At 43.1% G+C, this 136322-nt stretch overlaps 1 protein-coding gene across 2 annotated transcripts; it reads left to right on the plus strand.

The window, feature by feature from the left end:
- The first annotated feature begins 18622 nt into the window (after positions 1-18622).
- Positions 18623-111378, plus strand: ANO8 (anoctamin 8). 2 transcript variants are annotated; one of them, XM_075825514.1, is made up of 18 exons: positions 18623-18844; positions 74157-74267; positions 75625-75757; positions 77245-77383; positions 82070-82166; positions 84758-84874; positions 86243-86370; positions 88370-88531; positions 91321-91473; positions 93011-93137; positions 93620-93675; positions 94088-94162; positions 103214-103546; positions 103628-103939; positions 105824-106015; positions 106276-106407; positions 107608-107718; positions 108891-111378. In XM_075825514.1, exons 1-18 carry the CDS (start codon positions 18748-18750, stop codon positions 109539-109541), a joined length of 3126 nt encoding a protein of 1041 aa, XP_075681629.1. In that variant the 5' UTR covers positions 18623-18747; the 3' UTR covers positions 109542-111378. The 2 variants fall into 2 exon arrangements, with proteins under 2 accessions (XP_075681629.1, XP_075681627.1); XM_075825512.1 differs by having other exon boundaries at positions 103214-103939.
- The last annotated feature ends 24944 nt before the right edge of the window (positions 111379-136322 follow it).

Genomic DNA, 136322 nt, shown 5'->3' on the forward strand with positions numbered 1-136322 from the left:
TAGTAAATATTTTTAAATCTGCGTTCAGCAGCGATATCGGTCTATAGTTAGAGCAATCAGAATGGTCCTTCTCTGGTTTGGGAATAACCGTAATAAAAGAGTGGAGCATTGAGGGAGGTATCTGTTCCCCCATCAGGAAAGAATTAAAAAGATCTATCATGTGAGGAGTTAGAGAGTCCTGAAAGATTCTGTAATAAAGATAAGAGAAACCATCAGGCCCCGGTGACTTGCCATTAGGGAGCTCCTTGATCGTGTCTTGCAATTCCTCTAACGAAATGGGTGCGTTAAGCATGTTAATGTCCGATGCTGTGAGGGTAGGGAGAGAGCAGGGTTTTAGATACTCCAAGAGACATTGGGTTCAGGCTGTGGGATCCGTAGGGGGTTGGGACGGTAGTGAATATAACTTTGTATAATATTGGTGGAATAGATCAGCCTGTTGTTTAGGGTCGAAGAGGAATTGACCTTGTGAGTCTTTAAGCATCGCTGGGGTCGAATTTAATTGTTTATTACGTAATTGCGCTGCTAATAGTGAGTGTGCCTTATTTCCCCGTTCGTAATACTTCTGTTTAGTATATAATAATAACCGTTCCACCTTGGCTATGGAGAGATCTTTCAGTTTTCCTCGCGTCTCAATAATGCGACGGAGAGTGGCTGTAGAGGGTGACATAGCCATTCTACGCTCCAGGGAAGCAAGGGACGCTGTCAGGTCTGTCTGTTGTTGTTTCGTGTCTCGCTTAAGACGTGAAGAAATAGAGATACAGTGCCCCCGAAGAACTGCTTTATGAGCTTCCCATATTGTAGATAACGTAGGGACTGAGTTTTTGTTAAGGATAAAATATGAGTCAATGTGATTCTTAAGAGCCTCTCGGTGTATCGGATATTTAAGCAGCCTTTCGTTTAGTCTCCAGTGGCATTGTCTTGTAGTCCGTAAGTCTGAACGGAGGTCAAGCATGATCGGGGCATGGTCCGACCATGTGATAGGGCCAATATCTGCCGAGGATGTAGAGCGTAAGCCCGGTACATTACCCAGAAAGAGATCTATCCGTGTATGAGTGTTGTGTGGATGGGAATAGAAAGTGTATTGTTTAGCCGAAGGGTTAATAACCCTCCACAGGTCATATAGATTATATTTACGGATCAGTCGACGAAAGGCTAAGGTATGTCTGCGTAAGTCTGCTGACGGTGTGGGCACAGTGAGGGACTGTCTATCCCTTATGTCGGATACCGGAAGGTTAAAGTCTCCCCCTATGATAAGAGTGTTAGACGGAAGACGTGCGAGTTTGGCAAACACTTTCTCTAGAAAAGGGATCTGCAGGGTATTTGGTGCATAAATATTACATAACGTGAGTGGGACTCCTCTCATTGTCCCTACCAGAATAACATATCTCCCCATTGGGTCCATAATGGACTTGCTAACTTGCAGGGGGCAATCTCTAGACACCTCGCGACTCCTGCTTTTTTCTTATTTTGTGTTGCCGTGTATACCATAGGAAAGTGGGACTGTGCAAATTTAAAGGAGCCCGATCTGTCATGATGCGTTTCCTGGAGAAAAGCAATATCTGCTTTCAAATCCTTTAATTCTTTGAGTGCTAATCTCCGTTTGACATTAGAGTTTAGGCCCTTAACATTTAGTGAAACTATGCGCGCCATGACAGATCAAGAGTCCGTTGAGCAAACATAAATATTAACCCCTGTAAGGGGCCCAACCTGTATCCATGATGTGATGGCAAGAGACCGTGGTTCCTCCTTTTTTCTTTTGAGCCATGTTCTCGAGGATATCTCCTAATGTGTCCAACTACCAGGGAAAGAAGGGGAAGGATAGGGGAGACATAGACATAAAAACACGTAAAGTAATAGCCATATACATATACAGCACCGGTACGTTATCAAGTCATACAATTGACTATGAATGGAAAGTGTTTTCCATATGGAGACATAATAATTCAACCGATTGTTATGCATAAAAATCAGTGAAAACACTAGGTGCATATAATGCCCTAGGAAAATGACTCGTCTCCGTAGGGAATACGTTTCCCTAGAAGTTGATACAGCCAGGACCCGTCCTAGCATCTTCTGCTCTAGGGTCAGACAAATCTGGTGATTCGGTCTGAGAGCCTTCCACCACCACCCATTCGGGTATAATACAATTTTAGAACAGAAAAGAAAGAAAGAAAATTAACACATAACAGTTGCATCAAGAAAACATTCCATGCGGCTTGTGCACTAGATAGTGCATATTCGAGTAATAGCCTCCCCCAACAGATTCATTTATTTCCGGATTGGAGATCTGCGACCTCTGTCAACACTAGGGTCCCCCCGTGTAACGGGTTTCTTTTTTTGTAGAACTTTATGCCAGATGGGTGGAGGAGGTGGAGGCGGTAAAACCAGATCCCAACTGGGCAACTTCGGTGTAGAAATATCCAATATGGCACAGAAGTCCTGAACATCCCCAGGCGACCGTAGAACTGCAGAGCGTCCATCTCTTCTAGCCGTAAGACTGAAAGGGAAGCCCCAGCGATACAGGATATTAGCATCCCTCAGGATGGAGAGCAGCGGGCGCAGTTGGCGCCGCTTATGTAGGGTTATCCACGAGAGATCAGGTAGAAATTGGATTGTAGCATTTCCATATTCAATGGCCCGCTGGGTTCTAGCCTTGGCCATTATGGTTTCCTTCAACTCAAAGTCCGTGACACAACAGATGATATCTCGTGGCAGTGTGCTGGCTCCTTTAGGTCGTAGGGCTCTGTGAGCTCTGTCTAATTTAATAGGTTGATCCGTGGCTGCGCCTATAACTTTGTTAAAAATGGTCGTCAGGATCTGCTTCACATTTTCGTCTTGTTTAGGTTCAGGTACACCCCTGACTCTAATGTTGTGGCGCCGACCCGATTATCTAGGTCTTCCAGATAATTATGGTAATCACTGAGAGCCGTGTTTTGGGCTACCACCGTGGATTGTAACTGGGAAATATATTGGCGGGTGGAGTCGTGGTCGTCTTCTAACGTTTCCACTCTATTTGCTACATATCGTATGTCCTGCCTTACAGCTGCAATGGCGGCATTACAAGTATCTTTTACCTCCGCTATAAGAACTTTAAAATCTTCTCTGGTAGGAAGCTGACTTAGGATGGAATGCCAGTCTGCCCTTTTAGGTGCAGGGTACTCAGAATCTGAGGATGAAAGTTCTGCCTGGAGATCCAGAGTTCGGTCACATGAGGATGGTCGTACTAAGATGGAGGGAGCTTCCAACTCCGTGTCACATGTCTCCCTTCCCCGGTCTCTAAGGCGCTTCGCGGAGGAGGGGGAGGGGATCACGTCCCTCGGAGGCCTCGGAGCCTTAGGCAAAAGCGGGAAATCTTCTAAGGTAAGGGGTAAGTCACTAACCTGTAGGCCTTTGTGCTTTGGGAAGGCTCCCATCGAAAAAACAGGCTGTTTCTCTGTGTGCTGCACTGAGGCGTCCAAAGATGGCGGACTATCCTCCACGTGGCTGTCCTCCCTCCCCTGGTAATGCCTTTGGTCGGCAGTTATCGAGCTAGACAGCTCCGGTATCCAGGTCTGTGCTTGCTCGGCAAGCGGGTCTCCCTCCAGGGCTTCCGACGGGCACCAGGAAGCCTGCGATGCTGTGTCTGAGAAGGGTGCCAGTAATGGCGCCTGTTCCGCCTGTATGTCTGCACGGAGGAATGCCTCCAGGGTCCCGGGAGTTGGCGCTCCGGGGGGTGCCAGCTTATTCTCGGGTTTCTTGGGCCCACGTTTCACCATCCTGCGGGTGTATTGGGAGGCTAGTTCCAAAATTAACCGCTGCTAAAAGGGTGGTTAGTGGAGGAGCTCCGAGCCGCGCGTCCTACTCCATCGACATCCGGTCACGCCCCCTTTCTTCCAAGTTTTATTTTCGTAAATTTAAAAGCAGTGCAAAAAATAATGGAAAGCGGGTATAGTCCAAAGTACAGAGGATGGTTTAGATGATAGGCTGTAGCCTACGCGTTTCAGACGCCTGCTGCGTCCTTAGTCATGGCTCGTAATGTCGCAGCATCTAAACCATCCTCTGTACTTTGGACTATACCCGCTTTCCATTATTTTTTGCACTGCTTTTAAATTTACGAAATTAAAACTTGGAAGAAGCTTCCTATTTTTATCAGATGCACTGATCCTCAGCGCTGGATTCAATCTTCTTTTTTTCTTTGTCTATGCAAGTACGTGTGCCGACACGTGGATCCGTGCGCTAACCACTATACCTGTGATAAGGTGAGCTGGAGGAATCCTCCCTTTTTTCTGTCCTATCACTCTAACAGACCTAGGCACAGATGCAGGCTGATTAACCACGGGCGTCGACAAAGAAGCTGTGTCAGGCAAATCCATTACAGATACTTCAAAATTATTAAAACAAACTAAAAGTAACACATTGTATAATTTTAACAACAAATCTAACGAAATAGGCCTTCTTCTTTCCACAACCGGAGCTGACCTATGGTAACCTTTCAAAAGCTGCTTTAGGCTATGTTCACACGGGGTATTTTGCCGAGTTTTTTGACGCGGAAACCGCGTCGCAAAACTCGGCAGAAACGGCCCGAGAACGCCTCCCATTGATTTCAATGGGAGGCGTCGGCGTCTTTTTCCCGCGAGCAGTAAAACTGCCTCGCGGGAAAAAGACGCGACATGCCCTATCTTCGGGCGCTTCCGCCTCCGACCTCCCATTGACTTCAATGGGAGGCAGGAGAAAGCGTATATCTCGCTGTTTTATGCCCGCGGCGCTCAATGGCCGCGGGCGAAAAACGGCGCGATAATTGCTGTTCACACGGAGTATTTTGGGGGAGGAATATCTGCCTTAAAATTCCGTTTGGAACTTTGAGGCAGATATTCCTCCCCCAAAATACTCCGTGTGAACATAGCCTAACTGGGAAGAGCGAAGAAATAGCCGGACAACTGTTTAATTTAAGAAAGAAAGAGATGCCTGCAAGAGACTTAGAAATGGAGGCAAATGACAGCCTCCTACTAATCAGGCTACATACAAATTTCAAAACTAGACCTACCTCATTATGAAAGAAATTACAGTTCTCATTAACACAAAAAGTAACCCACTCCTTCCAAGCAGCTGAATAATCAGCCCATGTTCTTGGAGCCAAGGATCTCTGAATGTTAACATAGATTAGTCCCAAATCAGATTCCATAAATGAGGAGGACACGGAATTCCACAAAGCTCCGCTTCTAGCGCTAGCGCTCTGAACCTCCGCCACTGACAACGAGATAATGAATCTGCTATATCATTCTTTTTGCCTTCTATATAGCTAGCTTTCAACCAGATGTTCAATTTAAGACAAAATAAGGTTAAATGTCTTAATAACTTAAAGGGAATGTGTTGCCAGAAAAACATGTTGTTTTTTTTTTAATTAAACATTTAGTGTGTAGGTGATTAAACATTGTTAAAATTTTTTTTATTTTTTTCACGAGTCAGGAAATATTATAAATTAGATTCTAATTTATAATATTTCCCATTGCTGGTTACTAGATGGAGCTATTCCCAAAATTGCAGCATTGCAAAATTGGGTAAAAAGCCCTCGCTCTAGTGAGCTCTCAGCATCCCCCCCCCTCCTTTATCCTGGCTAGTGCCGGGATAAACGAGGGGTTTGAACGGTCTAACCTCCTACACTGTGTGTCGCCATTTTTTGAGCTAACACACAGTGTAGTAGGTTTACATACAGTAGTAAACGTACACAAACACGAACATACATAGAAATCTCTTACCTGCTCCTGCCGCCGCGGCTCCCTCCGGCCCGTCCGCTCCGTCTGCTGCCGCTGGTCCAAGTGCACAAGTCCGGAAGCCGCGACCGGAAGTAGTAATCTTACTGTTCGGCCGCGACTTCCGGTCCACAGGAAAATGGCGCCGGACGGCGCGCATTTCAAATTGGACTGTGTGGGAGCGGCGCATGCGCAGTTCCCACACAGACGGCGTACACAGAAGTGGATGGGACGGGACCCGTTCGCAGTCCCTGTGGGACTGTGGCTGCCGTATTGCATGTCTGTATGTGTCGTTAATCGACACATACAGAAATGGAACAAAAAATGGCAGCCCCCATAGGGAAGAAAAAGTGTAAAAATAAGAAAAAGTAAAACACAAACACACAAATAAATATAAACGTTTTTAATAAAGCACTAACATCTTTAACATATTAAAAAAAAAATTGTGATGACACTGTTCCTTTAACTACTAAGTCCCATTTAGAAGATAATGTGTTAATTGCAAAGACCACACCTTTGTTATCTGTAAACAATAAAATTCTCCTATCCTTAAAATAATGACCCCATATAACTATGGCTACCAAAACCGGAAATAATTCTAATAAGACAATGTTTGAAGTAACCTTGTTTACACACCAAGCACTGGGCCGTAATTCAGCCGACCATTGACCATTAAAGAATGCCCCGTAGCCTATACTACCGGCTGCATCCGTAAATAAAGACAAAGAGTCGGAATCCTCAAAATTAAACTGCCAGCAACTGTGTCCATTAAATTTAGATAAAAATTCTAACCATACAGCTAAATATTCTTTAAGCTGAACCGTTAACCTAATATAGGCCCTAGGCGATTTAAGACCCCTTGTTGAAAAATACAGTCGCTTTGAAAAAACTCTTCCCAAAGATATAACCCTAGAGGCAAAGTTCAATAAACCTAACAGTGACTGCATATCACGTAGTGAACATTTCTTCCTAGCTAACATAATGACTAAAGATTCCTTTAACTTTAACTATTTATCTTCTGGTAAACTAAATTCCATTCTCTCAGAATCTATTCTAATACCTAAAAATTCTAATGATCTACATGGAAAAACTGTCTTCTCTTCCGCTAACGGAACACCAAAAAATGTCATAAACTCAACAAATTTTAACAATAAGGAATAACATAACTCAGAACTAGCATCACCTATAAACAAAAAGACATCAAGATAGTGCAGAACACCTTCCTCCAGAATTTGTTTCTGCACTACCCAATGTAAAAAGGATGAAAATGCCTCAAAATAGAAACAAGATAAAGAAAAACCCATTGGTAAACATTTGTCATAGAAATAATTACCTTCAAATTGAAAACCTAGAGAGTTGAAACCTGCAGGGTTAACTGGTAGTAAACGGAAGGCTGATTTGATATCAGCCTTTGCTAAAAAAGCATTTTGACCAAACTGTCTCAATAAAGAGACAGCTTGATCAAACGATGCATAGTGTACCGTCGCTTTAGACTGATCAGCTTCATCGTTTAATGATGCCTTAAACGGGTAAGAAAGGTGATGTATTAAACGGAATGAATTAAATTCCTTCTTAGGGACAATACCTAAAGGTGAAAGTCTAAAGTCTGTAAACGGCGGATGTATAAAAGGACTAGCGATCCTGCCAGTTTCAAGCTCTTTCAGGATCTTCTGATGCACAATATCCTTATGCTGCTGGATGGATTTCAAATTATCCACCCAGCAACAACCAGATCCTTTGAAAGCAGGAATATCAAAACCAAACTTAAAACCATTAAAAATTAAATTAGCTTTCTCCCTGTCTGGGAACATTTCTAGCCAAGGCGCCATTCTTATTAATTTCATTGGCGTCCATGCTTTTGAATAACTGTTCTTTGGTACTAGGGGTTTGAGACTAGTTTGCTCTTTTAAAACAACGACACATTGGATGCGAACCCCCACAAAAGGAACATTCATGTTTATACCGACAATTGTTCAACCATTTACACTGGGCTTCATTATAAGCAAAGCAAACTCCTTTCCTCAACGTATTCTGAGAACTAGGCTGTTGCTTGGGCGCTGACCTTTGTGGAAGCATTAAACTAAGCCACAAACAAACGTCCTTAGTGCCCCATTTCAATGAAGGGTACACTGCCATCTTCTGACGAAACATTTCATCATAATTGTACCATGCTAAACCGCCAAACTGGCGGTAAGCCTCAAGAATAATGTCTACATGCCGGAATAAATTACAAGAATTAATTAAAGACTTTTCCCCTAAAACTGAAGCATACACCGCATTCCAAATTATTATGCAAATGTTATTTTTCGCTGATTTTCCTAAATAGTCGATGCAAATGACAGTCAGTATAATCTTCAAGCCATCAACCGTTGGAGTATAATGCAAATTTTATTGAACAAATCTCCTAATGATAACAGATTTTTTTTTAGAAGTAAAAAACTCAAAATGCACGGTTTCACATTATTATGCACAACAGAGATCAAAACATTTTAAAGGTTGTAAAGAGAACTAAAATGCTAATTTGTTGAATTTGCAGAATCAGGAGGTCATATTTACAGAAATCAAAAGCTCTTTCAATCAAAAAAAACTTAACAGGCCAAGTTACATGTTAACATAGGACCCCTTCTTTGATATCACCTTCACAATTCTTGCACACATTGAATTTGTGAGTATTTGGACAGTTTCTGCTTCAATATCTTTGCAGGATGTCAGAATAGCCTCCCAGAGCTTCTGTTTTGATGTGAACTGCCTCCCACCCTCATAGATATTTTGCTTGAGGATGCTCCAAAGGTTCTCAATAGGGTTGAGGTCAGGGGAACATGGGGGCCACACCATGAGTTTCTCTCCTTTTATGCCCATAGCAGACAATGACACAGAGATATTCTTTGCAGCATGAGATGGTGCATTGTCATGCATGAAGATAATTTTGCTACGAAAGGCACGATTCTTCTTTTTGTACCACGGAAGAAAGTGGTCAGTTATAAACTCTACGTACTTTGCAGAGGTCATTTTCACACCTTCAGGGACCCTAAAGGGGCCTACCAGCTCTCTCCCCATGATTCCAGCCCAAAACATGGCTCCACCACCTCCTTGCTGACGTCGCAGCCTTGTTGGGACATGGTGGCCATTCACCAACCATCCACTACTCCATCCATCTGGACCATCCAGGTTTGCACAGCACTCATCAGTAAACAACACGGTTTGAAAATTAGTCTTCATGTATTTCTGAGCCCACTGCAACCGTTTCTGCTTGTGAGCATTGTTTAGGGGTGGCCGAATAATAGCTTTATGCACACTTGCAAACCTCTGGAGGATCCTACACCTTGAGGTTCGCGGGACTCCAGAGGCACCAGCGGCTTCAAATACCTGTTTGCTGCTTTGCAATGGCATTTTAGCAGCTGCTCTCCTAATCCTATTAATTTGTCTGGCAGAAACCTTCCTCATTATGCCTTTATCTGAACGAACCCGTCTGTGCTCTGAATCAGCCACAAATCTTTTCACAGTACGATGATCACGCTTAAGTTTTCTTGAAATAGCCAATGTTTTCATACCTTGTCCAAGGTATTGCACTATTTCACGCTTTTCGGCAGCAGGGAGATCCTTTTTCTTTCCCATATTGCTTGAAACCTGTGGCCTGCTTAATAATGTGGAACGTCCTTCTTAAAGAGGCTCTGTCACCAGATTTTGCAACCCCTATCTCCTATTGCAGCAGATCGGCGCTGCAATGTAGATAAGAGTAAAGTTTTTATTTTTTTCAAAAACGAGCATTTTTGGCCAAGTTATGGCCATTTTTATATTTATGCAAATGAGGCTTTCTTAAGTACAACTGGGCGTGTTTAAAGTTATGTACAAGTGGGCGTGTATTGTGTATGTACATCTGGGCGTTTTTACTTCTTTTACTAGCTGGGCGTTGTGAATAGAAGTGTATGATGCTGACGAATCAGCATCATCCACTTCTCTTCGTTAACACCCAGCTTCTGGCAGTGCACAGACACACAGCGTGTTCTCGAGAGATCACGCTGTGACGTCACTTCCTGCACCAGGTCCTGCATCGTGTCGGACGAGCGAGGACACATCGGCACCAGGCGACAGAGGCTACAGTTGATTCTGCAGCAGCATCAGCGTTTGCAGGTAAGTCGATGTAGCCTCTGTCGCCTGGTGCCGATGTGTCCTCGTTCGTCCGACACGATGCAGGACTTGGGGCAGGAAGTGACATCACAGCGTGATCTCTCGAGAACACGCTGTGTGTCTGTGCACTGCCAGAGGCTGGGTGTTAACAAAGAGAAGTGGATGATGCTGATTCATCAGCATCATACACTTCTATTCACAACGCCCAGCTAGTGTCTGAGATTGCTTACAATGATCCAAAGAGCCCTAAGACACAATACCATCCATGAGTTTAATTGAAAAACTAATAATTAAATGTTTATGACACTTAAATCCAATGTGCATAATAATTTGGAACACGGTGTAGATACAGAAAGCCTGTAGCCAGTTAAAGAAAGGCTTAGGAAAACGTTTTTTATCCTCATCTTTATCAGACTTAGGCCTCATGCACACGACCGTGTTTTTGCGTCCGCAATTCCCCCGCAAATCCACGGGAGAATTGCGGACCCATTCATTTCTATGGGCCCATACACACTATCCGTGTTTTCATGGGTCTCCGCATGTCCGCACATCCGTGCCGCAGAAACTCAGGACATGTCTTATTATGGCCCGCAAATTCGATGCGGACATGCCAATAGAAGTCAATGGGCCCGTGGAAATTGCGGATACACCTCCGTGTGTCATCCGCAGTTTGCGGATTTGCGGAAATGTTGCTAGGCGACGACCGGGAATGAGTTCTGTCGTCGTGAAGGCTGGAGACAGTGCAGGAAAGCAGCAGAGAGCAGCATGGCTTCAATGATCAGCGTGGAGAAGCTAATCATCCTGGTCCAGCACAAGCCCTGTCTATAGGATAAGCGCCTGGAAGAGTATGCTGACAGGAATCTCAAAGATCTTGCCTGGCAGGAGGTCTGCGGTGAGGTGCATCTTTCAGAGTGGGAGAAGGCAACGAAAGCAAAAAGAAACGCATGGGTAAGTTTCACACCTTGATGCGGTTTCTTATTTTTTAAAGAGTACTCCTGTCATGTCATAATGACATGCCTGAAGTTTTGATTGGTGGGGGTTGGATCACTGAAACACCCACCAATCGCTGAAATTAAGCTGCAGAAGTGCACGTGAGATTGTGGGGGTCTCATGGTTCGGACCACCACCGATCAAAACGTGACATGTCACTATGAGGGTATGTTCACACACACTAATTACGGACGTAATTCGGGGGTTTTTGCCCTGAATTATGTCCGCTAAATACGCCGCAATAGCGTGGACAAACATCTGCCCATTGAAAGCAATGGGCTGTCGTTTGTCTGTTCAAGCGAGGTGTATATTTACACGCCGCTGTCAAATTACGGCTCGTAAATAGACGCCCACGTCAAAGAAGTGACCTGTCACTTCTTGGGCCGTAATTGGAGCCGTTATTTATTGACTCCAATGAAAAGCAGCGCCAATTACGCCCGTAATGGACGCGGCGTTCAAGCGCCTGCACATGCCTTTACGGCTGAAATTTCTCCTGGAAACATCAACGTAATTTCAGCCGTTACGGACGCTGTCGTGTGGGCACGGGCAGACGTGGTGGAATTGATGTTGAATTCAATGAGAAAACAGAAAACTGTGGCAAGTACGCAGTCGTTTCTGCAACGTCTGAATTACCTGTCAAATATGCAAATATTTGTGCTGATTTGTTGCGTAAATGCCCCAAATCTGCACCAACATTTTCAGTGAAAAAACAACATTTCCTAAGTTCTAGTAATGTACACTTCAAATATGTTGATCTGTGATTGTTTTATTTTATATCATAGTTGACTACGTGAAAACACGCTGGAACACGTGCCGTGACCAATTCAAGCGTGAGCTGAATGACAAGGGGAGGAGCGGAGACGGACGGCAGAAAAAAAGACCATACCTGTACACAAAACAGCTGTCGTTCCTTCTGGATGTCATGCAGGTTGGCCCGTAAGTATTGCTTATATACTTTGATCATTGTAGTCTGGCCATGTAGTCAGTGGCGTAACTACCGCCATAGCAGCCGTAGCGACTGCTATGAGGACCGCGGCATGAGGGGGCTCCACCATGTCCGGAGACTCCGCTAGCAGCCGCTATGGCTGCTACAGCGGGACGCCACTGAACAGTATGGCAGAGCAGGGAGGTATCTCCCCACTCTGCCATTAAACAAAAGACATGTATCTCCTATCCACAGGATAGGGGATACATGTGTTATCGCTGGCATTGACAGGGAGAACGGGGGACTGAAAGTACCCGGAACTTCTCCATCACAAACCTCGGACTTCCGGGCTGTGTCCGCAGCTCCGTAGAAATGAATGGAGCGACGGTCGCGCTTGTGCGCATGCGTGACCAGCGCTCCTTTCACTTTTAATGAGCTGTGCAGACGCCGGAAGTCAGAGGTTAGTCATGTAGAACTTCAGGGGACTTTCAGTCCCCCGTTTTCCCTATCGCTGCCAGCGATCACACATGTATTTGTAGGACACACTATAGGTCGCATTTTTTTTGGGGGGGGGAGGGGGCTGTATGGCATTCCCTGCAGGGGGGGCTGTATGGCGTTATCTACAGGGGGGGCTGTATGGCGTTAGCGCCATACAGCCCCCTCTGTAGATAACGCCATACAGTCCCCCTGTAGATAACGCCATACAGTCCCCCTGTAGATAATGCCATACAGTGTACAGTGGGGCGCTGTATGGCGTTATCTACAGGGGGGGCTGTATGGCGTGATCTACAGGGGTGGGGGGCTGTAAAAAAGGCACTATCTACAAGGGGGGGGGGTTGTGTGACACCCAGTGGAGGGTGGGCCCCAGTCAAAAGTTTGCTATGCGGTCCAGTCTTTCCTAGTTACGCCCCTGCATGTAGTGATGCATGTGAGTATGTTAAAAGAGTACGTATTGGTGTGGCCAATTATACGGTCTATTCAAGCACATAATTCCCTCTAGGCAGCCCATCGGATAAGCTGCATATGTTTACATAGTGTATTTGCCCTGCTGTAGACATGACGTTAAATTACTACTAAAATTCCCTAACATTATGTTTTAATTTTCCAACAGAACCAAGGATAATCTGGAGGCGGAAGACGACTCTGATGCCACTCTAATAGAAGAGGCTGATGTAGGTTTGGGGAGTGCTAGGTCCACTTCCACTCCTGTGCCTGCGGAAAATAAACCAGTGGATAATCCAGTCTGTGCCACGGAACCGGAAGCCGAAATTCTACCCCGAGGTAAACGCCGACGTTCTGCCAATCAAGGTCCAACACGTACAGAGCCAAGGCAGGAGGTAGACTTGCGTGTTTTAGAACACCTTGAAAAAAGAGCGACAGAAACGGAAGAGGGCACCTTCTGTCGCTCTCTTTCAAATCTGCTAAAAAGAGTGCCAATTGAGAGGCAGATGAGGTGCCAAACAGCCCTAATCGAAGTTGTAGAAATTTTTGCAACACATCCAGACCCACGTGAAATCCATCATGCCATAGAGTATCATAGGCGGGGGTGTGATGGAAGCAACTTCCGCTGTGTCCCTCCAGCACCTGCAGCAACCGCTAAAGCCAGCCAGCAGCCACCATATGAAGCCTCAATGCCACTATTCAGTCAAGATCGTCCAGGGTATGGCATGCCTGGACCTTCGCCACAGCAATATCGGCACATGCAGCAGGGGGAGGCTGTTCCACGACCCCATCACGACCCTGCACCTTCTCAATCATTTTATGATTTATAATTTTGTAATATTATATAGTTTTGTTTTGGTTTCATGACACTGTTTTGTGTAAAGAATAAAAGAAGTTTATAGTTAATTATGTGTTTGTATTTCTTATTATTGAAAAACATAATGAGGTATTGGTTTGCATTTCTGCCGAATGCAAAGAATCACATTTTTTTTTTAAAATTAATAAATAATTTAAAAAAAAAACGACAGAAATACATTAGCTCGCAACCCGCGACAAGGGTCCTCATTCTCTTGCGAGTCCCTACTCTACTACTGCAACTTTAAACTACTAACATTTGTAACATAAACAGGAAATACAACAGTCCCTATTAAATTATAATTTGGCAGACGAAGCACATCCCTTTGCCAAGGAACTGCTCCCTCAGGTGATACAAAATAGTCTGTATACAAATTACGGACTGCCAGTCCAGACACTCCAGGTCTTCCATGTTGTGTGTAGTCCAAAGCGATGGAATTTGTTGAGAAATGGTTCAGCTCTGCGTCCACTGCCGACTCATGAATCCTCAGAAAATTGTGGAGGACAACACAGGCTTGGATAACCTTTGTCACATTTTCAGGATTCATCTGAATGGAGCTCTGGAACACACGCCACTTGCTGCTTAGAATTCCGAAGGCGCACTCCACATACCGTCTCGCACGGGTAAGGCGGTAGTTAAAAATGCGCCTTCGTTCATCTAAGCCACGCCTAGGGAATGGACGCATCAGGTGAGGGGACAGTCCGAAACCTTCATCACCCACAATGACAAAGGGTGCTGGTGGTCCTGTAGATCCTGGAAGCTGTCTATGTTCCGGAAGGTCGAGCTGGTTAGATGCTAGCCGTTCACCCATTCTGGAAGCCCTGAAGATGCCCCAGCATCCGCAGAGCTTCCATAGGCCCCAATATCGACAATTATAAACCGATAGTCACTGTCAGCCAAGGCCAACAGCACCACCGAGAAAGACTGTTTATAATTGAAATACTGTGACCCTGAGTGAGCAGGCTTTTTTACGCGGATGTGCTTACCATCCAGCGCACCAACACAGTTGGGAAACTGTGCTGATTGTAAGAAGCCATCGGCAATCCGAATCCAGTCCTCAGGCTTGTGCTTTGGCATCACTGCTGCTCGAAGTTGCTGCCAGATGACTTCGCAGGTAAGCTTGACAATCTTAGAAATAGTGGAGCACCCCAGCAGAAAATGGAAATGTAGCGATGCAAAGGAGTTGCCGGTTGCAAGAAATCTGTAAAAAAAAAAAAATATATATAAAAATATGCACATACAGGAAAAATATATGCAGCACGGTGACATGGCGGCAATATGCACAGGGGACAAGTATACTAATATTGTTTGCAGGGTAGAGACATGTCGTAGAAGGGGATTTAGGTTTTCTTACCTCAGAGTGACGATCAGGCGTTCCTCTGGAGAAATGCAACGTCTCATGGTGGTGTCCTGGAAGATGAGTCCAGGACGAAGGTCCGCTAGCAGACAGTCAAATGTTTGAACGGACATACGGCAGTAGCTGAGGAACTTGTCCGGGTGCTGCCGCAGGTCTGAGTACAGCATGTTAAAATGCCCTTTCCTAAGCCGTTGGGAGACAATGGGGTGAACCCAATATCTCCTCCTCCTCCTCGGTTCTTCGTCCAGCATTGGTGGTTGCTGTCCAAATCGCCTGGAGAGGAGCCAGTACAGGAGTACATCATCCACATCATCAGAAGACATCTTCGCAGTGAGGAACTGCCAAAAACCACAGCTATATCAGCAGCGCAATCTGACCGAACTCGCACAAAGCAAAGATCAGGAAAAATGCACAAGGAAATGGCTCCAGAGCGATCATGTGACCTTCTAAAGGGGTTGGGACAAGCTTTTGACATCCTGTTTAAATTTAACCTTTTTTTTTTTTATCCGCATTTTGCGGATTACATATGGATGAACTGCGGATGACATTTCACGGAACACGGTCCTGGAATTTGCGGACCAGAAAAACACTACGGTCGTGTGCATGAGGCCTTACTATCCTGCTTGACAAGAGTCTCCTTCGCAGATGGTAATAAAGTAAATAAATCTATAAACTCGTTCCTCCAAATACGCTCCTTAATTGCTGGCTGTAAATGAAAACCTAATGGCGAAATATCGCAAGACATCACTTCCTTACAACAAGTTTCCGAAACACCAACTCCTTTCTCTAAAACAGGAATATTGCTAAAACCAGTATTCTGTAAATGCTGACTACTATGCTTCCATACATCAGCGGGGGAACTAGCAAGAACAGCTGATTTACTAACCAAATCAGCTAATAATTTAAAAATATCAAACATTACATTAGTATTAAGGGGAAGGGGGGTGGGGTGGGACAGATAAGAGGTAGCTGGCATCTCACCACTCTGTTCCACCTGTCCTGGGTCGGGCACCGCTCCTGCTACATCCTGCTGCTTGCCTATAAATCCTGGGGAAACTTGCTGACTGGAAAGTTGACTCCTGGAACCTCTTCTTCTCCTTGATACTGGCGGGGGTGGAGAATAAGCCACCCTAGTCTTCCGGCTCCTCTTCCTCGGTTGCAGCTCTGAAGAAAAATCCTGCGCCGCCTCTAAATCCAATGAGGCCGGCACTTTAGCTGTGTCCTCTACACAATCCTTGAAGCAGGAGGGCATAGCCGTCCAACATGCTGTCTCTCGTTCTCTATTGACTAACCTTCTAGCCGGCGGGTTAGACAATGGCGCCGGCACTTGCGGCGCACTTCCGGTACTGTTCGCCGCCTTTTTTGATGACGCGGTCGGCTGCCTTCTTTCAAGCTCCGGCACTTGGAGCGCACGTCCCGAACTGCGCTCCTCCCTCAGCGATGACACTGCTGCAGACTTCCTCCTCTTGGCTGCAGCTGATGACGGAACCTCAAGCGACGACCCAGCAGGAGACACCGCTTCCCCTATGTCGTCTTCCAGCGCAGAAAGTTTGCTTCTTCCAGCGTCCTCCCTTGACGGCGCTGCTGCTAGGCATTGCCTCAGCCAGTCTTCTCCTCCTTCCGACTCCGCTCTTCTGATCAGCTCCATCAGCAGGACATTCATGGCGACGGTCCAATCTTCAAAACTGGCTGCTTGACCACGACGAACTGCTCCTTTTATGTCCAATTTTCCCGCCTTTAGGATTTATCAATAACCAATCAGCTGGCCTTCACCAAAAACTGCCTGGAGATAGAATCTGCCAGAACCTGCTCATGCAACTGCACAGCTGACCTGGGTCCAATCAGCTGGGACCAACTCAAAACTGCCCAGAGAAAGAAACATCTGGAAACCGGCTCGTGCCACCAGCACAGCTTACTCGGGGGACACCAGGATGGTAAGTACCATTCTAATATAAAATAAAAAATGGAGAAAAGATGGAAAGGGGGAGAGAGAAAAAACATACCAAGCCAAAAACACATTTTATTAATACCTTATGGGGGCCGTGCGACCATGTGTCCCCCAGGCAATAGCCCGGTGGGCCCCTGACAGGATCACACATGGGCCATGTATCTAAGCCTAACATGTGATTGACTTAGATACAGGGCCCAGCAGACAGCATCACACAATCTGTGATCCTGTCTCATGGGCCCTCTGAGTCTGCTACATCGTAGGCTTAAAGGGGTTGTCCAGTCCCTAAACATTGATGGCCTATCCTCAGGATAGGCCATCAATAGCTGATGTGTCGGGGTCCGACTCCCGGGAGCAAGCCAATCAGCTGTTTTGAAGAGGCTGCAGCACTCGTACAAGAGCTGCTTCCCCTTCATTTCCCTTACTCCGCCGACACGGATTCACAGTGTAAGCAAGTGACCGGAATGAAGTGACCGGAATGAAGGGGAAGCAGCTGTCGTACGAGTGCTGCGGCCCCTTCAAAACAGCTGATTGGCCGGCTCCCAGGAGTCGGACCCCGCCAATCAGCTTCAGCAGACAGGAATATTAATCTTACCCTCCTCTTCAGCCGCGGCGGAAGTTCTGTCCTGACGTCAGGACCTCCGCTGCGCTCCGGAACCAGGAAGGTAAGTACTGTGAGTTACTATAGTAACAGGGGTTACTGCGACCCCTATAGCTACGCCACTGTGTCTATATAGGCAAACTTTAGCGTGGAGGGGGAATTATCTCAGATCATAGGCATGCTTCTTTATTCTAGCTCATGTGTTACCTACAATATTAAAACAAACGGCATATCATTGTACTGTACATAGACTCTTATGGGCAGATATTAAAAAAAAAATCCATGTCGCAATCTATGGTGCCATCAATTTCTGTAGTAGAAAAGTAACTTAACCCAACGGAAACCTCCGAAGGAACCCCTCAACGGAAGGGCAACACTGATGTGAACAGGTCCTAACCCTTGCGGAAAAAAACAAGCATCTCTTGTCCCTCTATGATGATTCCTTATAGCAAGATAGACATTGTACAGATAAAGATCTGGCCATTGGGAAAGTGACAACTGCAGGAAACCCAGTCCAACACTGGCTGAGGTGAATCTTGGTTACATTGCCTAATGGGAAATCTAGCGTTCCACGTCCGGCCTCTCTATTCATAGTTTATACTGTAGCTCTGCTTGTTCAGGTTGGCTACTGTGTATAAGCACAAGCCCAGCACAATCCCACCAGTTAGTAATGACATGTGGCGCTGATGGGGTGTATACCGAATAAGGCCTTATTCACACCAACGTCTCGGTTTTGCCTCGCATAAAAAACGCAGTGTTTTTCTTGCGTTGCAGTTCCGTGTGACATCCGCGTACGGTGCGTGTCTTGCGTTTTTTACGCGCGTATGTCATCCGTATATTACATCAGCAAAATAAATTGGAGGTGTTTAACTAAGCGGGATATCTGATATCACATTAGGCTGCGCACGTTTTGGTGACAATATGAAGCCAATAAAATGGATCTATATGCAAGTGTAGAAATTGATCTAAAATAACATTATATGAAGCAGAGGCGGTGGATTTGGAGCAGGTTAATAAGTTCTGGAGGATCGATATGTTGGTAGCCATCCAGATTTCAGCGTAAGAAAACGCGCACCATATCCTCATCTGTGCAATACATCAGCAGCCGCACAAGGAGGAAATGAGGAAAGCGGGCGGGCCCTACAAGCGAAATATCAAGCGTGTTTAAGGCTCCTTGCTTGCCTGAGTGTCCCTTTGTCCCTCCTCTCGCTGCACAGCCCCAATGACAGCGGGGACCCCCGGACCCATGCCATCCTGATCCCGGCCCCAGCATGCCGGACACAGAGCCGGACAAAAGCAGGAAAGCCCAGCCAGAGAGTGAAAGGGCAGACCCGGCTGGCAGCCAGCATGGCACGGCTGGGGTCCTGGGTAAGGCTGCTGTCTACTTAGCATAAACGGTTGGATTTGGGGACAGGGTGTGCGGTGTATGCGGGGCTCACAGCGCAGGTTGGCAGGGTGTACAAGCTGCTGTTGGCTGGGGTCATGTGGAAGGATACACACCATAGCTTGGCCTCTCTGCAGTGCACTGGCCACGCTTTGTGTGTGCACCTTTTCCTGATGGGCACTGCTAAATTCAGTGTTTGATGTTCCAGGCGGAGGATGCGGGAGGGTGAGATGTGACATTCATGTGTACTGGCGGCTCATGCTTCTTCCTGTAAAGTCATGCTTTGTGTACTATGATGCTGGTGGTATGCTCCGCCGGACACTCCGCATTATAACACGGGGGTCTGGCGTCTGCTCCTTCGTGTAGCTGCAGACATGGCTTGTCATAATAACGATGTTTCTGGAGCTTGTTGTGATTCTGTATGTAGAAAGTGTGTGGGGAGCAGGCGCTGCGGTGCGGGAGAGGACCCCCCTGCAGTGACTACATGGGACCTGGGCTGCGCTGTGCAGTTCTGACTGGAGACGGGGGTCTGACTTCTATGTACGGTGCTGATTTCACTGACTTCGAAGGACCATGTGCGAAGTCTATCCTATCTATCTATCTATCTATCTATCTTATAACTATCTATCTATCATCTCATATCTATCTATCTATCTATCTCATATCTGTCTCTATTAATGTGTGCATATAGGAAATTGGAAGCATACCTGCTTAGGTGACCAATTTACCTCATACATCCGCTGCAATACATTCCATAAACATAAAAATATAGGATCTAGATATAATATTATCTATCTCGACCCTCAGGCTAAGTTCACACTACCGTTGTCTCCCGTTTAGGAAGAGCTGACCAATAATCCAAACTGAAAGCATCGCTGCCGTTTGAATTACCATTGCTTTCAATGGTAGTTTTTTGGTTTCAGTTGGATTCCGTTGGGTCGAGATAGATAATATTATATCTAGATCCTATGTTTTTATGTTTATGGAACGTATTGCAGCGGATGTATGAGGTAAATTGGTCACCTAAGCAGGTGTGCTTTCAATCAATTTCCTATATGCACACGTATTAATAGGCAGACATACGGTAGTGTGAACTTCGCCTCAGTCGTTTTATAACCAGACACGGGGTAGCCATTTTTGGCATGTTGGTTATTCATTTTAGTTTTTGACACCTTTTTGTTATGACAGGATATTCTATTAGAATGTGGAGGACAATAATAAGAAAGAGGTTTTTCATGTTTGTAGCTTTATGCCTCATGAACACGACTGTTGTGCCAATCGGGCCGTTTTTGACGCCATCCGAATAGCACCCGATTGTATTTACGAACCCATTCACTTTAGCAGGCGAATTAGGTCCATGAAAAATTATCCGAATCTCCGATCCGAGGAACGATAGGACATGTTCTATCTTTCCTCGGTTTACTGACGGGACTCGGCGGTGCACATGGTCGTGCGCGTAAGGGTATGTTCACACCTGTGCTTGTCATTCCGTTGTTCTGGAACAGAAGCAGAACAAGGGAATAACTGGAAGCGCTGGATCCATTGCACCACGGACATGACCAACGAAGCCCATTGACGTTAATGGATTCCGTCGGGGTTTCCCTGCTCCTGCACTATTGTTTCCAGTAATATCTGCCAAATCTGTGACTGAGCCTCCAACGCAGGTGTGAACTGGCCCTAAGACTCTCTTTACACTTCTCTACTGTCTGGTTCCTGTTGCTTTTTCACGGTTAGAATAGTGAATCAGGCCGCGCTATTCTACCCTGTTAAAAAAAGCAGAACTTGTCAGATACTTTATATATCAATGGGGGGGGGGGGGAGGATCCTAACATCTCGGTCATGGATGGATCTGGAAAAAAATGGAAGCCATCATGCCAGTGTGAACAGAGCCCTATCGTTTTTTAGTAGAGTTCCCTAAAGTCGAATCCCAAATTTTGATATATCCATTTTGCTTTCTTGTCTAGAAGTAGATTAGAAACTGTTTCTGCAGCATGCACATAGGTTTTTATAAACCCCATTCAGATGTATGGGACAGTCACAGAAATGTCTGCAACAAATCTGCTAAGTGTGAACATACCCTTAGGCTCTGTTTATACTAGCGCCATAGCTTCCATTCATAACGTAGCCATGGCGCTGATAACGGATCTGTTTTTGTGTTAACATGAACTGTTATAATGGGATCTGTTAGGTTTTCAGTATTTTTGATGGCAGTAATGGCACCGCAGACTACACTATATTTGCTGTCAAAAAATATCAGAACACTTGACGGAAAGTGAAAAACACTCAAGGGGTCAAGTGATTCTTGCTCTAATGCTTGAATTTGGTGCAAAGTATTGATGTAAAGTTGCCAGCCAAGAGGTGGGTAAGAAAGAGAAAAGTGTCTAGCAAGTCGCGCCATATTGATCAAAGTGAGTGTTACTGTTATGAATTTGGCGCAGTTTCTGCATGTCTGTCCTAGATTTATCCCGTCTAACTTTAAGACCGTATTAAACCCCCCCCCCCCGGTGTGATTGAAAACTGTGAGATTCTCCGGGTAGGCTGTCTTTTTTGAAAACCGTAGGAAGCCTCATCGGTTGTGGTTTTGTTACAATTTTTCCCATTGGCTTTAATTTGGAAAACTGCAGTATTAAAAACTGTTACGAAGTTCCAGAACTGATTCCAGTCATTTTAAAAATCACATGTCCGTGCCTCCCAGTTTTTTCACATTCTGTAGTGTGATGCTTCCTGCCACACCGATTCTACCATACTAGGGGTATATTCACACAAGGCAGATTCATCTGAGATATTTCTTCAACTGAAAAATCTGTTCCATGCCTCTGAACAAGGTTGTTTTTGCAGCATGTGCATGGATCTCTGCCAGTCCCAATCAGATGAATAATGGACGTGGCGGACGACACTGGACGTGGCAGGTGCAGTAGGGCACGACTCCAACACTAAGAGGCTCAGAAACGAGAACACCGCTCGGGATACAGGGCACGAGTAACAACGGGAACGGGAAACCACTAAGGGACCATTTGCAAGGCAGACTTGGGATACACTAACAACGCTCAGGCAAGGATCAGAAGGGCAGGGCCCTACTTATAGTCCAGGAATCATGTGTAGTTGATGATGATGATGGTGCACGTGCTGGCCCTTTAAGACCGAGCACGAGGGTGCGCGCGGCCTACAGGACTCAGCGGACCACAGTGGAAGTGAGCACTGGCGTCTCCTAGGAAGGAGATGTGAGCTAGCGCTCACAGATTCATGGCTGCGGGCGTCGGGAGGTGAGACAGCCCGCGGCCATGGACGCTACACAGGGGGTATATGTCTGGAAATACTCCTCCTGATGTATATCTTCGACAGACATATCTGACGTATGCCAGTCTATAGGTATATTGTAGCATACGACACCCATAGACTCCCATTATATAAAAATAAAAAAAATAATACCGCGAGGTATAGTTTCTTTTGTGGGATGCATTTTTATTGAATAGCGTAGTCAAGCTTTCCTGGCGCATACACCGAACATAAACTGCAGTGTGAACTCAGCCTATTAGATCTAAAAACGTACTTGCCTTCCATCCGTTTTACATTTTTTACATATATACAGGCAATATGTTTATAGAAAATCTCTTTATACTGCTAGCATCGGTTACTTTTTCCTAGCCCTAATAGGAATTCCGCCTAAGCTAAGAGAATCCTGTTCTCCTTCACTAATGTGTAAAGGAAGGGCAGTGACCACTGCCCTAAGCACCATGTTGTTCCTAAATTTCCCACCCCTTTTAGTTGCTTTACAATAGTGTCATAAGATGCATAGAAGTTGGCAAAAATGGAGCAACATTTTTAAAATTGGCACAGGTTGCATGATCTGTTTGGCACAGCTCACTGAGTATATTGGACCCATTTCTCTTCCGTATGCCACCTCATGGCTGGCATACATGTACACCTATAATGTGCATGTCTATGGCACATTTTACATCGTCTTTGCCTGTACGGGTTCGTTCACACGTTGCGTAAATACTTCGCATTTTCCGCAACGGAATTAGTTGCGGAAAATCCACATCAAATACAGTAGCAGCAAAGTGGATCAGATAAAACAAATCTCATCCGCACGCTGCGGAAAAAACACTCAGAAATTTACCTGCGGTGAAGAATTTTATTCTGCAGCATGTTAATTTTATTTGCGTAAACGCTGCCTATTTGTTGCGGGGGAGGTAAGTCCTGCAACATATAGCAGTTGTTGGGTTTTTTTTGCGGCGGGTTCGCAGCTAAACTGTCGCAAAAAACACTCAACTCAGAAAAAATAAATCTCATACTTAGGCCTCATTTACACGAGCGTAATATACGCGCGTGCGACGCGCGTGCTTTTCACGCGTGTCGTACGCACCTATATTACTCTATGGGGCAGTGCAGACGATGCGTGAATTTTGCGCAGCGCGAGTGCGTTGCGCAAAACTCACAACATGTTCTATAATCGTGCGTTTTTCGTGCATCACGCACCCATTGAAGTCAATGGGTGCGTGAAAACCACGAAGGTCGCACGGAAGCACTTCCGTGCGAACTGCGTGATTCGCGCAAGAGCTGTCAAACTGAATGTAAACAGAAAAGCACCACGTGCTTTTCTGTTTACAAACATCCGAACGGAGTGTCTTAGACATGAGCGAACCGAACTTTACAGGGTTCGGCCGAACGCGTTTTGACCGAACCCGGCAGGAGACAGTCACTGTGCAGGGTGCTAAAAGAGTTAAACTGGTTCAGCACCCTGGACAGTGACTTCCGATTCCAATATACGTGAACGTGTAAAAAAAAAAAAAAAAGTTCTGACTTACCGATAACTCCCGGCTTCTTCCTCCAGTCTGACCTCCCGGGATGACAATTCAGTCCAAGTGACAGCTGCAGCCAATCACAAGCCAAGCACAGGCTGCAGCGGTCACATGGACTGCCGCGTCATCCAGGGAGGTGGGGCCAGATGTCAAGAGAGGCGCGTCACCAAGGACGCGTCACCAAGGCAACGGCCGGGAAGTTCTCGGTAAGTACGAACCTCTTTTTTTTTTACACAGGTTACTCGATATGGTGATCGGAATGCACTGTCCAGGGTGCAGAAAGAGTTACTGCCGATCAGTTAACTGTTTCAGCACCCTGGACAGTGACTGACGTCGACTAGCCTCATCTCTATGATGGCGGCTGCGCGAAAATCACGCAGCCGCGCATCATACACGGATGACACACGGAGCTGTCAAGTGCCTTTTGCGCACGCAAAACGCTGCGTTTTTTGCACGCGCAAAACGCACACGCTCGTGTAAATGAGGCCTTACCCGGAGGTCTGTGTTCCTCCCTTTAGCGCGGCCTCTTCGGATGACGTTTCATCCCATGTGACCGCTGCAGCCAATCACAGGCTGTAGCAGCTGTCACAACGGATGAAACCTCAGGCTAATTGCTGCGGTTTTCCGCAGCGGACATTCCAGGCGAAAAACTGCACCACAGTTTGGCGTGCCTTTTCGCCCGGGATTCCCTGCGGCGCACAGGGCGGATATGCTGCGTGCTTTTACGCAGCGTATACGCCCTGTGTCAACTCTGCCTTAAAGGTGTCAAAAACATATAATGAATTGGGCATTGAGTATAATGTAATAATATAATGAATTGCGTGTTGTACTTTGTCAACCATTTCAGGCTAGGATCAGCTGACTACATTAGGATTATGATTCAGGAAAGATGTCACTAGCAATCTCATATCTATCCAAGGGTTTGTCCACACGTAACAGAATTGCTGCAGAAACCAGTGGACATTCCGCTGCGGAAAAATCGCACCATTTCCTGCATTTTTTTACTGCAGAAAATGGTGCGTATTTTGCTGCGTTCCTCACAATGCTGGGAGATGGTGACATCTCCTCTGAAAGACGCAGCAATTCAGTCCACATTCCACAGCAGCAATTGACATGCTGCGGTACGAAAAATACCGTACGTCAATTTCTGCTCGTAAATTTTTACGAAGCGTGTGGATGAGATTTGTTAAATCTCACCCCCTTTGCTTCTACTGTATTCTGCTGTATATTTCCCATCCGCAATTCCGGATAGAAAATACCCAGGAATTCTGTTACGTGTGGACAAGCCCCGGCTTCTAAAAAATTTACTTTGGAGTTTTTAAGTGACGTTAATAGTTCTGGTATTATATCATTTTTGAAAAAATATATACTTCGTGCTACTTTTAAGTGTACGTTTACATTTGGTGAATTAATATACTCTTATTAGAATTGCTATTTTTATTAGGTTGTCACTTTGAAATTGTCTGCTCAGAAACTGATTGTGAAACTGTCACTTGATAGAAGATGCTGATATAAAATGTTAGTTAATCATCCGTTTTTTACAATTACCAAACTTTGGCTATCACTTCTAAGTATTATATGGTCATTTACGTTTCCAGTGAGAATATCTTAAAGGGGTTGTCCAGGCTTGAGGCAGTTTTTCATACTGATGACCTATCTACACGATATATCATCAGTATATGATCGGTGGGGGTCCGACACCAGGACCCTGCACCGATCAGCTGCTCTGGCTGCCTCCGGGCCTCGGTAGCTATGCATTGATCTGTGTCGGAAGCAGATGGCTTTGTACACTGTATACCTGCTGTGCTGGGTTACTGCAGCTCTGCTCCTAATCACTTGTATAGGTGTAGAGCTGCAGACCAGAGCCATCTGCTTCCAGCATCTGCCAATGCATAGCTACCGGGGCCTAGAGGCTGCCGGTGCAGCTGATCGGTCCAGGGTGTCGGACCCCCCACTGATCATATACTGATTACTTATCCTGTGGAAAAACCGCCCTATGCCTGGACAATCCCTTTAATTAAGGTGTCTCTCAGCCGAGTGGAATCACATTTAGAGTTCCTGTCTTCTTACGATTTTTTCCCAAAAGAGGCCTGTCATTACAATAGGACCTTTTTTATTGCGTTTTTTGAATTTTTCATATTTAAACCTAAAACTGACCATAAACATTACATGGCTATTGGCTGAATTCATTCATTTGACCGCTATCTCTCCCAACTACCCTGTAAACCTATATGCTCAGATTGGCCTAGCATGCATGTTTATTTCAATAGGGTGAGAGGGAAAATTTGCTTCTGGAAATGACTTCTCTCCCAGAGGAGCAAAAGATAAGACTTGTGTAAATCCAACATGTCCAATCCTTCTTACCACTGACCGCATACGTTAGTGGAAAGTCAGGCTGCTCTCATACACATTACATCGGTGAGCCAAGCCTGTCGAAAATTTGTCAGACATTAAAGGGAACCTGTCGCCAGCATATCACCTATTGAACTCTACTCACCCCTCGCTGGCCGCTGCTGTGAAAAGTTTATTGTCGTTATCCCCTCTCCTAAACTCCTCCTCCGACTGTACATAACGGTCTGCAAACATTTTGCGCCTTGTATGGTAATAATCCGGCAGTCTCGTTCGTTCCTCTTCCTATGCCCGCCCACCGCCGAAAAATTGCCCGCCCTGAATGACGAAATCTTGTCTGAGAGAGCGCGCGTGTGCCCGTCATGTATGGTCGGACACCCTTCCCTGCTTCGTCCGGCCTCATATCTAGTTACTGCGCATGCGTCGCTATGGTGTCCCGTTGTACGCATGCTCTAGAGTAGGTCATCGATGCGCGGGATTTCGTGTGCTGGGGGGAGGCGAGGAGTGGTCAATCACAAGTAAGGAGGCGGGGTTAACTCAAAGGCTTGAGGAAGGAAGATATGATTTATGCTCATTAGAATACGGCATAGGAACACTAAAAAACGGAATACTAAGGCTACATTCACACGAACGTAGCCCACCTCGGACGTGAAAAACTGGCAATTTCCACGTTTGAGGTGGACCCGTGCGGGACGCGTTGTCACGGGTCCCCCACAGACTAGAGTCTATAGGGATGCGTGACATGCAGTAAAATAGGACATGTGCTATTTTTGAACGAACCGTTCACACGCTCCATTGAAACATCGGTCATGTGAACGGCCCCATTGAAATACATGGGTCCATCACACGGACAAGATTCACGTTCGTATGAATGAGCCCTAAAGGTACAGAACCTACTTAGAAGATACTTATGGTTACATTAAAATGATTTTTCACCCACTTTCACCAGGTATTGCTGGTTTAATAGGTGAAATGCTGGTGACAGGTTCCCTTTAATAAGTATGGGCAGTTTAAGATTGTGTAACTTCTTGCTGGCTACATGTAAAGTGTATGTGAATAGAGTAGACGGTAGCAGCATTGCCCACTTTTTTACTAGGATCGTTTTATTAGCGTTGCTTCTCCTGCTCCCTATAGTGTCACTGTTGAATTCTATGACCAGGACATATAGTAAAAGTGTATGTGCTTTAGTAATCAGGGGGAATTAATTGCCCGGCATTTGTAATTTCAGGTTTAAATACATTGAATGGTTTTGATGTGTAAAAATGCCAGACTGCTTTAGGATATACGCACATTCTGCTTTGAAGTGTTTGGATGTAATTTCACTGCTAGAATTCTGTCTCTTGGTTATTTGGAGCAAATTACTTTATCTGTATAGGTTTTTATTTCAGGCTTTCGCATCAGTTCGTGTTTTCAGGATATTATTTTAATAGTACTGGCTGATATGGGTAGTTAAGTCTTGTTTGTAATGTATTATATAAAAGATTATATTATCACGTGATACAATCTCATGCCTGTCGACACCAGAAATGGAATAGATATTTCAGTAAAAATGCTGATCTCTAATAATAGATTAATGTATACATTTATTTAGGGCCTGTTCACATCAGCATTAGGTTCCATTGATGGGTTCTGTCAGATCATTCCGTCGGAGGAACCCATCAACGGAAAGGCAAACGGAAACCAATGTTAATGGTTCCGTTGCTAATGGTTTCCGTTCCGTAAGGTCTCCATTTTTTTAGCTGATACAATAGTGTAGTCGACTGCGCTATTCATTCCGTCAAAACGACGGAACCCTTAAACAACCGTGGCAAGAGGAAACCATTTGCACCGGCTCGGTCACCATTGAAATCAATGGTGATGCATACTGAAACCTATGGTTTCCGTTTGTTTCAGTCAGGGTTCTGTTCATGGATTCCCCTGACTGAAAGCTCGGACTGAACCCATGAACGTAGATGTGAACGAAGCCTCTACTATACACACATTTGTTGTGCATTTTTCTACAGAAAATCTGCAGCGAAATCCACAAGTGTTAGGCTAAGGCCATATGAAGACTTTGGCTTCAACAAAGGTCGCACGGGCAAAGATCGCTGTGTTGCCGCCCAGGTAATGAACGTCAGTGTGGTCGCTTTGCAAGAAATCAAAACCTGCTGGACTCCTGGCAATTGTGGTGTCGCGGTCGTGTCAACTTGCGGGTTGATAGGCGACCAAGTTGACTTTTTTATTATCTGCCATGCAGGCAGGGCAAGTCACCGATCTTTACCCACGGGACCTGTGTTGCGGCCAAAGTCGGCTTGCAGCCCTAAGCTAACTTGCGGATTTCACTAAAAGGGTGAAATCCACTACAAAATGAGCATGCTGCGGATTTGAACATTTTTGTCTGGTGTGGACACCGGCTTAAGTGGCCCCTTCATAGTGCAGATTGGTAGGGGTCCTGAGGTCGGATCCTAAGGATAGGCCATCAATGTCAATTTCCTGGAGAACCCCTATAGTTGAAGCCTGTGAAACATTAGACGTTCGCAAGATCTCCCATGGAGGCTGCTTTCAATCTTTGGGGCATGTGATTTACATGCAGCACTATTTTCAACGCAGTGTGAGACCTCATGCCCATGAATGTATATGGGATCTATCGATCACTTCATGCTCCATCACATGCCATATATCAGACCATTGCAAAGTCTGTACTTCACCTAAAGCTGGTCATACATACACATAAAATGAAAGTCAGCTGAAATGGCCGATTTTTACCATTTCAGCCAACCATTGGTTTAAAATTGTATGCGAACATTCTTTCACGATGGCATATTACTGTCTGACAAAAAGGTGATCTATGATGTTTTCGGCCATCAAGGGCAGAAACTAGGTGTGTATGACGTGATTGGCCGATTACAGTCGATCATCTGCCATTTTGCACAAGCACATTCTATTGTCTTACACCTTTTTTTGTAACTATCTCCTTGATCTCCCAGTTTAGTTTGACAAGTTGATGATCAGATTGTTCGTACGAACGATCTGATTTACGATGGATGTGGCCGATCCCCAATCCTAAATGTATTACCAGCTTAAAGGTGTTTTACCATGATCATTGTTTATCACCTATCCATAGTATAGGTGATAAATACCTGATTGGTGGGGAGCAGACCACTGGGACCCCCACCGATCCCGAGAATGGGCTTACCTTGCTGTTCCTGTGAGCCCGATTTATAAATGGAGCTGTACTGTGCGTGCTCGGCCACCGCTCCATTCATATGGGGCTCACTAGGACAGCAAGGTGAGCCCGTTCTCGGAATAGGTGATAAATGATTATAGTAAAACCCATTTAAGGACCCATGCAGCACATAGCTGCTGGAGACTGCTGGGGCCCCATACTGTACCTCTATATGTCTCTGATTTTACATTAAAGCACAGATTTTTTTTTTTACAGAATATAAAAAATTGTTGCATGTTCCAACTTAATTCATGCTAAAATGATATTCTTCCTAGAAGCAATACTCTTGAGGGCAACAATAGGTGACCTATCAAGTGCCTACAAGTGCGTCCATTATACAGAACTGTAGGGATTCCCTGCAGCTGTACAGGCTTAAAGGGTAACTAAACATTCAACAAACTTCTGACATGTTCTAGTGACGTCAGAAGTTTTGATTGGTGGGGGTCCGACCACTGAGACCCCCACAAATCACTAAAATGAAGCTTGTGTGAGCGCTGAGCCACTTAGTTTCTGTTCGGCTTTTTCCGGAAATAGATGTAACGGTGTACGGACTCAATAGAAAGTCTATGAGCCAGTACTCCGTTACATCGGCTTTCTGGAAAAAGCCGAACAGAAACCAACCGGCTCAGCGCTCACACAAGCGCTTCTGCCACTTAGTTTTAGCGATTGGTGGGTGTCAGACCCCCACCAATCAAGGCCTTTGACATGTCAGAAGTTTGTTGAACGTTTAGTTAACCTTTAATGCACACTGCTTTGCCATGTGCATGGACCCTAACAGGTATGGTGCACTTTGTCAAATAAAAATAACATATTGTAACACCTTATGCTTTATTTTATACTATATGGGCCGGTTGACATCTGCTTGGGCTTCCGTTCAGGGGTTCCGTCGCAGGTTTCCGTCGGGTGAACCTCCTCAACAGATTCAGCCATTTTTTGGCGCGTTTTGCGGCGCGGGTTCCGCGTCAAAAAACTCTGTGTGAACCCAGCCTAAGTATACCAAAGCATTATATATGCGATCAGCAGATCACCTAGGAAAGTCCCCTGGTGGGACTAAAAAAAAAAAAATGTAAAGCACTTAATTAGTGACCAGCCCATTTTAGGCCCTAATGACCAAGCTATTTTATTCGTTTTTCTATAGTCGCATTCAAAGAGCTATAACGTTTTTATTTTTTCGTCTACATAGCTGTATGAGGACTTTTTTTTTGCGGGATTAGTTGTACTTTTTAATAGCACCATTTTAGGGTACATATAATTTTTTTATTAACTTTTATTAACTTTTTTTGGGGGGATTATAAAAAAAACCTGAAATTCCGCCATTGTTCTATGCGTTTTTAAATTGGCGCCGTTCACTATGCGACGTAAATAACATGTTACCTTTATTCTATGGTTCGGTACGATTACGGCGATACCACATATGTAGAGATTTTTTATGTTTTACGACTTTTGCACAATGAAAACACTTTTGAACTAAAATTATTTGTTTTTGCATCGTCGCTTTCCAAAAGCTGTAATTTTTTTATTTTCCCATCAATGTAGTGATTTTTTCGACTTGTTTTTTGCGGGACGAGACGTAGTTTTTATTGGTACTGTTTTGGGGCCTTATTGATTCTTTTTTATTATGACTTTTTTGGGGGCAATGGAAAAAAATTGCAATTTCGGCATTGTTTTTTGCGGTTTTTTTTTACGGTGTTCACTTTGCGGTTTAAATTACATGTTAACTTTATTAATGGAGTCATTACGGTCGCGGCGATACCATATATGTGTACTTTTATTTATTTTTCACACTTTTACTAAATTAAAACCACTTTATGTATTTTTTTGTTTGTTTTTTTTTACTGTACTTTTTATTAATAATCTTTATTTCACATTGGTGACTTATTTTATTAGTCCCACTAGGGGACTTTACTGTGCGATCTTCCGATCGCTGCTATAATGCTTTGGTATACTTCATATACCAGAGCATTATTGCCTGTCAGTGCAAATCTGACAGGCAATCTGTTAGGACGTGCCTCCGGCGCGTCCTAACAGGCATATGTCCAGGGCAGACCTGGGGGCTTTTATCAATCCCCCGGCTGCCATGACACCCCATCGGAGACCCGCGATTGCATTCGCGGGCCGCCGATGGGTGACAGAGGGAGCTCACTCCCTCTGTAAACAAAGTTAAATGCTGCGGTCGCTATTGACGGCGGTATTTAACGGGTTAAACGGCCGCGATCGAAGTAAACTTCGATCGCGGGCGTTGGAGCAGGAGCTCAGCTGTCATCAGACAGCAGAGCCCCGGCTCCTGCCTGCACGGGAGACCCGTGCAGGACTTAGGCTAGGCGAACATGAAAAGGCGTCAGCCTAGCCTAAGGCCCCTTAGTGACGAACGTAAAAAGGCGTATTGGTGGTCACTAAGGGGTTAAATAAAGTTTGAAAAAATAAAATCGACTTTTTTTTGTCCAAAAATTGGTTTTATTTAGTAAAAGTGTGAAAACAAATAACACATGCACATATATGGTATCGACGCGACCGTAACGACTTGAACAATAAAATGAACACCTTAATTAAACCGCCGGATGAACGGCTTAAAATACAACGGCAAAATTCTCTCTTTTCTCCAATCCCCCCCCCCCATAAAAAAATTAAATAAAAGTTAATCTATAAATCCTATGTACCCCAAAATATTACTAATAAAAACTACACCTTGGCCCGCAAAAATCAAGGCCACCTACAGCCACATTGGCGGAAAAATAAAAAAGTTACGGCTCTAAATCCTTTACATGTTTGAGGGGGTGGTGGTGGGGAACTTGATAAGTGGAGAAAGAGAGCCATTTTTCTCTAATAAGATAAATTACAAATTATTAATCGCTTATACTGATTTATGCAGTTTGTTCAAACGACAGTGCCTATTTAACCCCTTAACGACGAGTGACGGATGTATCGGTCACAAGTAGGGGCTAGTTTCCGCGTCGTGATGGATATATCTGTCACTCTGATCTCGTGGGTACTACCACTGTACCCACGAGATCAGCGGCAGAAGCACGGCTGTTATACACAGCCAAGCTCCTGCCGCAACTGGAAAGTACTCAGATTGTGGCAGTTTAACCCTTTAGATGCCTCTATCAATCTAAGGGGACCAGATCGTAGAGCGCAGATAGGTTTCCATGGCAGCCATGGGGCCTAACAAAGGACCGCAGGTCTGCCTTCAGAAACTGCCTATTAGGCCATGCAAGAGGCATGGCCTAATAGATTGCCTGTCAGCTTTACACTGACAGGCAATAATGCTTTGGTATACTAAGTATACCAAAGCATTATATCTGCGATCAGAAGATCACAAAGTGAAGTCCCCTGGTGGGACAAAACAATTAACAAATAAACCGCTGGATGGACGGCATAAAAAAAAAATGCAGGAAACAATTGCAAAATTCCTTTTCTTTCTCACCCCCCCCCCATAAAAATACAATAAAAGTTAATCAACAAGTCCCATGTACCCCAAAATAGTACCAATAAAAACTACACCTCGTCCCGCAAAAAAAAACATTGACGGAAAAATAGAAAAGTTACAGTGGCTCGTGCAATGCGGCTTTGCAAAAACAAGTAATTTTTTATTTTTTTTTTAAAAAGGGGTTTTATTGTGCAATTGTAGGAAAACATATAAAACCTTTACATATTTGGTATCCGAGTAATCGAGCCGATCCATAGAATAAAGTTAACATGTTATTTACGCTGCATAGTAAACGGCGTAAATTTATAACGTGAAAATCAATGCTGGAATAGTTGCTTATTTTCAATTCTCTCCTAAAATAAAGTTAATAAAAGTTAATTGATATATTATAAGCATCTAAAAGTGGTGCAATTACAAAATACAACTCGTCCCGCAAAAAACAAGCCCTTATACGGCTCTGTCAACGGAATAAAACAAAAGTTACGACTCTTGGAATGCGACCGTGAAAAAACAACGTGCAAAATGGCCTGGTCATTAAGGGGTTCATCGAACAGGTTTGTTTTTGTAATACACATACATTTTTTTTTCAAGAATAGACATATTAGCTCAAATACCGTAATACTTAAAGGGAACCTGCCACCAGCATTTCACCTATTAAACCAGCAATATCTGGTGGTAGTGGGTGAAAAATCATTTCTATATAGCCTATAATTGTCTTCTTAGTCGGCTCTGTAGCTTTAGTATTCCGTTTTTTAGTGTTCCCGCACCGTATGCTAATGAGCAGAAAAGAGTCACATCTTCATTCCTCAAGTCTTTCCGAGTTTACCCCGCCTCCTTACTTTTGGATTGACAGCTCCTCGCCTTCCCCCAGCACACACAATCCCGCACTTGTGCATTGATGTCCTCCTCTGGTGTGTGCGCACAAAGGGACACCGGATTATTACGATAGAAGGCGCAAAATGTTTGCAGACCGTTATGTACAGTCGGAGGAGGAGTTTAGCAGAGGGGATAACAGCAATGAACTTTTTATAGCAGCGGCGAGTGAGGGATAAGTAAACTTCAATATGTGAAACGCTGGTGACAGGTTCCCTTTAAGGCCTACCTTTGCAGAAAGATTTATTATTATGAATATATTGTTTTTGCCCGTGTTTTTGTCTTTCAAATATTTACATGGGGAAAAAAATGTTTTATAATAGCAAGTCAGTGGATGGCAAGTTCTGCAGGTATGAATTTATTATCCAGCACTGGACGAAGATTTGCACAATACGTTCCAGAAGACCTTAAAGAGGCTCTGTCACCAGATTTTGCAACCCCTATCTGCTATTGCAGCAGATAGGCGCTGCAATGTAGATTACAGTAACGTTTTTATTTAAAAAAAAACGAGCATTTTTGGCCAAGTTATGACCATTTTTGTAGTTATGCAAATGAGGCTTGCAAAAGTCCAAGTGGGTGTGTTTAAATGTAAAAGTCCAAGTGGGTGTGTATTATGTGCGTACATCGGGGCGTTTTTAATACTTTCACTAGCTGGGCGCTCTGATGAGAAGTAACATCCTCTTCTCTTCAGAACGCCCAGCTTGTGACAGTGCAGATCTGTGACGTCACTCACAGGTCCTGCATCGTGACGGCCACATCGGCACCAGTTGATTCTGCAGCAGCATCAGCGTTTGCAGGTAAGTCGATCTTACCTGCAAACGCTGATGCTGCTGCAGAATCAACTGTAGCCTCTGCTGCCGTCACGATGCAGGACCTGTGAGTGACGTCACAGATCTGCACTGTCACAAGCTGGGCGTTCTGAAGAGAAGAGGATGTTACTTCTCTTCACAGCGCCCAGCTAGTAAAAGTAGTAAAAACGCCCCGATGTACGCACATAATACACGCCCACTTGGACTTTTACTTTTAAACACACCCACTTGGATTTTTGCGAGCCTCATTTGCATAAATACAAAAATGGTCATAACTTGGCCAAAAATGCTCGTTTTTTAAAAATAAAAACGTTACTGTAATCTACATTGCAGCGCCTATCTGCTGCAATAGCAGATAGGGGTTGCAAAATCTGGTGACAGAGCCTCTTTAAGGCTATGTTCACACAGAGTATTTTGCAGGAGGAATATCTGCCTCAAAATTCCGTTTGGAAGTTTGAGGCAGATTTTCCTCTCCCTGCACGCCGATTTCCGCTGCGTTTTTCGCCCGCGGCCATTGAACGCCGCGGGCATAAAACACAGTGAAATACGCTTTCTCTGCCTCCCATTGAAGTGAATGGGAGGTCAGAGGCGGAAACGCCCGAAGATAGGGCATGTCGCTTCTTTTTCCCGCGAGGCAGTTTTACTGCTCACGGGATAAAGACGCCGACGCCTCCCATTGAAATCAATGTGAGGTATTTTCGGGTCGTTTTTGACGAGTTTTGTGACGCGGTTTCCGCGTCAAAAAACTTGGCTGAATACTCCGTGTGAACATAGCCTTAAAGACTTGTAGTATAGCATGTTTTTATAACACAGGTTTTTTAGAAAACAAAGGATTTGAAAGAAGCTAGATATGAGAGCAGGTAGGAAAATGGCAGACTTTTATCAGCAGTTTATCCAAGGCTCTCAGGACTGACAGGTTGAGTACTGTAATATCCATCTACTAATGCAGTTGCTGATCGCATCATTTTTCCTTTAACATGATATTGTCAAGTGAGTTCCCTTATGGGTTCAAAACTGTATGTGTAAAGCAGGATGACTATTATATAGCGGATCAAGATGGTTATCTAGGGTGCATTGTTTAGCATAATTATGTTTTTTATATATAATTTTCTATTTTTTTTCTGTAATGTTATATATTTTTTGCACTGAACCAAACTATAATTATAACATATGGCAGTATAGTCACATGTCAATGTAAGGCGCCATTCACACAGACTCAAGGGTCCGTTACACCAAGCTACTATTCCTTTTTACCAGCCACTATAGTCTGCTGTTCTATTCTTTCAAAAAAACAAATCGAATGCACCCTGTGGGACCCATTATGAGTCAATGGGATCTTTTGTATATTGGATCCATTATGGCCCCTCTAACAATGATAACCATGATGCCAGTGTGAACAGGGCTTAATGTTTATGCATAATAGTAATACGTAGAGCTCATGCACTCGGCCGTATTATGGCTCCGTTTTGTACGGAGCTGTAATAGGGCTGCTTAGAAGCTCAGCATTGAAGTTCCTAGGCCCTGATGCAAACTCTGTAATAGAGCCATCCAACTTTACATGCAATTTATAGTACTGGTATCCTTTTATGTGGCGCCCCCTTCACCTCATATACATATTCCTCTTATATTGCAGACAATGATATCCCACCAAAGTGATAAACAGTGTGATGTAACAGTACAGGTATAATATATACAGTGATGCCACATACAAATATAATATACATTGATATCTCTGCACAGTCATGATAAAAATTAAAAAAAAGTGTCACAACACATGGATAATGACCAAAGTGAATTTTTGGGAATGTCATTTTGTGCATGCTTTATTTGTGGCGTTTTTGAAGTCCTAAAGAGAAGTCTATGAGAAAAATGCCACACCCAGAGCATGCTGTCTGGCGAAAAACACCATTGATCACAAAACTGTCTCGCTGGTAGTGCCACACAGCCACCTCCTCCCTGGTAGTGCCACACAGCCCCCCTCTTTGTAGTGCCACACAGCCCCCCTTCCCAGGGGCCTAACTACGAAATACTGGGCCCCAGAGCAATCTTTTGACTGGGTCCCCCCTCCCCTGGGTGCCACACAACCCCCCCCCTTGTGGATAGTTCCTCCGTGTAGATGGCGCCATACAGCCCCCTCCCTGTAGATGGCGCCATACAGCCCCCTCCCTGTAGATGGCGCCATACAGCCCCCTCCCTGTAGATGGCGCCATACAGCCCCCTCCCTGTAGATGGCGCCATACAGCCCCCTCCCTGTAGATGGCGCCATACAGCCCCCTCCCTGTAGATGGCGCCATACAGCCCCCTCCCTGTAGATGGCGCCATACAGCCCCCTCCCTGTAGATGGCGCCATACAGCCCCCTCCCTGTAGATGGCGCCATACAGCCCCCTCCCTGTAGATGGCGCCATACAGCCCCCTCCCTGTAGATGGCGCCATACAGCCCCCTCCCTGTAGATGGCGCCATACAGCCCCCTCCCTGTAGATGGCGCCATACAGCCCCCTCCCTGTAGATGGCGCCATACAGCCCCCTCCCTGTAGATGGCGCCATACAGCCCCCTCCCTGTAGATGGCGCCATACAGCCCCCTCCGTGCAGATGGCGCCATACAGCCCCCTCCCTGTAGATGGCGCCATACAGCCCCCTCCCTGTAGATGGCGCCATACAGCCCCCTCCCTGTAGATGGCGCCATACAGCCCCCTCCCTGTAGATGGCGCCATACAGCCCCCTCCCTGTAGATGGCGCCATACAGCCCCCTCCCTGTAGATGGCGCCATACAGCCCCCTCCCTGTAGATGGCGCCATACAGCCCCCTCCCTGTAGATGGCGCCATACAGCCCCCTCCCTGTAGATGGCGCCATACAGCCCCCTCCCTGTAGATGGCGCCATACAGCCCCCTCCCTGTAGATGGCGCCATACAGCCCCCTCCCTGTAGATGGCGCCATACAGCCCCCTCCCTGTAGATGGCGCCATACAGCCCCCTCCCTGTAGATGGCGCCATACAGCCCCCTCCCTGTAGATGGCGCCATACAGCCCCCTCCCTGTAGATGGCGCCATACAGCCCCCTCCCTGTAGATGGCGCCATACAGCCCCCTCCCTGTAGATGGCGCCATACAGCCCCCTCCCTGTAGATGGCGCCATACAGCCCCCTCCCTGTAGATGGCGCCATACAGCCCCCTCCCTGTAGATGGCGCCATACAGCCCCCTCCCTGTAGATGGCGCCATACAGCCCCCTCCCTGTAGATGGCGCCATACAGCCCCCTCCCTGTAGATGGCGCCATACAGCCCCCTCCCTGTAGATGGCGCCATACAGCCCCCTCGCTGTAGATGGCGCCATATAGCCCCCCCTGTATATAGCGCCTAGATAACGCCATACAACAACTCTGTAGATAATGCCATACAGCCCCCCCCCTAAAAGTAGTCTATGGTTTGTCTTACAAGAGACATGTATCCCCTACATGTGTGATCGCTGGGGCTCTAAGCAAAAAGGAGAACGGGGGACGGAAAGTCCCCCGAAGTTCTCCATGAGAAACCTCGGACTACCGGGGTCTGCGTCCAGCAGCTCCATTAATTTCTACGGAGCTGACGACAGACCCTGGAAGTCCGAGGTTTCTTATGGAGAACTTCAGGGGACTAGCGATCACACATGTATCCCCTATCCCCCTTTAATGATATACCTCCCTGCTCTGCCGTAGCGTTCATGCAGCTGCTACAGCGGTAATTACGCCACTGCCCCTCCCTGTAGGTAGCGCCTTTGGTGTTATTGAAACGTCATCCCAGGAGGCCGGGCTGCTAGCAGGCCAGCTAAGTGCTGCAGTTTTCCGCAGCGGACATTCCGGGTGAAAAACTGCACCACTTTTTTGCCCGGAATTCACTGCGTCGCACATTCTGCATGCGATTACGCTGCGTATCTGACCTGTGTGAACACAGCTTAGCTGTCATGCAGAGGTTGTAGTTGCACCTAGGCCTTAGGCCTCCTTCACGCGCACACATTTTTTTGTGGCAATTTAAAACTGCATTAAAAAAATGCTTCTAAAAATGCCAGCATTTTGTAAAATGTTACAGTTTATTTTCTGGTGTTTTATGTGGCTTTTTTCATTTAGTGTCATTTTGTACATGCTTTATTTGTGCCGTTTTTGAAGTCCTAGAGAGGCGCTACCTGGGAGGTGGGGGGGCTGTGTGTCGCTACCTGGGAGGTGGGGGGGCTGTGTGTCGCTACCTGGGAGGTGGGGGGGCTGTGTGTCGCTACCTGGGAGGTGGGGGGGCTGTGTGTCGCTACCTGGGAGGTGGGGGGGCTGTGTGTCGCTACCTGGGAGGTGGGGGGGCTGTGTGTCGCTACCTGGGAGGTGGGGGGGCTGTGTGTCGCTACCTGGGAGGTGGGGGGGCTGTGTGTCGCTACCTGGGAGGTGGGGGGGGGGCTGTGTGTCGCTACCTGGGAGGTGGGGGGGGGGCTGTGTGTCGCTACCTGGGAGGTGGGGGGGGGGCTGTGTGTCGCTACCTGGGAGGTAGGGGGGGCGCTGTGTGGCGCTACCTGGGAGGTGGGGGGGGGGGGCTGTGTGGCGCTACTTGGGATGTGTGGCACTATCTACAGAGGGCACTAAATTTATGCGGGTACAAACTGAGGGCCTAACGTCTATATGGGGGCACAAAGTGACGTTTTCTACCATTTTACTGCTACCGTGAGTTCCCCCGCAAAGGGGCCTACTAAGTCTGTGTCGCTCAAGGGCCCACGTAAACTTGGAGCCGGCCCTGATCCATGTAACCGCCGCGACATCCTGTGATTGGCTGCAGCGGTCACATGGTATGAAACGTCACCCCAGGAGGCTGCGCTGGAGGGAGGAACACAGACTTCTGGGTAAGTATGAGTTTATTTTTTTTATTTTTTCTGAGTTGTGTTTTTTGCGGCGGGATCGCTGCGAACTGACGCAAAAACGCAACAACTGCTATCTGTTGCGGGATTTACCTCCCCATGGAATTCAATGGAGAAAACCCGCAACAAATAAGCAGTCTTTACGCAAATACAATTGACATGCTGCGGAATAAAATTCTGCACCGCTGGTCAATTTCTGAGCGTTTTTTTCCTGCTCAGTATGTCTGCAGCGTGTGGATGAGATTTGTTTTAGATCATCCACTTTGCTGCTACTGTATTTGCTGCCGATTTTTCCTTTGTGGGAAAAACCGCAGTATTTACGCGACGTGTGAATTGACCCTTACTCTCCAGCTGAGGCTGGTTTTACACTCACACCGTTTTGCTTTGTAGCTCATCTAAACTGGGGGAAGTATCTGGCAGATAGATTTATTACAGCAGTCAGTAGCTTCTGATGCAGTCAAAGTCCCTTTCTTCATGATCCTGCTAAGAGTTTGCTTTCTTCCCTGCATCAGGGGGATGCCGCTGCTCTCCGCGACACTAGTACCGAAACCCTGTAACTGGGACATGAGTATGAGTAGTCTTATTAACTGATTTTTTTTATTTTTCTAAACTTTTTCATTTCATGTAAGTTCTGTATTCTATGTGCTAAAGCTAAAATACATAGTCTGAATGCCAATGGGAGCTGTTTTCCAGTGTTGGCGGTGAGAGCTAATAGTGTTCATTTTATTACTTGTCCTGTTGCTGCTCTCTTCCCTTCTATCCGTTTTCATGGTTCAATACTACAGGAAGACACTCCGGACGACTTGTGCCATTTAGGCTAGATTCACATGGGCGTTGCACATCTCGCACATGAAAAACTGTTGTTTTTCATGTTCGATGTGCATCCGTTTTCTGCGCTGCGGGATAAGAGTCTATGGAGTGAAGCGTGAAAAAATAGGACACGTCCTATTTTATGATGAACCCTTCACACAGTCTTTTGAAACAACAGCCGTGTGAACGGCCACACTGAATTATATAGGTCCGTGTGAAGGCCATAGTTTCAACGGCTTCCACATGGACCTTTAACACGTTCGTGTGAATAAGGCCTTACTGAGGCAGATACATTATGGTCCGGTTAGCTGGTCACTTCACCTGTCTTATAAATTGTGTCATTTGGACTGCAACAAGCCAACAATGAATGTAAGGGTATGTGCACACGATAACTGCAATTACGTCTGAAAATACGGAGCTGTTTTCAAGGGAAAACAGCCCCTGATTTTCAGACGTTTTTTGAGCAACTCGCGGTTTTTGCAGCGTTTTCTTACGTCCGTTTACGTCCGTTTTTGGAGCTGTTTTCATTGGAGTCTATGACAAAACGTCCAAAGAAGTGTCCTGCACTTCTTTGACGAGGCTGTATTTTTACGCGTCGTCGTTTGACAGCTGTCAAACGACGACGCGTAAATGACAGGTCGTCGGCACAGTACGTCGGCAAACCCAGTCAAATGAATGGGCAGATGTTTGCCGACGTATTGGAGCCATATTTTCAGGCGTAAATCGAGGCATAATACGCCTCGTTTACGCCTGAAAATAGGTCGTGTGAACCCAGCCTTAAGGAAAACTAGCATAGAATGTTACTTTTGTTTCTAATAACCTACTTTTTCCATAATAAAGTGTCTGTGATATAGACAATGGTTTAAAATTGTGTTTCAGATTGAGCAGTTCATGATGGAGAAAAATTCAAGCTCAGAACAGCGGTCATCACTTTTTTACAAGTGGGTTATTGTCCTTCCACAACTGGGCAGTCAGGCTAAAAGGAGTTCCTTGTGCATGGACAATCCTTAGGGTATGTTCACACAGGGCGTAGAAGCACGCAGCGTATCCACCCTGGGCCCCACAGGGAATTCCGGCCAAAAAACTGCACCCAAAAAAAGTTTGATACTTATGTAGCCATGGGGACGCGTCCCTCATGACATTTCATCCCATGTGATGTCCCAGGAGGCCGGCCTGGAGGAAGAAACACAGAATTCTGAGTAAGTATAAGTTTTTTTTATTCTCCGAGTTGGGTCTTTTGCCGTGGAATCGCTGCTTTTCCGCCAAAAAAACCCCACAACATCTGCTATTTGTTGTGGGTTTTACCTCCCCATTAAATTCAATGTGGAAAATCCGCAACAAATAAGCAGCGATTACGCAAATACAGTTGACCTGCTGCGGATTAAAAAAAACACACTGCAGGTCAAGTTCTGCGTGTTTTTCCCCGCTTAGCATTTGCGCAGCGTTTAGATAAGATTTGTACAAATCTCATCCACTTTGCTGCTAATGTGTTATGCTGTGGATTTTCCAGAACGAAAGATGTTGCAAAAAATCTGCAGCATTTACGCTACGTGTGAATTTATACTTATGGATTTGATGTCTCGCTGCAAAGCATCAAGGGTCTCAAATTCTGGACCATGATATATTGATTTATGGACTGTTTAAAAATGTGTAATCGGTCAAGATGAACCTTATGCCACTTAAAGAGACAGCGCTTTCTGAATAATTTATTACTGACTTTCTGACAGGTAACAACATCTCTATTCATATGAACCTAGGACTGTTAGTCTATGTTTTTTTTAGTTGCTATTTCCAGTAGAAGGGATTAATTTATATTTAATGTTCTGCTGCTTCTATTCCGTCTATAGCGATACACATGAAACTATAACGTAAATCTGAATTGGGTACGATAGAGGTTGGGTTGTCTATGTTTTGGCAAGACCATAACACTGGATTGTGGATTACGGATTGCCTGCAAGGGGTTCATCTGCTCAACACCTTATATGTTGGTCTCTCGTTTACCCCACTTTTCCTGCATGATGGGCGACTTAAATCCTTTGGCCCCTGTCTTAGTAACCTTCCGAGAGAGTAGGAATGCAAGTGCTAGCACTGTTTCCTATTCTTCGTATTTAGCTCCCCCACCATGTGCCCTGGCAACCAACGTGAGATTGGAAAGAGGCAGGGGTAATATCCATTTCGAGGTTGTGTGACTGCTTATCACTATGGGTTCCCAGGAGCCAGATTGACTGTAGCTTATTCCACCAAAATAGGAGGACACTTGAAGGTTTGATTTTATACGTAATAAAAAAAAGAAAAAATGGCGCGTGATCATTTTCAAATGGAGGAAGAAAACCACAACCCGCAAATGTGTTGGCCATCAGAATTAGGAAAATGTCTCTGTGTTGCAATTTTAAGTCTCCTGAACCTGAGCTTTTGGACAAGGAAACTCTTTCTGTGGGCACCTTTTTGGGTTTGTGGAAATTACGTTGTATATTCCCCAGATACATGTGCGAATACCTGAACAGTTTCAAGTGACAAAGTTTTGCTGGTCTAGGATATGCTGCAGGTATATCTTCAGAGTTATGTTTGTGATGGTGACATTAGAAACGATGGAATTGTTCTGAATTTGTATGTTCTTAACATGCCTTAAACTTTTGCAAAGACAAACTGGGTATATGTGTAGAATTTCTCAGCGTTCTTATACAGTGTAATTATTAGGATACAGTCTATTGTGGCTCATATGTTTACAATGTTATTACTGCCTTTATATACTCCTCTGTCTTTGCACAGTAATTGTATTGAGCCTTTGTCCATTATGAGCGCACATAAACAGTGCGGAGTGCATACTCTGGAGACTCCGTCTCATGAGGTTCCGTTACTCAGACCTATTAAATATTCTTGGCACATGCAAACAACTCAGATGTTTTTCATTTCAAAAAGGGCATGCATTCTATTTGAGATGGCCAGTTTTAACTGTTGTCCTCATCTTCATAACCCCCCAAGTGAAATACCCAACTATGCTTAGCTTCTTCTTCTGCCCAGAGTCGTGTTATTTATATCCAGAGAATAAAATATAGGAGCGTACTAGAACAGAAGAGCTTTGTGGAGAGGTCCTCTGTTGCTGCGAGCCATGGACCTTCCCATGTTATAAGCCGATGTGCCAAATCTCGTATTTGAGAAGTCATGGTCTCAAACTTTATAAACCAATTGACCGAACTCTCTGCAAATTATTTGTTCAGGAGAGCATTCAATTCACTGTTCAAGTAGCAGGAGAGCTCCAGGGTATATCGAGGCAACCAGACTAGAAGGTGGTCTGTAAATGGGCAGTAAAAAGGATTGATCTGTAGCGATGCTCTTTTTGAAAGACCTAGAGGGTCACTTGATGGGCAACGTTTTGCTGCTTGGACACCAGTTGGTAGCGTCTTAAACCCATGGATATGGATATGATGCCTGATTTATGGTGGATGTTATGTGATATTATTAACAATAATGAGGTTACTTTTCAAAATAAACCCTTTATTCTTGGGGAAATGTGGAAACGGTATATATGTGTTATGTATCCTATGCTGCAAGAACAGTGACCGGTAAAATAGACGTGTAAGCACCATGTATTTTTATAGAAACTTTATAACATTACTTCTGGTTGTCAAATAAGAAAGTGGATTATTAGCATCAAATGACTGTGACCTAATTTATCATCTAGCAGGTTATGAGCTTAGATGTGTAATTTTTGTTGGGAATGAAAGTGTTTGGTAAGCTCTGTGTAGCAGATTTCTGTCGATGCAGTGGGGGGAGAACGACCGCTCGTGTGACCTTAATCCGAGGAACCAAGGTGAGTTAGGGGCTCTGGAGGAGGGGATGGTTATGCATGATGATGAGCAGCATAGTACCACTAGCAAAAAAGAATGATGGATTCTCGGCAGCAGTACAAGAATATCTCAAAGTAGATGGAGAAAGAAAGTTGACATAAAACATTGTAGCGTTAAATGAAGGTTAGAGATGAAAGTGTTCTTTTTTTAAAGGCCTTGAGATATCAGACAATTATATGTTTGACTTGAATGCATAAATATTGGATGTTATCTGCTATATGTGCACATTGCATATTTTATAAATGCATTAGTTTTATTTGATTCTCTTTGTACTACATTGGTTGAGGGAGACTGTATACAATATATTCTGGCTGTAGTGTTCATCAATGAGGGCTTAACCTGTAGTCCAGAAAAAATGTCTACTTTCATGATGACTATCCTATCTTGTATATTTCTTGTTCTTTTTAAAAGCTCCATACTTACACAAAGCCATTTGTACAAAGGCAATGAAAGACTCGATTTGTGTAAATAAGGTGGAAAGCCAAAACATGATTGACAAAATAATCGTTGTTTGTTGTCAAAATTGTTCATACATAAAGATTATCCTCATTGCTGTAGCACTAGTTCATATAAACATGTAAATGTTTGTCTTTGTTAAAACTATATTATATTACTACTAGGATAGATGTGAAAACAAAATTGTTTGTAGTATGTACAATTGTAGTCTGACATGGTCGAAGTTTTCGCAATGGTCACTAAAAACTCTTTACTGTCATAAGGTTGTCGCAGTAATCCTGCAATTTCACTGTGACTCGTAGGTGACGCCATGATGCCTTAGGCTTCAAGAGGTGTCATAGGGGCTTTGTATAGGGGGGTCCCCTTATAAGGATCTCTGTAAAAGTAGGTCTGGTGGACCTGACCCCGCAGGGCTTAATAGGAGCCAGCAAATAGCACAATACATTGCAATAAATAAGTGTTGAAGTGTATTACACCGGTGGTCTAATGTTTGCTTGTTCAAGTCGCCATAAAGTTTTTAGTAATGTACAAAAAAAAATATTACAAGGCCAAACCCCCTTAATGTACAAAATAAAAAAAAGGTTACATAATTGGTATTGTCGCATCTCTAAAAGTCCAAAATATTCAAATTGTATTTAACCCGCAGGGGGAACACCGTAAACAAACAGAACTGCTGTTTTTTGGAAATTTTAGCTACCACAAAAAATAGAATAAAAAGTGATAAAGTCATATGTACCTCCACAATAATATTTGTAAAAACTAAAGCTCGCCCCGCAAAAAAGAAGCCCATCAGCAAAAAAATTAAATAAGTTATGACTCTGAATATGGCAACACAAAACAAATGTTCTTTTAACAAATTGTTTGTTTTTTCTTTTATAAAAGTAGTAAATCATAAAAAAAAAAAAAGAAAGCTATGGGCCTTGGAAAGCGGGGAGGCAGAAACTAAAATGAAAATGGCCTGTTCCTTAACTGTAGACTAACTTAACAAACAACGTATGCTAATCTAATATATATCAACATTATAATTTACTGTTAGGGCTTATTCAGACGAACGTAAAATACGTCCGTGCAACGCGCGTGATTTTCACGCGCCTCGCACGAACCTATGTTAGTCTATCGGGCCGTGCAGACAGTCAGTGATTTTTGCGCAGCATGAGTCTGCTGCGTAAAACTCACGACATGTCCTATATTTGTGCGTTTTTCGCGCATCACGCACCCATTGAAGTTAATGGGTGCATGAAAATCTTCCGTGGGACGCGTGTGAGTCGCGCAACAGCAGTAAAAAGTATGATTGAAAACAGAAAAGCACCATGTGCTTTTCTGTTTTACAAACATACAAACAGAGTGTCATAATGGGGATGACACACGGAGCTGTTAAGTGCCTTTTGCGCACGCAAAATGCCACGGTTTTTTCGAGCGCAAAACGCACACGCTTGTGTGAATCCGGCCTTAAAATGTAGTTTTATCCATGCAAACTCTGTGTGAAGCTACTTTCACTAGGTGTCTCCCATCCTGTCTACCACCTGTTGTCAAGTAAAATCCATCCCTAGTTACAGAGGAGAGAAGACTGACTGCAGAAAGTGGGTGTGTGTCTCTTTACTGCCTGCCAATAGAAGTCCATGGTGAGGGTATTGGTGAAAAGGAGGAGGGAGAAGAAGCAGTGAGTCAGGTACAGACAAGCTTCCCATACAGGTCTATGGAGAGAGGGAAGGGGGAGCAGGTGCAGTGTGAAAGACTCACCAGAAAGCTGCAGCTTGTCTGTAAGGCTGGGTTCACACGACCTATTTTCAGACGTAAACGAGGCGTATTATGCCTCGTTTTACGTCTGAAAATAGGGATGCAATACGTCGGCAAACATCTGCCCATTCATTTGAATGGGTTTGCCGACGTACTGTGCAGACAACCTGTAATTTACGCGTCGTCGTTTGACAGCTGTCAAACGACGACGCGTAAATGGACTGCCACGTAATTTGAGCTGTTCTTCATTGAACTCAATGAAGCACAGCTCAAGATTTACGAGCGTCTCAGACGCCTCGCAAAATGCGAGGAGGAGCATTTACGTGTGAAACGAGGCAGCTGTTTTCTCTTGAAAACAGTCTGTCTTTTCACACGTAAATGACAGCTAGCGTGTGCACATACCCTAAGTGTCACTGTCTTACCCCAGTGCTGGATTCTCAGCTACACTGCCCATTACTGTTGTGTAATGTGCCCCATGTTGCTGCAGTTTCTGAGGGTGTAGTACAAAGATTAGGGAGCAGGATGTTTTCTTCTCTGTGTTCCGTGTATGGGAGACACGCTAACTCCTAGGCTCCGCCCGCTAGCTTAGAGAAACATGAGAATTAGAGCCTGCAGAGGAAAAAAAAGCTAAAAAATGCAGAATGCAAGCCATCTAATGGATACAAATAGTGTTATTCCTCACGTACACACATATGACAGATTCTAAAAAGTTAGGTACACTTTAAGGGGTTAAAAATAGGTAGTCTTGGTAGGACAGTCCCTTTACAGTGTAAACATCTGGCGAAAATTCTTGAAGCCAGTCAAAAATGTTAAATTGCGATTTTACGTGTTTTTTTTTATGCAACATGTAAATGAGCTCCTATTCGAAATTTATGGCCTATTCTTAGGATAGACCATCAACGTCTGATTGTTGGGGGTCTGACTCTCTTCACCCATGCCAAACAGATGTTTTGAAGTGGCAGCGGTGCTCATACTCTTCCCCTTCATTCCTTATCCGCTCGTACTGTGATTCGATTCGCCTACACACTTGTATCGGCGGTTCACAGTATTATTGCCTTCTACCATTGGAGTGAATGGGAGAAGGCTGTTACACTGTGAACCGCTGCTACAAGTGTGTAGGCGAATCACAGTACAAGCAGGTAAGGAATGAAGGGGAAGCAGCACTCGTACAAACACCGCAACCCCTTCCAAATAGCTGGGGTGCTGGTAGTTGGACCCCCACCAATCCGATATTGATGGCTTACCCTGAGGATAAGCTATCAATTTCTTATGACTGGACAACCCCTTAACTAAATAGAAGGGCAGGGCGATTATGACACAAAACAAAATCACGATTAATTGAACATGTAACCTCGAGTTGGATAAATGACTGATTATTTAGGCAATGCCTGTTTACATGCCATTCCCCATATATCCCCTGACACTGCCCCCACACAGTGTAATGTCCCCATAGTACCTAATAAAAATAACAAATACTCACACCACCCCATTCCCACAATGAGTGGAGGAGATCCCTCAGCAGGTCTTCTCTGGTTTGTGCAGTGTGTTGCTCCACGCAGACAGGCGCGATGACAGAGCATCAAGCCTGTCTACGTTAGGCCACTCACGGCTAGCGTTACATAGTGAATGGTGGAGCATGGAGCTGACTTGGAGCTGAGGACTCCGATACAGTTGAAAGCGGGACATAACCGAACAAAAAAATAAACGAAATGCGCAAGAATTGGAGACAGAAGAAAACTCTTGTCAGTGTAGGCTGTCGATTTAGCGGTACGGTGCAGTAAGCTATATTCTCATTCTTCCTGAATTTGGTTGTACTAGAGACTCCTTTAATCTCTTCAGGACTAGAATGCTGGAATTTCACAGGGCGTTTTGATTGTGTTTTTACTTTGTGTTTTTTCTGCAGTTGGGTGAGGGTTTTAACGTGCTTCATCTTTAAACAGCAACTAAGCGCATTAAACCCACTCAAACTGCAGTAAAAACTTTAGCGAAACGCCCCATGTAATTCCAGCCTAAGATTGGGATTGCTAGTGTAGGTCCAGTATCTGGTACCTGCTGGTGAAGCATATTTGCAACCATTCTCGGTTGGCTGAGTATTGATGTTGCTGATTCCTTTAATGCACTAACTTGAATATATTCTATTGAAGATGTCTTTATGAATAATTTTTTTAATCTCCCCTTTTAGAAGGAAATGATTTAATGAGCCGAGGTTTTGTGGTAATGTAACAATCATTGATCACAATGAAGCAGGTATCCATGTTTCAGTAGAGGTTAATGGAGCCATCTGCTTTGAGATTGAGACATCAGCTGTTTTTTTGCACAGTGAGGCTGTTTTCTAGAATTCTGTTTGCATAGCTGCTCCTTCAGCTGCTGTGGCACGGCATTGGTTAAGTCTGGTGCCTTTCTGTGTGACTTTGTCAGATGGATAGAAAGCACATTGTACTGCAGTCACATTACTGAGACTCCTCCCAGCAGTATGAATGGAACAATTCATAGTGCGAAGAACTGACTCATGAACTAAGATGCATAATTTTCTTCTGTCCAATCAGGAGAAGGGATCTAGGTCCGTTTTACCGCATGCAAAGATGCTAAGCTTGTTATACAGGTATACCAGGACCTGAACTTTCTGTAGACAAACAGCATTCCTGTAGCCAAAAGCCACACTGCAACGTATGGAGGAACATATAGCTGGAAATAAATACATGTTGTATATATTCTTTCTATGCAAGTACACTATATGGCCAAAAGAATGTGGACTCCCCACCTAATTATTCTAAGGCTACACTTTGGCTGTGCAACATGAAGATCATTATGTTGCATTGCGACATCGCATCTGATGATTGTCAACATGGTTGCGTTGCCACACGCAACCTAACAATCGCACCGATGATTGGTTAGATATGGGGACGAGCGATCATTACTATGATCGCTCGTCTCCATGAGTAACCAATCATCGGCGCTCGGTTTCACGGCCCATATTGGCCTGTGTAAAAAGACCCTTACTGAAGAGCTCATTGACTTTAAACGTGTTATGTGATGGCTACTTTTGTCACAAGTCAGTTCAGGAAATGTATGACCTGTAAGATTTTCCCCCGGTCAACTGTAAGTGCTATTATTGTGAATTCGAAGCATCAAGGTGTAACAACAGCTCAGCCACGAAGCGATAGATGACGCAAACTCACAGAGCAGGGCTCTCGAGCGCTACTGAGGTTACTTCCCACAACAGGACGTATAGTTACTGAACAGTTCCTGGTGCATACTGTCCTAACGGACAGTGTCCGGGCACCGGGAGATCAGCTGTCCCCGACAGCTGACACTCCCCTGTCACCGGCCAGCGGTCCAACGCCGGCGATTTTGGCAAATTACGTTTTTTGTGCGGATATCGCCAGAGGAGGCTTGTAACTAGGGATGCACGGTGCATCGAAACTTCGATACTGTTTCGATACTGTGCATCCCTAAACGGTTCGATACCGCTATTTCCTGTATTTCGATACTGAGCTGCGCAGCCGCACAGCTCAGTATAGTAATACATGAATGTATCAGAGCGGGGCTGCGGCTGTGTAATTCAGCCACAGCCCCGCTCCTGAGTCATGATAAGTTTGCGGGGTCAGGATGATGCGATGCGGCCAGCGCTTCACTAATGAACGGCGGCGCTGAAGACAGAACATGGAGGGGGCACTACAAAATACCCCCATGTTCTGTCTCCAGTGCCTGAACTGCCGTTCATTAGTGCAGTGCCGGCCGCACCTCCTCATGCTGACCGCGCACGCACTTCCTGTCAGGAGCGGGGCAATGGCTGTATTACACAGCCGCAGCCCCGCTCTATTACGGCGGAGCTCGGAGAAACCTCTCATCTCCGCCGTTATTCCCCTGAATGCTGCGATCACAGCTGACTGCAGCATTCAGGGGAAAGTGAGAAGGGGGGATGCCCCTGGATCGCGTCACAGGGAATTCCTGTGACGCGATCGAGGGCCATACCATATATGGGCATACAGCCCAGGGTCCATTGAAGCACCCCAGGACTGTCTTACCATATTTCTTGTTGTTAGGGCATACTTAGGTATGTCCTAACAACTGCCTGTGTGCTATCCGTCCACAGGCTAATGTACTGGCACATATCTGATATATGACAGTACATTAAAATGTAAAAATAAAGTAAAAACAAAGTATTGTTAAATTTAAAAAAAAATACACCTTCACCTTTTTTACAATAAACATTAAAATAAGTCTCAATACATAAAATATACACATTCAGTAATGGCGCGCACAACAATTTTTTTGCATCATTTATGATGTGTACGCTGTAAAAAAATTAAATAAACACGGCTTTCATTCACTTATTAATGTGAGGCGCGAGGTGCGATGAATTTACCCTCCATGTTCCTCACATTAATAGTAATTAACCCCATCATGTACCTCGCACATTAACCCATTATGACTGAGAAACATGATGGGGTTAATTACTATTAATGTGAGGCGCGTTCACAATTCATCACACGTCGCGCCTCACCTCAGAAAACGGAAGAATTTTTTTTTTATTACTGTTGGCAAAAGTATCGAAATTGGTATCGAAATCGCAATACTAAACGAAGTATCGGTATCGAAGTCCAAATTCTGGTATCGTGACATCCCTACTTGTAACTATGCAGTTAAGTCAGCAGAGTGTTGGCAACTTTTATGCACCATGCGCCCCAGCACTTGGCGACCCAGCTCTGTAACTTTATGTGGTCTGCCACTTTGTGGCTGAGTTGTTGGTATTTGTAAACGCTTCCAGAGGCAGGGCTTAACCCCTTAGTGACCAGCCCATTTTAGGCCCTAATGACCAAGCTATTTTATTCGTTTTTCTATCGTGGCATTCAAAGAGCTATAACTTTTTATTTTTTCGTCTACATAGCTGTATGAGGACTTGTTTTTTGCGGGATTAGTTGTACTTTTTAATAGCACCATTTTAGGGTACATATAATTTTTTTATTAACTTTTATTAACTATTTTGGGGGGGATTATAAAAAAAAACCTGAAATTACGCCATTGTTCTATGCGTTTTAAAATTGACGCCGTTCACTGTGCGGTGTAAATAACATGTTACCTTTATTCTATGGGTCGGTACGATTACGGCGATACCACATATGTAGAGTTTTTTTATGTTTTACGACTTTTGCACAATAAAAACACTTTTGAACTAAAATTATTTGTTTTTGCAGCGTTGCTTTCCAAGAGCCGTAATTTTTTTATTTTTCCATCAATGTAGTGATTTTTTCGACTTTTTTTTTTTTTTTTTGCGGGACGAGGCGTAGTTTTGATTGGTACTGTTTTGGGGTGCATGGGACTTATTGATTCATTTTTATTATGACTTTTTTGGGGGGCAATGGAAAAAAATTGCAATTTCGCCATTGTTTTTTGCGTTTTTTTTTTTACGGTGTTCACCTTGCGGTTTAAATTACATATTAACTTTATTAATGGAGTCATTACGGTCACGGCGATACCATATATGTGTACTTTTATTTATTTTTTACACTTTTACTAAATAAAACCACTTTTTATGGAAAAAAATTGTTTTATTTATTTTTTTACTGTACTTTTTATTAATAATCTTTATTTCACATTGGTGACTTATTTTATTAGTCCCACTAGGGGACTTTACTGTGCGATCTTCCGATCGCTGCTATAATGCTTTGGTATACTTCGTATACCAGAGCATTAATGCCTGTCAGTGTAAATCTGACAGGCAATCTGTTAGGACGTGCCTCCAGCGCGTCCTAACAGGCATATGTCCAGGGCAGACCTGGGGGCTTTTATCAAGCCCCCGGCTGCCATGACACCCCATCGGAGACCCGCGATTGCATTCGCGGGCCGCCGATGGGTGACAGAGGGAGCTCACTCCCTCTGTAAACAAAGTTAAATGCCGCGGTCGCTATTGACGGCAGCATTTAACGGGTTAAACGGCCGCGATCGAAGTATACTTCGATCGCGGGCGTTGGAGCAGGAGCCCAGCTGTCATCAGACAGCTGAGCCCCGGCTCCAGCCTGCACGGGAGACCCGTGCAGGACTTCGACTAGGCGAACGTGAAAAGGCGTCAGCCTAGCCTAAGGCCCCTTAGTGACCGACGTGAAAAGGCGTATTGGTGGTCACTAAGGGGTTAAAGAGGCTCTGTCACCAGATTTTGCAACCCCTATCTGCTATTGCAGCAGATAGGCGCTGCAATGTAGATTACAGTAACGTTTTTATTTTTAAAAAACGAGCATTTTTGGCCAAGTTATGACCATTTTTGTAGTTATGCAAATGAGGCTTGCAAAAGTCTAAGTGGGCGTGTTTAAAAGTAAAAGTCCAAGTGGGTGTGTATTATGTGCATACATCGGGGCGTTTTTACTACTTTTACTAGCTGGGCGTTCTGACGAGAAATATCATCCACTTCTCTTCAGAACGCCCAGCTTCTGGCAGTGCAGACACACAGCGTGTTCTCGAGAGATCACGCTGTGACGTCACTCACAGGTCCTGCATCGTGTCGGCCACATCGGCACCAGAGGCACCAGAAGCTACAGTTGATTCTGCAGCAGCATCAGCGTTTGCAGGTAAGTCGATGTAGCTACTTACCTGCAAACGCTGATGCTGCTGCAGAATCAACTGTAGCCTCTGGTGCCGATGTGGCCGACACGATGCAGGACCTGTGAGTGACGTCACAGCGTGATCTCTCGAGAACACGCTGTGTGTCTGCACTGCCAGAAGCTGGGAGTTCTGAAGAGAAGTGGATGATACTTCTCGTCAGAACGCCCAGCTAGTAAAAGTAGTAAAAACGCCCCGATGTACGCACATAATACACGCCCACTTGGACTTTTACTTTAAACACACCCACTTGGACTTTTGCAAGCCTCATTTGCATAAATACAAAAATGGTCATAACTTGGCCAAAAATGCTCGTTTTTTAAAAATAAAAACGTTACTCTTATCTACATTGCAGCGCCGATCTGCTGCAATAGCAGATAGGGGTTGCAAAATCTGGTGACAGAGCCTCTTTAACAGGAGATGAAGAAAGGCAGCCCTGGGGGCCTTCATGAGGCCCCTAGCTGTCATGACAATCATTGGCACCCCACAAACGCGACACGGGGGGGGGGGGCATGAGCTGTTTGTGTGGGCGCTCCACTCTTTCTAACGTCTTCGATGCTGTGATCGTGATTGCCGCATTTAATGGCTTAAACGGCCAAGAACAACGTGATCGCTGTTCCTGGCTGTTAATCCTGGATGTCAGCTGTAATACACAGCTGACACCCTCTGCGTACAAAGCGGGCTCAGCGGGTGAGCCCGCTCCAAACATCGCCCCCTGCACTATGACGTGCTATTACATCGTGGTGCTGAAACAGGTTAATCAAGTTTATGTTGAGAGACATTGTTTTCGGCGAAGGCCTCAATCCGCTAGGACAGTATCCTCACAAAATAATGGTTCTAGAAAGGAATAACCTGTATATGGACACCTGTCCATCACACCTATATGAGATTGTTAGACATCCCATTCCAAAACCGTGGGTGTAAAGAAACCGTCTTCCTAAAATTGGATATATTGGATGAATGTTACCACAGACCCCTTATATATTTTATAGTCCATTGGTATGTGTGATGCTACATTTGCACCTTTTTTTTTCTGTAGGAATAAGGATTATATCAATGTGCAGAGTTGTCTTCCTGGAAATTTAGTCTTCATTCCAGTGCATCAGCGTGAGATTAAGAGATTTCCAGTCAGAAAGCCTTCCTAATGGCTTCATATACTGTCGGCAATGTAAATCCTACATGTTTACTGTAAGCCTCCACATCTAGAATTCGCCATATGACAATTTCGGGTTTCTTTGGATCACAAGCACAATGTACTGTAGATCTTGTATATAGTATAAGATTATTGTGATTCATTGTATCATACATGTAGGTTAAACATTTTATTCTCACATTGTTTTATTCTGCCAGGTTTCCATTACTCCATACTTCAGTCTGCTGCACTATTTTGGCCATTGTGGAAAATAAAATAAAATAAAACTTCACAGATTATAAATCAATGGGATCGGATCTGGTACAAAACAGATCAATCATATTGGTCATGAATCTTGTAAAAAGGGAACCCATAACTCCAGTGTGAACATAGCCTTAGAAGTAATGAGGAGTTGCTGTAAAAATACATCAAACACCTTGTGGCTTATATATAAAAACTAGTGAAAATGTAGAGCTGTTGTTGTCATTTTTCTGCTCCATTAGTTTTCATGACTATTATTGGCCTATTATGCATTTATACCGGTCTTGGACATTGAGGTCCTGTCTTAAATATACAATATAAATTAATAAATGATTTACTTTCCGCTATAAAATATTATTAGGCTGAGAACAATTAGATTGATGCAAGGTAACTAGGAGGAATAGATGTCCCTAACACCATAGTGCAAAATTTAAGTGATAAATTTACCCATAGTATCGAGTACTATGCGTGGCTCATACTTGGTTGATAGCCATTGACCACTTCTGGCTCAATACTCAATGGGATTTCGGCTGTATTCTACAGATCACTCTGCTCACGGACGTTTAACCACTTAGATGCCGCAGTCAACAGACTGCGAAATCTAAGCATTTTAAAAAAGGACAGCCGCAGCCATGGATCTGTGAGCGCTGGCCCACGTCTCCCCAGGAAACGCCAGAGCTCACTTACGCTCCGTTCTGCTGAGTCCCGTAGGGTGCGCGCGCATGCTTGTGCCCGGCCTTAAAGGGCCAGCAGGCGCACATGGTCCTGAACACTACACAAAAGCGCCTAGCCTTGCAGTTCCTCCAAGTGGTTCTTCCGATGTATTCGAGGTTAAAGAGATCCTGGACTTCAAAAGAGTAGGAGGAAGAACGTTTTAGTTGCTGGATTGGAAGGGGTTTGGTCCAGAGGAGAGGTCCTGGGAGCCAGAAGAAAACCCTCAATGCTCCTGCCCTTATTAAAAAGTTCCTCTCTCGCTCTGGTCCCAGGAAGAGGTGGCGTAAAAGGGGGGATACTGTAGCATCCACAGGCATGGTCCGTACGGCCGCAGCCATGGTTCGGTGAGCGTTGGCCCGCATCTCCTCCCCAGCAGATACCATCGCTCACTTCTGTTCTGCTGTGTCCCGTAGGGTGTGCGCGCACACTCGTGCCCAGCCTTAAAGGGCCAGCGTGCGCACATGAAAATAATTCTGACACTTCGCTATCAGAATCCCGACACTATAGCACAGCAAGCGTAATCGCGATTGAAATGACAGTTTACATCGTAATCTCGCGAGATTACGCTTTCTGTGCTGTAGTGTCGGGATTGTATTCGCAAAGTGTCAGGATTCTGAATACACATCACGTCCTGGCTGGAGGTAATGTATATTCATTGTCAGGACACTGCAGTAACGTTACAGTGTGTTTATGCGGCTGCACATAGCGATATAGCTATATCGCTAGTGCAGTGTAAATGAATGGAGAGAAGTGTATGACGCTGATTGGTCACTGATTTGGTCAGCGTCATACACTCCTCCGTACAACGCCCACTTGGTCATATAGTAAAACACGCCCAGTTGGTCATTAAGAAACTCATTCGCATAAAGCTAATATAGGTCATAACTCCGTCAAAAATGATCGTTTTTCTGAATAAAAAACACTGCTGTAATCTACATTACAGTGCCGATCGTATTATGTAGAAGATAGGCCACTTATAATGTGGTGACAGAGCCTCTTTAATTAGCTTTTATCAGAAATTACATTTATTTTACAGATGTAAAGTACAAGGCTAAGATGTGACAAGTCAGTTTACTTACATACTTCATGCATAAGTTTTAATGTTTTTGATTAGTTATCCTTTTTACTGTGTGCATTCCTAACGTATTTCATACCTAACATAAACCGAAGTGGAATGCAGGCACTATAGGAATCATTGTTTTCAATGTGACGCTCTTAAGTCCGTGCACTAGACAAAAATTGAATAAAAGGGTTTATATTCCTGATCACTTCTAAATTAACCCTTTAGTCTATGAGCCCGTACACCGCTACATCGGCTGTCCGAGAAATGCTGAACAGAAACTAAGTGGCTCAGCACTCACACGAGTATCTGTTTAGCAGCACTACGAAAGAATGTCGCTGCAGGGGGAAGTCATCAGCCTCTGTCCGCCTCCTCCATAGACATGCATTGCAAGAGGGGAAATTCAAAGCAAAGTCCAGGGTGGATGTTTTATGCCAAGTCTAAGGTCACCATAAAAGGGTTTACAGACTCTGGGTATCAACAATATATATTCCATTCACTGACTGTAAGCATATATTAAAAATAGTGAAAAAATAAGACAAACTTATTAGAAAGCTGCATAAGGCTTCGTTCACATCTGTGTTGGACTGACTTTCCGTTGGAGGTTTCCGTCAGAACGCGACCCTGAACGGACACGAACAGAAACCAGAGGTTTCCATCACCATTGATTTCAATGGCGATGGATCTGGTGCCCATGGTTTCCGTTTGTGTCTGTTGTGCATTGGACCCGTGTCTACTTAGTGTGTCTACAGTGTGTCTGTTCAGGGTCCCGCTTTGACGGAAACATTTGACGGAACGTCAGAACGGGACCCCAACGCAGATGTGAACGAAGCCAAACTTTTAATGCTACACACATTGAGCTTTTTTTTTTTTTTTTTTTATTTTTTTAAGCATAAAACTAGAGTCATTCACCCTGGGTTCAGTAAATCCTTTTTTCTGTCCATATATGAAAAAAAATTCTTTCTTCTGGAGTGTTTCTCTGCTCCCCTGTGCTGTGCTTTCTGGATAATGATGGACAGGAGAATGGATTTACTGAAGCAGTGTGTAGCTTAAAGCCACGTGTATGCCAGAAAATGGAAATGGATGCCGTCAGCAGGAAGAAGGAAAAGATTTGGAAAAGTTTTTCCTGCTTTCCATCGACAGTAGCTCGTTTAGCGACTGTTGATATGGTCATGTTAGTGTAAAATATGATATATACGTAGACTGTTGATAAAGCCGTGTGCATAAAGCCTAACTGCATTCTATTTCAAAGCCTAAAATAAAGTGTGTTGTAGAATATTAAAGGCTATGTAAACCTTTGAAAGGGATTTTTTTTTAAATAGAAAATGTCAGTCCGTGTGATTGGTGCAACTTTTATAATTTAGGTTCCTTTTAAAAAAAAAAAAAATGTTTTTACTTTTTGAAATACAGCTGCTCTGTAGTCTGCATACAGAACAGCTGTATCGTTCGCTAAATCCTGTTCCCTTCAGGTCTGCTGCACTGACGGGTTCAGTGAAAGCGGGTTCTGTTATCCATCACATCTACGTTCATAACTGTGATAGATTACTGGTGGATCCTGCGTGACTGGCGGATTTAGGTCTTGGCAAACGATACTGCTGCTCTGTATATAGAATACAAAACAGCTGTATCTCAAAAAGTAAAACACATTTTTAATAAAAATTAAAAGTTTCACAAAACACACTGACCCTTTTATTTAAAAATAAAAACTAATGCCTTTCAAAGGTTTACATAGACTTTACTAAGGTAAACTCCCTTTATTAAAGTCTTTTATAAATGTAATTTTCGGCTTTATTCACGGTTATAGAAAATACCTTTTTAAAGTGCTGAAAATTTTCCCTTTTATTACATTCTACCTGCATCATGCACAGTATGCAAATGAATGAAGCAAAAAGAGGAGCAGGCTCATTGGGCATATTTATCTTGTAAACACTAAAGGCCCTATTACATCGGCTGATTTTGGCCGGTGCAGCGAGCGTCGATCAATGAGTCAGCTCATTGATCGGCGCTCGTTTGTTCCTTTCCCAAGGAGCTATGTATGGGAACTGGCGGTCGTTACTCCGATCGCTCGTCCCCATACATTATTATCATCCCTTGGTTGAACTTGATCGACGTGTCTTTTTTTCAACCGTACCTACTATACAATCATGTCGGCAGCGTGTCTCCCTGTGCTGCCGACAATGATAATATTTTTCTTTTTTAAATTGATACGATCAAAAAACAAGGGGGCACTCCCTCCGTCTGGAGAAAAAAAGGTTCAACCTGCAGAGGCGACAAGCCTTCTTTACTGTGAGAACTGTGAATCTATGGAATAGCCTACCGCAGGAGCTGGTCACAGCAGGGACAGTAGATGGCTTTAAGAAAGGCTTAGATAATTTCCTAGAACAAAACAATATTAGCTCCTATGTGTAGAAATTTTTCCTTCCCTTTTCCCTTCCCTTGGTTGAACTTGATGGACATGTGTCTTTTTTCAGCCGTACTAACTATGTAACTATGTAACTATGATCAGCTGATGAACGAGCATTTGCTCGTTCATCTGCTGATCGCTGTCCTGTTCACACAGGGCAATTATCGGGAACCAGCGTTCCGTGCCCAATAATTGCCCAGTGTAAAACCCCCTTAAGAGGCTCCTTAAAACTGTCCCACGTGACTTGCTGTGACAGAGGTTGAAGTCACAGACCGACTATAGAAATGCATTGAGTGTCACAAAAAAGTCAAATCTCACAAGGTTAATTGTATAAAAGTAAGTAGCAAGCAAGTTCCATGATAAATGTAAGATTATGCACTTGGGGAGGGAAAATACACGTCACCATTACATACTAAATGGGAAAATACAGGGTAAAATTGGCATGGAAAAGGACTTAGGAATTTTAGTTGACAATAAACTTAACCGTAGAAACCAGTGTCAGGCAGCTGCTGCCAAGGCAGATAAGGTCAAGGGGTTCATCAGAGACATAGATGCACATGAAGAGAACATAGTTCTTCCAATTTATAAATCTCTAGTAAGACCACAATTGGATTAACGTGTACTGTTTTTGGCACCAGTAAACAAGAAAGACATAGCAGAGCTTGAATGGGTGTACTACAGTACCCAGAACAATAGGGTAATTTAGTTAAGTTTAGACAAAAGTCAGGTAAGGGGTGACCTAATAACTGTATAAATAGTTTTAAAGGTCAATATAGAGATCTCTCTCATGATCTATTTATAGCCAGGATTGTAACTATAACAAGGGGGCATCCTCTACGTCTAGAGGAAAGAAGCTTTCTACACAAACATTAAAGAGAGTTCTTTACTGTAAGAGCAGTGAGACTATGGAACTTTCTGCCAGAGGAAGTTGTTATGGTGATTTCACTGAACTAGTTAAAGAGGCCTAGATGCCTTTCTTGAGTGTCACAATATCCCAAGTTATATGTACTAATTACTGGAAATGGGTCGTTGATCCAGGGATTTATTCCATATTGCCATATTGGAGTCAGGAAGGAATTGGCTTTTGCCTTATGGAGGTGTTGCCTTCCTCTGCATCAACATTGCAGAATAATAGGCTGAACTGGATGGACAAAAATATATTTTTTGGATGTGGAGCACGCGTTTGGCTTGTTTTATAACCATCTTAAAGGGGTGTCTGCTTTGGACAAGTCCTTTTTGATAGAAGGGTTCCCCTGACAATAAGCCTGCTGCTGGAAATGCTTGAGTATGCAGTTGCAATGTGTTGGCTGTTTGTATGCGCCTAACAACATTTTCATTTACTCATCCACATATCCAGAAAAGCATTCTGGGTAGTTTCTTGTTGACAGATAGTGGATGTCAACTAAAAATGACTAACTTAATGTGATGGACTTTGGTCATCTGACCTGTAAAGCTGTCTGAAAAGATCTCGCCATCAGAAGCCGCATCGTTGTCGGTGACTTTGAGCAAGTACAATGTCTGCTTTTCCTGTGCACAACCGTTATCTTTATCATGAGTCTTTTTGGTTAACAATTATGCACAAAATAATACTTTGCAAACATAAAAAAATATGTTTAACTTTTTCAGTCATAAGATTGTTATTCTTTGTCTGTTTTTCGGAAGTTATGGACTATACATATAGGCTAAAACTGGGAAATATATCAAAATGGCTTGTATTAATAAATTGCACAACACTTGTGGCTAGAAAATCTATGTTTTCCTCTAACTTTTCCCTTTTATTTCACCAATTTTTTTTTATTCTGTAAAGGAAATGGTATTTTTCACATGATAAAGAACATTAAAATATATATGCTAAATTTCCTAAAGATTGTAAATTGCAGAAAAACCTGTATGGCTTTATCAAGAAAAATGCGCCCATATCCTACCTCTAAGACTCCATGCACACGAACTTATTTTTGCGGCCGCAATTTACCAACAAATCTACGGGTGAATTGCGGCCCCATTCATTTCAATGGGCCCATGCACACGACTGCGGTTTCCACGGTCCGTGCATTGCCCGAGGAGCCTGGACCGCAAAAAGATAGGACATGTCATATTACAGCCGCATTTTGCAGTCCAGGCTCATTGAAATTAATGCACATGGCCATCACTACAGTTGTGTGCATGAGGCCTTAGGTTTCATTCACATCTGCGTCCGGGTCCCATTCTGAAATTCCGTTATCAGTTTTCCGTCAGATCGGGACCCTGACTGAAACAAACTAGGTTTCCTTTTACATCACCATTTATTGCAATAGTGACTGATCCGGTGCCAATGGTTTCCGTTCGTCTCAGTTGTGCAGTGATTTGCGCAACAACTGTAAAACTATGAATGAAAACAAAAGCACCACGTGCTTTTCTGTTTACAAACATCCAAACGGAGTGTCATAATGGCGGTTGCACGAAAATCACGCAGCCGCGCATCATACGGGGCTGACACACGGAGCTGTTAAGTACCTTGCAAAACGCACACGCTTGTGTGAATCCGGCCTGATAGTAATTAACGCCATCATGTACCGCACACATTAACCCAATGTTGTCCATTATGACGGTGAGAAACATGATGGGGTTAATTATTAATGTGAGGCACATGGAGGTTCAAAGTGCCTCACACCAGAAAATGGAAGAACTTTTTTTTAATTATTGTTGGCAAAGTATCATTTTGGTATTGAGAATCGCAATACTACACAAAATATCTATATCGAAGTCTAAATTCTGATATGGTGACAACCCTACTTTAGAATGCATTTCCCTATCCAAGTGATTCGAAGATTGTTTTTTCATGACACACGCTACTTTATGTTGGTGGTAAATTTTTGGCACTATGCTTTGCGTTTGTTCATTAAAAAAATCTAAATTTCAATTATTCTGCTTGTAAGACAAGTCATACCACATTTCCCATATGTCTACTTTGTTTGCATCATTTTTTGAACATAAATTTTTTTTTTCTAGGACATTACAAGGCTTATAACTTTAGCAGCAATTTCTCACATTTTCAAGAACATTTCCAAAACCTATTTTTTAGGGACCAGTTACGTTCAGACCTGGCATTGAGGGACCTATATAATAGAAAATATAAATGACACCATTTTAGAAACGGCATCCTCCAAATTCCTTAAAATTGTATTTAGAAACTTTGTTAACCCTTTAGGTGTTCCACAGGAATTAGGCGAAGTTCACACTACCGTTACTATTCGTTTACCTCTCTTCCATCAGAGAAAGGGAGGATCGATACATTAAATGGAAAGTAACGGTTCCGTTAGAATTACCATTGATTTCAATTGTAATTCTTTTGTATCAATTGCTTTCCGTTTGTCTCTGTTCGCTAGGTTTTCTTTTTTTGAACGGAAACAAAAGTGCAGTCGCAAGAACTTTTGTTTCCGTTCAAAGAAACGGGAACCTAGCGAACGGAAACAAACGGATACAAAAGAATTACCATTGAAATCAATGGTAATTCTAACGGAACCTTTGCTTTCCGTTTAATATATCGATCCTCTCTTCCTCTGACGGAAGAGGGAGAAACTGATAGTAACGCCAGTGTGAAAGAAGCCTTAAAGCAACATGTAGGTGAAATTTTAAAATTTAATTTTTTTGCAGATTTTCCATTTGTATTCAGTTTTTTTGTGCATCAAAGCAAGAGTTAACAACAAAGCAAACCTCAATATTTATTACCCTAATTCTGCAGTTTGTATAAATACCCCATATGTGGCCCTAGTACGCCAGTTGACTCAAACACAGTCCTCCAAATTCAAGGAGCACCTTATGTATTTTATTAGGATGTTTTTAGGCACCATGTCACATTTGTTGGGCTCCTAAAGTACCAGTACAAAGAAAAGTTCCATAGGTGTTATATAGAAGTTACCGTACAAATGAGATTTTACCGTACCGAGAGTTGCTGTACAAATTTCATTTTTTTTTTTCAAATAAAACGTCGCTTTTGTCCCAAATTTTTCATTTTCACAAGGGGTAATGGCACCCTAAAATTTGTTACATAATTTCTCCTGAACTCGGAAATACCCCATATATGGTCGTGAACTGCTGTATGGGCACATGGCGGGGTTCAGAAGGGACAGAGCGCAGTTTGGCTTTTGGTGGCAAGATTTTGCTGGACTGGTTTTCAGAGACTGTGTCGCATTCGTTGAGCCCCTAAAGTACCAGTACAATTGAAATCCACAAAAAGTGACCCCATTTTGGAAAATACACCCCTCAAAGAATTTATCTAGGGGTATAACTATCGTTTTGACACCACAGGTGTTATATAAAAGTTATTAACCCTGGGCGATGAAAATGGGAAATGCAATTTTTCCACTAAAAAGTCTCCACAATTTGTTACGCAACTTCTCCTGAACACGGAAATACCCCACATGTGGTTGTAAACTGCTGTATTGGCACACGGGAGGCTCTTTGGCTTTTCGAGCACAGATCTTGCTGAAATGGTTTTAGGCCGCCGTGTTGCATTTGCAGAGCCCCTGAGGGATTAATACAGTGGAAACCTCCAAAAATTATGCTATTTTGGAATCTACACCCATAAAGAAATTAATCCAGTGGCCTAGTAAACAGGTGTTTGTTATAAATGGTCCATGAAAAATCTAATTTTCTCCAATAATTTGTGGTTTTAGTCCCAATTTTTTCCCTAAGGTGAAATTGTGTACAAACTTTTGGCGTGCTTTTTCTCCTGAGTACGGCAACACCCCATATGTGGACGTAAACTGGTGTTTAGGCACATAGTAGGGCTCAGGAGAGAGAGCACTTTGCATTATTTGAGGCCTACTTGTTACGGTCTGTGGGTATGTGGACCCACTAGGCCGCATCGCCGTAGCGGGGGAGGCAGCTGGCTAAACAGAGCACCCAAGCAATACAAAGTCCAGCACAAGGGTACCTGAATAGTCCAGACAGTGGCAGAGGCTTTAGCACGGATAGAGGTGGGTGCAGCAGGTTGCGCCAGACGTGGCGGACGACAGCAGGTGCAGTAGGTTGCGCCAGACGTGGCTGATGACAACAGGAGCAGCAGGACATGACTCCAACCACTAACAGGCTCAGGAACAATAACACAGCACGGGATACAGGTAGCAGGGCAAAGGAACAACGGGAACCGGGTAAACGCTAAGGGACCGTTTGCAAAGACTAACATGGGAATACTAACAACGCTCAGGCAATGAGCAAAGTGCAGGGCCCTTATAGTCCAGGGTGATCATGGGCTAATTAATGATGATTCCCATGTGCGCTGGCCCTCTAAGGCTGGGCACAAGCATGCGCGCGCACCCTACGGGATACAGTGGACCAGAGCAGAAGTGAGCTCTGGAATCTCCTGGGGAGGAGATGCGGGCTAGCGCTCCCAGATCCATGGATGTGGCCGGCGGCTGGTGAGTAATCCCGACGGTTGGCGGCCATGGACGCTACACTACTATGATGGTATTTATCACATTGTGCCACGAGAACAGAAGATTTGAGGTGTCAAAATATTATAAACACCACAGAAGTAACACAATTTTGGGGACTACACAACTCAAGAAATTCATCTAGGCTTATAATGAGAATTGTTCGTATGTGATGGACACCTCTCATGATCGTCATCTAGACGGGTATAGTGAGAATTATTGGTTGTGAAGTGGCCAGCCTGGAAGTCCCGCACTGCAGGGAGGTGGAATTGCAGGTCCCACTGCCAACCTACCGACCATTCCGTAAAATGCAGCTCAGAAAATAAATGTATTTAAAAACCTCTATTAACCAGCTTTACAACAACGGTGAGAGAGACACTTCCTCCAATACTATTCCAGCTGCCTACAGGGTATAGTGTACTGGGTATAGCGAGAATATTTAGCTTTTTTTGGGGGTTTTACTAAAATTACAATGAGCAAAGGGGCTTGTCAGTGGAAAAAAATGTTTATGGCCAATATTTGAGATAGAAGGGTGGATGATGAATTAAAAAAAAATAATTAAAATTAAAAATCTAAAAAAGTGTGGTAAATTTTAAAACAATGAAGACCTAATCCGGGGTTTCGTGGGGCATGTTTCGGACATATGTCTTGTGTCCTTCCTGATGCCTTGTTTTGAGAAAACACGACACCTTTGATTAAATTTTGGCCGGGAACAATCCTGCTGACATTGCTGCTAGATGTACTGGCCTCCGTTTCCTGGTCCGCAAATAACAGGGATTTGATTACCCTTTCCTGAAATTGTAGGAACTCACCTACTGCCAACATATCTGTACAAAACATAGGCATTGTATAGTGCTATTTGTGGCAGGTGGACAGACTGCTTTTTATACCATACCTGTAAAGCATCTGCCAGGCACAGCTTCTGTGTCAACGCCCATAGGTAATCAGTCTGCACCTGCTTCTATGTCTGTGAGACTGACTCCATCTTCCACCACTCAGGATGGCAGGCTTAGGAGTGGGAGAGCCTATCACAGCCTGGCCAGACGGAGCTAGCTCCCGCCCTCGGTCTATTTATACCTGCCTTTCCTGTTCCTCCTTGCTTGTGATTCTTCTCGTTTGGTTTCCTGGCCCTGCTGCAGCTTCTGAACTATTTGACCCTGCTTCATATTGACCCTGGCTTACTGACTACTCTCCTGCTCTGCGTTTGGTACCTCGTACACTCCTGGTTTGACTCGGCTCGTTCACCACTCTTGTTGCTCTCTGTGTTGCCGTGGGCAACTGCCCCATTTCCCTTTGCTTCTGTGTACCCTTGTCTGTTTGTCTGTCGTGCACTTATTGAGCGTAGGGACCGTCGCCCAGTTGTACCCCGTCGCCTAGGGCGGGTCGTTGCAAGTAGGCAATGACTGAGTGGCGGGTAGATTAGGGCTCACTTGTCTTTGTTTCCCTACCCCCATCATTACAATACCTTTGTTTTGCGCATGGAGCTTGATGACTTGATCCGAAAGATGAACGCCACCCATAAATTTATTCTACTCCTGTACGTACAGGGGTTTGCGAGGACACATCGGCACCAGAGGCTACATTTGATTCTGCAGCAGCATCGGCGTTTGCAGGTAAGTCGATGTAGCTACTTACCTGCAAACGCTGATGCTGCTGCAGAATCAACTGTAGCCTCTGGTGCCGATGTGTCCTCGCTCGTCCGACACGATGCAGGACCTGGGGCAGGAAGTGAGTGACGTCACAGCGTGATCTCTCGAGAACACGCTGTGTGTCTGCACTACCAGAAGCTGGGCGTTGTGAAGAGAAGTGGATGACACTTCTATTCACAACGTCCAGCTAGTAAAAGAAGTAAAAACTTTAAACACGCCCAGTTGTACTTTAGAAAGCCTCATTTACATAAATATCAAAATGGTCATAACTTGGCCAAAAATGCTTGTTTTAAAAAAAACAAAAAACGTTACTCTTATCTACATTGCAGCGGCGATCTGCTGCAATAGTAGATAGGGGTTGCAAAATCTGGTGACAGAGCCTCTTTAACCCCTTCCCGCTCCTTGACGTACTATTACGTCATGGCAGCTGTATCGTTCGCGCTCCATGCCGTAATAGTACGTCTCGGGAGTAACGGCCGTTTCGGCCGTCCTCCCGACACATACAGGAGCTGTGACGCTGCTGTCTTGTTCAGCAGCTGTCACAGCTCCTACAGCGGGGACCGATCGCTGTGTCCCCGCTGATTAACCCCTTAAAAGCCGCGTTCTATAGAGATCGCGGCTTTTTAGGGGTTAAGCTGCCATCGCCGGCCTGCTACGCGATAGCGGCCGGCGATGGTGACTATGGCAACCGGACACCAAACAATGGCGTCCGGCTATGCCATAGACGGAAGCCTAGTGGGTCCTGACAACGTCAGGACCCACTATGCTTGCTGTCAGTGAGTAGCTGACAGTTCTAATACACTGCACTACGCATGTAGTGCAGTGTATTAGAATAGCGATCAGGGCCTCCTGCCCTCATGTCCCCTAGTGGGACAAAGTAATAAAGTAAAAAAAAAGTTAAAAAAAGATGTGTAAAAATAAGAAAATAAAAGTTTTAAAAGTAATAAAAGTAAAAGTCCCACTTTTTCCCTTATCAGGCCTTTATTATTAATAAAAATATATAAACAAACAAATAAACTATACATAATTGGTATCGCCGCGTCCGTAACGGCCTGAACTACAAAATTATTTTGTTATTTATCCCGCACGGTGAACGCCGTAAAAAAAAATATTAATAAACCGTACCACAATCACAATTGTTTGGTCACTTCACCTCCCAAAAAATGGAATAAAAAGAGATCAAAAAGTCGCATGTACCTAAAAATGGTACTGATGGAAACTACAGTTCGTTACGCAAAAAATAAGTCCTCGCACGGCTTTATTGATTGAAAAATAAAAACGTTATGGCTCTTAGAATAAGGTAACACAAAAAGTGAATGATTGTTTACAAAACGTATTTTATTGTGCAAACGCCATAAGACATAAAAAAAAACTATAAACATCTGGTATCGCCGTAATCGTATCGCCCCGCAGAATAAAGTGAATGTGTCATTTATAGCGCACGGTGAACGCTGTAAAAAAAAAAGTATACAAAAACAATAGTAGAATTGCTGTTTTTTAGTCACCACGCCACCTAAAAATGGAATAAAAACTGATCAAAAAGCCGCATGCACCCCAAGAAAACTACAATGGATTCCTCAAGGGGTCTAGTTTCCAAATTGGGGTCACTTTTGGGGGGTTTCCAATGTTTTGGCACCACAAGACCTCTTCAAACCGGACATGGTGCCTAATAAAAAAGAGGGCTCAAAATCCGCTAGGTGCTCCTTTGCTTCGGAGGCCGGTGCTTCAGTCCATTACCGCCCGAGGGCCACATGTGGGATATTTCTCTAAACTGCAGAATCTGGGCAATAAGTATTGAGTTGCGTTTCTCTGATAAATCCTTTTGTGTTATAAAAAAAATGGTATAAAAAGAGTAAATGTCACCTCTACTTTGCTCTAAATTTCTGTGAAACACCTAAAGGGTTCATAAACTTTCTAAATGCTGTTGTGAATACTTTGAGGGGTCTAGTTTCTAAAATGGGGTGTTTGATAGGGGTTTCTAATATATGGGCCCCTCAAAGCAACTTCAGAAATGAACTGGAACCTAAAAAAATAAATAAATGAGGCAATACTTCGCTTCTTCCATTATACTGATAATGAGCCGTGCCCACCCCGAGATGACCCCAGTTTTGACCGTTTGTATAAACGGAGACCCCTATTAGACCGTTCCAGTGCCCGGTTTTCCCAAGCATACACCCCCGAGAAGTGTATTTCTATTGATGAGTCCCTGGTACATTTTAAAGGGAGGGTTCAATTCCGCCAGTACCTGCCAGGTAAGAGGGCAAGGTATGGCGTGAAGATGTATAAGCTGCGAGAGTGCATCAGGGTATACCTACAGGTTTAGGATATATGAAGGAAAGGCCACCCCCAAACCAGACTGCATCCTGGACTACAATAGGTACATGGGAGGGATGGACTTGTCAAATCAAGTCCTGAAGCCCTACAGCGCCATGCGGTGAGGTATAAGAAGCTGGCCGGGCACATCATACAGATGGCTTTGTACAATGCGTATGTGCTACGTCGATGTGCAGGCCAGAGGGGAACTTTCCTGGAATTTCAAGATCTAATCTTTAGGGACCAGGAAGGGGGGGCGCATCGTACCAGGGCAACACTTTCCAGGAGAAGGTCCCCAAACCGGTGGAAAGGGAAAGAGTCAAAAGAGGTGCAGAGTCTGCTATAAGAGGGGGATAAGGAAGAACACAATATACCAATGTGACACGTGTCCCGAAAAACCAGGGCTCTGTATAAAAGATTGTTTTAAAATGTATCATACATCCCTTGATTTTCAATTTACCCTGATGCACTCCGCACAGCTTACCCCCCTCATCTTTCCCTTCTGAGCCCTGCCGTATGCCCAGGCAGCTGATAACAGCCACATGTAGGGTATTGTCGTACCCAGGAGAACCCACATTACAATTTAAGGGGTGTATATCTCCGGTGGCGCATGCTGGGCACACTATATTGGACACTGAAATGGCATATACATATATAAAATTGCAAATCTCACACTGCACCATCTGCTGCGCATTATCTTTTACACAGTACCTGTGGGGTCAAAATGCTCACTACACCTCTAGATGAATGTCTTAAGGGGTGTAGTTTTTAAAATGGGGTCACTTCTCGGGGGTTTCAACTGTACTGGTACCTCAGGGGCTTCTGCACACATGACTTAGCACCAGAAAAGCTCCAGTAGGCCAAATGGTGGTCCTTTCCTTCTGAGCCCTCCCATGGGCCCAAAGGGCAGTTTATCACCACAAATGGGGTATTGCCGCACTAAGGACAAATTGGGCAACAAAATGGGGTATGTTGTTCCTTGTGAAAATAAGAAATTTTGATCACAAATGACATCTTATTGGAAAAAATATAATTTTTTTCATTTCACAGCCCAATTCAAATAGGTGCTGTGAAAAAACTGTGCGGTCAAAATGATAACAAAAACCATAAATGAATTCCTTGAGGGGTGTAGTTTCCAAAATGGGGTCACTTCTGGTGGGTTTCCATTGCTTTGATACCTCTGGGGCTCTGCAAATGCAACATGGCACCCGAAAACCAATCCAGCAAAATCTGGACTCCAACAAACACATAGCGCTCCTTTCCTTCTGAGCCCTCCCATGGGCCCAAACGGCAGTTTATCACCACAAATGGGGTATTGCCGCACTAAGGACAAATTGGGCAACAAAATGGGGTATGTTGTTCCCTGTGAAAATAAGAAAATTTGATCAAAAATGACATTTTATTGGAAAAAATATCATTTTTTTCATTTCACAGCCCAATTCAAATAGGTGCTGTGAAAAAACTGTGCGGTCAAAATAACAAAAACCATAAATGAATTCCTTGAGGGGTGTAATTTCCAAAATGGGGTCACTTCTGGTGGGTTTCCATTGTTTTGATACCTCAACGCCTCTTCAAACCTGGCATGCTGCCTAAAATATATTCTAATAAAAAAGAGGCCTCAAAATGCACTAGGTGCTTCTTTGCTTCTAGGGCTTGTGTTTTAGTCCACGAGCGCAGTAGGGCCACATGTGGGACATTTCTAAAAACTGCAGAATCTGGACAATACATATTTAGTAGTGTTTCTCTGGTAAAACCTTCTCTGTTACTAAAAAAAAATTGAATAAAATTGAAATTCAGCAGAAAAAATGAAATTTGCAAATTTAATTTCCACTTTGCTTTAATTCCTGTGAAATGCCTGAAGGGTTAAAAAACTTTCTATATGCTGTTTTGAATACTTTGAGGGGTCTAGTTTTTAAAATGGGGTGTTTTATGGGGGTTTCTAACACATAGTCCCCTCAAATCCACTTCAGAACTGAACTGGCACCTTCAAAAAAAGGCTTTTGAAATTTTCTTAAGAATATGAGAAATTGCTGTTTATGTTCTAAGCCTTGTAACGTCCAAGAAAAATAAAAGAATGTTCAAAAAACGATGCCAATCAAAAGTAGACATATGGGAAATGTGAACTAGTAACTATTTTGGGTGGTATAACCGTCTGTTTTTCAAGCAGATGCATTTAAATTCTGAAAAATGCTATTTTTTGTAAATTTTCTCAAAATTTTGCAATTTTTCACAAATAAAGACTGAATATATCGACCAAATTTTACCACGAACATGAAGCCCAAAGTGTCACGAGAAAACAATCTCAGAATCGCTTGGATAGGTTTAAGCATTCCGACGTTATTACCACATAAAGTGAAATATGTCAGATTTGAAAAATGGGCTCTGAGCCTTAAGGCCCAAACTAGGCTGCGTCCTTAAGGGGTTAAGCAGTGTATGCACAAGGTTCCACACAATCTTCCCACTAACTCCTAGGAAGGGAGGGCATTCAGGGGGATCAATTATAGAGTCCTATCCCTCATAAACTCTGAAGCGATGGGTTTACCCGGTGGCACACTCACAGATTTTCTATAATTTAATACTGTACCGGGCACTATTGTTTGGTAAGTACTTCCTAAACCTGAGCCTTCCCTTTAAAACAAACAATGGATTCATCCACCGCAATATAGGGTATAATTTTGGGAAAATGTATTTTCAATTATTGGCCTTATTCTGAAGAGCCGGCAAAAAAATTTGGGGCATCTAGTGGTGGGCAGCGACAATTGTCCTTAAAATGCATTTAGGTAGAGAGGGGTGCTATATAATATAGCGGGGGACCACTAATCTCTAATAGTGGGCTTTTTTATAATGGCAAAACTTAAAAATATGCCCCAAAATGTACGCATCTCTGCTGCATTTGTTGGAGTCAGGGTTTTGGGAAATTGAGCAGCATAAACGTTCGTCTGCTAAACCGTAAAATTGTGCATGCCTCACCATCGGTGCAAAGCCTTTGGGCCATATTTAGTATTTCTAACATATATACAGTCCAAATACAGATGAAGACAGCACTCCAACAAATTCAGAAAATCAGGCCATGTGCTCGTCACCGGGGGATGAATCAATTCCCCATTTTAGTTTGCAGTAACGGCACCAGTACTTCAAGGTAGATGAAAAGAGGGTGGATTTATTCACCTCAAGACAGCGACCTTTCGGTTCAACAGGAACCTTTCTCAAGCTATCACAAACTGAACATAGTGCCAAGCATAAATAGAAGGAGCATACATTGATCAGCAATAAAACCATCAAACGTACAGTTGAATTTCAGGAGACCTATGATGGCCTATAGAAGAGGTAAAACTTAAAAAATAGTGTGGTTTAAGACCCTGCTGTATCGCCAGCTTTATTTTAACTTTTTAGCTCCATTGACACGGCGTCTGGCTCTGTCAAGCTCCGGGACACATGTGAGCTTGATAGAGCAGGAGATGCCGTCAAAACAATCCTCCCTCACTGTTATTGGCCGGTCAGTACAGACTGGCCAATCACACCGCTAAGCAGTCACGGGACCTTTCGGATTGGTCCCGTGCCGACATCTCCTACCCGGCAACTCTGCTTTAGAGCCGAGTTGCCGGTTCTGTCCAACTCTTGCTTGACATAGTGACTGTTTAAAGTACTGACGTGCCTGGTACGTCCGTTTGCACTAAGTCACTTGCAATCCTGACGTACCAGGCACGTCATTTTGTGGGAAGGGGTTAAGTCGTGTTTAGATTCAACAGGTCTGGTAGTAATCCTGAAGAATGTCTAACATACAACATGTGTCACTGTGATTAATTTGGCACAGTTTCTATCCTAGTTTGTATCCTGCCTAATTTTAGATATTAACAAATGTCTTTCAATGTGTCCGAACACTATACATTTTACCTATGTTCCACGCCTGACTTTGTGGGTAATGATTGTAATGTTTACGCATATTAGGCTTGACCTAGAACCAGTGGCAAAGGAGCAAGTTAGCTGCTGAATTCCAGATGAGAATCGATGCACATTCTTTTGGGTTGTCTGCCACCCTTTTTAATTGAGATAGGAACATTGTGACTGTTAATGGGCGAGATGTGCCTCGCAACTGCGTGCTTTATTCAGAACATAAAAAATATTTCTACCTTTTTTACATTTCTTTTTTACATTTTGAAATCTAAAACTAAATTCAACCTAAATGAGCTGGGTATGATTTGTGTGCTGGAGATATGCCATGACGCCCTCTCATATTGATATAGTTGTCAGCCTGACGAGAATCGCTGATCACAGCCAAAGCAGCGAAGGTGTAACGTGACTCCTGAATACATATGAGCCCTAACACTGGTATATAGTTCAAATGTCAGGTTTTGCGCGTTAAGATCATTTTAATGATGTAGTTAATTAGTTTTGCTATCAATTAGACTTGTTTTGGTGAATAGTACATCATCACTCATTCATGAGTCGTTTCCAGGGTCTGTAAATAATACTTTACCTGTGGGTGCCAATTAGGATTATTGGCTAATACGGAAGGAATACTAAGGGATAATACTTTTGGATTGATACTTGACTGGCATTCAGATTGTGAATCAGAGCTGAGATTAACTGTTCAACTGCTGAGAAAGCGCTGGACGTCCTACGCTATATATAACCAGCATCTTCTTGAGTAGCACTATCAAGTTCCAGTGACCTTTTGCGCTGTTCATATATCATTCCTGCTTACAGTTTTCCAGGTTCTGTTCTTGGGATAACTGTATGAAGCGAATATTGATTATATGCAGTTTTAGAGTCATTTATTAAAGAGTAAATGTACTTTAGATATGTCATAAAGAGCTATCAGAAGTTTTGGGGGTCCAGGTGTTGAGACTGATCGGCGCTCCTTGTTAGTCTGGAGGCTGAGCGCTTAGGCACCTTCATTTCAGTGACGTTGGGGATCTTGGCACTTAGACCCCAACTGATCAAAGCTTCTGATATGTCTCTCTGACATATCAAGAGTTTTTTTTAAAGTTCTCTTTAATTCCACCTGTCTAAAGTTCTGATATTGTCATGTTGAGCTGGGATATTAGAGCTAACCGCACTAAAAAGGTTAAACTTTTTACAATATGGCGAAATAATAGTTATGAGTCCACTGTATCCATGCGGAGAGCGCTCCACCCAACCCCTTACCATTGATTGATGCTGTATATGTTCTAGTATCCGGAGTGGCTGTCAGTCCAGTGGAAAGGAGAGCCCTACTGGTGACCTTGCTCCATATACTTGAGTAATCCTATTTAAGACCAGGTAGTGTTATCTTGTATCACCTCTGGTGAAGCCGTCATTGGGAGCAACGATAGGCATGGTGCCTTTTAATCCCCACGCGCTAACGTGTTATACTTCAACATTTTTATTTTTTAGTACGCTGTGGGTATTTTCTTGTATTTCACATTATGCTGTTCACCGTATTCACCTTTTAGGTTGGGTTAACAGAGTTTTTTGCAGGAGGAAAATCTGCCTCAAAATTCAGTTTGGAATTTAGAGGCAGATTTTGCTTTGCCTGCACGCCGATTTTCGTGGCGTTTTTCGCCCGCGGGCAAAAAACGCCGCGAAATATGCTTTCTCTGCCTCCCATTTAGGGGTCAGAGGCGTAAACGCCCGAAGATAGGGTATGTCCCTTCTTTTTCCTGCGAGCCGGTTTTTCCTGCTCGGGGGGGAAAAAACCGCCTCCCATTGAAATCAAAGGGAGGCATTTGCTGTCGTTTTTTGGCGCATTTTCCGTAGCGGCTTCCGCGTCAAAAAACTCAGCGTGAACTCCGCCTTATGTTATTGTTTGCACATATTTTGTTTATTTGTGGGGTTACAACCGATTTTATGATCTGTAATATTTTTCTGTACAAAATATTGGATTGCCTATGGGGGGGGGTTCACTTATCATAATGGACCTAGACTTATGTATTTTCAAATGTTTGTTTTTTTAATTGGTCTTTGTCATGAATTAGGACTTCTGTTCATTACATGATATTTTCAAGTGCCTTCTTTTACGATGCCCGCTTTTGCGGTCTAGCAGCCCAGCGGACTTGTCACTAATTAGGTGCTGTATGGTGGTGTCTGTTGCTGTAGTGCTGCACTTGTGGGGGGACGTGGCCCAGAGCCAAGGAGGCTTGGCACGGTCTGAAGGCATGGGTGCTTTTGGGCCGCTGGGTTGCTCCCTCTGCAGGAGCGGTGCTGCGGTGGTGGTAGCCGCCATGCGGTGCTGCAACCGCTAGAGTAGGGACCCACTTTAAAGAGGTCGCCGTGAAGTGGCAAGTGGGCTTATACAGTTTGATCAAAATGTTTACAAAAGAACCTCATGTTCATGTTTCTAAATTATGCCTAACGGCTCAGATCAACGTACATACTGTGGATTGTGCGGTCCATGTCTAGTTTCTCACAATGCTGACTAATTAGGGTATATTCATACTTGGAGGTTTTGATTTATATTTTGTTCAGGATTTTAAAAGCCAAAACCAGGTGTGGACGCTAATATGCTGCCCTTAAATAGGATACCATTACGGTACGGGTTTGCTGTACCATCTGTGAGTTGTATTGATTATTCTGTCTTTCTTGTTCCTATAGATAAGCTTTTCGGAAAGCGCCTTCTGCAAGCTGGCCGATATATCACATCCCACAAGTCCTGGATGAGGACTGTGCCCACCGAAAATTGCGATGTAGTTATGACCTTCCCAGGTAAGTTTGTTTTATTTTATTAATCGTAAGCCCAATGTTACAACTACACTCTGTTCACACTAAAGTTATTCTGCTCTGTTGTGTTTAGAAGAAAAATGAACATTTCCATTAATGGGCCCATTGATTTCGGTGAGATTTTCCTCTTGGCAAATGCCTTTAGTTGGCTACGATTATCCTCCGTTTGGTCATAATTCTTTTTTTGGTGGGCAGAAAGGCACCATACATGATTTTCATAGTAGGCATATTTTCAGCAGAGGTCCTAAAAAGAAGTTTGTGGCACTCTTCAGCAAATGCACCATTTCTAAAGTTCCTGTTCCGTTCATCTGAATGGAGTTGACACCGCAGCAAGCACATGCCTGAATAGATGAATAGAACTGATTTTTTATTCGCAGAAATTACTGCAACAAAATCTGCCGTGTGTGACTGCACCCTATGGCCGGGTTCCCACAGGTCGGATATGTTGCATAAAACTACACGGCGTATCCGACCTAGAACCCACAGCACATTCCGTCTGAATAAAACTCCCCACATTGTGATGCAGTTTTCCAGGTCGAAATTCCAATGCGGAAAGCAGCGCCAGAAGAAAAAGCAAAACATCCATACTTACCCCGGCCGTAGTCATGGTGACGCGTCCCTCTGTTGTTGCGCAGTCCAGCCTCCTAAGATGACGCTGCAGCCCATGTGACCGCTGCAGCAGTCACATGGGATGAAAGGTCATCCGAGGAGGCTGGCCTGGAAGAACAGAAGACAGTGTCGCTATGACAACTCGCAGGTTGTGTTTAAGCTCTTATTTATTTTTATTTTTTTTCTGAGTTCTGTTTTTTCCACGGAATTGCTGCGATTTCACTGCAAAAGTCGCAAAACTTGGCTATTTGTTGTGGGTTTTGGAGCCACATTGAATCCAATGGGAAAAACCCACAACCGATTTAGGCCGGATTACCACGTAGAGTAAATTCTGAGCAGAATTTCCGCAGCGTTTACTCTACGTGGTAACCCGGCCTAATGCCCCTTGCACTCACTGCAGATTTTGTTGCAGAAATTTCTGCAACTGAAAATCTGTTCCATTCATCTGAATGGGGTTGTTTTTGATGAGTATGGATTTCATAGAAATATATCCTTGATCCAATTCTGGTTTTGGCTTGAAAATGCAAACAAAAGCTGCAGCAAATCTGCACTGTGTGAACAAGGCCTTATAGAGCATCTAATAGACGCTGCTACTTAACGGTTTCTGTCCTGGTGAAAAAATTTGCTTCTGGCACAATGGGGACCTATTCTAAATCGTACTATTGGGCTCCATTATTACATGTTATGCCTTATTGTGATCTAATGTTTTTGTCACGGTTTCCTATATTTACAGATACGACTGATGACCATACTCTGCTCTGGCTACTGAATCATGTACGACTTGGCATACCTGAGCTAATAATGCAAATTCGCCATCATCGACATACAAGAATCTATGCCTTCTTTGTCACAGCCACATATGAGAAGTAGGTATCATAATGGAGAGCATGAGAAACCTTTCATTTGTACCACACCTGTTGTATCGGTTGTAGAAGTCAGACAAATACAGGGATAATAAGGTAACATAACTGGCCAGTGTGTGAGATGGTTTTTGCACTGACAACTTTATAATTACAATTTACGCTGTCCAATGTCCAAGATGGGAAAATCCCTTCAAGCAATAAACAGACAATCTATTAGGGCGTGCCATGGCAACCCCTCGGCTACCTGAGCAATCGGACCCCCACCGATATAGAATTTTTCACCTTCAAATTGGAAGCCGCAGGAGGAAGGGAAGGTATTTTTCAACAAACATTCTATTGCAAAGTCCTCAAGAATCAGGGTATGTTCACACGGCCTATCCGTTCAAAATCCTCAAATAAAATTGCTTTAATAGGGTTGTTCAGGATTACATAAACAAGGCTGCTTTCTTCCAAAAACACCACACCTCACTGGGTTGTATGTGGTATTCCATCTCAGCCCTATTCCCTTCATTGAAGCTAAGCTGCAATACCCGACACAACCTATGGACAGGTGTGGTGCTGTTTCTAGAATGAAGCAGCCATATTTTTCTAATCCTGGACAGTTCCTTTAAGCTCTACAGATAATTTTGTGTGCCAAAAGCCCCTCAAATTGAATACCACGGGCAGTAGGCAGTTATCTCCACCTTTTCAACACAATATCAGTTTTTAGCTCCAACAATCTGTGCTGATATCTTAATATATCTTTCAACTCTACACCGAAGCTACACAAAGATCGTCCATATAAATGCCTTTGGTTATATATATATTATGTATGTGTGTGTATATGTATATGTGTGTATATATATATATATATATATATATATATATATATATATATATACATGGATAATTTGAAAGAAGAAAGCAAAGTGTATAACGAGAATTTTAAAAAAAAAGATCTGTACCAAAGTTTTTTTTATTGATGAAGATCTATTAACATGTATCCAATACACTGTACATAAGACAAAAAGCAAGAGAGAGAACACAGAGGGCATAGAGTGACGCAACTCTAAACACTGAAACGGTGGGGAGGCTTTTAAGTTTTTTGCAGTGTTTAGGGTTGTGTCATTCTAGTTTTAGGTTCAACTTTACAGCTATGCAGGTGATTTGGAGCTCTGGATCAGATAAATGGAGCTTAAATTATTATAAAGATCTATTAATAAAATAAGTAAAACAAAAAAAGTACAAATCATTTAATTTAAGTGCAAGGAAGTATATTGACTGCAATAATTCTTCCCTTCTCTCTACAGCCCCCATACCAGCCTCTATACCAGCCTCTTCTCCTCCACACAGCACACACTATTTCCTAATTGGATACATATTTTTTTTAGTCCTTTTGTCCTTACAGTTGACTATTTATATCTAAATTTGTGTCAATTTGCCACAAGTATATACTAATGGAGCAACAACTTCTGTATAGAAATTAAAATGTTTGCTTGGCTTTATTGCAGTCTACTCCGCGGTGCGGAGGAGATTGGACTTCGTAAGCCACTGAAAGCAGAGTTTGGAGGTGGTACCCGTATTTTTTCCTGTGAAGAGGACTACATTTATCAAAATATTGAAAATGAGCTGCATTTTTTCACATCTCAGGTAAAAAAAATGTAGATGTCATTGTGGTGTGTGTGATGGTGTGTAGAACAATAAAATGTAACAAACGCTGCATGGACAAAAGTATTAGGACACACCTCTTAGGCCTCATGCACACGACCGTGTTTTTGAATGCAGATGAATTGCGGACCCATTCATTTCTATGGGCCCATGCACACGATCGTGGTTTCCATGGTCTGTGCTTTGGCCGGGAGCCCGGACCGCAAAAAAATAGGACAAGTCATTTTACCGGCTTCATTCGTGGTCCGGGCTGTTAAAAGTGAATGCTCATCTTGTATGTGCACGGTCTGTGATTGCGGACGGCCCGCGGATGACACTCTGCGGCCATTCGTGCCTGAAATCACGGGCCATGCACACGGCTACGGCCGTGTGCATGAGGCCTTAGGCTTCGTGAATGCGAACGTGTTTTTGGGTCCGCAATACATCCGCAAAAGTGCGGATGAATTGCAGACTCATTAATTTCTATGGGCCCATACACACTACGTAGTTTACACAGCCCATGTGCAGGCCGCAATTGTAGCTTGCAAAAACTCAGAACAAGTCATTTTACGGTTTGCAATTGCGGTCAGGCACCATTGAAATGAATGCACATCTTTTGGGTGCATGGTCCGTGATTGCAGGCACTCCGCGGCCGTCCATACCCGTAATCACGGGCCGTGCACACGGCTAAGGCCGTGTGCATGAGGCCTTCATCATTGAACTTAGGTGTTTCATTCAGTCCCATTGCAACAGGTGTATAAAATCCAGCCCCTAGCCATGCAGTTGGCCTTTACCAACATTTGTGAAAGAATGGGTCGTTCTAAAGAGTTCACTGAATTCCAGCGTGGTCCTTTAATAGGATGCCACCGTTGTAACAAGTCAGTTTATGAAACTTCTTCGCTTCTAGATATTCCACGTTCAACTGTGAGTGATATTATTGCAAAGTGGAAGCTTCTAGGAACCACAGCAACTCGTCGACAGAGTAGCAGAGTATATTACGTTAGAGCAGGGTCACCAACTGCTGTGGCGCATATCGCATAAGTCACCAACGTTCTGCTGACTCAATAACTGCAGAGTTTCAAAGCTCTTCTGGTGTTAACATCAACACAAAAACTGTGCGCCGGAAACTTCATGGCATGGGTTTTCATGGCTGAGTAGCCGCATGCAAGCCTTACATCACAATGCCAAGCGTCGGATGGAGTGGTGTAAAGCACGAAGCCACTGGACTCTGGAGTGGTGGAAACGTGTTCTGTGGAGTGACTAATCAGGAAAACGTTACCTGCCTGACTGTATTGTGCCAACTGTAAAGTTTGGTGGAGGAGGGAAAATGCTATGCGGTTGTTTTTCATGTGTTGGCCTAGACATTTTTTTGTTCCAGTAAAGGGAAATCTTAATGCTTCAGCATACCAAGAAATTTTGGACACTTGTATTCTTCCATCTTAGTGGGAACAGTTTGGGGAAGGCCTTGATCTGTTCCAGCATGACTGTGCCCCAGTGCACAAAGCAAAGTCCATAAAGACGTGGTTGGGTGAGTTTGGTGTGGAAGAACTTGACTGGCCTGCACAGAGCCCTGACCTCAACCCCATCTAAAAACTTTGGCATGAACTAGAACGGAGATTGTGAGCCAGGCCCTCTCGTCCACCATCAGCGTCTGACCTCACAAATGCCCTTTCTGTATAAATGGGCAAAAATTCCCACAGACGCACTCCAAAATCTTGTAGAAAGTCTTCCCAGAAGAGTGGAAGCTGTTTTAGCTGCAAATATGGGACCAACTTTATATTAATGCCTATGGATTTAGAATGGGATTTCATAAAGGCTCTTGTAGGTGTAATGTGTAGGTGTCCCAAAACTTTTGTCCATATAGTGTATCTGTCCTTTGTGCTGTTTATTTAAATCATGCTTGAACAGGACCATTGTGTGTTAAGTCAGGGCCTGAAAAGTCCCAGGAGCCAGATGTAGTCTGATCCTGCAGTCATACTCCCTTCCATCTGTCCCCCACTTCTTTCTAAACCTAATGGATGTATGTTAGTCTGTCTTGTAGTCTGTTACCATGGAGACACATAAGTCTGCATATGAACTGTTGACACCAAATGGTATGACCTTTATACTCAAGACCTATTGCACAGTTGCTTCATTTTTTTTTTTTAAACTTTTTATCTGTATTGGGACAAAAAAATGTGGTTGTGAAGGTGGGATTAGAACTTGGATTCAAGCCACTAAGCCCTTATTCACACGACAGGGTTTCCCGGCCGGGTGACGGCCGTTCATAAATCGGCCGTCACCTGGCTGCAGTAGGAACAATAGACTCCTAATGGGGCTATTCACACGACCGATTTTTTTTTTTGGACGGCCTGGGAAACCTGGCCGTCAAAAAATGGGACATGCCCTATTTTCGGCCGTTTTCCCGGCCGCCCGGCTCCCATAGAAGTCTATGGGGCCGGGTAATACACGGCCATCACCGGAATGTGTCCTGAGTGATGGCCATGTATTCCGTCGCTCGCGCTCTCTCTCCTCCTCAACTGCAGAGTGCATGTGAGGAGGAGGGTCTTTTTTTTGCTCCCTGTAGGAGTCGGAATCCCCAATCCCCGGCCGGGGATTGGGGATTCTGCTACAGGAGAAGTGAGGGACTACACTGTCCATATATGGACACAGCGACGTCACTCACTTCTGAAGCGGAATCCCCGATTCTATGACCGGGGATTCCGCTACAGGAGAAGTGAGTGACTACACTGTCCATATATGGACACAGCGACGTCTCTCACTTCTGAAGCGGAATTCCTGACCCTGTGGCAGGGAATTCCGCTACAGGAGAAGTGAGTCACTACAATGTCCATATATTGGACACAGCGACGTCACTCACTTCTGAAGCGGAATTCCCGACCCTGTGGCAGGGAATTCCGCTACAGGAGAAGTGAGTGACTACACTGTCCATATATTGGACACAGCGACGTCACTCACTTCTGAAGCGGAATCCCTGACCCTGTGGCAGGGAATTCCGCTACAGGAGAAGTGAGTGACCACACTGTCCATATATGGACACAGTGACGTCACTCACTTCTGAAGCGGAATCCCCGGGTCGGGGATTCCTCTCCAGGAGAAGTCAGTGACTGCACTGTCCATATATGGACATTGAAGTCAGTGACTTCTCCTGGAAGGGGGGGGATGGGTGCAACCTACAGGGGGCTGTGTGGCATTACCTGTCGGGGGCATTGTGGCATTACCTGCCAGGGCTGGGTGGTATTACCTGTAGGGGGCTGTGGAATTATCTACAGAGGGCTGTGTGTGGCAACAAATTTAAATGAAATTCATCCTATTTTAAAACGGACAGGGAAAAAAACGGATGCAAAACGGGTCAAAATCGGCCGTTAAAAACGGCAACACGGCCCGGAGCGGAATCAGAACGGATGCAAACCGGCCGGGAAAAATGGGCCAAAACGGCCGATATTATCGGCCGACACTCGGACCCTGTAGTGTGAATGAGGCCTAAGCCCTTATTCACACGACAGGGTTTCCTGGCCGGGTGACGGCCGTTCATAAATCGGCTGCAGTAGGAACAATAGACCCCTAATGGGGCTATTCACACGACCGATTTTTCGACTGCCCGTTTACCCGGCCGCCCGGCTCCCATAGAAGTCTATGGGGCCGGTTAATACACGGCCATCACCGGAATGTGTCCCGAGTGATGGCCATGTATTCCGTCGCTTGCTCCCTCCTCACAGCGCAGAGTGCATGTGAGGAGGAGGAGTTTATGCCTTTCTGACGAATGGCTGTACGCTGGAGGCAAGTTTATACACTGTGTGGCAGGGCCGGGGTGTACAGCAGCTGGAAGGGGGCGCTGCGCTGGCTCCCTTCCCCTGCTTGTTAAAAGCGCCCTGGCCCGGCGACACCTTCCATGGCTGATGGCGCCGCTAGCAGCTGCTGCTGCTGCTACTACTGTAGCGACGCCATTATAGCAGAGCAGGGAGTTATCTCCCTGCTCTGCTATGTGCTAGCCCCACTTTAGCTCCCTGATGGAGCGGAATCCCCGTGTGTTCGGGGATTCTGCTCCTGGACAGAGCGCTTGATGTCTCTGTCCATATCTGGGCAGTGACATCAGGGGAAACTCCTGAAGCGGAATCCCCGAACACTCTGTGACCGGGGATTCCACACCAGGAGAAGCCAGTAATAAATGGACACAGACGACAGGGGCTTTTCCTGAAGTGGAATCACCGGCCACATGGGGATTCCCCTTCAGGAGTTGCCCCTGAGGTCACTGTCCAGATCTGCCCGGCACGGATGCAAAACTAATGCAAACCGGCCGGGAAAAACGGCCGATTTTATCGGCCGACACTCGGGCTCGGGCGGGACCCTGACGTGTGAATAAGGCATTAGACCTTCTTAGGTTTCTTCGTCAGGCTTCTTTCAGTATTACAAGGCCTTAGGAGACCTAAGCTATTGCAAACATTTTCAACTTTCTCTTCAATAAGACAAAAAATGTTGTCATATGACTTTACATCATTCTCTTCATTTTACATCACATGTATATTTTATTGGTACAGTTTAGTCAGTAAAAACATTCTTAAATGTGTCCTGAAGATAGTCATTGCTATTCATTGCTGAATAATTAATGAATGTGTTGCTATACATTATTACTACAATAGCATGGAACAGTCAGTGTCATTCACTTATTATTTTTTTATAATTTTGAAGGAGCGTCAGAGTATCATCCGGTACTGGATGGAGAACCTCCGAGCTAAACAAGGAGAATCTTTGCACAATATCCACTTCCTGGAGGGCCAACCAATCCGTGAGTGAGCTTCTGTACTCTTGTTCTTGGTGTAATAGCAGCTCAGGATAGGTACATCCAAAGCTTTTCAATGGATGGAGATACAGTATATCTCTGGACTTGCTGTAATGTCTTATGTCTCTAAGGCTACATGGCAGACATTGTCTCGTATATCCCTATTGTCAGTATCTCTCTGGCAGGGCCGGCATTGGGGGGGTGGGCAAACTGGGCAATTGCCCCGGGCATCCTCTTTGGGGCCCCCTGCCCACTATAGCAGTCAATAGTTTAGGCGCAGGGAAGAATCCCTGCGCAGGCCGACGTGATGACATCACTGCATCATGCTGACCTATGCAAGGGTCCTGCCTGGATGCTGTGGAGCGCTGTCCGTCGCGGGAACAGGGCAGGGTAAGTCCAATTTAAAAAAATATCTAATAATTGGGGGCTGTGTGGTACTATATATACAAGGAGGGGGACTTTGTGGCACAATATACAAGGGGAGAGCTGTGTATCCCTATATACAAGGGGGGGAAGCTGTGGGGCAGTATATAGAAGGGGGAGCTGTGTGGCGCGATCCACAGGGAGCTGTGTGTGTGGCGCTATCTACAGGGGGCATAAAGGTGGCATTATTACTGATGGGGCACTTTTATTGCATCGAACACTAAGGGATCATTATTACCATCTGGGGCACTGTCGATTACGAGTTTGTTTAGAGGATGGCGTATAGGTGGGGAGGATGCTGGAAAAACAAGAAACCAACATGTCTGTGTGTCAAATTCTGCAGAGATGAGTCGTCACAGTGGTCTGGGCCGGACGGAGAAAAAAAAGGGAAAGTGAACTCAAATCCGAGAACCATCACCTGTAAGTCACTGGATATAAATGTGCTGTATTTACTTCCATCGTCTGCAGAGCTCCTGTGTATAACTGGCATCTACCACTATATGGTGGTGATATTGGTCTTTGTATAGTGGTTTTTATTCATTATTGTTATAAGGGTAGTTTTCAGTAACCGTATGTGGTTATGGTGTGGTGGTGGTATTCAGTAACGGTATGGGGGTATTATTCAGTCACTGTGGTTATGGTGTGGCGGCATTATTCAGTAACAGTATGGGGGTATTATTCAGTAACCGTATGTGGTTATGGTGTGGTGGTATTATTCAGTAACGGTATGGGGGTATTATTCAGTCACTATGTGGTTATGGTGTGGCGGTATTATTCAGTAACAGTATGGGGGTATTATTCAGTCGCTATGTGGTTATGGTGTGGCGGTATTATTCAGTAACAGTATGGGGGTAGTCAGTCACTGTGGTTATGGTATGGTGGTATTCAGTAACCGTATGGGAGTATTACTCCGTCACTGTGGTTATGGTGTGGCGGTATTATTCAGTAACAGTATGGGGGTAGTCAGTCACTGTGGTTATGGTATGGTGGTATTCAGTAACCGTATGGGAGTATTACTCCGTCACTGGTATTTATGGTGTGGCGGTATTATTTGGACCTTATAATATATTATTATTGCTCTTGTAATAGTGAGTTGTGTTTAGTAACAGTTTGCAGGTAATATTTTATCTGGTATAGTGGTATGATTTAATAACTGCATACATATATAGATAATTTTTTTGTGCGAGAAGGGGGACATATGTTTTAGGGCTTGCAACACTCCTGGACGTGCTAGAAATAAGCGATGCGGTTCTCTGCACACCACCTTCTGAATTGACTGCATTATTGATACAGTAATTCAGCATTTAGGGCCCCACTTTTAACTTTGCCCAGGGCCACACTTTGTCTAGAACTGCCATCATATTTGTTGCAAACTGCAATCTGTCCTTTAATCAAAGCCACTTTTATCATAGCTAGCCAAGTAGTAGATTTTTTTATGAGTTAGTGAGGCAGTTCAGCATGATGCTCAACATACATGCTCCATATCTTTTAATAGAGATTTGCTGTGATCGGGAATATGGCACACTGGCGCAGTATCTGAGTGACACTGATAAAGTCTGATGTAAACTAGTTTTCCCAATTTTATATGCCATAAATGTCTCATTAGGCCTCATGCACACGACCGTAGCCATGTGCACGGCCGTGATTTTCGGGTCGGCCGGCAGCGGACTGTCAGCCGCAAGCCGCCTGCAAATCGTGGGCAATGCACATGGCCGCGGCCATTATTTTCAATGAGCCCGGACCGCAGAAGACTGCCGTAATAAGACATGCCCATTCTTTCTGCGGTGCGGGCTCCCGGGCCATGCACAGACCGTAAAAACTACGGTCGTGTGCATGGCCCCATAGAAATGAATGGGGCCGCAATTCTCCCGTGGATTTTCGGGGGAATTGCGGCCGCAAAAGCACGTTCGTGTGCATGGGGCCTTAGTCCGGGTCTGACTGTTGGGACACCCACCACTCCCGAGAATGGTGCTGCCGGTCCACTCATCCTAATGCACGTACCTAGTCACTTTCCATTATAGTCTATTGGAGGTTTGCATACAGCAAAGTGCCCCAATTCTTCTGTTTCCATATGTCTCATAGATATTAGAGGAGCGTGACTGTTGCTTTTTGTTTTTTAACCATACTTTGTTTTCTTAGCTATTCTGTGTATCATTGACTGTCCCATATTTTAGTCCCAGAGCTTGCAGCCCGTGGAGTTATCCAGCAGGTGTTTCCTGTGCATGAGCAGAGGATATTGAGCCGGCTTATGAAGTCCTGGGTCCAGGCAGTGTGTGAGAGACAGCCCCTAGGTAAGAGGTCCTCTTGAGTTTCTATGAAAATACAAACTTTGTGCATAACGTTCTATTCTAAAATCGGGTCTTCACATAGAGCGCAATGTATTGTTATAATTTAATGGGTGTTTTCTGCCTCTTTTTACATTATACTCTGTAGGAAGCATTGCATAGCTGATGTGTACACCCACTCAGTATCATTTGTAGTCTGTCATTGTTTTATCTAATAACCTGGATAGCACAAGCAAGCACTGTTTGGACCGTACATAACTTTTCATGAGCTTTTCGTTAACAAAGCAATAACTTGATGAAGCCCCTTATTTTACAATATTAAACTTCTGCCACCCATACCTCCATACAAGAAAAGAATTCCAAGAACAAAGACGCCCCTTGTTTATACATTCTTAGAGATAATTGGCAGTATTATGCTGTGCCAACAACACTGGTTTATGTGGTTTTTTTATGTATTGTAGAATGAGTGTAGAAAAATGGCACAAAGTAAAAAGGAATGTTGTTTTATGCTTGTTACTTATTATTTTATGGCATGTAGTTTGTTTCATATTCTAAAAGATGATCGTAATTCTCACACATGCATAGGCAAAGCAAGATATATGTGTATATATAGTGAGGAACTAGAATAATGTTTAGTAGCAAGTTATTTAGTCCGAGTGCACACAGTGTATGGCCACACACGACCCCAATACATATACTCTCGTCCTACTTGTATGTGCCCCATGCAGCTAGGACATGAATATATGTTAATGTCAGAACACGCGCTATAGAGCATTGATCAGCAGAAAATAACATGATTTTATTTAGATTTTTATTAGAAAATCCACTTAGCGGCATCTGCATGCGGTTAAAGCCCTGTCAACATGCGGTGGCAAATGACCAAACGATTTTGCCGGTAATACCGCCAAAATCATGCGGTCATTGGCCACCGCTACATGAGTGGGGTTTTGGCTGCCTGCTGACACCGCTACGTGAAAACATTCCCTCAATGTTAGATACAGATCTCAAAGTGAGCGCTGTGTTTAGTACTGGGACCCGAATGCAGGAAGGAAGCTTTGTAGTCACATGATCAAGTAGGGGGGATACCGGGACATCATTATCTGATGCTTTTGTATGATATTTTGGTCTTGCACTAATTTCTTTATTGGTGTTATATCTAAGTGCGGTATTGACCATATATACTTTTGGCGGGGGTTTATCTCCTGCTTGGGTTTGCTTTACCCCATCGCCTTCTAGCAGTGTAAGCCGTTTGGGAGGCTAAAAGCTGATGCCATGCTTTCTTCGAGCTTCAGCTGTAAGACCGCAGTAGTTCTAGCGTAGAAGCATACTGTTGTTGGCAGTGTTACAGTTTCAGTTTTTATATTTTCTTGACAGATGAAATTGGTGAGTATTTTGGGGTGAAGATTGCAATGTATTTCTCATGGCTTGGCTTCTACACATCATCACTGGTTTATCCCGCTGTCTTTGGCTTGATGCTTTGGTTCTTTACTGAATCTGACCAGGTAAGGGGTCTATTTGAGAAATAAGACTTTCTGTAATGCTGATTATCATCATCATCAATCATCAATCATCCTTAAAATATTTTGGTGTTTGCCTTCTCTAGTGAAATCTAATAAGATTGTTGCTATTTTACCACATGTTTTTATTTAGTCTGGAATCACACATGCCAAACACAGGAGTGGATCCAGGGAGAAGTTTCCTTTTATACTTCTCCCTTGGATCCAGTCTTGTGTTAGGCTAAAAAAAACGGCACTGATTCTGGCCTTAAAGTGTTGCATGAGATCTCATGAAGTGCCTGACTACCAGCATTGGGATTCTATCACATAAGGAATTAAAATACTGCTAGAGACCAAGTGTTACCACGTGCCTGACACGGATGAAACGTGAACAATAGTGGAGTGCTGACACTTGGATCAATGATCTTAGTTTAGTGTTGTGTTCTGTCAAAGCTGGCTGAGTGTAGTCCAAGCACACTGCATAAACATCTTAGAATTATTGAGGTCTTCATGGAGAAGCAATGTCATGTTTTGCAACTGTAACAAATAAATTAGTTGGTATCGTAGTGGTATATTTAACGGCAAAAAGTATTTTTATTTTAGTATTTCTACTGACTGGGGTGAGTGTGCGTGTTTATATTAATAGGGAGATGAGGGTAAGTCACCGCCAGACCCATCTGGCAGCACTTATCACAAAGATCGGGTATGTTGCGATCCAACGTGGCCAATCCTTCTTTCAACCGACATTGGGGACTGTTGGCCTGTTCACATATACATTATATTGTCACCAAATCATGATGACATTTGTCTGTGTATGGTCAGCTTAAGAACCAAAATAGGTTCATTGAAATGAAGAGATCCTAGACCTGTGTTCCTAATGACCAGACATAACGGAGTATTACCTAACCATCCTTGTTTGCCAAACATCCAAAAAATGATGGACCACCTTTAGGCTGGATTCACACGGGCATGTTCGGTCCGTAAAGGACAGAACGTATTTCGGCCGGAAGTCCCGGACCGAACACACTGCAGGGAGCCGGGCTCCTAACATCATAGTTATGTACGGCGCTAGGAGTCCCTGCCTCTCTGCGGGACAACTGTCCTGTACTGTAATCATGTTTTCAGTACGGGACAGTAGTTCCACGGAGAGGCAGGGACTCCTAGCATCGTACATAACTATGATGTTAGGAGCCCGGCTCCCTGCAGTGTGTTTGGTCCGGGACTTGTGGCCGAAATACGTTCCGTCCATTACGGACGTAATGTGCTCGTGTGAACCCAGCCTTAGGAATGGCCTTCAGTTTGTTTACAGGGTGCTTGCTACAGACTGTTGTATGACAGTTTGTAGCCTTTTGAGTAGCTGCAGCAAATAATGCTATTCTCTAATCCATTAGCCTGTGTACTTTCACAGAAGATCTTCTCCTATTACTCCATGCATAAGTAAAATTAAAAAAATAAAATAAAATGTATTTCTCGTCAGTGTGCTGTCCGTTTTAATAATGGATGGCACACTGGCAGATACAAGTGAATGGGGCTAGTCACACATCAAAAAAAATTTTTCACGGAGTGCGTGTCTATTGCGAGAAACTCACAGCATGTCCTATTTTGATCCGTATATGGCCATTAAAGTTTATGGGTTCTCTGGAAATGCAGAGAAAATAAAGAGCAGTAAAACCAGGAAGTGTTTGCAGAGGAGATACACGGGCGAGAAAAATGGATGACACACAGAAACCAAACTGACGCAACACGGCCATTTTATATGCATGAAAAACAATCCTTTTTGCGGGCGCAAATCTTAAATGCTTGCGTGAATAAGGTTTCCAGAAACCCAAAAAAATAAACAAATATTGTAGCACTGGAGGGATGACCTACTAAAAGATCAATGGGATCCTTCCAGTTATTTATGATCTTGTACTTTGTTTTTCATAATTTCCCTTTTTTTTTTCTGTGTATATTACTATAATAAAAAAATTACGATAATGTGAGTACTTTGTTTTTTGTTTCTCAGACCAGCCGTGACATCTGCTGTGTGGTCTTCGCACTCTTCAATGTAGTTTGGGCTACTCTGTTTCTAGAAGGTTGGAAACGGAAAGGAGCGGAGCTAGCCTACAAGTGGGGGACATTAGATACTCCTGCAGAATTCATAGAGGAGCCTCGACCACAGTTCAGAGTATGTCATTGTAGGCTTTGTCTCTATCATAATTTATGTCTTGATGTCAGGGCACTTCGTATTAGAAATGATGGGAATAATCTGTTGTGCACAGTCCATTTACTGTCTTTCCTTTTTTTTGCTATGAGATATTTGTGGTATATTTTAAAACATTCCACCAAGGCAGATTGTAAATTCGTACTCTACTCTACTTAAGTCATCATCACTGGAGTGGGACTGGAGTGTGCAATAGGAACACACAGAATAAACTTTACATAGAAAGATATTCTCTATTAGAGAATATAACAATTTATACACTGATTAAATGCCAGTTTATGCAGATAATAATTACATTTTCAGAATGCATTCTCCAAAATGTGTCACTACATGAGGATAATCGTTTATCCCAGAGGCAAGATATTAGTGTATATGGGGTTAAAAAAACCTCCGTTCTGTAGTTTAGCCGAGTCTGTGCTAAACCTCCGACCGGGGACTGGGAAACCTCATTATCCTTTTTATCTAGGCAATAGGTATTGCCTTCTCCCGATGCGTTTCCTTGTGGCAGAAATTCTTCAGGGGAGATGAGGCCAAGTGGCCCCTTCAACTGGAGGCTCAAGAGAATAAGTTGGAGCAGTATGAAATCTAATTCTTCTGCAGTGGCAGAGATTCTCAGCAGGATATGTTCCTTTCGTGCTGGGGTGAGCGCCTGTCTCGGCGTCTGACGTCATCACCCACATATGCTTTTTGAGTGGTATTTAACTAGGAATTCCCTTCCTCTAGCGAACACCTCCCAGTAACGTATCTGGGGTGGGGTGTTCCCCCTTAGGGAGCTGTTACGAAGCCGAGTACAGAGCTCCTCCCGAAAAGGGTGGTGCCTGTTTCCTTGGCAACGCATAGCTTCAATAACCAGAGTCGCGAGTCAGCGGGTATGGGCCCATTGTTACAGCCGCCGATCCACTAACAGTAGCGGAATCGCCCGTTGTGAACAAAGGGTCAACAGGCATCCGAAACGACACCTGTCTTCACGAAGCGAAACAGACTCGATGTTGGGTAAGTCCGGGAGGGAGGGGTAGTGTGTTTCATGTCTCTTCTTGTGTTTATGCAATAACCGCAAAACACTTTGGATGCAGCTTGCTCCGCCAGAGTTAGGCCTAATTCACACGAGCGTGTTAAATGTCCGTGGGACGGCCGTTAAAACAGCGGCCATCCCACGGACCTATGTAATTCAATGTGGCCGTTTACACAGCTGTTGTTTCAACGGACCGTGTGAAGGGTCCGTGGGAAAATAGGACATGTCCTATCTTTTCACGCATCACCCATCAGTAGACTGAGCGGATGCGAGACATTGCGTCTCGCAGCGCCGAGCACGGATGCACCTCGGCCATGGAAAACTAGTTTTTCACGTCCAAGATGCGCAACGCTCGTGTAAATAAGGCCTTAGAAGACTACACCAGGAGTTAGTTTGTGTTTTTCTAGTTTTAGTCATGTTCATGGGTCTTGTTTGTTTAATGAATTTTTAATGGGACATTTGCGGCAGTGACCATCTGTTATATCTATTAAGGTGGTTCTAAACTTTATGTACAAAAATGATTTTTATATATATATATATATATATATATATATATATATATATTCAAGTTCTAGGCTTGGCGAAGGAAGTAATCTTAATCTATAAGATAGTCTATGAGGTCTATAAGGTAGTTGTTTGATTTCTAAAAAGGTTTAAATGAAGCAACAATAGTTTAGTTGCTTAGGCCTCATGCACACGACCGTAAAAACACCCGTTATTGCGGGTCGTAATTACCACCCGCAATAATGGGCCCATAGACTTCTGTTCGTCACGGGTACCTTCCCGTTTTCTCATGGGAAGGTGCCCGTGCCGTAAAAAAAATAGAACATGTTCTATTTTTTCATTTTACGGGCCGTGCTGCTATGCTTTATAATGGGAGCACGGCTCGCAAAAGCGGCTGGCTGCCCGTGGCCGGCCGTGCTCGTAATTACGAGCACGGTCGTGTGCATGAGGCCTTATTCAATCCATGGGATGCCGAGGAGCCCACTTTAAATATCCATCTGGACTCTCTTTGGAGAACTATTGTATCTATGTCTCCTCCTCTTATCGATGGATGAATTAATTAGATAGCTGTGAATTTGAGGCATTTTGCATCCCCCCCATGATTTAGATGTATATGTCTAACCACCGGTTTGTATCTATTATTCACGATGTCCCCCAGATGTTCCAGGACCCTCCTTCTCCATTCCATAGTAGTCTTACCTACATCGTCTAATGGACAACTACATGTAATTTCATAGACTACATTTTTAGAACTACAATTAATGAAGTCCTTGATTTTGTAATTTTTTGCTGTATTTGCACTCACAAATTGTTTAGTATTTTGTACCACCATGCAAGCTTTACAATGCCCACATTTATGGCACCCCTTCATTTTACCCTGATCTAACCAACAAGGATCTTTTCAGATGGCTACGTGCCACTCTATCTCCGATACTTCTTCTTTGTCTATAGGTGACAAATATTTTAACCCAATATACACTAATATCCTGCCTCTGGGATAAATGCTTATTCTCATGTAATCATTATCTGCATAAATGGCATTTAATCAGTGTATAAATTGTTATATTCTCTCTCTAACAGAGAATATCTCTCTATGTAAAGTTTATTCGGTGTGTTCCTATTGCACACTTTTTATAAGATATGAGTAAAAGTTATATTTGAGCAAACTCTAGTCCTACTCCAGTGATTCTATTTTTTTGCTATGGCAACTTTTTCCTTTATTTCCAATCTTTAATAGGGTGTCAAGAGGATCAGTCCAGTGACCAATTCTGAGGAATTTTACTATCCCCCATGGAAGCGCCTCCTATTCCAGTCGTGTGTCAGTCTGCCTGTCTGCATGTCCTGTCTCTGCTTCGTCTTTGTTGTGATGCTTGCTTGCTTTGAGCTGCAGGTAAGTGAATCTGGTTGAGCTATCCATCACTCAGTAACTAGTCAGCCTGTTTTTGCCTTAGAGGTGACATTAAATATTTAAACTGCAGCAATAAAAAAAAAAGACAAATTTTGTTTTACTAGAAATAACAATAAGAAAGTTCTGGATATGTATATTTTTTTATTGTTCTCTGGGGAGATTGGAGTCCCAAAATCTTTGTTTCTATGAATGCATATATCTTCCCATAAAATAAAAAGAAATTCCCCAAGCATTGTCCTGCAACTTGCGGCTCCCTAACTGTGCTGAAACTACAACTCCCATCATGACGTGAGACAGAAAAGTGCAAAATTTTTAAGAATACTTCTCTGACAAAAGTTAATCACAAAAACTTAGCAACTGTTTAGGCATCTTAATGAGTAGCCGAGAATTGTAAACTCTGGTTTACAGAAGGGAGGATGGCGAGGGGTTAGCGCAGCATAGTGCCAAGGATGTGATCTGCTAAAGGGGTTAAGGATAATTCTAAAGTAATGAACACAAAAAGGTAAGGAAATACAAACTTAATCTGTCTAAACGAGATCAATCCAATGGCACACATGGAATCTACATGTTAAGGGAAAAATGGTAGTATAAAGCTGTGTTCACGCATCCATCTCAATTTGCATTTTTTGCTTAAAATTTTGAAGAATCGTTGCAAAAAAAAGTTTGGTTTTACGGCTTTTTTTATTTTTATTTTTTAAATAAATCACAGCAAAAAATGTAAATTGACCCCAACATGTGAACACCGCCTATGGGAGGAAAAGCTGGGTAGATCGACATCAACTGCAATGAGAGTACAGAAAATGAGCATACCAGGGGATGTCAAACAAACCAGATTGTAGGATGACCTCATGTTTTCCAGTGATCCTTATTACTTCGTTTAAAAACTAGGTACACCTTTGTAACCATTTTTTATCGTTCCAACACATCTAAAGTTACAAAATTTAAGCAGCTTTGCAAAAAATCTTGACTACCGTTTTGTGTCTACAGCTCCTATGCAAATGGGCAAACACATTGAGCTGATCACCTCTATGTTACGTAGTTCCTTAAAAAAAGACACATGTTCATCGAGTTTCGCTATTCAAAGAGGAAAGCAAGACAAAAACCCTTTGGTGATTGTAGTAAATGCATACTTGGCAACCGTCCCGATTTTGGCGGGACAATCCCGCAACCGCAAAAGATGTAGGGATTATTGACTATATTTGACTATAAAGTTGGCGTTACCAAACGGTTTTGGCCTTTCTCGGTAGAATAGGGCAGGCTTAAAATATCCTGATTTTTGGAATTTTAATGTTGGTAACTATGCCAATGTTAGGTCATCGGAAAAGAAAGCATTCTTTCTTGACCCCACATAGGCAGTCAGAAAATTTGCCTGGATCAATTTCTCCCTCTCTTTTTTTATAACATTCTATAACGTTAGACATAAGATAAAGATCTAGAACGTTTTACAATTTTGTCATTGTTTTTGCCATTACTACCTCTTGCAGACCAAAATCTGACTACTCTCGCTGTTCTTTTGTAGGAGTTCGTCCTCAGTATCAGAGAGCTCCCAAGGCTTGTGCGCTTCTTTCCCAAGATTCTTTTGGCTATAATAGTTAGTTCCTGTGACGAGGTGTACAGAAAGATTGCGTACTGGTTAAATGATATGGGTATATATCATTAACTTTCTTGTTACTGCACCATATTTCTTTAGATTTTCTTAATTGTAATCTTTCCATGTTTCCCTTCCCTGTAATATCTTAAGCTGGTTATAGACATTAGAACTTTGTGGGCACTTCCCACCGTTTTTAATGGGACAATCTAAAGTCTGAGGCCTGGCAGACAGTGCCCATACTGATTTGCCATTAGGGGGAAACAAAGTTTGGTCAGTTGATTTTGTACCGTTCAGATCTTTTTGTTTTCCCCAGAGATAAGTGGTGCCAGAAAGCGTCTGGCAGCCATTTACCTCCCTTTCTATATGCTCGCTGAGCTGAAGTTCGGTTTGATGGCTATCCCCTCAGTTTTCTCATATCTATGGCCAGCTTTTTTTTTTTCTTTTTTAATGCTGTTTGACCACGTAATTCTACTTATTTGTTTTCCTAGCCCATGTTTATCTGCTGGTTTTTTTTTTCCTTTTCCATCTCCTTTACAGAGAATTACCGTTTACAGAGTGCCTATGAGAAACATCTAATCATCAAAATTGTTTTAGTAAGTAATATTCCAAATATGTGGGTTGTCTAAAAGGTTTGTGAGCAAATGTATGTTTAAGGTTAAAATATCAGGAAAGCAAGGATGCTGCTCTCAAGTATGTTCATACAGGGGAGCACAGAAGTAATGCTTTTACACTTTTTACGTACTCGGATGATATGAATTGAAATTTAAAGGGGTTGTCCAGAGTTAGAAAACAGGGATCGTCAATGGGTCTGGTATTGCAGTTTAATCCCATTCTCTTGAATTGAATGATCTGCAATACCAGACACAGCCTATGGACAGATGTGGCACTGTTTCTGGATAGGGGAGGGAGCAGACCCTCTGTTCTAATCCTGGACAACCCCTTTAAGATCAAACTTTTTTTTTTTTATTGGAACACATTACAAGCTGTGTCTTTTTCTCTATTTAGTTCCAGTTTGTAAATTCCTATCTGAGTCTTTTCTACATCGGTTTCTACCTCAAGGACATGGAGCGACTCAAGGAGGTTAGTGGAAGCATCCTCTTCTGGCTTTTCCTTTTTATGTTTGCTTTTATGGTTAAAACAATGTTGTCCATGTGACGTTTGGTATTTGAACCATTGCTTGCTGCCATTTTTTATAAAAAGGCTGTATTATCACTGACCCGTGCACACTAACACACCATGTTTTTACCATTAAAACATGTTTTAGCTTTTTTTAATTTTATCAAAACCAAGATTGGTTGTATGACCTTACTGAGGGTATGAGGGAATAGATATGAGAATATATATATATATATATATATATATATATATATATATATATACGCACACACATACCGAGTACATCCCATGGGTATTTGTACGGTGACATGGTTTGTAGGTTGGCTTTTTACTTCCTCACATTACATTTGTAATAAGATGACCCCAAAGTGAATTTTCTGTTTCTTTGTTTGTTCATGCATTCTTTTTCTGGCGCAGCTTCCCTTCTTCATCGAGCCATTTTACCAGCTTCTTTCTGCTTTCATCATGTTAAAGGTCACTGTTTGATGGGGACGGACATGCATGTATGTCTGGGAAATGAAATGGCTTAAAGGATAAGTTCAGCGTTCATGTTTTTTTGTCCTAGAAATATCCTGCTTTATAAAGATGCTGCAAGATGTCCTTCCCTGGCTGTAATTCGTTGCTGTAGATGCGGAGTCTCGCTCCCCTATTCAGGACTGTAAAGTGCACAGTCCGCTTAAATGCGGTATCCCCCGCCAGATTTGTCTTGCAATCTCTCTTCAACTATAGTAAATCATCCACTATTGTCGGTAAATGCTGTGGTTCTGTAAGGTAACGGGAGGATCAGAACCCAGTTACCGTCACTTTACTATCAGACTTACAGCCAGGTATGTACAGATTCTTTATGCATGCAGTAAATTGAATACTCGTGCATTAGGTTCATTGTGCTGCCTACATCTTGATCAACCGGGTTAAAGCAGAATCACGTGTCTCTGGGTCTCTACTGGAAGCACCCTCGGATCTCTTAAGATACCGCCACTATAAATGTAGTGGTCCCATTCAAGGAAGATATAGTAACATTAATGGAAGTGAAACTTCCAAAGTGTCTGTGCCTTACAGATTGACTAAGTGGATATGTTACTCAGGACACAGATAAGGAGAAATGCAGACTTGATCTAGAATTTATTAGTAATTTAATATTCGTTGTCACCACTAAGGCCGTAGCTGTGTGCACGGTCTATGATTACGGCACGGACGGCCGCAGAGTATTATCCGCGGGCCGTCCGCAAATCACGGACCGTGCACACATTGATTTCAATGAGCCCGGACCGCAAATACGGCCCTTGTAATGACATGTCCTATTTTTTGCGGTCTGGGCTCTGGGCAAGACACGGTCTGTGTAAACCACGGTCGTGTACATGGGCCTATAGAAATGAATGGGTCCGCAATTCATCCTCATTTAAGCGGATGAATTGCGTACGCAAAAACACGTTAGTGGGAATGACGCCTAAGTGATGGCGGATACTGTCACACTAATTCCTTTCCAGCTGCATCTCTGACAGGTGGAGACTACATGTCCATTCTTTTAAACTGATGTCCTAATACTAGAATCATTCCTTTACCCTTTTACATATATCTGTCAAGGCGGAAGTAAATGACCAGATGTTTTGCACTTATTAAAGTGCTTGTGTGAAGAACAGCACAATCTATAATATAAGGGGTTTTACTTAGGGTTGACTTGTCTGAATTTGATGGTACAATGTTTTGGATTGTATGTCAGCTCTTCCCATGATGCTTCTCCTTAAAGTGTTGTCTAAGATTAAAAAAATAAAATAAATGGCTTAATCTTCTTAAAAAAGCACCACATATGTCCATTAGTGGTGTCTGGTATTGCAGCTCCGCTTCATTGAGCTGCAATACCAAAACACAACCTGTGGAGAGGTGTGGCACTGTTTGTTTTAGCAAGAATGCAGCCATGTTCTTCTAATCCTGGACAATCCTTTTATGGCTCTTTTAACACGAGGCGATAGTCACCTGAACGATCTTTAGATTGAACGAACGTTTCCAAACATGTGCAGCGATCAAACAATTAGAGATAATTTGCTCGTTTGTCATTAATTCCATCTTTTATGCTGACTTAATAATGATTGTTTGTGGGCAGTGCATCCACTGATGTAAACAGGCTTCTGTCTACAGTTTGTAATGGAAATAGCATGAGTGGAGGAAAGTCCAGTAATCGCAGTTATGAAAAAAACACCCGATTTATTCTAACATATGAATGCAAGTTTTGGGAACGTTAACGACTTGCTAGTATTGGCCCTCGGTGCTCGTTTTAGCAATCTGTATTTTAGTGTAAAAGGACTCTTAAGGGGGTTTTACACTGGCAGATTATAGTGCAGACGAGCGTTGCCAATAATTTCCCTCTGTAAACAAGGCAGCGATCAGCAGATGAACAAACAAACGCTCAATCGTCTACTGGTCGTATCGTTTTAAAAAAGTAAAATATTTTCATTGTCGGCAGCACATCTCCCTGTGTAAAACAGAGGCTGCCGACATGATAATAATGTATCGGGATGATGTCTCGTTGATCGGTGCTCGCTGCACCGGCTGAGTGTCGGCCGGTGTAAAAGGCCCTTTAGATTAAACCTCTAAGATAAAAGGTATAGATTGATGCAGCAAACCTAACACCCAAAAAGAGGGTTTTACTTTCTATACTGTAACAGAAATGTTGTAATTGGGCTCCTGTTGTTTTAGCAGCAGAGGGCGCTCTTGTACTAAATCTGACACGCTCCAATATGGATCTTTCTGAAACAATCCATAACTTGGATACGTACAACCCAGGATCTAATCTGTTTAGCACATATTTTTTTGTTTATAGTAAAGTTAACTCCTTAGAACTCAAACATGTGATTCTGCTTTTAACCCTATCATTTCTGTTCTTTTCTTCCACTTCTCATTGTTTATTCTTGTTTTATATTTTTCCTTTCTCTCTCTTTTCCCTTATGTTTTTCCTTACCTTACACCTTCCTTTCCCAACACCCCTGCAGCTCCTGCTCGTTTTCTCTCTACCCCAAAGCTTCACCCGTCAGATTAAAGATGCCCTTCTCCCTTTCCTCACCCTCCAGTTTCACCTGTTCCTCATCGTCCTCAGGGGGCTTCTTAGATCAGCCTGGCGTTTCATCAGGTCTAAAGTATGAGAATGGGAGGTGGAGTGGTGGATCCATTACCCGCTACCAACTTTACACTGTTTGATTGAATTTTATTTAGGAATAGACAAATTTGTATTGTACCAAGGTAGCAACTTGGTAGTAGTTCTGGGTCAGTCTTAAGGCCAATTATTACATAATTTACTTTTCCTTTTAAAGGGGTATTCCAACCATTGACTCTTTTTTTGGTGTATGTAGCATACAACATATGTGTGGTCAGATGTCACTGTTTCAGTTAACTCCCATAAACTTAAATAAAAAGTGCAGTCTTTACTGCCATGGGCCATTTTGCTTAACAAAAGGACCCCCCAACTATAAGACTTTTTTTTAATGATGTATCCTATGGGTACTTTATAAATGTCAATGGTCAGAATACCCTTTTTAAGTATGTAACGGAGTATTCAGTGCAATAAGGTCTATAGAGTTAGTTGGGAGGGGAAGCTGTGAGCTATAAATGAAACCTCTAAAAGACATCTGGACAGTTCTGTTTTTGACGTTCAGTAGCTCGGGGGTAAAATAGTAGACATTTCTTAAGGTCTGATCTAACAATAATTTGGAATGTGTACACATGAATTTTAGTTTTTGTACAGGAGGAAAGGAAGCAAGAATGGAAACACTACTACTTTTTTTTCAATTGTTTATTATTTTTTTGCAAATAGGCATAAAAATAATTTACAACTATAAAACAACCAATTACAGAAAATATAGACATTGTAAAGTCAAAGACTTGTAAAGACAACACATGAAGTATCATACAGCAGTAGATGTCATTGAAGGTCCTTACAATGAAGGTCTTTACAAGGAAAGGAAAAGCATCGATCTTAATGAAAAATACTTCTCATTGCACCAAAAGTACAATACTATACGATAAGCATAACCGTATACCGGAAAAACTACTTTGTAAAGGATATCAAACATTTTTGGCAGGGTTTTCTTTTTTTAGCCAGTGATCTACAATAATCTCAGCCTTTGATTTACAAACTACATAGGATAAAATGGGATTTCGTGAGCTTTTTTCTAAGTGCTAGGCTTTATCATTGCATGAAGGAGGCTGAAAACGTTCTATGGTTATATGAAATGCAGAGCTGAGTGCATTGAATATATTATTTGAACCAAGGATAAGGCAGATAAGGCTGCATGTCTAGTGCAAGCAGTGATTATATCAACAGCTAACTAGTTTACAATAGTCTTATGTTAGTACAGCTTGATTTATGTTATTTATTTTTGTTTTATGTACTAGACAATTGTGACATAAACATCCCCTCAAAGCGCTATTTCAGGAGGTCCCAATATCTCCGGCACTCCCATAGGGAATGAATGGAGCGGCAGTGCGCATGAGCGACCTGCCGCTCTATTCAAACGAGGGGTTCGGGCAACTTCGGGGTCCCCATTCTCGCAAACGGTGGGAGTCTGAGCTATCGGACACCCAACGATCAGCAAGTTACCCCTTACCCTACGGATAGGGGGTAACTTGCTGTAACCGGAATACCCCTTTAAGGCTTCGTTCCCACTTGCGTCGGTGTTCCGTTTATGAGTTCCATTAGACTTTTCCATCAGGGGAACCCATGAACGGAATCCAAACGGAAACCATAGGTGCAAATGGTTTCCGTTTGTTACCGATGTGTAAGGGTTCCGTCGTTTTTATGGAATCAATACCGTAGTCTACTGCGCTATTCATTCCGTCAAAACGACGGAACCCTTACGCAACGGGGACAAACGGAAACCATTTGCACCAGATCCGTCACCATAGGTTTCCGTTTGCATCACCATTGAATTCAACGGTTTCCGTTCATGGGTTCCCCTGACGGAAAGGTCCAACGGAACCCATAAACTGAGTCCTGACGCAGATGTGAACGAAGTCTAAGGGTATGATCACACGACCTATTTACGGACGTAATTCAGGCGGTTTTCGCCTGGAATTACGGCCGAAAAACGGCTCCAAACCGTCGGCAAACATCTGCCCATTGAATTCAATGGGTCTTACGGTGTTCTGTGCAGACGGGCTTTTTTTTTACGTAAAAAAACGGCCGCCTCAAAGAAGTGCATGTCACTTCTTGGGACGTAATTGGAGCCGTTTTTCATTGACTCGATTGAAAAAGAGCTCCAAACGCCGCGAAAAACGTGTGCACTTTCAAAAACGTCTGAAATTCAGGAGCGGTTTTCGCCTGAAAACAGCACCGTAATTTCAGATGTATTATACGTTTGCGTGTGAACATACCCTAAGAGGTTACACAAAGACAATTAGTGCAGGAGGTGATACATCATTAAGATAAGCTGGGCAATTAAACTGAGGTTATAGGGGTGATGGCTTGGGCCGCTTGCACACATTATACGGACCGCATGTTGGCCGCATTTCCCGGACCGAACACAGTTCAGGGAGCCAAGCTCCTAGCATCATAGTTATGTATGACGCTGTGAGTCACTGCCTCCCCGTGGGACTACTGTCCCGTACTGAATTTTTTTTTCAGTACGGGACAGTATTCCTGCTGGGAGGCAGGGACACTTGGCATCATACATAACTATGATGCTAGGAGCTTGGCTCCCTGAACTGTGTTCGGTCCGGGAAATGCGGCCAACATGCGGTCCGTGTATCACGGACCGAACACGGTCGTGTGCATGGGACCTTAGGAGTTAAGGCATCTGGAGTCAGTCTGATGAGGGACGTGACGTGTGTCCATGTAGTGGCTCATAAATCCTGGTGTTAGATTGAGGCCTTGTGTCAATGACTGGAATTTTATCATCATCTTGAATTCACACATTTTTCTTTCTATGTCATTCTTAAAATGACCCTTCAGAATTAGAACCTTTAAATCTGCCAAACTGTGATCCGGTCCAGAGAAGTGTTTTCCCACGGGTGTATCCACCTCCTGTTTTATTGTATGTCTGTGGAGATTCATCCTGGTTTGTAGTTTTTGTATGGTTTCCCCAATGTAGTTTCCTTTATTGATGCACCTTGTACACAGGATCATGTAAACTACATTGGAGGATGTACAGGAGAATGTGCCAGTGATTTTATAGTCCTGCTGCGTGTTTGGTATCTGGATGGTGTTTGATGACGAGATGTTGGTACAGGTCTTGCATTTTCTACTGTTGCAAGGAAAAGTGCCAGTCTCTGATGGTGGTGAGAGGGCACTTCTGACCAGGAGATTCCTTAGGTTTGGTGGCTGTTTGTAGGCAAGGAGAGGTAAATCTGGGAATATTTCCTTCAGTTTATTGTCTGTTAAATATAGGTTTGAGATCAGCAGCAATTTTTCTCAAGATGTTCATTTGTGAGTTATATATGACCACTAGGGGCACCCTGCTGTTGACTGCCTCCTTTTTGTACTCCAGAAGATTGCTCCTTGGAATTCTTGTTGCTCTGTAGATCTGATCATCTATAATCCTTGGATGGTATCCCTGTTGTAGGAATGTATTCCTCAGTGACAGAAGGTGTTGTTTTCTGTCTTCACTGTCTGAACAGATACGTATGTGCTGCAGAGCCTGGCTGTGGAAGATGGATTTCTTTGTGTCTTGGATGAAAGCTGTTCCATCTCAGATATGCTGGTACGGCCTGTAGGTTTAGGGTAGATTGTGGTTTGTATGGTATTGTCATTCTGTGTTCTGGTTTCTGGTAAAACCAAGCAGACCCCGATGGTGATGACCGTCGTGCAACGGAACCAGCGCTTCCAGTTTTTCCCTTGCTCTGCTTCTCTGACAGAGCAGAACTGAAAGGCGAACGCCGGTGTAAACCCAGCCTAAGAATAAATTAGACTGATAAATTTGTACCAGCTATTTATCTCACATAAAAATATAGTATCAATGTTGCCAAAGAAATAAATATGCACAAAAGATACAAGTAATAATAAGAAATACAAGTCAGTACATATATTAATACTGCGATATATAAGATATATATAAAATGCAACTATGTTTTTTAATTTTCAAACTTGCACTACTAAATGTACGTTCCCTTTAAGCCTTTTTCTTTTTTTTATCTAACCTTTCGACCCTTTCCTTCTTTCTTTTTGTTCCATCAAGTGTAACTGTTGTGTTTAGGTGATTTTTCAGAATAAACTGTCGTGTTTATACATGAGGATTAATACTATTTCTGGCCATATGACATGCATCGTGCATTTATCACCAGTTTTCCCCTCTTCAGGCACTATTTCTAATTTAGTTTTCTATGAACTGCGCTCCAGTGTGGTTCAAGACTTGCTACTATGTTTCTTATACACTGCACACAGAAAAAAGAGGAGATCCTACTTTCCTATCTCTCTCTCACACACACACACACACACACACACACACACACACACACACACACACACACACACACACGCGCGCATGGAGGAGATTATACAGCAGTGATGAGCAGTGTAGCCGAGTCCAGCACTGGGGTTAAATAAAACACTAGAAGCCCCAGCAGGGTCTGTCTGCATTTCTCTCTCTGCAGCTGGTCCCTCCTTCTTCTCCTTACCCTTCCTTCTGCATAGACTTCTATGGGCAGCACCTGATTTCTTAGTGAGCTAATAATTCGTCTTCATCTTTGCCTCACTGAAAACGGATTTTGCCAGTGAATTGAGAGTGAGTGATCAGTGTATGAGGCAAGGGGAGGAGAAAAAGAGTTTAAGTGGGCATTCTTCTGTAATAAGATTTATCAAAAAGTTTCTTATCCCCACTTGTACTATTGATTAATGGGAAAAAAATTAAAAATACGGTTACACTTTAAAGTATTTCTATATTTGGGACCTCTTGGAATAGCGCTTTAATGCCAGTTGCACATGACCGATGTGCCACTCGGGCCATTTTTAATGGCATCCGAGTGGCACTCGATACTTTTCACGGGCTCATTCACATTAGTGGGTGAATCGGTTCCGTGGAAACTGATCCGATTCTGCGATCCGTGTAAAGATAGGACATGTTCTATCTTTCCACGGATCACTGACAGGACCCGGCTGGCGCACACTGTCGTGTGCATGAGGCATAAGGGATGATTTTATTCACAATGTAACTTGCACCATATTTGCTTTGTTTTTTAATCTGCTGTATTTTACTAATATCTCGTTGAACCCAATCTGGGTCATATATTAAGGCCTTCTTCACACGACAGTGGAAAAACGGCCGTGTGATGGCCGTTCTTTGAATGGCCGCTTTCAGAACAATGATGTTCTATGGGTGTATTCACACGGGCGTTTTTTTTTGTTTTTTTTAACCGCCTGTGAATAATGGCGGTAAACAAATAGGACCCGTCCTATTTTTGGCAGTTTTCACGGCCAGACGGCCCCCATAGAAGTCAATGGATCAGTTTTTAATGGATGTCAATACATGTAACAACTATTAAAAACGGATCTGTGACCTGGGGATTGGCAAGGGAACTACTGGCTATCGTTGGCATACTCATCAGTGCTCTTCAGGTGTGGTCTCATCTTCACACGTTCTTCAAGGGTAGTGTGGCGCTAGTACGGGGGGCATTGTACATAGTGGTCAACTGTAGTGAATTTTCTGAGACTGTCCAGAATTTACAGAGACAGTCCATGAAAATTCCTACAGGGGGGATGGGGGAGGGTGTGTGTGGCATCATCTACAGGGGGTCTGTGTGGCATCATCTACAAGTGATCATCTTATTCATGGCTTTGTGTAAGTCTTTCACATCTACAAGCTTGTTCACACTTTTCTGCAGATATCCGCAGATCCTCCACGCAACCACATTGGTTTCGTGGAGGATCCAACTGTGAATTTCCACAGATAAATGTATGCTAGTCCTAATTAAGAACACAAAAATGATATATTGTGGTATTGATGCATTGTTATTTTTTTTTTAATACTTAACATCAGTTCTATGTAGATATTTGTAGAACCCATAATAACATTTTTGGTTTTTTTTCCATAGATGCTGGCCACGCTCCTGGTTATACGTCAATTTCTACAGAATGTAAAAGAAGTTGCGCAACCCCACCTGTACCAGAAGGTGCAACAAGGAGAAATTAATCCAAGATCTATTTTGCTCTTTGTTCGTTATGCACTAAGGAGACTCGTGCAGAAGTATGCGCTACCTCAACGCAATGCAAGGACACCTGGAGATCCACTAGAGTCTGGCTTTGGGAATCGGAAGAAATGCTTGAATGGAGGTTGTGGTGTGCCAGAAGAAGAGGAAGAAGGAATCTCTGAGGAGGAGGAGTTAGAAGAAGAAAGCATCATGGATTGTGGACTGAAACTGAAGAGGGTTAGCTTTTTAGAACGAGAGGGGAAGCGTGTGGAAGAGTGCATATTGTCTCAGCAGGATGATGACATTGGCTTTTTACAGGAAGGGAGTCCTACGCTTGTGGAGAAAGGCAGCGACCCAGCATCAGTTTTCCAGTTGGGGGAGGATGAAGATGATGAGCTTAGTGGGGAACTGCAAGATATTGAGGAACAAGAAGCTGCTGTAAAGCTGAGGCCGCATAGGAGAAGAAAGAAGAGGCTTAATGTGGAGCAGGAGTTGGGTAGGGAAGGTGAAGAAGAGGATGAAGAAAATGTAAGGAAGCAGAAACGAGAATCATGGATGGACCCTCCAGAAGATCAATATACTACAAAGTTGACACAAGCAGAAGTTGAGAGTTGTATGAAAAAGTATGAGGTGAGACATTGGTGAGATCATTGCATTGTACTGGGAACCAGACTTCATGATGACTTCAAGACAAAGTTAGAATGACATAAATAGGTTACTTTATAAGAAACCACTTTCAGGATACCTCATTTAAATTATATTCTCCCACTATTTGTTTTATCCTTTGTTATGCATTGCATACATTTTCATATACACTGGTGCGTGTATTCCGTTTGTTTTTTTAGTATGCATTCTTCATCTTTTCTACCAATCCTGGTCTAGCAACTGCCATGACTTTTTTGCTTTCAGCACTAGTAAACTCGCATTTGATCGCTCTGATGTTGTAGTGATGCCCCCTAGTGGATTCCGTCTTTTTAAACCCTGTGTGCATTACGATAATATGTGCACCATTACTCTTGAGCAAAGGTTGCTTACATGCTAAAACATTACGTTTCATTGATGTTACTGGCGAAGGAAGACTCTTGAGTATATTCAGGCTGGATTCACACATGCAGTTTTTAATACATTGTTTGATGTAGTTTTTTTCTAGTGGAATATTAAAAAAAATATATAAAAGAATTATACGTTTCTCATCTATACTAGCCCTTTGGATCCACTACGGGCTTGGCCTAAACAAACAAGAATGCATAAAAAATGTGCATGTGTGAATCCAGCCTAAAATATCTATTGTGTTTATTTATTTATTTATATATATATATATATATATATATATATATATATATAATATATATATATATATATATATAATTACAGGGCCGGCCTTAGCTTGGATGGCGCCCTGTGCGAGACTCTCTATTGCCGCCCCCTACACAAACCAAAAATTGACCACATATATATAGACACGCACATACTGGAACATATATACTGTACATACATAAAGACAGATATTTAGACATACAGGCAAATATACATACACACATCTGGAATATATACATACAGGTAAATATATGTACAAACACATATACATACACACACCGGCAGATTAATACACAGACCGGAACATATCCAAATATATAAAAGGCTCATATATACAAGCACAGACACATTCACAAACTGACCCATATATACCCAGTGCAGATAATGTTGCAGATTTCACGTGCAGCCCTATGTAACACCACAGATAACACACAGTAATAACTGAGTACAGTTAATGTAGTAGACGTTACCTGCAGTCTTATGTAACACCACTGATAACACAGTGATAACTCTCTGTCTGAGTACAGATAATGTCGTAGATGATAACTATACCCACGGCCACATATAAGCACGCACACAGAGGCATGTGTATATAATGGGGCATCAGGGTGTATATAGGGGGCTCTAGGGTATATAGGGGCAGAAGAGTATATAGGAGACAGCACAGATATCTTAGTTTTATCTGTTCTACTTTAATATTGAACACACTTTTACAAAGAGGCAAACACACACACACACACTAACATATACACATAAAAACACAGACACGTACTGTATACACACAGACACATACTGTATATACACAGAGATACTCACCATCTCTCCTTGCTGACAGGATCACAGGCTTCGTGCAGGACGGGCTGTGGGCGGAGCTTCCTCTTTTGCTCCTCGGCTCTTATTTACTCTGTGTGTGTGTGTGTGTGTGTGTGTGTAACGAAGCACAGAGTAGAGGCAGAGCCCACCAGTGGCGCCCCCTACATGCTGGGAGGGTGCAGTGCCCTGTTCGCTCGCACAGCTCCCCCACCCCTAAGGCCGGCCCTGTGTGTGTGTGTGTGTGTGTGTGTGTGTGTGTGTGTGTGTGTGTGTGTGTGTGTGTGTGTGTGTGTGTGTGTGTGTGCGTATACATATATAATACAATTCTGTAATTTATTTTACATTTCTAGTGTGATCTTCTAATTATACATGTGCTTTTCTTAGGATACCTTCCAGGATTATCAGGAAATGTTTGTGCAGTTTGGCTATGTGGTCCTCTTCTCATCTGCTTTTCCCCTCGCTGCAGTATGTGCCCTTGTTAATAACATCATTGAAATCCGCAGTGATGCCTTCAAGCTGTGCAGTGGACTTCAGAGACCATTTGGTCGTCGTGTGGATGGTATAGGACAGTGGCAAGTAAGGAGCTGGTGGGTGTGGACAGCAGTGAGAGATTTCTAAAGAAAGGGGTTTGATGTCCTTTATTCTAGTGCTAGAATGGGAAAGTTGATGTATGTTGGAAGACATACAGTATAGCTTTATTTACTGTAATTACATTATTCAGTGGGTTATAACTTAATACTTGTTAAAAATGAAATTACAAAAAATAAAGCCTTTTATAAAGAAAAAAAAACTTTCTGGCCATGCTTGAGGTTAAGGTCTGTGTCTTTTTCTTGCAGAATGTGATGGAAGCAATGGGTGTGATAGCCATTATTGTGAACTGCTATCTGATTGGACAGTGTGGGCAGCTTCAGAGGTTAATACCATGGCTGGGTCCTGAATCCGCCATCATATTTATCGTTGTACTAGAGGTATGTAACCATGTCTTAAGTACATTATGGGCATATATAAGGTGCAGTTCTTGTGGTTATAAACAAATGAACATATAATCACTTGATCGCTTGTTAAAGGGGTTCTCCACTTTGAACAATCTCTACTTGTTAAAAGGGTCCCTTGGCAACAAACTAATCACAGTGCCCTCCTGCTGGGACCGCCAGAAATTATGCTTCGTTCACATCTGCGTCGGGGCTCCTTCTGCGTCGGGGCATTCCGTCTGAGCTTTCCGTCAGAATGGAACCCTGACTGAAACAAACGGAAAACATAGGTCTCCATTTGCATCTCCATTGATTTCAATGGTGACACATCCGGTGCAAATGGTTTTCGTTTAAGGGTTTTGTGTAAGAGTTCCATCCAGAATCCACGTATATGAAGTGCGTGACATCTTTTTCTCTAAAAGTTTAGCTGTTCTTCCTCCAGACCGATCAATGTCTATGTATTCAAGACCTGTGTGGTGGACCTGCCTCCTTGGTTTCCCAGTCTCCTTCTCCGATTACAACCCTATTCCCTCAGTTACCCACCTTCTCTTCCCCCATTTTCCTGTCAGGTGGTGTGAGAGGCAGGCAGTTGTAGTTCTGTGGTGTTGTCTTTGAGGAATATAAGCTCCTGACAGGACTGTACCTATAAAAAATATATATTACACTGTCTGCAAAAATCGGGGGAGAATAAAACTGTAATAATGTTTTGTTGATTTCGTTCTGCTTCAGAAATTCTGTTCTGTTTTTGAATCACTCCCACACATAGGGGAAGCGATACCCAAAAAAATGCAAACAAACACTGTCTTTCTTGCAGCCATAGTCCTGACATTGCCACTTGGGGGCCACATTTCTCAGTTTCCTGTTGCTGCCGCTTAGGAAAAACCTCTATAGGTTCCTATTCAGGTAAATAGGCGTTACAGACTGCTTCATACAGATTAGCTGTAGGATTCTCTCTCTAGGCGTCCAAGATTTGGAGGAACAGCTCTATAGAAACAAGGCACCGTAGCGCTATCAAGGATGGGATTTTCTCCATATTTTTCCGTGATATTAATTTTCAGATACTATTTTAAATGAAAAATAAACCTGCACATTTTAATGTTTAAAGTTTAAATGTTACGCACTAAAATGTTACACTACTTTTAAACATTACAATACTTTTCTTTCTTTCATCACGGTTACATTGTTTCCCACCTGCAGCATTTTGCACTTCTTCTGAAGTATATTATACATGTGGTGATTCCAGACATCCCTGGATGGGTTGCCGAGGAGATGGCAAAGTTGGAATACCAAAGGCGAGAAGCTTTTAAGGTACAAAATTGAACTCTAAAACTTGTGTTAGTGCCCAGGCTGGCAATCACTGTGATGCTTAAGCATACCATACAGTATTAAAGTATAGGTGGCTATTTGTTCTGCCAACCTTTCGTACATGACCGTTTATCTACTGATACTGACCACACCCTCAATTTGCCAATTAAATTCCCAACCCATAAAAACATATTTACACAAATAGTCCTTCATATTTGGCAAGTAAACCTAATGTACAGGTTGAGGTGGACAAGGAATGATGTAAAAAATCCAGCCTCTCAGACCCAATTTTTGCCCTCTTGACAAAGCTAGCAAATTTTATCAACACTGTAGAATTATGGGTTGGATTTGATGTACTTAAACTATTCCCGATGGCGCTTAGTTGCTTGCAGTCTATAATCATTCTCCTCAGCTCTTTATGCAGAACTAAAATGCAATAACCTAGAGAGAAAGCGAGAAAATACCACGACGCCACATGGTGCAGATCACAAGTGAAAAAAATAAGCAAACAAACAATGGTGAATCAAATGCTCACCTTTGGGGGTTGTGAAAGTAGTAGGCACAACTCTACTGTAGGCAGGTAATAATCTTAATGGGTGATGTAGCTGCAGCTAGATCCAAACCGGTTGTCAACAGACAACCGCTCAAAGAGATATGGAGGGAGAAAGATTGCGGACCAAAGTACAGCGCTGCTAACATTAAATTCAAGTCCAGACAAAGAGGTGATAAATGGGATTTATTGGATTTAAAACAATAAAGGCAGTTTGAGGCTACGCATTTCGACGCTGGACTAGCGTCTTCATCGCTCGGCCTGATGAAGACGCTAGTCCAGCGTCTAAACACGTAGCCTCAAACTGCCTTTATTGTTTTAAATCCCATTTATCCCCTCTTTGGACTTGAATTTGATGTTAGCAGCGCTGTACTTTGGTCCGCAATCTTTCTCCCTCCATGTCTAAAATGCAATAAGACAGCTGAGATTGAAAAAAGATCCGGTAAGCATGTTACTCATATACACTTTGTAGCCATCAGCATATGCTCTAAAGTTGGGCTACTTGTAGGATATTTTTTATTGGGGTTTTTTTTTTGTTTTTTTTTCAACCCTGCAGCTATTGGCTAACAATAAAATTAATATGGGAAAATACTTGATAGTAATACTCTATCTCCTCTGTTAACAGAAACATGAACGTCAGGCCCAACATCGGTACCAGCAGCAACAGCGAAGGAAGCGCGAGGAAGAAGAGAGACAACGTCATGCTGATTATCATGCACGAAAAGAACGAGAGTCAAGGGGGGGAGAGGAAGGAAGATCTGGTCAGGATTCTCAAACACATGAGAAGAACTCAAGTAAAACGAAGTCATGTGGCTCCCAAGGTGGGGGCACGCATGACAAACCGAAGAGGCCCAGCTCCTTGCTGGCCAGCAATAATGTGCTCAAACTCAAGCAAATTATTCCCCTGCAGAGCAAATTCTTGTCAGGGACCAATGCCAAATCTCCACAGTCTCCTCCCGCGGGAGATACCAAAATACCTAGCTTCCTGAGTTTCAAGTTCTTGAAATCTCCAGAAACACGTAGAGAGGCAGCACCTGAAAGAGCCCATTCTCCAACCAAACCTTTCCATCCTGGGAAGCTATTTAACTTTGGTAAAGGTGAAGGTCAAACGGGAGGCAATGGTTTAGGAGCACCTATTTCTATGCAGCCTCGGGGGGCAACAGCTGTAATAGCCTCAGCAGATGGGACCGTTCCTGGGAAATCTCAGTTAAATGGAGTTTCAGAAGACATGCCTGTGGATGATGCAGATGACCAGGGGAGGGCACATAAACAGTGAGCTCCTTTGACCTCATAACTGCCTCTATCCCTGTAACAAAAAAAAAAGGGCATGAAAGCACTGGAAGAGGTAGAGGTGGGTTACTATTGCGGGAAATTTCCCTTTGAGAACGTCCTGAGAGCATATCAGAGAGGATTGCAATGGTCAGGGGAGATGTCATCTTGCATAATGAGCTAAACTGGTGCAATATGCTATATACACGTGTACCACCTTGTGACAAGAAGGTGCTGCGTTGCATAATGATGCGGAGTATCGCTATACACTTCCAGCCTTACTGGATAATGAACTTTCTGTACTGTGTTCTGATGCTGAGTATTCCTATACACCTTCTCAAATATTTAGAATATGTAGATGTCATTCTTCAGGCTTACTGCGCTGTACCATGAAGATGATGATGAGTATCATACACATATTGAGTCTTCTCATCATAATGTCGTCATGGTGAACACAGTAAATTAATATCCAATACATATCGAAGCCCATAATGATGAAATTGAGGTGTATAATGATGCAGAGTATATCTTTACAGAACTTTACCTTTGTTTATTTCCTCCTGATCAGATACAGATTGCAAACCTGAACTAAGCTCTCGCTGCATGGTAATGGTTAAGGAAAGGAGAAGGCAATAGAGGAGTTAGAGTTAGTAACCTCTGCTGCAGGGCCTTATTGCAGGCCAATCTGGCTGTGGAGAGGATTAACCTGGTCTCTACAACAGTTCATCATTGAGCAGCTCCTCTTCGTGTTTTTTTGTAATACCTCTGCTGCCTTCTTCAATCCTGTAACTCATTTGCAGATCTAGAGGCCATATGTACATTTTAGTAGAAACCGCCAACAATTAAGCAGATAGCAAGGAGCTTTTTTATTCAGTTAGGAGCAACCTACGTAAGTAAAGTGTATATGTAAAGGTCTTATCGTGTCGCCATATGACCGTCGTAGAATGGAATGAAAGGAACTGTACATTGAATGAATGGGGTCCACAGTTCTGCACCCCCATACTGCACTTTTGTTCTGTTATGTGATGGCTACAGTCATTCAAATCTTGTATAACTCATCTGGAGACATTTACTAAGCAAGGAGCAATTTTGCTTTTCATACTTTGCTTCCTGTTCTGTGCTAAAACATCGTGCTTGGCCTTTGCACATATCTTATATTTGTGTCCCATACTGTGTGAAACTGTTGTAGTTCTCTTCCAAGGTTGTTATAGGTCCTGGAGACTCTAATGCAGACTCGTACAACATATCCTCACTATTGTCAAGCTTCCGCATTGGTGTGGCATACAGCTCCACGTGTGTATCTGACAGTCTTTAGATTCACCAAGGGTCGACGTTTGTTGTTTGTATGCCTTTCCATATCAAAGGTGAACCAAAACATGTCCAATTGCAAGTACGTGAACATCAGATCAATATTAATCATGTGGGACATTTTGGTAAGTTACGTTAAAGCTGAAGCTACTCACTCGCTTCCATTACATTTTCATATAAAGTGACCTTGTCACCTTGTCCTCCAATTCTTTCTTCTTTTTTTTTCTTTACGTTATAGCACCAAAAGACTTCTTCTCACACAGGAAAGTATTCCAGATAGTGCACTCCACTTTTAAAAACCGTCTTTGTACAGTCATTACGTTTAATGACTGCTGTGTGAAGATTCTAAGGGAGCCTGTAGTGGGAACAATGAATAGTTTTTCCTAATTTAATCCTAGCAAATGTGCCGTTTTCTCCATGTAGATGTAGCGCTCAGACCATTGCCCATGTATTGAATTATCTGGACGTCCACCTGATTGTAGGGGGTGAGGGAATCTGCTTGTAGACCTCTGAGGGTATGTGCACACACACTAATTACGTCCGTAATTGACGGACGTATTTCGGCCGCAAGTACCAGACCGAACACAGTGCAGGGAGCCGGGCTCCTAGCATAATACTTATGTACGATGCTAGGAGTCCCTGCCTCGCTGCAGGACAACTGTCCCGTACTGAAAACATGATTACAGTATGGGACAGTTGTCCTGCAGCGAGGCAGGGACTCCTAGCATCGTACATAAGTATGATGCTAGGAGCCCGGCTCCCTGCACTGTGTTCGGTCCGGTACTTGCGGCCGAAATACGTCCGTCAATTACGGACGTAATTAGTGTGTGTGCACATACCCTTAAGGCCTCATTTACACGAGCGTATTATACGCGCGTGCGACGCACGTGCTTTTCACGCGTGTCGTACGCACCTATAATAGTCTATGGGGCTGTTTAGACGATGCGTGAATTTTGCGCAGCGTGAGTGCGTTGCGTAAAACTCACGACATGTTCTATATTCTTGCGTTTTTCACGCAACACGCACCCATTGACTTCAATGGGTGCGTGAAAACAACGCATGCCACACTGACGGTCCTGCGTTGCATGCGCGAAAATCACGCAAGAGCTGTCAAAAGGATGAATGTAAACAGAAAAGCACCACGTGCTTTTCTGGTTACAAACATCCAAACGGAGTGTCAAATTAGAGATGAGCGCACCGAACTTCACCGGGTTCGGCCGAACTCGTTTTAACCAAACCCGGCAAAAAATGTTCGGGTACGCGACGTCAGGAGACAGTCACTGCCCACGGTGCTGAAAGACTTAAACTGTTTCAGCACCATGGACAGTGACTTTCGATCACAATATACATATACGTGTAAAAAAAAAAGAAGTTCTGACTTACCGATAACTCCCGGCTTCTTCCTCCAGTCCGACCTCCCGGGATGACAATTCAGGCCAAGTGACAGCTGCAGCCAATCACAGGCCAAGCACAGGCTGCAGCCAATCACAGGCTGCAGCGGTCTCATGGCCTGCCGCGTCATCCTGGGAGGTGGGGCCGGATGACAAGAGAGGGACGCGTCACCAAGGCAACGGCCGGGAGACCGGACTGGAGGAAGCAGGCAGTTCATGGTAAGTGTGAACGTCTTTTTTTTATTCACAGGTTGGTGTAGATTGTGATCGGCATTCACTGTCGAGGGTGCTGAAAGAGTTACTGCCGATCAGTTAGCTCTTTCAGCACCTTGGACAGTGACGGGCGTCGACTACCTCATCTCTATGATGGTGGCTGCGCGAAAATCACGCAGCCGCGCATCATACACGGATGACACACGGAGCTGTCAATTGCCTTTTGCGCACGCAAAACGCAGCGTTTTTTTGCGTGCGCAAAACGCACACGCTCGTGTAAATGAGGCCTAAATGTCTGGATTTGTTGTTAGTGCACTACCTGGCTAACTAGAGTATCTGTCCATTAATTCTTATATTAGCCAGACCTGAGCGCAAACTCAAGCTTTTCACAGTACTCGGTGTCTTATGACAAATCTGATCTGTTTTGTCTAAGGCTGGGTTCACACGACCTATTTTCAGACGTAAACGAGGCGTATTATGCCTCGTTTTACGTCTGAAAATAGGGCTACAATACGTCGGCAAACATCTGCCCATTCATTTGAATGGGTTTGCCGACGTACTGTGCAGACGACCTGTCATTTACGCGTCGTCGTTTGACAGCTGTCAAACGACGACGCGTAAAATGACTGCCTCGGCAAAGAAGTGCAGGACACTTCTTTGCAACGTAATTTGAGCCGTTCTTCATTGAAGTCAATAAAGAGCAGCTCAAGATTTACGAGCGTCAAAGACGCCTCACATAATGCGAGGAGGAGCTTTTACGTCTGAAACGACACAGCTGTTTTCTCCTGAAAACAGTCTGTCTTTTCAGACGTAAAAGGCAGCTATCGTGTGCACATACCCTAACCCCGACCACTATATTTCTTGTAGATGGAGTAAGATGTTGTTTATTAAGCCTCTGGAATAGAGGAGCTACCTAAGCCTTAGTAGTAAAGGATGATTGAATGCATTAGTTCTTCCTTAGGCTCCGTTCATGGGTTCCATCGGAGCTTTACGTCAGGGGAACACTCAAACGGAAGCTTGACTGAAACAAACGGAAACCATAGGTTTCCGTTTGCATCACCATTGATTTCAATGGTGACTGATCCGGTGCTAATGGTTTCAGTTTGTCCCCGTTGTGCAAGGGTTCCGTCGTTTTGATGGAATGAATAGCACGGTCGACTACGGTATTGATTCCGTCAAAACGTCGGAAACCTTGCACAACGGGGACAAATGGAAACCACTTGCACCGGATCAGTCACCATTGAAATCAATGGTGATGCAAAAAACCTATGGTTTCCGTTTGTTTCAGTCAGGGTTTCATTTATGGGTTCCCCTGACGAAAAGCTCCAACTGAACCCGTCAACGGAGCCCTGACACAGATGTGAACGAAGCCTTAGCTGTCCTGAAGTAGAAGAAAAGGGGGTAGGAGTCAGAGCATTGTTCTGCAGGACTCTGCCAAACTATGAAGCCATGTTCCTATCAGGAATCGTTGGCATGGAGTAAGCCGTAATGATCAGTAAGCAGATTATTAGTAGTTGTTCAAAAGGAGAAAAGATCTACAGATCACTGGTTTATGGCGTGTTTCCACATGAATAATGATCCAAGCAAAATTAAAAACATGTCCCACAATATTCATATTAATTACACATATGATCAATCATGAAGATGAACTAGCCCGGTCATGAATGGAGAAGTGGCTTCAAATGCATGGTCACTTTCCATTGAAATAACCAAAAATCGATGCATAAGATCATTGAGATTTCAGTAAGTCTAGAGAGCATGCATGGTCACCACCAAAAATATTTTTATTTGATGCATACACATTAGAAGAAAAAATAACTGGTAGCCAATGGCAATCCACCCTATGTCCACATAACTCCGAGGCTAGACACAGATGCAAGATGTTTCCTCTATTCCAAGCATAAAGATATTCATGATCATCTTGTCATCCACATCATCTGTCTGACTGTCCTTGTGAGTGTAGGCATATTTTGAATCAATGCGAGGAAATGGCTCGAGCTAATAAGCGCTCAGGGTTGACCACAATTGGTCATAGCCCTTTATGACGCTTTAGTTTGTAAATTCATTCAGAAATGGGCAGACCACTGTTGATCAGTCATTCTACCAGCGTAGTGAAGAAATTTGGTACCAGGACCTGTTGAGATCTAACACAAAAGCATCAATAGTAGAGTTAACCAGTCCCATTGTGCAGGATTTTAGGAGTATTGTTAAAATGTGCAACCAGGGTTCAATGTCGATTTGACCATATATCAAATATTGGACTTGTAGGCTGTAAGGTCATAACCATTTCTAACAGGAATAAGTCACTATAGAAAGGAAAGACAAGATCGTGAGAGGCCTATTTGACAGCCGCACCAAACATGGTGCTGGTGCGGTTGTCTGCCACTTCGCGGGCAGGCCAGTGCTGCTCCATGTGGCTTTACCCTTACAATGCAGGACAGCAGGTGTAAAGGTTTTGGAGGGGGATGGGAGATGACTTGATGTTTTTGCTGGGAGTTGATACTTGCCAAAATTAAGAAAAAGCCTTTGGAGAACTTGATATCAGCCTTTTTTTTGTACCATATGGAAGGCAAACATTATCCTTGTTGCAAAGCAAGTAAAATATCTCCTGGTATGAAGATCAGGTGAAGTTTATCTTCTCAGAAAAATACACGTGGTCGTCATTGTTGTAATTGATCTGATCATGGTGGATTTTCTGGTGTAAAAGACAAAGGATCAGGCTAACCTTAATGGTCAGCAAAGTTCTTCAGGGACAATGAGTTTTACAACATGTACAACGTTTAGTTCAACTTCAACATGTTGAGGTGAAGGCGCAGATCTTGGCAACTACTGATCAGAGAATTTTGGTGAATAGTGAATTTCTTTAATGACCACATATACAATATTTATGGGAGTTTTAGGGTTCAAGCGTTCACATTTACAAGGATCTCTTAACTAAGGCCAAAAACACTTTCTTGTTTACAGGTGTAAGATATGCATCATCTGAGAAATAATGCCTTCTGAATGATTAAATGAGTAAATGGTCAGGCATATGCCCTACGGAGGAACCTTAAAAAAAAAAAAAAAAAAGTTGGAAGTGGACCTAATGTGTCCTGATATTCTGAGGATAGTTAATGGCCCATCGAGCCTTGTAAATGTGTTCCAGCAAGTGTTAAATAGATTTTGACTAAAGGGGGAGGGGAAACTACGTAAACTATTTGGAGACGGACTATGAATTACTAGGTGTACTTATCGGTTTACCACCTTAATAGGCCAGAAATGAAGCATGCAGAACTTACTTAGGCCTCGTCCCCAAAATTCAACCAATGACCAATGTAAATTCTATAGAAATTCAATGGATGTGCTCTCTATACATTTCCCTGTGCAGTTTTTCCAGAATCGAAGTATAAAATAACCTACGTATTGTTAAACGTAGCAGAATGTCAAACAAAAAAAGGTGATACAGTACAATACAGTTTGCATTAGTCATACTGTATTCCTATACTCAAGCCTGTGCCTAACATATCTTTGTTTAGATTCATTACAGACATGCTCCAGAACAAAAAATATACTGTCCTATGAAATTATTCATTACTTTGAAAAAAACAAAAATACAGATTTCAACAAATGCTGACAAGTTATGAAGTCTGGGAATTCAGTCTTCTTCTAGGACTTGTGACAAGAAGTGGCGTTCAGTCTTCTTCTAGGGCTTGAATCTAGAGGATAGCCCTGATTAACGTCACATGTTGATAAGTTGCTTTGGCTTGTGAATCCCTGCTTAAGTAAGGATGTAAAGAGTCGGCCTGTACTTGACCCTGGCATTGTTCATCAATAAAACGTGCTTCTCGCCAGGGCAATAAAGCCGGTGCTATCTGTGTTTTGTTGTCTTTCAGTTGTGTCCATTCATCACCAGCATCATCTTATTTGACGTGGCCTGTTTGGATGTGTAGACATTGGCTTCTGTTTCCGCGTTTGTGGTTAAAACCATCCTTTCCTCCTACATGTAGAATATGAGATTTTAGAACAATTTCACGACTCTTCTAAACTCCTTCGATATCGATTTATAATGTGCTTGACTTAAATTACAACTAATGGCTCGAACACCGTTCCTGGAAGGTTTCTCTGTGTTTTAAATTAGAATACAAACTTCGAGTTAAATGAAAAATCAAAGAATCTATGCAAAGAAAATAAAATCGTGTTGCTACTTGTGCTTAAAACATATACAACTTTATTAAATGTTTAAATCTTGGAACCATTTTTGGGGTACATCTACCATATACATCTTCTATAAGATAGTGTGGAGGTCCAAACAGTTAAACCTGACTTAAAATTCATCTCCAACAAGTAGAACCATGAGCGTTTCACACAATGCTGAATTGGTGCATTTTGTTTTTCCTTTTATACTTTTTTTCTTTTTGAGCAAAAAATGCCAAATCTGCACAGTATGAACTAGGCCTAAAGTCTTGGGCTTAAAAGATTTTGGACAAGGTAAATTCTGACAAAACTGCGTCCTGAGTGACCGTGTGTAGTAATGAACCTGTGTGACGTTTAATGAGAAACAATACCGAAACCAATATATAAAAACGTAAGCAGACAACGTGGCAAGATTGCCCATAGCAGCCATTTAGATTGCGCTTTATTTTTCAGGATGTATTAAAAAGATGAAATGTTTAATTTTTTTGTCTGCATCAGTTATGGGCTCTACTGTGTTTAACTATGTATTAAAATTGGGTTTCATTCACATTAGCATATCTGAGCTACTGTACGTGTTCCCATGTTTAAACAAAAATAGAATTGGATCCCTGCAGAAGATATTCTTTTCTAAGGCCTACATCACACAGGGTTCTTGTCTGGCGGTTTAGACTGCATGTAAAAACGCCAGTGTTTTTTGAACTGTAACCTGCATTGTCGATGAAGTTTTTACTGGCGTTTTATTTAGTGTTATTTTGTACACACCTTTTTCCTATAGAGATGCCTGAGAAAAATGCCATACCCAGAAGATGCTGCGTTTTGAAAAAAAAATAAAATGCTACAGCACTCGAAAACTCTTCCAAAACACCACAATCCAAAATACTTTGTATGTAGCCTTTTCAGTAATTCACTATAGACTTTAACATCTGGCTACAGCGTTCTTGACCGAAAAATGCTCCAAAAACGTGTGTACATCCGGCTTTGGGAGCCAAATCAAGAAGTGGAGTCAATGCAAGGAGTGCATACAAACATTCCTGTTGGGTTTACTTCTAGCTTTGGCTCAATAACTGCGTGTGTGATTTCAGCCTAAGTGAAACGTTTTCCTTCTACTTCCTGATGGGATCCAGTCTCTTTTTTTGGTAAACTTCAATGGGAGAAAAACACAAATGTTGTATTTTACTTTTTTATTGTTTGTTTTTGAAGTCATGTAAAACCATTTTTGATGTGGTATCACAAAGGCATACTTCTAGAAGTACCAGCAAATATTGAATTTCGTTAAATTTAAACCCCCTCCCCTAAATCACACTTTATTTAGAACTCACTTGTCAAATGTGTTTTTGTTTTTTTTTTGCTCATTGCATTTCCTCTTCCCCATTGGTGAACGCAGCCTAATACAGCTTCTCCTAATTTCCGTGACTGAAACAACCATGATTAGAACTGATATGGTTTGTATTTTCTTGTGCCCACGAGGCAAACCAATATTTTTTTTCTATTCCAGGCACATAGGTAAAATCTAAAGTAGCTTGTATACTTCTTATACACTCTCTTAAGCTCCAAGTCCATTAGAGCCGGTAAAGCAGAACTAGTGCCAAGTGCAAAGCTTTATTTTGATCGCTTGAATTGGGAAGCGAATTGTGGAAAATTAGATTTAGCGCAGGGGAGACACCAAAAATGGCCTCCCCTGAACGAGGCATGTGTAATAAGCCATACTTACTACAGTCAGTACTAAATGTCCTTGTCATTAGTACACACTGGTCCTAAGGAAAGTGTATCAGTCATAGGTGTATTCTAAATATACACCAATAATGACTGTGTTCTCACAATCACATGTTAAAATGTACAATAGCATAGAATATAGAAAGGGTATCAAGAAGTATAGGTGTTCTTGCCAGAGCCCACTCAGCACCTGTTTGTCTGCGTGGACTTTCCTCTTCTATACCCTTTCTTATATTCTATGCTATTGTTTTACATTTTAACATGTGATTCAATAAAATCATGTTTTCATATGCTCAAAAACCTTGTAGTCTAACACATTTATTACTGGTGTAGATCTAGAGCAATTTTGTGCAGACCCATATACATCTAGGGCACTTTTATATTGGTGATCGGTGTATTCTAAATGCAAAGCTCTTGAAAAAAACAAGATATTGTGGCTTCAAACAAAAAGGAGACTGCAGAAAAGCTATGTACAGCCTGAATGTGGATTCTGTGTACTGTTGTTGTTTTTTTTTTTTCTTGTAACTGTGCAGTAGAGTTGACCTGACACAAGGTGGCGCTGCATTTCAAATGGTAAATGTCTATGTGAAGATGAGTTATAACTTTAATGACGACATCCCAGCCGTAAGTCAACAATGTAAGCCCATCAATGTTCATATTGCTGCAGCGGTGCATTTAACCTTTTCATTGGTCTTAGTTATGCACTAGATACAGTTGATCACATAATAAGCCTTGTCTCTACTATAGGCCTGCAAAGCTTTGCGTGATATCCTTTATACACCTCCCATAGTGGAGACCCTGAACACATACTCCGCTTACCTTCTTTTAAAAAAACCGCCTGGGATAGGGGATATTTATTTCTTTAATTTATTTTCTCATATTTTTGTAAAATCAGCAGAAATGCAATAAAAGTATATTTCAACAAACTTCAATTTCTAATGGCTTTATTTCTGTCCCCTGCTAGATATGTAACAGAATACCGAAAATATGTGCTGGGGCATGACTACACTGAAACATTGTGCTACTGGTCACTCAATCCTCGGTAAAAAAAAATTGTAATATAGCAGAGCTATAGTACAAGTCTTGCACTTGTTTGTCTAGTGTTAAAATGTGGTCCCACAGAGCTGGTCTCCGGTATTACGCAATCTCGCTTGCAGCAATACTATGTACACATAGGAACCTATGTGGACGTCTTATACACACAGAACTGTCCGTACACGTCATCCCCTTTTTGGATGTGCTTACCAATTAAAGACAAAGCCTTAAGCGGCTCTTCTAAGGGACTCCGTCTCTGGGGAAGCCACTGACGGTCAGGGGCTTCCCCAGACACGGAGTCCCGGAGCAGAGCTGCTTCTAGCGCTCTGCCTGGGACTTCTCCTCTGCTCCTGGCATCACTGTCCCATATATGGGCAGTGATGTCAGGGGCTTCCCCAGAGACGGAGTTCCGGAGCAGAGCCGCTAGTGCTCTGCCAGGGACTCCTCTCCTCCTGACCATGTGTGGACAGTGATGCCGTGAGGACGGCAGCGTCAGCAATTGGTGGACGAGTGGGCTCCCCCCCCCCCAAGGGTAGTGGCCCCGGGTTCGCCCTGCATAGATAGATAGATGATGGATAGAAAGATATGAGATAGATATCTGTTGTGAGCTTGGTGGATTAAGTGGCTTGTGATATAAGTGGAGTTATAAAACCGGAGTTAAAGCCCCAGTAAGTACTCTTCTTTTTACTTTTTCAATTGTTCACAGTTTTTTTGTAACTGAGATAATGGACCGCAAGATTGGAGGTTTTCTTCAGTGCATAGTTTGCCATATGTATGCACGACTGGAGCCGGAGTTCCAGGGTGAATACCTCTGTGGCAGATGTGAGCATGTTGGTCACCTGGAAGCTCGCATTAGAGATCTGGAGGAGCAGAATGCAACACTGAGGGCGATAGACAATCTTGAGCGGAGCATGCTGCTCACGGAGCACGCAGTTAGTGGGTAGATCTGGACGGTGAAGACATGGGTGAGCAGGATCAGGCAAGTAGCTGGGTTAATGTAGTTTGGGGCAGTAGAAAGGGGTCCAAGAAAAGGAAGGCCAATCCTGTTTCTGATATTCCAAGCAAAATTGCCAAGTTGGTTGATGATGCGAGGGTGTCATCTCAGAAATAGCAGCCCTAGTGGATACTGATCTCCTTAACAGCCGGGAGAACAGCCCAGCTAGTAGTCGACGAGATGGTAATGCAGGTAAGGCAAGACAATTGATAGTTGTAGGGCATTCTATAATCCAGAAGACGGATAGAATAATTTGTCTCCAAGACCACCTCAACCGAATACTTTGCTGTCTCCCTGGTGCCAGGGTTTGGCATGTGGTGGAACGGGTGCACAAATTGCTGGGAGGGGCTGGTGATGATCCAGCTGTTGTGGTCCATGTGGGTACCAACGACAGAATAAATGGTAGGTGGAGGAGCCTTAAGAATAATTTAAAAGAACTAGGCTACAAGCTGAAGGGAAGGAACCCCAAAGTAGTATTCTCAGGAATACTGCCTGTGCCATGTGCATCACAGGAAAGACAGCGGGAGCTCAGGGAGTTAAATGCATGGCTGAATTCTTGGTGTAGAGGAGAAGGCTTTGGGTTCCTAGAGCACTGGGCTGACTTTTCATTGGGGTACAAACTGTATCCTGCAGATGACTTGCACCTAAATGGAAGGGGGTCCGCTGTGCTGGGGGAGAGAATTCTAGCTGGGGTGGTGGAGTATTTAAACTAGGGCTGAGGGAGGTCAATGTAGAAAATAAAGGGGTAGTTAGGTTAGAGAGGGGTCAGACTGTATTGGTGGGGGGGGGGTGACAGACTGGGGAGAGGACTAGGCAACAAGATAAGGAGATCCTTTTGTTACAATACAGCAGTGAAAATAAAAATGCCCAAATAATCACATTTCTGATAATGAAAAGGAAACAGTTAAAGTGTATGTTCACAAATGCCAGAAGTCTAGCAAGCAAAATGGGGGAGCTGGAGGCCTTGATACTGGAAGAAAATATAGATATAGTTGGTGTTGCTGAAACATGGCTGGACACTTCACATGATTGGGCTGGAAATCTACAGGGTTTTACACTGTTTCGGAAAGACAGGGCAAATAGGAAAGGTGGTGGTGGTGTATGTCTGTATGTGAGAAGTGATATGAAGGCGAGTGTGAAAGAGACATTAGAGGGTGAAGATTGTGAGGAGGTTGAAACCTTGTGGGTGGAATTACAAAGGGAGGTAAACACTGAAAAAATTACTTTTGGTGTAATCTATAGACCCCCGAATATAACTGAGGAGATTGAAGGTCAGCTATATAAACAGATGGAGCGGGCTGCACAGGGGGGTACTGTAGTAATAAGGGAGATTTGAATTACCGGGATATTTATTGGTGTCATGGTTCGGCTTCAACGGAAAAGGGGAGGCTTTTCCTCAACCTGTTGCAGGAAAATTTTATGGGCCAGTTTGTGGAAGACCCGACTAGAGGTGTAGCTCTGTTGGATCTGGTCATTTCTAATAATACAGAGCTTGTTGGGAACGGCAATGTTCGTGAAAACCTCGGTAAAAGTGATCATAATATAGTTATATTTTACCTATACTGTAAAAAACAAACACAGGCTGGGAGGGCAAAAACACTTAATTTTAAGAAAGCCAATTTCCCCAGGATGAGGGCTGCGATTCAGGATATAGACTGGGAAGAACTAATGTCAAATAATGGTACAAATGATAAATGGGAGCTTTTCAAATCTACTTTGGGTAATTATAGTGCAAAATTTATTCCTATAGGTAACCAGTATAAATTACTAAAATTAAACCCCACATGGCTTACACCTTCTGTAAAAAAGGGCAATACATGACAAAAAAAAAGGGCATTTGAAAAATACAAATCTGAGGGTACAGCTGTAGCCTTTGTAAATTATAAAGAGCTTAATAAAATTTGTAAAAAGGTAATAAAATCAGCAAAAATGAAAGGCAGGTGGCCAAGGATAGTAAAACAAATCCCCAAAAATTCTTCAAGTATATAAATGCAAAAAAGCCAAGGTTTGAACATGTAGGACCCATAAATAGTGGTAACGGGGAGTTGGTCACATGGGATCAAGAGAAGGCAGAGTTACTAAATGGGTTCTTCAGCTCTGTATATACAACAGAAGAAAGAGCAGCTGATGTAGCCGGTGCCAGTGTTGTTAATATATCAGTTGATATACTGAATTGGTTGAATGTAGATAAGGTCAAACCTAAATTAACCCCTTCCCGCACCTTGGCGTAAATGAACGCCCAGGTGAGCAGTAACTTCGCGCACCTGGGCGTGCAGTTACGTCCGCGCTTTAAGGGTATGTTCACAAGTAGAGTCAAAAACGTCTCAAAATATGGAGCTGTTTTCAAGGGAAAACAGCCCCTGATTTTCAGACTTTTTTTGAGCAACTCGCGTTTTTCGCTGCATTTTCACTGCGTTTTTTACGGCCGTATTTGGAGCTGTTTTCATTGGAGTCTATGAGAAAACGGCTCCAAAAACGTCCTAAGAAGTGTCCTGCACTTCTTTTGACGAGGCTGTAATTTTACGAGCCGTCTTTTGACAGCGACGCATAAAATGACAGGTCGTTGGCACAGTACATCGTAAAGCCCATTGAAAGTAATGGGCAGATGTTTGCCGACATATTCGAGCCATTTTTTCAGACGTAATTCGAGGCGTCCATTACGTCTGAAAATAGGTCGTGTGAACCCAGCCTAACAGTTAACCGCCGCATAGCGCTACACCGGAGCGGCGGTTAACTGTGAAGGGTGTCTGCCCTGCTCTCCCTGTTGCCGATCAGCGGCCTGTCGCCGCTGAAATCTGCAACTAACCCCTTCGATGCGGTGGTCGATTGCGATCGCATTGGAGAGGTTTAGAGCAGATCGGCAGCCCACCACATGCATTTGTGGGGGCTGGCGATCCTTATCACGGCAACCAGAGGCCAGACAATGGCCTCCGGGCTGCCATGTACGGAAGCCTCGGAGGAGCAGCCTCCGGTCGGTTCTCCGAGGCTTCCTGTCAGTGTGACTGTCACGTCACAATGACAGTTAGAACACATTACACTACGTAGATAGTGTAATAGACTTTCAGCTCTGATCGCTGCTAGAACACAAGTGTCCCCTAGTGGGACAAGTGGGAAAAAAAAAAGAACTTTTATTTTGACACTTTTTAAAAACATTTTTATTAGTGACAAAAAAAAAATGCTTTTTTTCCTATAATAAGTCTTTTATTATAAGAAAAAAATTAACACGTTAAAAAAAAAATACACATATTTAGCATCACCGCGTTCGTAACGACCCCAACTATAAAACTGTAATATTATTTTTCCCAAACGGTGAACACCGCAAAAAATATAAGTAAAAAACCAATGCCAGAATCACTATTTTTTTGGTCACCACAAAATATGCAATAAAAAGTGATCAAAAAGTCACATGTACGCCAAAATAATACCAATGCAAACTACAACCCGTCCCGCAAAAAAACAAGCCCTTACACAGCTTTTTTGACTAAAAAATCGCTCTCAGAATATGGTGACAAAAAAAATAAGTGATTTTATTGCACAAACAATGCAAAACAAAAAAATTATATACATATGATCTCGCCGTAATCGTACCGACCCGCAGAATAAAGTAAAATGGTCATCTATAGCCCAGGGTGAACGCCATAAAAAAAAAATTTAAAAACCATTAATTCTGATGTTTTTTATCACCTTGCTTGCCAAAAAATGGAATAAAAGGTGATCAAAAAAATTTCATGTACCAATGAAAACTACAGATTGTCCCGCAAAGAATAAGCCCTCACACAGCTCCGGTGGAGAAAAAATAAAGTTCTGGCTCTCTGCACATTTTGCATCGCCATATTCTGAGTGTTCCAAAAGCGGATAAGATTGGGCGCCATTTATCAGTGCGACACCGGCCACACATCTGCGGATTATTATTTATTTACCCCATTATTATACCCTCTTATTATGCCCTGATGTTCTCCGCGCAGATTACATATGCCCCCACATTATAAACTGAAATATCAGTAAAACGCCAAACAGAACTAACAAGCTAAATCTGCGCACCAAATGCCATTCCCACCCTTCTGAGCCCTACAGCGTGCCCAAACAGCAGTTTACGTCCACTGATATGGCATCGCTATACCCGGAAGAACCCGGTTAATATTTTATGAGGTATTTGTCTTCAGTGGCACAAACTGGGCATAACATGTATTGCACTAAAATGGCATATCGGTGGAAAATTTTAATTTTCACTCTGCACCATCCACTGCACATTAACCCCTTCGTGAAAATTAAAGAATGTAAAACTGCAAAATCGCGTTTTTTTGGTCACCTTGGATCTACCAATAAATATAATAAAAAGTGCTCAAAAAGTTGTATGTACCAAATAATGGTACCAATAAAAACGACCGCTCGTCCCTCAAAAAATAAGCCCTCACACCACTCTATTGACGGAAAAATAAAAAAGTTATGCCTCATGGAAAGTGGGGAGCGAAAAACTAAAAGAAAAAAATGGTTCAGTCCGGAAAGGCTTAATTACTTTCTAATGAAAAACTATTTATGACCACATGTGAGGTATTGCCGTACTCGGGAGAAATTGCTTTACAAATGTTGGGCGGCTTTTTCCTCCTTTTATCCTTTGTGAAATTGAAAAAATTCAACATTTTAGTGGAAGAAATGTTGATATTCATTTTCACGGCCTAATTCTAATAAATCCTGCAAAAGACTTGTGGGGTCTAAATGCCCACAATAGCCCTAGATAGATTCTTTAAGTGGTGTAATTTCCAAAATGGGGGTCACTTTTGGGGGTTTCCACTGTTTTGGCCTCTCAGGGGCTTGGAAATGCGACATGGCACCCAAAAACCATTTCAGCTAAATTTGAGCTCCAAAAGCCAAATAGCGCTCCTTCCATTCTAAGCCCTGCTGTGAGTCCAAACAGTAGTTTATTACCACATATGGCATATTTCCATAATCGGGAGAAATTGTTTTACAAATGTTGGGGTGCTTTTTCTCCTTTATTCCTTGTAAAAATTAAAAATGGGTACCTTTTTTCAGAAAAAAAGTCTATTTTTACCTTTACAGAATAATTCCAATGAATTCAGCAAAACAACTGTGGGGTCAAAATGCTAACTTTACCCCTAGAAAAATTCCTTGATGAGTGTAGTTTCCAAAATGGGGTCACTTTTGGGGGGTTTCCACTATTTTGTTCCCTCCAGTGCATTGCAAACATGACACGGCACTGAAAACTATTCCAGCAAAATCCAAATGGTGCTCCTTCCCTTCTGAGTCCTGCTGTGGGTCCAAACAGCAGTTTATTACCACATATGGGGTATTGCTATAATCGGGAGAAATTGCTTTACATATGTTGGGGTGTTTTTTCTCTTTTATTCCTTGAAAAAATTTAACATTTCAGTTTTTTCAGAAAAAAAGTAGATTTTCATCTTCACATACTAATTCAAATAAATTTAGCAAAAAAACTGTTGGTTCAAAATGCTAACTATACCCCTAGATAATTTCCCTGAGGGGTGTAGTTTCCAAAATGGGGTCACTTTTGGGGGTCTTTATTGTTTTGGCCCCACAAGACCTCTCCAAACCTGACATGGTACCTAAAATATATTCTAAACAAAAAGGAGGCCCCAAAATCCACTAGGTGCTCCTTTTGCTTCTGAGGCCTGTATTTCCGTAAATTGACGCACTAGGGTCACGTGAGATATTTCTAAAAACTGTAGAATCTAGGCAATAAATATTGAGTTGCATTTCATGGCTAAAACTTTCTGTGGTATAGAAAAAAAAATGACATTTGTAAATTTCACCTCTACATTGCTGATTTATGGGGACTTTCTAATATATAAGGCCCTCAAAGCCACTTCAGAACTGAACTGGTCCTTATAAAAAATAGCCTTTTGACATTTTCTTGAAAATATGAGAAATCGCTGCTAAAGTTCTAAGTCTTGTAACGTCCTAGAAAAATAAAAGAATGTTCAGAAACCAATGCAAACATAGACAAATGGGAAATGTAAACTAGTAACTATTTTGTGTGGTATTACGAGCTGTTTTACAAGCAGATAAATTTAAATTTAGAAAAATGCAAATTTTTGCAAATTTTCTCCCAAATTTATCAACCAAATTTTTTCACTAACATAAAGTACAATATGTCACGAGAAAACAATCTCAGAATCACTTGGATAGGTAAAAGCATTCCCAAGTTATTACCACATAAAGTGACAAATGTCAGATTTGAAAAATAATCTTCGTCCTGAAGGGGTTAAACAAAATAAATGTACACATGGCCCTGGGACCAGATGGGTTACACCCTAGAGTTCTTAAAGCGCTTAGTTCAGTTATTTCTGTCCCCCTTTTCATAATATTTAGAGATTTTCTAGTGACTGGTATAGTGCCAAGGGACTGGCGCAGGGCAAATGTGGTGCCTATTTTCAAAAAGGGCTCTAGGTCTTCCCCGGGTAATTATAGACCAGTAAGCTTAACATCCATTGTGGGGAAAAATGTTTGAGGGGCTATTGAGGGACTATATACAGAATTATGTGACAAAATATAGTATTATTTGTGACAGCCAGCACGGTTTTACTAAGGACAGAAACTGTCAAACCAACCTGATTTGTTTTTATGAAGAGGTGAGCTGAAACCTAGACAGAGGGGCCGCTGTGGATATAGTGTTTTTGGACTTTGCAAAGGCATTTGACACTGTCCCTCATAGACGTCTAATGGGTAAATTAAAGAGGCTCTGTCACCAGATTTTGCAACCCCTATCTGCTATTGCAGCAGATCGGCGCTGCAATGTAGATTACAGTAACGTTTTTATTTTTAAAAAACGAGCATTTTTGGCCAAGTTAAGACCATTTTTGTATTTATGCAAATGAGGCTTGCTAAAATCCAACTGGGCGTGTTTAAAGTAAAAGTCCAACTGGGCGTGTATTATGTGTGTTACATCTGGGCGTGTTTACTTCTTTTACTAGCTGGGCGTTCTGACGAGAAGTATCATCCACTTCTCTTCAGAACGCCCAGCTTCTGGAAGTGCACAGACACAGCGTGTTCTCGAGAGATCACGCTGTGACGTCACTCACTTCCTGCCCCAGGTCCTGCATCGTGTCGGACGAGCGAGGACACATCGGCACCAGAGGCTACAGTTGATTCTGCAGCAGCATCGGCATTTGCAGGTAAGTCGATGTAGCTACTTACCTGCAAACGCTGATGCTGCTGCAGAATCAAATGTAGCCTCTGGTGCCGATGTGTCCGACACGATGCAGGACCTGGGGCAGGAAGTGAGTGACGTCACAGCGTGATCTCTCGAGAACACGCTGTGTGTCTGCACTGCCAGAAGCTGGGTGTTAACGAACAGAAGTGGATGATGCTGATTCGTCAGCATTATACACTCCCATTCCTAACGCCCAGCTAGTAAAAGAAGTAAAAACGCCCCGATGTACACGCCCAGTTGTACTTTTACTGTAAACACGCCCAGTTGTACTTTTGCAAGCCTCATTTGCATAAATACAAAAATGGTCATAACTTGGCCAAAAATGCTAGTTTTTTAAAAATAAAAACGTTACTGTAATCTACATTGCAGCGCCGATCTGCTGCAATAGCAGATAGGGGTTGCAAAATCTGGTGACAGAGCCTCTTTAAGGACTACAGGTTTAGAAAGTATTGTTTGTAATTGGATTGAGAATTGGCTCAAAGACCGTATCCAGAGAGCTGTGGTCAATGATTCCTACTCTGAATGGTCCCCGGTTATAAGTGGTGTACCCCAGGGTTCCATGCTGGGACCAGTATTATTCAGCTTATTTATTAATGATATAGAGGATGGGATTAATAGCACTATTTCTATTTTTGCAGATGACACCAAGCTATGTAATATAGTTCAGTCTATGGAAGATGTTCGTGAATTGCAAGCGGATTTAACCCCTTAACGACCGCCCACCGTCTTTTGACGTCAGGCGGTGCAAGTACTCAGTCTACAGTGACGCCTTTTGGCGTCGCTGTAGTAGAGGGGGTTTAACGGCACCCTGGTGAAATCTGCACTAAAAACCGGCTGTAAGGAACAGGTCCGGTTCTTAGTGCAGCCATCAGGACCTGCCGATTTCGTCGTAACAGCATGTGACCGCTGTGACAGCCAATCACAGCGGTCACATGCTGTTACTGCGTACAGAGCCGCCGGGAGTGTCTAAATGACAGCTCCTGCTCTAAGAACGAGCTGTTGCTAGCAGCTCTGTTCTTAGAGCAGTGATCAGGAGCCAATAGTATTGGTTCCTGATCTTTTGTGATCACTATGAGATCCAATCATAGTGATCACTACTGTAAAATAAAAGTAAAAACATGTATCTGTTTCTCCTCACTGTTCTAGCTGTGGAGAGAAACAGATACAAGTGTGTCAGTGTCCCCACACAAAATCACTTGTTCCTGACACAGTTTATTAAAAAAAACACATTTTTTTCAGTATTTTATAGTATATAGTATATACATATATATATATAAATATATTTACTGTATATACTAAGAATCGTACTATAAACTACTTTCTTTTTAGGGTACGCTGTTAGACGGCGTGTACGCTGTTAGGCCTCATGCACACGACCGTAGCCGTGTGCACGGCCGTGATTTTCGGGTCGGCCGGATGCGGCCTGTCAGCCGCAGGCCGCCCGCAAATCGCGGGACATGCACATGGCCGCCACCATTGTTTTCAATGAGCCCGGACCACAGAACAGGGCCGTAATAAGACATGCCCGTTCTTTCTGCGGTCCGGGCTCCCGGGCCGTGCAAGGACCGCAAAAAAGAATGGGGCTGCAATTCTCCCGTGGATTTTCGGGGGAATTGCGGCCGCAAAAACACGTTCGTGTGCATGGGGCCTTAGACGGCGTAGGGTGCTGTTCTGGGCTTGGGTTTACGGTTTGTGTTAGGCGTAGGGTTTAGGTTTAAAAAAAAAATAAAATTAATTCTTTGTGTTCTTAGTTCATTAGTTGATAAAAAAAAAATTTAAACCGCTAGTTCCATTTATTATTTGCGTTTTTAGACTGTATTATCATTATGGCTGCCAGAAGATACAGCGTTGAGGAAGCCTATCAGATGCTATGCTCAGATACGGATTCTGCATCTGAAGTTGAGCTTTTAGGGTATGTGCACACGTAGTGACCAAAAACGTCTGAAAATACGGAGCTGTTTTCAAGGGAAAACAGACCCTGATTTTCAGACGTGTTTTGAGCAACTCACGGTTTTCGCTGCGTTTTTTACGTCCGTTTTTGGAGCTGTTTTCATTGTAGTCTATGAGAAAACGGCTCCAAAAACATCCAAAGAAGTGTCCTGCACTTCTTTTGACAAGGCTGCATTTTTCCGCGTCGTCGTTTGACAGCTGTCAAACGACGACGCGTAAATGACAGGTTGTCTGCACAGTACGTCGGCAAACCCATTCAAATGAATGGGCAGATGTTTGCCGATGTATTGTAGCCCTATTTTCAGACGTAAAACGAGGCATAATACGCCTCGTTTACGTCTGAAAATAGGTTGTGTAAACCCAGCCTTACTTGAAAGCGACAGCGAAAGTGGTGCTTCAAGGGATTCTATGGATATGAGACCCAGCACCAGTGATATGGGAGACGGCGCAGTTGCCACAACGTCCGTTCAAAGTGCAGCCCCTGAAATTGCACAACCCCACCAAACCGATTTAGTGTGGGAACCCACGAGTTTATTTTCTCCCACCATAAATGACTTTATTGCTACTCCTGGCATAAGTCCCAATGTCAGTAATTTTTCACCACTAAATTATTTTAATATTTTTATTACGGACCAAGTTTTGGAACATTTTGTGCAGGAAACAAATTTGTATGCCAGGCAGTACATTGCCAATAAGCCTTCGTCACCTAATGCCAGGTTGTGGAATCCCACAAATTTCAAAGGGCGTCTCTCATTCCGTCAATTCATACCCTCAAAAAGTGCAAAATACGGGGTAAAGATCTACAAGTTATGTGAAAGCACTACTGGCTACACATGTGCATTTAAGATCTACGAGGGTAAAGACAGTGAATTTAATCCACCAGGGTGCCCTCCAAATATTGGTACCACTGGTAAGATTGTGTGGGATTTAATTGGCCCTTTCTGACACAAGGGGTATCATGTATACACGGACAGTTTTTATACCAGTGTGCCATTGTTTAGCGCCCTTCATTGTGCCAACACCGGAGCCTGTGGCACAATACGCAGGAATCGCAAAGGTTTCCCACGTCAACTTGTAGATAAAAAACTACGAAAGAGGGAGTCATGCACTTTTCAAATTGAGAAGATGCTGGCTTTAAAATTTCGTGACCGCAAGGACGTCTACATGATCAGCACTGTCCATTCAAGTGCAACAGCAACTATTAGAGAACGTGGGGCCTCTGTAGATAGACAAAAGCCTGTGTGTGTCATCGCTATAACAAATTCAGGTTGCGATGCAGAACGCATTTGTCCTGTACAAAAAATCAGCGGGCAGGGCGACATTCTTTGAATTTCATGAGAAAGTGATTGAAGATCTCCTATTTCAATCTGCAGACCAGAGAGTAGTCCATGAGTCAGAGGATGTACACCGACTTGTTGAAAAACATTTTTTACACCCCATCCCTTCAACATCTAACCAAAAATACCCCAAAAAACGGTGTCGGGTCTGCAGCAAACGAGGACAGCGAAGTGAGTCACGATATTATTGTTCCGCTTGTCCTTCCAACCCTGGTCTATGCATAAGTCCCTGTTTTGTCCTTATCAATACACTATGGGCTTTATTACAGTTTTGTTCGGGTTTTTGGTGGACCTCTTACACCCGACAATACTTCTAGAAATAGCGACATTAATTTGGGGAGTAGTGGTCCTTTACTGTATCTATACATACGGTGTGGGACACTGCCCCTTTATATATTCTACAGGTGATTGGTTGTTTTGTGCACATGGCGGTTCCTACCTTGCCGGGCAGGGGCTTGTTATGGTGTACCGCGTCACTTGGCACATTCGTCCCTTATATAGGGATTGATGGAGCTAAAGAGACGTTGTATGACCAGTCACTTTGAATAATAAAGTCATTACAGCCCTACAAATTTTCTTTCATCCTGTGAACATGCTCTAGTTTTCCACATAGCTGGATACATTCTTCCTCCTTTTTTTGGGATATATTGCCTTTTTCCGCCAACAGTTTAATACATTTTCCCACTCTAACTTACTATATATCAGAGCGGGTTGATATACATAATGTCTATGGACTGACATGATTTCAGGACAGCTGCTTTCTTAGCACGACATAGTCATAGGGTGTAGAAACTGTTAGGGACATCTATTTCTCAATCTAGAAAAGTAGAGTCCTCCCATTTTCAAAGCAAAATATGTGTCCTGAAAGCCTCCGGGTGCTCCCTTCCTTTTGGGTCCTGCCGTGTGTCCAGGAAACACATTAGGGCCACAATGGGGATATTTTTGAACACAGGAGAAACAGGGTGATACATTTTCTGGTGCATTTCCTAATTCTCATGTCCTCTGTACAAGAAATCTGACCTTAAAATGACACATTTGTGAAAAAAAGTTAAATAAAATTTTCTTTCCACCTGCTTTGCATTAATTCCTGCGAAAACTGTGGGGTCAAAATACTTAGTACACACCTAGATGAATACCTTAAGCGGTCTAGTTTTCAAAATGGGGTCATTTATGGGGAGTTTCTATCTTTTTGGCAGCTCAGTGCCTCTATAAATGTGTAATGGGACCTGAAACATTTTCAAGCAAAATGTGTGTCCTGAAAGTCTTCGGGTGCTACCTCCCTTTCGGGCCCTGTCGTGTGTCCAGGCAACGCATTAGGGTCACAATGGGGGCATTTTTGAAAACAGGAGAAACAGGGTGATAGATTTTGGGGTGTGTTCATTCTGATGGTCGCTTTACAAAGAAATCGGTCTTCAAAGTGATACTTTTATATAAAAAGTGGTTTGTTTTTTTTATTTCACCTGCTATGCATTAAATTTAGCAAAAAACGGTGGGGTCAAAATACTCACTACACCCCTAGATAAATACCTTAAGGTGTCTAGTTTTCTAAATGGAGTCGTTTATGGGGAGTTTCTATCGTTCTGGCAGTTCAAAACCTCTCCAAATGTACAGTGGGACCTAAAACATTTTCAAGCAAAAATGAGACCTGAATGCCTCCGGTTGCTCCCTTCCTTTCGGGCCCTGCCGTGTGTCCAGGCAACGCATTAGGGTCACAATGTGGGCATTTTTGAAAACAGGAGAAACAGGGTGATAGATTTTGGGGTGCATTTCTTCATTCTCATGGTCGCTTTACAAAGAAATCGGTCTTCAAAGTGATACTTTTATGAAAAAAGTTAAATTATATTTTTTTACGCCTGCTTTGCATGAATTCTTGCAAAAAAACTGTGGGGTCAAAATACTTACAACCCCCCTTAATAAATACCTTAAGGGGTGTAGTTTTCAAAATGGTGTCACTTGTGGGGGTTTCCACCATTCTGACACCTATGAGCCTCTGAAAACCTGGCTTGGTGCAGGAAAACAAAATGTACTTCAAAATTTATAAAATCATTACTAAACTTGTAAGTCTTCTAAATTGCTCCCAAAAAAATTATTTTTTTCAAAAGTGCTGCCAAAATAGAGTAAAGCGATGGAAATATATATTTAATAAAAAAAATTGTACAGTATGTATGTACATATGTGACATATTGCAGTTAAAAATAGGGAAAAATGATAATTTTTACAAAATGTCTTAAATTTTTCTATTTTTTCATTAATTTCCGCAAATCGTATCAGTCTACTTTTACCACTAAAATAAAGTACAACATGTGACGAAAAAACAATGTCAGAATTACTTGGATATTCAAAACTTTCACAGAGTTATTCTCTGATAAAGTCAGACATACCAGATTTAACAAATCTGGCTTGGTCAATAAGGTCTTTTCAGGCCCGGTCATTAAGGGGTTAAACAAACTAAGTGTTTGGGCGTCCCCTTGGAAAATGAAGTTTAATGTAGATAAATGTAAAGTTATGCATCTGGGTACAAACAACTTGCATGCATCATATGTCCTAGGGGGAGCTACACTGGGGGAGTCACTTGTTGAGAAGGATCTGGGTGTACTTGTAAATCATAAACGAAATAACAGCATGCAATGTCAATCAGCTGCTTCAAAGGCCTGCAAGATATTGTCGTGTATTTAAAAGAGGCATGGACTCGCGGGACAGGGATAGAATATTACCACTTTACAAAGCATTAGTGAGGCCTCATCTAGAATATGCAGTTCAGTTCTGGGCTCCAGTTCATAGAATAGATGCCCTGGAGTTGGAAAAAATACAAAGAGCAACGAAGCTAATAAGGGGCATAGAGAATCTAAGTTATGAGGAAAGATTAAAAGAACTAAACCTATTTAACCTTGAAAAAAGACGACTAAGGGGGGACATGATTAACTTATATAAATATATATGGCACATACAAAAAATATGATAATCCTATTCCATGTAAAACCCCCTCAAAAAACAAGGGGGCACTCCCTCCGTCTAGAAAAAGAAAGGTTCAACCTGCAGAGGCGACAAGCCTTCTTTACTGTGAGAACTGTGAAGCTATGGAATAGTCTACCGCAGGAGCTGGTCACAGCAGGGACAGTAGATGGCTTTAAAAAAAAGGCTTAGATAATTTCCTAGAACAAAACAATATTATCTCCTATGTGTAGACATTTTTACTTCCCTTTTCCCATCCCACTTCCCCTTTCCCATCCCTTGGTTGAACTTGATGGACATGTCTTTTTTCAACTGTACGAACTATGTAACTATGTAACTATGCATAGATAAATAGATAGATACACACACACACTATCTATCTAATATCTATCTATCAATCAATGTCATATCTATCCGTCTATCTCATATCTATCTAATATCTCTATCTATCTGATAGATACATTCACACATAGATAGATGTGACATTGATAGATATGAGATAGGTACATAGATGAGCGAGATATGAGGTAAATAGATAGATCTAAATTGCGATTTATTTATTTTTGTGTTATACGAATAAAGATTATTATTATTTATATCTACCTATCTCTTTATCTATATCATATGTATAGATGTATTGTACATTTTTAGGCTGGGGCTACACGGCGACACTGGTCGCATACACAAAGTTTGCTTTGGAACCAGTTTTGGAAAATTTGTTCTCCAAAAGCCAGTTTGCGCACCATTCATTGTAAGCTCCGCCTTGCGCCCAGCGTGTATGAAATGCATACATATTTGGTATCGTTGAAGTCGGCAGAAGTTGCAAAGTATCTATTCAGGTGTGTTAACCCAGTGGCATGCACCAGATGTAAAAAAAAGGTCACCTGAATTCACATATTTGGGAAAAAAATACCAGTTTATTTTTTTCCAGACAATTCATTGACTTTGATGGAAAAAATTAAGAGGGCTAAATTCTCTTATATGTCGCTAAACGAATACCTTGAGGGGTCTAATTTCTAAAAAAAAAAAAAAAAAGAGTAATTTTTGGGGTGTTGACAATGTTTCACAACATCTGTAATGGTCGTATGTTGTCCGCAAACCAGCTTTGGAAAATTTGCTCTCCAAAAGCCAGTTTGCGCACCATTTATTGTAAGCTCCGCCTTGCGCCCAGCGTGTAAGGCATACACACATGTTATCGTTAAAGACGGCAGAAGTTGCCAAATATGTATTCAGGTGTGTTTACCCAGTAGCATGCACCAGATGTACAAAAAAAACACCTAAAATTACATATGCACATTTTTTTATTTTTTATTTCCCGTTTTTCCTTTGACATTTTTTAAAAAGCAAAATATATCTATTTTTTTTATACAATATGGAAGCCCAATATGTTCTGAGAAAAACAAGACCAAATACATGTAGATTGGAAGAGTAATATAAGAACAATTTGCTTTAAATTGTCACATGGCTAAAACATGAAAATGGGCCTGGTCAGGACGGGGGTAAAGCCTCTGGTCAGGAAGTGGTTAAAGCAAAGCGGAGGTGAAGTTTACAAATTTTTTTATTTTTTTGTGTAGAAAATGCAGTTTTTTCTGTAACACGGAAGGTTTTACCAGAGAAACACAGCTCAATAGTTATTGCCCAGATTCTGCTGTTTTAGAAATATCCCATGTGTGTCCCTAGTGTGGTAATGGACTGAAAAAACGGCCTCCGAAGCAAAGGAGCACCTAGAGGATTTCAGGGCCTCCTTTTTCTTAGATTATTTAGGCACCATGTCAGGAAGAGGTCTTCCGGTGCCAAAACTGTGGAAACCCCCAAAAGTGACCCCACTTGGGAAATTACACCGTTTAAGGAATTTATCTAGGGGTATAGGAAGCATTTTGACCCCACAGGTTTTTTGCTGAAATTATTGGGATTTAACCGTGAAAATTAAAATAGAATTATTTTTTTTTCTCATAAAATGTTTCAGCACAAATAAAAAGAGAAAAAGCACCCCAACATTTGTAAAGCAATTTCTACCAAGTACGGCAATACCCCATTTGTGGTAATAAACTGTTATTTGTACACACGGCAGGGCTCAGTAGAGTAGGAGCACTGTTTGGCTTTTGGAGCTTAAATTTTGCTGGAATGTTTTTTGAGCACCATGTTGCAAAAGTAACTCCACTTTGGAAACTACACCCCTTGAGGAATCTATCTAAGGGCAGGGCCGCCATCAGGAATTTCTGGGCCCCATACAGCCAAGATGTCTGGGGCCCCCCCTCCATTACCGGGGGTGGGCAACGGAAATTGTGGCACTCACGTTTGTACGTTATACGCATTAACTGATTTTGGTGCCGATGTCAATTACAGTGAAGGAAACCATGGAGCCGGCAGTGACCGGTTAATGCTTCGGATTTTGATCTATTTAGCTAAAACGTATCCGACTGTATGGCATACAGTGGGATACGTCGCCTGGGGAATGGCCCAGGGGAAACTCCTGAAGTCACTGCCCATGAACAGAGCTGGAGCCTTCTACTAGCGCTCTGCCCAGGGAGTC

Source organism: Rhinoderma darwinii, chromosome 1, assembly GCF_050947455.1.
Source record: "Rhinoderma darwinii isolate aRhiDar2 chromosome 1, aRhiDar2.hap1, whole genome shotgun sequence".
NCBI lineage: Eukaryota > Metazoa > Chordata > Amphibia > Anura > Rhinodermatidae > Rhinoderma > Rhinoderma darwinii.

Coding starts and splice junctions, on each gene's coding strand:
- ANO8 (XM_075825512.1), top strand. CDS start 18,748: ATGCCGGACACAGAGCCGGACAAAAGCAGGAAAGCCCAGCCAGAGAGT. Junction 75,758..77,244: donor GTCACAGCCACATATGAGAA/GTAGGTATCATA, acceptor GCTTTATTGCAG/TCTACTCCGCGGTGCGGAGG. Junction 94,163..103,213: donor ACATGGAGCGACTCAAGGAG/GTTAGTGGAAGC, acceptor TTTTTTCCATAG/ATGCTGGCCACGCTCCTGGT.